This window comes from Poecilia reticulata, chromosome 2 (assembly GCF_904066995.2).
Source record: "Poecilia reticulata chromosome 2, P_reticulata-male-v2, whole genome shotgun sequence".
Taxonomy (NCBI): domain Eukaryota; kingdom Metazoa; phylum Chordata; class Actinopteri; order Cyprinodontiformes; family Poeciliidae; genus Poecilia; species Poecilia reticulata.
In genome coordinates this window covers 22,877,889-23,000,846 of record NC_088831.1, presented here as the reverse complement: position 1 = coordinate 23,000,846, position 122,958 = coordinate 22,877,889, and the positions used below count along the sequence as shown (strand labels likewise).

Below are 122,958 nucleotides of genomic sequence, written 5' to 3'. Positions count from 1 at the left end.
ACACAAAGAACTCAAGCACAAAATGAGACAGAAAACACATTTGCATATAAACCACGTGGAAATGAAAGACAGTCCACTAGTAATGTTCTTACTAAACTGGAAAAACAGTTACAATTTGTTGTTACATTTAATATTTCTTTCAAAATATCTCTAGAGATGTTAGGCCATTCCTGTTGTCATAAAAAATATATTGAAATGAAAGTCCAGATGAAAAGCCGAGAAAATGAATGTTTAACAGTTTCCCGAAGCAACTCAGCATTTTATTTTTATCCAGGTCACTCCCTCCAGTAAGTGACAGCTGTGGGGTGAGGAGTGCCACACAGGACTTCATTTTAATATGTTAACATGAAAACTGCATCAGAGAAAGGAAGTGAGACTTGTTTGACTCTCCCATTGTTTCTCTCTGTCGATTTACAGTGTTTGCCTGTCAGCTGTACTACAACTGTTTGACCAACATGTGCTGCAGCTTGTTGGGATGGTTTGAAAGGAAACCATTGTGAGGGTGGAGGGAGGAGTTTGCACTGGCTCCAGCCTGCTGAGAAAGTTCATCATCTGCAGAGCTTTGTTGAATTAGCACTCCATAAACTGTTCTTACTTATCAAATCCACAAAGTGTGTTGACAATAAGTAGCATATTGTTTACGCCACATCAGCTAAACACATTTTTCCCTGCAAGATGTTTGACTTCTCCTGAGCCTCACTCCTGTTGAATTGTTGATGAAGTTCATGAGTTGTTCATTGCTTAGTTCGGCAATGCATCATGTTGAGTAGATGAAGTAGGTTAAAGAACAAAAGACTGAGCACACGACCCTGAAGAACCCCCAAACTGAAAGTAACTCTTCAATCACACAGCTTCCTTAAAATACATTGTCACATAGATATTTTCAAGCTGAAAACCAGATTGTTGCAGGACTGGCAGAAATAGATACGACTCAGAGAGCTGGAGGACAGACACAACGTTTTAAGCAGCCTGTTGTCAACTTAAGATTGTGTGAGGTGCATTTATAACTCATATTGTAGGCGGATCGCATCATTTCCTTCATCCACCGTCAGAATTTTATTTAAAGAAATTTCAATCTTTTTCTCACTGAAAGCAGAGGTGTGCTGCAGCTTAAAAGCGTAAAAACACAAATGATGTACTGTAATGTCACAGGACGGCGGTGAGAGGAGTTTGTATGCAAAACATTTTCCACCACGAGGTTTGGAGAATCACTCCGCTCAGGAAAATATACCAGACCACCTCAGATTAATCATTAATCATGATATTTTTTCAATGAGTAACACATTAAGAAAGAAACTATAGCTTCATAATTATTTATGTGTTTCATGTGTTTATGATTGTCAGACTTTGACATCCATGTTGTGAGACTCTCAGTTGTGTTTGTGTTCATGTTTTTTATTTTTCTTTAGTGTGATACCCAAAGATCTAAGATCAACTTCTTTAAAAACCTCCTGCTCAGCATCCTTTACGAAACATTTAATATAACAAAATGAATTCAAACTCAAATATTTTGAATAGGTTGCATTAAATTAAAACTCAACGGTTGAACACAGTGGGTCTGAAGTAGTGATTGGTGAATATCAGCAGTTACAGGATTGATGGCGCCCTCTAGTGGTGAATCTGCAGCTCCACAAACAGCAGCACATCCACAACACTCCTCATTCGCAGCAAAAGTACATGTACAGTTTGAACAGTTCACCAAGACTTGCTAAATAAATAAAAGCCCTACTTGACGGGTCGTCATTGTAGTTCTTGCTTACACACACATCAGATTATTGAGATTATTTTTAAAAATGTTACACTACACAGTAGAGACACAGACAGCTCTTTTAATGGTCAGGTCTAAGTTAGAAATTACACACAAAAAAATGCTGAAAAAATAGAGACAGCCAAAATATACCAAGTTGGAGTAAAATGCCACATATTAGCAAATATTCCAACACATTTTCTCCAATTTTCACCCAAACTACCATCTCCTGGGTGACGATGTGAAACAAGCACATGGCCAGTTAGTTCATGTGTTTCTTCAAATGTTTTACATTTTAAAATGAAGGGTCCTTAAATTATTTGCCATGTTTTTTTCTGATGTCTGGCCTTATAATCCAGTGATGTGAGTTTGAGTGGAGTGGAGATCCTGCATACTTAAGAAGTTGCCTGTATGTAAGACAAGGGTTGCAGTACAGTCAATCCTGATCTGCAAATGGAGAATAACAAGTGAAAAGACTGTGTGAAAGACGTTGACGTTTGAGTCGATCTCGGCATCAGGTGACAAACTGGGACTCTGAGAGCAGCACGTTCTCCTCTGACTCCTTATCAAAACGTTCATAACTTTATTAAAGAACAACAAAAAAAAAATCAACATAACGTGCTCAAATTAATGACACAACAACAATAATAATCTCAGTGATTATTGTGTCAACGAGGTGTTGCGCAATTCTGTGCGTTTCGGTTCCATTATCAAAATAACGAGCAGAGCAGGAGTTTAAAATGAACTAATCAACCACTGCTGTGTTCGGGGGAGCGCTTATTAATAATAAATATCAAGCCTGCAAACCTAATATTGTAACGGACTGAATGTTATATCTTTAACATAATCTCGGGTTGGCTTGTGGAGCGCAGGAGATTGCCATAGCAACGGCTGTGCTTAAATGACAGAGATGGAGAGTAAGAAGGTGCGAGTGGTTTAGAGTTGATCACCTGTTCGGGTTGTTTGACCTTTTTTTACTTTTGCATTGGCTCATCACAGCCGCTGTAGTTTTTGAACGTTCAATAAACTACAAACTTGGACTAATTACCTCGTTCTTTGTGAATATACGTTATTTATAACAAACATCAAACACGGTAAATGTGTTTCATTAAGTATTTAACAAACAAATGGCTTCTACCGCGATAATTATGTGATATTAAATTAATTGTCTGATATAAAAAATAGTTTGGTGTTTTGAGCTCTGTTCTGCCCCAGGCTGGAAGTTGGAAATGTCTTAATTAGTTTTAGAAAGTTCTGTAGCATTAATTTATCTGTATTTCATTTTGAAAGAGAATTTTGAGATATTAGTGCATTGCGGGTAGCAGAGGCAGTTGCAGTTTGGAATACCTGTTCACAGAGAGAAAGCCTGATAATGTATGAACTTCACCTCCTGTGTTGTTAATCTTTTCTTACACCTCTGAAAACAATGGCTGTTCAATCTATGTTTTGTTTAGCGTTAGATGTTTTTTTAGTTTATTTTGAGATTGTTTTCCAAATGTGTTTATTCTAGAAAAACCATATCCTGATAGTTTTTGTTTACATAGCAACGTTTGCTACGTGACTGTTTCTTAACTGCAGCTAAGGTTATTCTATTCAGACACTAGAAGTTTATTCTGTGTATTTAGAGCTTATGCATAGTTTATTTTTTCTGTTTCTTATAGTTTTACTCAACCTTTCATTGAGCTTTTCTACACCACTGCTCAAAGTTGTCAAGAAAACGTAATAAAGGAGCAAGACGCTCAGCTTCCTGGCTCATAAAATTGAGTTTGGCTTGCTGTTTGACTAACATTAGACTGAATATGAACTAAAGTAACAACAAAATGATAATACCAAAAAATCTCTATCACTGTTGATCTACGTTAACATACACAGAGTATTTAACACGTAGTGATAACAGTATAAGCTCAGAGCCTGAGAGGCTTTTCCTTTATCAAACTTTTTTTTGCTTCTTATTTAGTGGAAACATTGATGTTGATGAGATTTTCTCCAAAACAATAACCTTTTTCAACATTTATAGCTCCACTGTTGAAAATGAGAAACATTCACAAATGACATTGAAATAAAATCCAGTCCAACATCTGGTTTGAGGTGATTCCTCTGGAACCTGTTGGAGGAAAAATATCCCAACTTCAGAAGATGAGCTTTAACGTAACAGAGCTCTGTGGTTCATCCTGTCAGTATGAGATTCAGGGTGAGGAGGCGCCATGTTAGGCAGATGTGGTGGAAGCTGCAGGATCTTCAGAACAAACAGGTCATGATGCTGGGCTATTATCCATCTGTCTGGACACAGGATCAATAGAACCAGTTTAAAAGCTAAAATGAATGGTTATATGCCAGACATGGAAAACTGGGATGCACTCCATGCCATGATGTTCAGAGTTTAGGTCTCATGGCATCTCAAGGTGTCAACATTGCAGCTGGTGGGCTGAGGGAGGAAATACAGCTTTATTTTGTAGCAATTCAAGAGCTACTAGCTTTTATCGCTTCAAAAAAAGTTCATCAGCACTGAAACTCCAAAGCACACAAAGCTTTAGTTTGGGGACCACCTAACCCAGGGGTCCCCAAACTACGGCCCGCAGGCCGGATCCGGCCCGCCTCCACATTTGGTCCGACTCCTTGAACACATATATATATTTTTTGTCATAGTACCCCCAAGAATTTAAAACTACTTTCATCCCTGGGTAAAACACAATGGGCATCGAGGTAAGGTCAGTGTCTGGCATAAAACAAGTTCCTGCAAGGAGGAGCCATAATGTTAAATTCCCACCACACTTTCTCACAAACTAAAACATGACAAAAACAATATAATAGCAGAACTAGCATGACCTAGATTAAACATATTTCAATAATATGCAAAAGAAAACCATATCAACATATTTTATAAAATGCATAAATATATGCAAATCCAAATGTATGTCAGTTATGACATCACTCTCTCTGTGATGTAACAATATCATTCTCTTTTGTTATGACATCATAAAACTGTCTCTAAGTACTTGAACGTTCCCAAGATCTTTCATTCGAGCACTGGAGAAAGACTGGAGGAGACTTAAAACTTTTAACATGGATAATAACGTCAGAGATGAAATTGAGGAATTCTACATAAGGGTTCAAAGGAGGAGGGTAAGAGATTTGACCACAGAGGAGTTGCTAGGAGAAATAGCGGAACTGATGAAGACTATTAAAAGGTCTTACAATTTAAATGAGTCGGATGAAGAGGAAATTGTGGAAGCGATTCTTCAAAATTTGAATCGAGAAGTGCCGCAGCAGCAGCGTGCAAGCTGGAGTATGTGGAGCTTTTTGACAGATTGTGGAGAGTCCTTTATGAACGGGTTGGGTTTTGGGGCAGCTGCAGGCATTGTTTTCATTGTATGTTCAAAACTTCTGTCCTAAACTGTTCTGTCCTCTTCTGAATCTGGATGGTGCTTGAGGGAGGGTTCCCCGTCGACCTGATCTTCAGTTGCAGAACCTGGCTCTTGGGACGTGGAATGTCTCCTCTCTGGGAGAGATTGGGAGAAGGGTTCCTGCCTCAAGTGGAGGAGTTTATGTATCTGGAGATCTTGTTCACAAATGAGGGAAAAAGGGAGCAGAAGATCGACAGGTGGATTAGGGCCGAGTCTGATGTGAAGCAGGCGCTGTACTGGTCTGTAGTGGTGCAGAGAGAGCAGAGTGAAAGAGAGACAGCTGTCGATTTACCAGTCGATCTACTTTCCCACCTCATCTTTGATCATGAGCTTTGGGTCATGACCAAACGAACGAGATCACGGATACAAGCGACCGAAATGGGTTTCCTCTGCAGGGTGTCTGGACTCTCCCTTAGAAATAGGGTGAGAATCTACAACATCCGGGAGCAACTCAGAGTAGAGCCGCTGCTTCTCCAAGTTGAGAGGACCCAGTTGAGGTGGCTCGGGCGACTGGTAAGGATGCCTCCTGGGCGCCTCCCTGATGAGGTGTTGCAGGCACGTCTCACCGGGAGGAGGCCCCAAGGAAGACCCAGGACACGCTGGAGGATCGATGTCTCTCGGCTGGCCTGGGAACGCCTTGGGATTCCTCCCGAGGAGCTGGAAGAAGTGGCTGGGGAGAGGGAAGTCTGGGCCTCCTTTCTGAAGCTGTTACCCCATGACCCAGAAACAGCAGAGGAAAATGGACGGATGGACAGAGGTTTTTGTTATCATGCAGTTTCTAAGGGTTCGGCATGTAAGAGGATGAGGAGGTTCTAAATACAATTTTACGGATGGTTTGTCACTTTCACTTCTTTTGGACCTTCTTTCCTGCCATGAAGAGAAAACGACATTACTCACCTGGAATGTATTGCTTCTTTTTGTAATGGACAACCAGGTTGTTTACCTGTAATTTTGGGGTTTCTTTGGTTACCTGCAGCATCCCCTGAATTGGGTGGTTCATTTGGAGGTACTGGTTCTAAAAAGTCTAGATACTTTGATTGTAATGTGGGCTGCACAGTGGCACAGTTGGTAGAGCTGTTGCCTTGTAGCAGGAAGGTCCTGGGTTCAATTCCCGGCCCCGGTCTTTCTGCATGGAGTTTGCATGTTCTCCCTGTGCATGCGTGGGTTTTCTCCGGGTACTCCGGCTTCCTCCCATAGTCCAAAAACATGACTGACAGGTTAATTGGTCTCTCTAAATTGTCCCTAGGTGTAAGTGTGTGTGTGTGCATGGTTGTTTGTCCTGTCTGTCTCTGTGTTGCCCTGTGACAGACTGGCGACCTGTCCAGGGTGACCCCACCTCTTGCCCGGAACGTTAGCTGGAGATGGGCACCAGCAAGGACATGGGTGTACCAAAAATTGATGGATAATTAATTATTAAGTTGACATGTTCTCCCTGTGTATGATGGGTTCTCTCCGGGTACTCCGGCTTCATCCCATAGTCCAAAAGCATGACTGTCAAGTTAATTGGCTTCTCCAAATTCTCCCTAGGTGTGTGTGTGTGCATGGTTGTTTGTCCTGTGACTTTCAGCTGCCCCTATCCTGGCCTCTCTTCAATCCTCCATCCCTTTCTTCCCACCACTGACTCTCGTCAGCCCTGCTGATCTCCTCGTGGACTCCTCTGACCGGATCATCTTTTCTAGCTCACCTCCAGGAGAACGCCGTCACCAGTCCGCTAGGGTTGCTCACTTCTGTATGTCTCAGCTCACAGCTGGCTCTCCAGCCTCATCATCCGGCAACCTCGCTGTGCCCATTGGAGCGTTGTCTAGCTTCATGGATTCTTCACGAGCCCCATTTGCCCCCCCCCACGCTCATATCTATCTATCTATCTATCTATCTATCTATCTATCTATCTATCTATCTATCTATCTATCTATCTATCTATCTATCTATCTATCTATCTATCTATCTATCTATCTATCTATCTATCTATCTATCTATCTATCTATCTATCTATCTATCTATCTATCTATCTATCTATCTATCTATCTATCTATCTATCTATCATAAATAAATGAAACAGAATATATATATATATCCTGTTTTATTTAGGATATATATATATTTTTTTTATTTATCCCTATATTCTGCGAAAGCGATGTGAAACTCCATATTCTTAAGATTAAGTTTCACATAAACCGTGTTATAGTCGGAGACGACAAATATGGAACTTTTAGTTGTTCTATCAGTGTCTGTCCAGCAGAGGGCAGTTAACCTTTTTTGTTTTCTGGGCTTCACACTTTCAAATCCTTCTCCGGCTGTATCTAGATTCCCCACTGCTTAAATATTTCTATATTAGAATTTAAAAATACACATTCTGTCTCTATACTACACTAAACCAAAGTCATTTGACCACAGAATTTATTTAATTCATCATAAAAGCCTTAAACGTGAATTCATTGAATCATACCAAGGCAAATCAGTTTAAACATTCTTATTAAAAGTTTGAAAATGGTATCCAACAGACTCAAACTCCCCAAGAATCACACGCACGTGTAGCCGAGTTAAATTTATAGTTTTTTATTTTTTATGGTGAACCTTCTCAAACGCATGATTGCTGTCTCCTTTGTACTGCTGTGGGTTATTTCTGTTTTATACTGTTTTTATTTTTGGACTCTAGTGTGGTTCCAAATCCATCCCCATTATATATGTATATTTGTTTTTCTTTGGGTTTTGAATTGTATTTTATTTTGATGGAGAAGCTTTTATTTTCTTGTTTCCTGTTTCTGTGTCACATCCTGTGAGTTCGCGCCGTCTCCTCAGTTCGCGCCGAGCTGCGCTGGGGAGGTAAGCGCACACAGTTGTCTTGCAATTGTGGATTAAAACATTCAAAACGTTGTATAAAGAAAGGGTATGCTGCTCGATTCATAAGTTGTAAATAGTTGTTTGTCCTATTGATGTTTAGCACAGCGCCGTTCTGGGTATTTAATTCCCACGGTTTCTTACATTTATTCGGTTTATCCAGTAACATGGTTATTTTATATATCTTTTCTGTTCTGCTGGATGGTAAAGGTGTGCGTGGGAAAGCCAGAGCCGGGAGCTGTTGCTGAACATGGTTTTGTTTTAAACAGGTATGTGAGTTATTTTAAAATGTTACCCGGTTGTTGTATATTTTATATTGTGATGGAAATTTGTAACTTTTGGGCAGATTTCGATTTTATTTTAATTGTTTTTATGAATGTAGATTTCATTTTATTATTATTTGTGAACTTTAATTGGCTTTATCCAATTCCTCTGAGTTCGCGCCGAGCTGCGCTGGGGAGGTGTGCGTGGGAAAGCCAGAGCCGGGAGCTGTCGCTGAACATGGTTTTGTTTTAAACAGGAATAAAGCATCGTAAATCCTGGTTCCTGCTGTGGTCATTTTACATCTGTTACATCTGGTGCCGTGACCCGGATTCACTGGTTAGCCACTGCCGACCGCCGAGGGTTCAGCTGTGCGCAAGTGACGCTGACGTCATCAAGCTGGTCGACCTGTGGATCCTGTTCATTACTGTTAAGGTTACGATCACTTTTCTGAACGCAGAGACTTTAATCAATCACTCAAATCACTATATCAGTTTGATAAAAGTTTTTTTGTGGATTGTGGAACCCTTTTTGGTTTATATATTTTTTTTTACATCACTGGTTTGTACTGTGTGAAGCATGGCAGGCAGAGGCCATAACACTTTTAATGTTTTCACACCAGTAGCTGGGCGTGGCAGAGGATCTTTAGCCCAGAGTGATACTCAAATGATTTATGAGGGGTCATCAGAGACAGAGGAAATTATTGAAATACCTCCATTGGAGCCCCAGTTTTCTACTCCTATAAATAATAATGAAAGTACCATGCAGCAGTTACGCGATCTCATTGGTGAAATAGGGAGCCAAATAGGTGAAGCCATTACCAGCCGTTTGTTACACAGTGGATCTCACTTCACTCCGGAGAAGCTTTCACAAACACAGTGTAAGCAGGATGAGGCACCCAGCACAGTGGTTGATCTCACAAAAATGAGTTTGGTGATGAAATCAGACATTAAAGAGCCCCCTATTTATCGTGGTGACGGTGATGATAGGATTTCTGTTCATGAGTGGATAGAGTTGATGGAAGTCTACTTACGCAAGAAAGGATTCTCAGCTGGAGAAAAGACTGATGAAATCCTGAACCACCTGCTTGGTAAGGCGAAGAGTCTTGTAAAGATTGGACTTAAGAGTAGCCCTACCACACCTGTAAGCCCTGACGCAGTCTATAACATTCGAGGCGCTATTTAGCGACATTCCAGGGTCTTGCTTGCCACTGGCTGATTTCTATGCTACTCAACCAATAGCTAATGAGACGCCAGTGGATTATTGGGTCAGACTTAACACAGCTGCTGAAAATGTTGACAGGCATTTGAAAGATCAAGAAGCAGCTTGAATAACTTGGATGCAGAGATAGCAATGATGTTATCAGGAATTGCCCTGATCCTAGTCTCGCCTGTGTTTTCAAGTGTAAGCCCTCCAACAAGTGGACACTCACTGAGGTGCAGGAGGCCATTGATGAGCATCAAAGGGAGCATCAAGTGAAAAGACCACATGTACTGCGGCTAAAGCAAAAGCTTTCCAGATTGCTACTGCAACAGCAGCACTTGACCATTCAGAGCCTGAAGTAGAATGTAGGCAAGTGAACACTGTCAAAATTACTCCTGTCAGTTCTGCCAACTCAAATGATCGTACTGCAGAGTCAGGTGCGTTGGAACGGGTGCTGACTATGCTCGAAAGAGTATTAGAACGCACTGCTCAGCCTGCAGGTGATACTCAACCCCAGTTTTTCCGTCCAGTCAGTCTTCTCCATGTCAAGTATGCGGCCACAGTAACCACTCTACACGAGCACACTGCATGAGAGAGAGAAGATGCCTGCTGTCTTGGATTGGACATCAACGAAGAAGTTGTCCAAAAGTCACGAACACTCAGCGAGTTGGAGACTCTTGCTGACCAGGGAAACTAGGCCACTCACACCCGAGAGGGCACTGTGTGAGTGAGCATGAGACCCTCACCTCAAAAGGAGATATTAAATCTGTGTATACAGAAAGTTTGAAATCTGCTCCATCTAATACTTTTGTGTTGTTTCAAAACATATCCAGACTAGAAAGGGCTGACAGCCTCTTTTACACTGATGCACAGGTTGGGGATAAAGTATCATTACAAGCCTTTTGGACACTGGCTCCATGGCCTGCACTATCAGTGTAGAGCTGAACAACTCCTTAAGAGTGCAGGGCTTGCAATCCCAACCTGACTGTAACCATGATGATATCATCCTCGTGGGTTGTGGAGGAGTTCAGGTAAAACCAAAATGCATCTATGAATTGAAAATGAAAGTGTATGATTGTGTATTTAGTGTTCCAGCTTTGGTGGTTCCCGGGCAGAAAGATCAGTTAATTCTGGGCACAAATGTCATCAAACCATTTTAAATCAGTTCAAACAGTCTCCTCACTTTTGGCAAGTTGTAAGTAAACCCGAGTGTGCCCAAACACCAGAAGTAATACAGTTCGTAGTATGCTATCTGGCATTGAGAGGTGGAGAGGTGATGTAATCCCAGATTTATTATTGGAACAGCTGAACTGATGCAGGCCGTCACCCTTCTCCCAAAGCAGGAACATTTGATTTGGGGCAGACTTCCAAAAAACTCACCTCTGTCTGAGGGCAGTGCCATTTTAATTGAGCATCAGCCAAAACACAGATCCACAAAAAAGACATTATTGTCTGTAGATCAGTGTCTCCATGAATGGTGACAGGTGGGTCCAGTGCGCATTCTAAACACTTCTGATAAAGCTATCACATTAAGGTGTCACACCAAAGTAGCAGAGGTGTCCACTGTATTTGCTCTTGAAGATATGGATGTGACTCTGAGCCAGTGCTAGACGCAAAGTCAGACCAACAGTCAGACAGTGACAAATGACAAAACAATCAGCTCTGATTCTCCCTGTACCAGTTTCCACATACCCTGAGCGACTTGGGGTTGGAAGATCTGGACATTGACTCTTGTGAGGTGTCTGATCATTGGAAGTCGAGGCTGTTGCAGCTGGTCCAGAAATATGAAGGCATTTTTTCAAGAAGCAAACTGACTGTGGGCTGGCCAAAGATTTTGTCCACCGAATCGCCTTTCAGATGATCGACCGTCAGGCTTCCATATCGACGTGTTCCACCAGGGCAGTATCACAAGCTGCGGCAAGTTCTCACAGAAATGGAAGAGCGAGAGATCATTCGCAAATCTAAACAGTGAGTGGGCTTCCCCTGTAGTGCTGGTGTGGAAGAAATGGAGATCTAAGGGTCTGTGTGGACTATCGCTGGCTAAACACTCGTACGATTAAGGATGCTCACCCCTTGCCACATCAATCGGACTGTTTGACGGCTTTGGGTGGCAGTGCCATATTTTGTGCCATGGACCTCACCTCTGGTTTTTATAACATTGCCATGGCTGAGGATGATAAAAACTGACAGCGTTCACCACACCCATGGGGTTGTATGAGTTTAACAGGCTGCCTCAAGGACTCTGTAACAGTCCTGCCAACTTCATGCGCCTCATGATGAACATCTTCGGTGATCAGAACTTTTGACGCTGCTTTGTTATCTGGACGATTTGCTTGTATATGCTCCTGATGAGGCAGAAGCTTTGAGGAGGCTCGAGATTGTCTTCAGCAGGCTGCATGTCCATGGTTTGAAATTGGCCCCAAGAAATGCCAGCTATTCAGGCGGAGTGTGAAGTTTCTTGGGGCATGTTGTGAGTGAAATGGTGTGTCAACTGATGCCGATAAAGTTCAAGCCGTTGTTGCTATGACAGAGTTGATTTGATGATGGAAGACGGTGTCACACCTTCACAAAAAAGATCAAGTCATTTCTGGGATGGTAATGTACTACCAGCAGTTATATTACCAGATTGTTCCCGCATTGCCAAACTTTGTTCACTTTGACTGCCGGCACCCAAAGGAAAAAAAGGGAATGGACGAGGCGCAGCAGCATTCAAGAAGTTACATCCAAATGATTGGAAAGAGGAACATCGGCGTGCATTGAAGAACTAAAAATGCGCTACTGGAGACTGTAGTGCTTGCACATCCTGATTTCAGTCGCCCTTTCTTCTGTCTACAGATGCTTCGCAAGATGGGTTGGGGGCTGTTTTGTCTCAAGTTCAGGAGGGTGAAAGTAGAGCACGACCCATTGCTTTCGCAGTAAGGCTTTAACGCGTGCTCAAGTCACTACCCTGCTCATCGCCTTGAGTTTCTGGCGTTGAAGTGGGCTGTTTGCGATAAATTCAGCCACTGGCTTAAAGGGCACACTTTCACTGTCTGGACTGACAATAATCCCCTGACATACATCCTCACGAAACCCAAACTTGATGCATGTGAGCAACGATGGGTTGCCAAGTTGGCACCTTACAACTTCAGCATCAAGTATATACCTGGCAGTAAGAACATCGTTGCTGATGCTCTCAGCAGGAAGCCTTTTGCTCTGGATCGTGTCTGTCAGCGGATTTTGAATGAGTCTTATAATGACCTTGTGGGGGAATCGCAACAAGTACAAGAAGCTTCAATTCAGGACACATTCAGGATTGGTGTCAACTACCAAGACATTCAGCATGCAGCCCCATTGGATGAGCTGAAAAATCAATCCTTATCTGACTGTGAAGTATCTGCAGTGTTGACTGGTCATATGGAGTGGGATGGAGGTTCCAAGCAGAGAGTGGTTTCATGGCTGGCCCAGGATCTGGAGAAGTTGGCCCAGCCGGGTGAAGACCTTCTGCCCGTTTTCTCGCTTCAAGAGCTGCAGGATAGTCAGAGGAGTGATCCTGTCCTGTCCCAGGTCATCCCGTTTGTCATCCGAGGGAGACGTCCATCAAGACGAGAGAGAGTCGGGTTGCTTCTGAAAGTGCTCAAAATCTTAAAACAGTGGGAGAAACTGAAGATGCTCGATAACATCCTGTACAGGGTTTGCAAAGACCCATTAACAGGAAAAAAGCGACATCAGTACATGACACCTTCCTCTTTGGTCGGCCAAGTTCTCAGTGGTGTGCATGATAATGCTGGCCACCAGGGTCAGAGTAGAACTCTATACCTTTCAAGACAAAGATTCTTTTGGATCGAAATGGAGCAAGACGTCAGAGACTATGTGAAATGTTGTAAGCGTTGTGTTGTTAGCAAGACATTGGAGCCAGAGGGACGAGCACAACTCGAAAGCATCAAAACCACAGGCCCCTTAGAGCTAGTTTGTCTAGACTTCTGGTCTGCAGAAGACTTGAACGGGAAGAGTGTGGACGTGTTGGTGGTGACAGATCACTTCACTAAGATGGCTCATGCCTTCAAGTGTTCAGGCCAGTCTGCAAAACAGGTCGCACGTCAGCTGTGGGATAAGTACTTTTGTGTATATGGCTTCCCGCAGAGAATACATTCAGACCAGGGTGCGAATTTTGAGAGCCAGCTTATCCAGGAGCTACTTCAGATAGCAGGTGTGAAGAAGTCCAGAACAACGCCCTACCATCCTATGGGGAATGGCCACACTGAGAGGTTTAACCGGACTCTAGGGAACATGATTAGAGCATTGCCTCCCAGAGAAAAGCAGAGGTGGCCTCAGATGCTGCAAACGCTAACCTTCGCTTACAACTGTACTGCTCATGAGTCGACTGGTTATGCCCCATTCTTCCTGATGTACGGTCGGGTCCCTAGATTGCCGGTGGATGTTATGTTCCACAGTGTGATAAAAGACAATGACATCACAGACTACAACAGTTATGTTAAAAGGATGAGAGATGATCTCAAGGAGGCTCTTCATGTTGCTCAGATTCATGCTAGTGCAAAACAACAGCGGCAGGCTGATGTATATAATAAGGGTGTGAAAGGTGCTAACATTGAAGAGGGCGATCAAGTCCTTTTGGCAAACAGAGGTGAACGTGGGCGTAGAAAACTTGCTGATAGGTGGGAGTCGACCATGTACACAGTGATTTCGAAGGATTCAAGATGTCATACCTACCGCATTAGAAACCCTGACAACGGACATGAGAAAGTGGTTCACAGGAATTTGCTTTTGCAAGCTAGTTTCCTGCCAGTGCATGTGGATCATGAGACAGAGTCTTCCTTCTCCAGTGTTGGTCAGGAGTCCCAAGAGAAAGAGGAGGACGATGGGAACCTGTCTTTGGAGGGACTCGAAATTCGCAAGTCCGAGCGTACCGCCAGCTGGGTCGCAGAGGTCACCCCATCGGAAAATTCTTCAGTCCCTTTTGCTGACCCTGAGCCTTCTGATGTTGAGCTGCAGACTAGTGACTGCAATGGGGAAATTGCAGAAGTTATAAGTGGATCAGATGGTCGTTTTGGAGGGGCAGCGGAGGGTCCATTCAATGTTGCTCTGTCAGACAAGGATGAAGGGCTGAATGATGCTTCTGAAGGACAACTGGAGACGAGCAGCATTCAATCTCAGGATCAAGCCTCTGCCAGGAAGCCTGTTGCAGACACTGGTAAACTGACAGTGACCACACCCATGGACCAAATCAAGACCAGGTTGGGCAGGGTAGTGAAACCAGTGAATAGGTTGATTCAGAATATGACACAGAAAACCAAACAAGGTGGTTTTGTGGTTGGTGGGTTAGCTAAGACTCTATTCATGTGAATAAATTCTTTGCTCATTTGGGATATTTTTGTTCATTACGAACTTGAAAGTTTATGTGTTACTGTCATTCTGTGTGTCAAGATAACACTTATTTGGTAATCAAATCGAGAATATGTAAACGGCACATTCTTATGCAAAGTGGACATTATGAGTCTGGCCAACTCTTTATTGTCACTTTCTATTGAAATATAGAAACCCTTGGTTGCATAGTGATTATCATCGAGATGTAGCTACGATTAGCTGATGTTATCTTGTATGCAGTTTCTGATCTGATCTGTAACTGTTTTGAGAAGTTCAGGGGGAGTATGTAGCCGAGTTAAATTTATAGTTTTTTATTTTTTATGGTGAACCTTCTCAAAACGCATGATTGCTGTCGCCTTTGTACTGCAGTGGGTTATTTCTGTTTTATACTGTTTTTATTTTTGGACTCTAGTGTGGTTCCAAATCCATCCCCATTATATATGTATATTTGTTTTTCTTTGGGTTTTGAATTGTATTTTATTTTGATGGAGAAGCTTTTATTTTTTGTTTCCTGTTTCTGTGTCACATCCTGTGAGTTCGCGCCGTCTCCTCAGTTCGCGCCGAGCTGCGCTGGGGAGGTAAGCGCACACAGTTGTCTTGCAATTGTGGATTAAAACATTCAAAACGTTGTATAAAGAAAGGGTATGCTGCTCGATTCATAAGTTGTAAATAGTTGTTTGTCCTATTGATGTTTAGCACAGCGCCGTTCTGGGTATTTAATTCCCACGGTTTCTTACATTTATTCGGTTTATCCAGTAACATGGTTATTTTATATATCTTTTCTGTTCTGCTGGATGGTAAAGGTGTGCGTGGGAAAGCCAGAGCCGGGAGCTGTCGCTGAACATGGTTTTGTTTTAAACAGGTATGTGAGTTATTTTAAAATGTTACCCGGTTGTTGTATATTTTTATATTGTGATGGAAATTTGTAACTTTTGGGCAGATTTCGATTTTATTTTAATTGTTTTTATGAATGTAGATTTCATTTTATTATTATTTGTGAACTTTAATTGGCTTTATCCAATTCCTCTGAGTTCGCGCCGAGCTGCGCTGGGGAGGTGTGCGTGGGAAAGCCAGAGCCGGAGCTGTCGCTGAACATGGTTTTGTTTTAAACAGGAATAAAGCATCGTAAATCCTGGTTCCTGCTGTGGTCATTTTACATCTGTTACACACACACACACACACACACACACACACACACACACACACACACACACACACATATATATATATATATATATACATAATTGTCATGGTACCCCCAAGAATTTAAAACTACTTTCACCCCTGGTTATCAGGCTGTCCGGACCACCAGAATTTGGTAAGTCTGAAAACAAAAGAGAATAATTTTATTTTTTCAACAGCATAATGAAATAATGCAAAGTTTTAATCTTTAACTTCTGATGTCCCATAGTAGAAATGGATGCATTTGGTTTTGGACCCCAGAAGACAAAGAAATGTTTTTTGACATTTACCATTAACACAATGACTTCCTATATTTTAAATACAGTTTCTCTACTTTTGAGAGTGGCGTTCAAAGTAACTGCAGCGTGTTATTAAAAGAAAAAGTGAGTAAAGGTCAATATGTCAACAATGCCTACATTTTCATACATACAAATTCACTGGTAACACTTCAGTCTATAGCAAAATGTATCAAATTTGTTATTGACTATCTGAAAATAAGGAAAAACATTAGGCTGGGTCTACAATTTTCTGCACACACTTTAAATCCTGAAGCTGGTGAAGATTGTTAACCACTGAAATAGTTTTGTTGAGTAACCAATATTTTTTAGAACTGCTTCACGTCTGTATTTTTGTTTTCTCACTCCTCTGACTGGTTGTGGTCCAGCTGTTTATGTTTGTGTGTCTATGCTGTGTGCTGCAGTCAGGTCGGCTAGCCTGGTCAGACAAACAGTGGATGCAGCGGATGAGGAGGATTTAAAAAATCACTAGCGATGCTCTGACGGAGAATCATCAACCTCGCCGGTTATCACACTCGTGTTTAAACTGCCACACTTTTCCCAGTGACATGCCGCAGTTTCTGCTGATAATTATGGCATTATTTTTGAGCCACCAATCTGAATGTGCAGTGAGATTGATGTTAGCACATATATCTATGTAAACAAATAACAGTTTGTGATGCATGAGTTTAAATCTCACACATTCGCTCAAAGTAGTCGGTTTCTCCTTCTCCACTTCTTTCTGCATTTATCCCTCTACAATCAAATTTTAAAGTCCTCTGTTCTTCGGTTAAATACATAAAATGAGACATTTTACTCAGATTTTCAGAAAGAATGCAAATAAGGACAACTGGCTACTTTACTGTCTTTCCAATGGATGAATCATTTCCAACTACAGCTGCGTGCAAACAACTGACAAGGTGCTGTTTACAGAGACCAGTCATCTCAATGTTGTTGACGTGGTATGGACTAAAGGACAAAAACCCCTTTATAGGTCGCCCCATAAAGGGTAAGAGTTGAACTCAGAGTTAACTCAGAGTGTAACTCAGAGTTAAAAAAAAAAAAAAAGGAAACACTGGTGAGATTTGGGGAAGTTTTGTCAACCTGCCATCAGGAACCTTTTGTTTTTTGCATTCAACCAAATTCAAGTTGATTCCTTAATGACTGGAAACAGAAATGTCTTCAAATGTCAACCACAAACAAATATTGTTTTGTGTTTTGAACAACATCACAGGATGTTTTTAATGTTGTTAGGATTTAAATCTAAATATTTTTATTCCTTTAGTAGTTATGGTTATGTTCACAAAAAACACAGAAGACTGGGAAAACATTTTCAGATAACCAATTAATACAGTTTATGTAGTTTCAATTTTATTTTATTTTTTGCTTGAAGCATTGGAGTCTTAATGCTTAAGTTGCATTAAGACTTTCTAGAAGTGCGTTTTATTTATGGGTCTAAATGTGAAAAAGTGAAGCACATTGTGAAAAACATCAACACCTGCTGTCATGTACAGTGTCATGGATATTATTCAAAACAAAAGAATATATAAACTGGATCAATGCAACAAAAAAAAAATCACTTCCTTTGTTATGGGGATTAAAAAAGATGAGAGTTGAGCATGCCTGGATGTGTCTCTAATTCTAAAAATGTGGAGGTTGTGAGGTTTTCCTTTTCAATATTTGGCCATGAATCAATTTCCATGTTTCAAGTTTACTGTGTTTTAAAAAAAAGAAATAATATTAACAATAAACATGCAATGTTAACGTAGCAGCTGAAAACATACAGAAAAGAGCATGAAAAACATTGTAACACTGGCAGATAAATGTTAAGCAGATGATTTTATAAAATTCACCCATTTGACGTAACGGCTCAGTTGAGAACTCGGTTTATAAAATGATCTCTCCTCTTTACGACACATCGATTATTGATAAATATTTTTTTAAAGCTGTTTTAGTTTCTAAATAAATATGAAGATATTTAAAATGGGATGAGATTAGATTTTCAGAAGAACTAAAGTTTTACTCGCATTCCCAATGTGAGAAACCCGAACTCGATGCATATTTTCAGTTTTATGTCTCAAAGAGAGTTAAAACAAATGAATTGAAAATGTCCAACTTTTTCAAACGTTTTGGAGGCCTGTAAGCTAAACATGTTTTTAAAGTCATTGAAGTTAAAGGTACAGATTTTTTTTAAAGCAGTGTGAATGGGTAACATGCAAAACACTGATTTTGTTTTGAAATACATATTTTTATTGACATTTCTGAAAAAACATTATATAAATGCAAGAGTTGTATTCAAAATTCAAAAATAACACCAGCAGATTTAATCTTCTGCCTTAAAGTAGTAACTTCCTGTAAAAGACTCGTATTGCTACAACATGCATCCGTTTAATGCCACTAAACAGACGAATCAGAGCAGAGGAGACATTATGACTGTATGCATAGTGAATGTTAGATTGTTGGAAATGATTTTTAAAAAACTAATCATATTAATAGATTAATAGTTCAAATATTTTTACTTAAACGTTTCCACCAATTGCTGATTTTTCTACCAGTGATGTTTAGTTTTTTTTAATGAATTTCTTAAGGAATGTTTCTGATTATTAACAACATATACATGTACATACAAAATTAAACAATATGCTTGAAAAAGTCACTTCAAGCTGCATCTATTTAATAACACACCATAATGGCATAGTGACCTGTATTATAAAGCAGTTAGAAATGCTTATTTAGACTGTCTACGTAATTTCTTTTTCACAGATCCAGTGCAGAGATTGAGAACATTGAAGGTCGTTCCAGACGTCATCAGTTCTGGTGTGTGTACAGTCTTCATCTGCAGCTCCAGCGTCTTTACCGCCATTATCAGGCTGATTCTCCGCCCAGAACCTGAACATTAAAGAAAAGAGAATAACCGTAATCACCTTATGTTATGACGGAATAAAAACAAAGGAATTACTTTAGGGAGACACAGCATAAATAACAAAATACCTCTGTGTCTCCACCTAAAATCGTCTCAGTGTGGACAGAGTCTAAGTCTTGGATGCGGTTGCTCGGCCAGAAACCCATTTCATGGAGTTACATGTTTCTGAGCTAGTCTGAAGCTAATCAACATTGTATTATTGCATAGATGTTTGTCCCCACACATCTAAAGTATACTACTTTAGCTCATTTGTGTTGATTGTTGAACTAACTATTGGGGTTAATTCTTGGCTTTGCTAAAACTTTGCTCAAGAGTAAGATTTAAAGCTCTCAGTCTTAAACAGCCTGATTGATTTGAAGCATATTTCTACCTTGGTCCAGTCTATTCTTATGGACTAAGAAAAATAAAGAGGGTAGTAATCCAAGAATAAATATTAATAAAAATGTACACAATTTTTTTATTGTCTTCATGCATCAAATATTCCTCAAAACAGAAGCCAAAGTGTAAGCTAAGAAAAATTCATATTTTTAATGGTCAAGACTGAACGACAAAAGAAATAAAGGAATAAAACGTCAGAGCTGGAGAAGATCCATCAACCCACTGCCAGGTACCCTCAGTTTGTTTGTCATTCAAACCAATCCAAACTGAATCCTCAGTGTACGAAGCCACAAAGTTCTGCCAAATGTACAAAAAACACATTTATTTTTAACTACATTACATTACATGCAGTTTAGTGGTGAGTGTTTGATGCATAAATGGTACCTTTTCCCATCCCTTCGTTTATAAATATAACGAACTATACTACTTATGCAAATATTTAGTAGGTATTTGTATTTTTTTTTTTACCTCACTCAATCTTATCTGCACCTAAAACTAAAAAAAGATATTGAAAATGTTTTTTCGGTTTTTTTGGGCGGGGGGTGGTTTACATATAATATGTAGGTTTTATTCATCTCTAAATGTGTTTCAACAAATCTTAGATCAGGATGGATTAATCATGTCCACCTTATATTAGGCTACATATTTTAGATTTTTAGCTGCAGTTGATCAACATTCCTTAAAAACTGAATCACAGGAAGAGACAATTCCTCAACAACTAAAATAGGAAGCATTTTTCTGAGCTAGAGCCAAAATTCCTTCAACTGGCCAAACACATTACGGGCATGCAAAGTTTGAATGCATAGCACTTGAAATATGAAGTACTTGCAAAAATTGCTTCCAAGCATCCATTAAAATATTGCAAACACTAATATTGCTATTTCTCTGTAGCTCTTCACAACATCAAAACGTGGAAGACCACGGATCAACAAAACGTGTCATAAGAAGAAAAATGTTTCCCAGTAACAGAACCCAGTACCTGTTCTTCTGCGCTGTTTATCACCACCAGATGGGCGTTTTTCTTCACGCAGTATTCTCTGGCTGCATCCCAGGAACCGCATCAATACACAAGATAACAAGAACCATAGAACCTCGTCCATCCTGTAGGACATCCCTCCTCTAAAAGGAACATCCAATATTACACATTTCCCTCCATTTCTGACCGATATCAAATGCTGAAGATAAACCTTCCTAAAGTACAAATGGGATTCAGTTTGTTTTCTATTTTTAGTAAATCTGTAAAACCCTCTAAAATGTTTTCCCACATTTTTATATTGGGGTATTTGTGCGTGAGTAATTAGCAATGAGGCTGTAACAAAACAAAATGTCAAAAAGGTGAAGCTCTGGCAATATTTTTTAGATGCAGCCTTACATCAATAAAGACATTTTCTCAAACGTTTATTACATCGTTTTAGTGGCAAATTTCACATGAAGTAAAAAAAATTAGATAAATTGCTGGGTTTCAGACACGTGACCTGGATGAAGTGCAAAATTGAGATGGAGGGCCGGAAGTGGATTTCTCTGGTTCAAAACAAAGCAAAACTGATCACAACAAGTAGCTAATGCCCTAAATAGGCTGAAACAAACAAGGCATCTCGAAAAAATACGTGTATATTTAGGATATAATCTGTATTATCTTGGTAAAAAAGACTTTTCTTTTAATCCTGAGGATTTACCAGTTGTTGAGGCGATTCACATAACTAACTACCTGGAGCTGCAGACCTCATATTATACGATGAGCCAGAAGAAAGTTTTCAAAAGCCTGGAGAATACAATCATTTAGATTGAAGTTGGGTCAAGCATTTAGTACCAAAAGCAGCATTAAGTGTCTGTCGACTTCTTTCTGCCAGGTGAGTAGTGAATTGTGCTATTTTAAGTAATTAGCCTATGATAAAGATGCTATCGCTAACAACGAACTAACCCATGTTATTTCTATAAGCTTGGATCTCCTGGTAAATAATTTATTTAGCTTCTGTAAACTCAAATTCATGCTGGAGCTGTTCATTAATGTTGAGTCGTTGTAGGACGCTGGATTCAGGTCCAATGTAGGTCAACCATTCGCAGCGACCTACAGTGACCCCATGTTTCTGTCTGGCCACGAATATAGCTCGTGTCCAGACATGAACCATGTGGGGGAATAGTCACAGCTCACTGTGACTGTATGGCTGGGTAGGTTATATTTAATTTATTTAGCTTTTTTATTTTTTTAGCATGAAAGTCCCACTGAATAAACATACTTTCTGTCCATGACTCGACACTGAGCTAGCTGCTAACAACATTAGCACTGTGGGGACAACCACGCTAGGGCATGAAAATAATATATCTTACTTTACATATGAATGCTTGGCTTTCTAAGTAACTGTCCAATAAGACATCTGAAAGTACAATTTAAACTTTGCGAACCTGTTAGAAAGTGGGCGCTGCAAACTCTGGCAAACCTCCTGTTTATAGCTGCAGATTGTTGATCCACTTTTCTCCTCTTTTTCAGTAAGTTTTTTAAAATTAACTCCCTTTTGACCAATTACCTTCAAAACACGAAAATAACATTTATCTTTCTCTCTGTTAGAACTCATGCTTCGGAAGCAAAAAGCCCGAACTGTAATTCCCCCGTTACTTGCTCTCTGTTTGACACTAGAAAATAAATACAAAATAAGGTAAAAACATTGTCCGTTAGAATGGATTTAAATTATTACACTTAAATAGCACATTTTAACAAAAATATGTTTGAGAATATTGCCTACTAGCATAAGCTAAAGTTAATGTTAGCCATAAAGTTTAAAGAAAGTAAATCTCACCTTCGTATCTGTGAAAGTACATATTAAAACCTTTCTCTAGCTTACTTGTTGGGGCTTTGGGTCGAGGAACGTCATTAATTGTTACCTAGGGTAAGTTTTGCAAGCACCTAGTGTAAAATGCCATTTTCTATACACCGGAAACGACCGAGCCGCTTTTCCTCGAACGTGGAAACTGACGTGCAAAGAGCCCTAAACAGGCATTCTCACAAGCAGCAGAGGACTTACTTTGTCTAAGCCTGCTCAGCTCTTTATTCATGTCAGTGAGGTTGGCATTCAGTCGGTCTTTCTCTTGAGTCACCGAAGAAAGCTTGATGGAGAAATCCGCTACCAAATTGCCAGTTTGATGACCTAAAATGAACAAACATTCATAATGAACTCGAAGATTCAACACACGTAAGTGACATGGTGCTGTGTTTTCTTGTTCAGTTCTCATGTTCACAATAAAACACACTTCTTTACGTCGAATAGCTGTTTTCACTTTATTGCTAATTTACAGGTGCAGCTTCTTCTTCAGCACAGTGCTGCCTACACAAAAGAACTCGCTCTCAGTGTCCCCAGTGGATAACTGGAGTACAACATGCACATACGTAATAGTAAACAGAGCAAGGATACAGAAATTGCAGCTGTGCCTTTCAAAACAAATCAGAAAACATGAACACATTGCACCAAACAACTCAAAGACAAGCTAAGATGAGAACACATGTGGTTCTGCATAATGGTGCCAAAATGGAAATATGTTTGTGTGACAATGACTGTACTTTTTGGGGGGAAACTTTTCTATTGGCTTTGATTGCCTGGGATCATCTAAGTCTGTGTCTTCACTTCTTCACTTAGCTGGAGGCAAATTATAAAACTTTCAATACACCTCAGCATCATTATGGGAATCTCATACTGGTCTATGCTTACTGTAGGCTATCCCTGTTGGTGGGGTCTGCAGCCTGCAATCAGCACAACACTTTATTCTGTTTGTATGAAGACAGTTAAGAATGAAGGCATTGATTTCGGAGAACCAGACTCACAGCGGATAAGAACGTAGATCAGTCCAGCCAGCAGGAAAGTAGTCAGGAGCCCCAGTATGATGATAACACCGACATAAACTCTCTTTTTAGAGTTTTCTAAACCTTAACAAAAAAGAAATGGGAATCAAACACAATTTGACATTTAACAAAGGCTGAAAAAACCAAAAACATATATCCACCTTGCTCTTTTCTCCAATCATTCTTTCCTCCTAGAGTTATTGGTGTACCTTTAGAGAACACTTGAACGGGTTCATTGGCGTAGATGTTCTCCATTGTCTGGATGGATGTTGCTCTTGTGCCTGATTGTCAGATCTGCAGAAGTAGCATTCAGGAAAAAGGCATCCAGTTCAACCTCATATCATTTGAGGAAGTCAGACGTCAGAGGTGACCATATCTTTTCTAAAGTTTCACATTGCGTAAACAGCAATTATGTTTCCTTAAAGGAAATGTATCACTTAAAAATGCATATTGTTTTTACCGTACAGGACAGTTGAAATGGTGACATAAAATTATAAACAGGAATATCTACACATCTATAATATTTAAATTCATTGTTTTAATCTAGTTGAGTCTAATTAAATACTTTTATAAATGCCTTCCATCAATCCTGAAAAAATGCAGCGAACATGTGAACAAAAAATCTAACCTAAACACTTTGCTTAGAAATTTATTTTTGCATCTTCAGTACATTTATAGTACAAATCTGCAGCTGTTGAGCACATTGACAAAAATGTCCTGCCTAAAAAACTCACACATGCCAGTTTGACAGTTAAAGATTTACGCAAACCCCAACTTCATAACTTTTGCACAAAGATTTACTGCTTCTGTGTGTGTGCTTATTTCTGGCCCTCTCACTGCGGTTGATGACAGAGGAAGTGCATCACCGCCACTAATTAATTTGCTAACAATGTGGATTAACTCTCAATTCCTGCACTCTCATTTCCCCTTTTTTCAAGAAAATGAACGCATGCTTCTTCTTCTTCTGCTTTATTTTGAGCCCCACAGATGCAGATCGTGGGAAAGTCGTACGCACATTTTCAAATGTTATAACTACTTTTGGCATTCATGCTTTGCTTCTTTTTCAACCACTTTCTTACACATTGTATAGTCTTCCATTGAATTTAATTTAATGCATAATTTGTGTCAGCTTCATTATTTAGCTGGATTATTTTCTATTCCAATGTGACACTCTGGTTGCCTTTACCAGACTCTTTTTGTTGCAGGTACATTTGGTCATTCCTGCTTCTTTTCTTGTGGTAAAGAAGCACAAGAAAAGTGCTTCTTTACCACTTTTCTTGTGTTTCCTCCTCATAACAGGAGGTAAACATCCTCCAGTTATGAGGATGTTTTCTTGTGGTATTCCTAGAATACCACAAGAAAACATCCTCATAACAGTCCGCATTCATATTACGCTCAAAAGTTTTCTCAGTCATTGTCACTATAACTTTTAAAATATTAACATGTTGAAATATGTGTTATCTAAGTGAGTAGTTTCAATACAAATTGTCAAAATAGAAACTTTACAGACAAACAATTGTTTTTATTAGTTGTTGCTTCACAAATAATAATATGACCTTTCCCAAAATCAACTGAAAAGTTTTTTCTTTTGGTAGTAAAGCATTCAAACACTTTATATAATAGCTCACTTATCAATTGATGAGAGTCCACTTATCAATAATTGCAAAAAAGCTAAACAAAAAAAAGAAACATCAAGCCAGAAAACACAACACTGTATCGTACTGAATGCTCTGCTTGGGGTTTTTATGTTTGCATGTTTTTAGGTACATGGTCCTGATACTCTTGAACGTTTAACCTCTGACCTGCAAGCTTGTGGAGCTGCTGTTCCACAATTGCCATGACAACGGATGTGTGTATGTTGATGCTGAGATTACTTATGAACGCTGTGTGATAAAAGGGTGATGACAGTAAAATGCATCACAGACTTATGTTTGTGGGGTTTTTTAAAAAAATAAAAAAAAAGAGAGAGAAACACGTCTTGGGTTTCAGCGTATTTTGAAAAAATAATCAGATAATTCTTACAAAGTTTCAAAAGTAGTCGAATATGAATTTAAAGGAGCCTGGATCTTCTGGATCAGAAGTGATCTGATTTTCTCCACTGTTGAGTGAGTTGGATCAGGGAGAGCGATGGAGGTTGATTTGAAACAACCTGTCATGATTTCAGCCCTTCAGCTCCACCTTCAGTGGGCTGATTACTCATTACCCTCACCTGCTCTGTGCTGCTCCCTATTTAAACAGCTGCTCGTCACCAGCTCAGTGCGAGATCGTCTGTTGCCACTGTCACAGCTTTCAAGCCTTGTCCATGTTCCAAGTAGTCTACTGGTTTTCTGATCCTGCCTGTTTTTGACCACTGATTTTGCCTTTTCCCTCTGCTCTGAAGATTGTGCCCTCCTGTTGCTGAACCCTGCCTGGTCCTGACCCTGCCTCCTGGTTGCCGTCTATTGGATTACCTTGCCTGAGAAACCCCCGTGCATGACCCTGGACTGTGTTAACGACTAGCCTCTGGTTTGTGGATTTTGTCCCTGTCATCTAGTTCATCCCTGAGTCCCTGCGGCCCCCTCTGCCCTTTCACCCTACCCCCTCCAAGCTGGCTCCCCGACCCCGCTGGTCCCCCACTTCCTCACTCACCAGTGTGACCACTCCCTGTGGAACCCACCCCCTCCCTTTATTTAGTAATAAACTTTTTGATCTGATCTCTGGTCTTGGCTGCGTTTTGGGTTCTGGCTGATTTTGCATACTCGTTACAGTACGATCTCGCCAGTATGAACCCACAGCCTAATCCGGTTTGGTGTTCTAGTGTGGAGAATGCCATTACTGGCCTAGAAAGAAATGTCCAGGAGCTTTTACAGGGACTTTCATCTCTAAAAGATTCCCAAACTCAAGCTAGGCCCTCCATTACACCGCCACGTCCTCTAGCTGTCACTCCCTCAGCTAACGCTAACAATGAACCTAAGATCCCCCCCCAGAGCGTTTTGATGGGGATCCCGAACAGTGCCGACCTTTTTTAACTCAGTGTTCTCTGCTTTTTGAACTCCAGCCCTCTGCCTTCCCTTCTGAGCGGGCCAAGGTGGCCTACACCATCTCTCTACTATCTGGTAAGGCAAAACAGTGGGGAACTTCTGAATGGGAGAATGATGCCGACAGCTGTGACTCATTTTTTGATTTTTCTGAAGAAATGAAGAGGGTTTTTGATCCAGTCCGTCCTGAGAGGGAGGCTGCCAGGAGACTGTTTTCTCTCAAACAGGGCTCTCGACCTGTTACTGACTACATAATCAATTTCCATGCCTTGAAGTCCAGTTGCCTTTGGAATAATGAAGCCCTGTTTGACGTTTTTTACCAGGGCCTGTCAGATGAGATTAAGGATGAGATTGCTGCCCGTGACCCTCCGAGGACCCTTGAGGCCTTAGAAAGGCTTGCCACACGGATTGATCAACATCTTCGTGAGCGTAAGAGGGAGAGGTCTTCAGCTAATTATCAAAGAAGGGTTTCAACTGTCCAGGTCAGTCCCTGCAGCATGCCACAGGTCTCCACAACTCCCCCTGCTGGCACTGAGGAGCCCATGCAGTTGGGTAGGACCAGGCTCTCTGCTGAAGAGAGGGAGAGGAGGTTCAGAAATCACCTGTGTTTCTACTGTGGAGAGAGAAACCATCGCGCTCTTTGCTGTCCGTCAAAAGGACAGGCTCAGTAAAGCTTGGGGTGTCTTGGCTGAGACCTATCCTCAGATCTCAGAACCCTCCACACAACCAGTGCACCAACAGATTTTCTGACTCTCCTGAAGGCAGGGAGGTTCCTGTTTTCATTGATTCTGGGGCTGATGCTGACTGTATTGATGTTAGCCTAGCACATGCGCTCGCCTTGGAGTTGGAACTTCTAGATAAACCACGTGAGCTCTTTGTTATTGATGGGTATTTGATCAAATAACCCACTGCACTAAGCCTGTGTCTGTACTGATTTCAGGAAATCACCACGACAGGATCACGTTTCTGCTGACCAGGTCTCCTGAGATCCCCGTGATTCTGGGACGCCCATGGCTAATCAAGCACAGTCCAGTCATCAATTGGCTCACGGGTGAGGTTCAGTCTTGGGGTTCATCTTGCTCCACTTCTTGTTTAAAGGAAGCCCCCATCATGGCTTCCCCCCGTGAGGTCAACCATGACTATCCAGATTTGTCTAAAGTCCCTAAGGTTTACCATGATCTGTGTGAGGTGTTTAACAAATCAAAGGCCACTTCTCTGCCTCCCCATAGAGAGTACGACTGTGCCATTGACCTCCGCCCTGGAACCACCCCACCCAGGGGCAGATTGTATTCCATTTCTGGTCCTGAAAGAGAGGCTATGGAGAAATACCTTTCCGATGCCCTCAAAGCAGGTCTTATAAGAAAGTCTTCCTCTCCAGCAGGTGCAGGATTCTTTTTTGTGGGCAAGAAGGATGGATCTCTTAGGCCCTGCATCGATTATCGAGGTCTTAACGAAATTACTGTCAAGAACAGGTACCCTCTACCTCTCATGACTTCTGCCTTTGAGCTCCTTCAAGGAAGTACAGTGTTTACTAAGCTGGATCTGCGCAATGCCTACCATCTGGTCCGTATAAGGGAGGGAGATGAGTGGAAGACGGCTTTTAACACCCCTTCAGGGCACTATGAATATCTGGTCATGCCCTTTGGGCTCACCAATGCCCCAGCCGTTTTCCAGGCATTGGTTAACGATGTCTTAAGGGATATGTTAAACAGATTTGTTTTTGTATACCTCGATGACATTTTGATTTTTTCCAAGGATCTCCCCACCCACATCAAGCATGTTCGTGAGGTTCTTCTTAGGCTCCTCCAGAATAATCTATTTGTGAAGGCGGAGAAATGTGCTTTTCATCAGCCATCTGTATCCTTCTTGGGTTTTATCATTGCTCCTGGCAGGATTACCATGGATCCATCAAAGGTGGCAGCCGTCTTGGAGTGGCCCAAACCATCCAGTCGGAAGGAACTTCAACGGTTTCTTGGATTTGCCAATTTTTATCGCCGTTTTATCAAGGGTTATAGTTCAGTGGCTGCCCCTCTTCATCAACTCACTTCCACCAAGACTCAGTTCCAGTGGTCTTCAGAGGCAGAACATGTTTTTGGTAAGCTGAAAAGTCTTTTCACTTCAGCTCCCATTCTGCGTTTTCCTGATCCGTCTAACCCTTTTGTTGTGGAGGTTGATGCTTCAGATACTGGGGTTGGAGCCGTCCTGTCGCAACGGTTTGCAGATGATGCCAGGCTACATCCTTGTGCCTTTTTTCTCGCCGGCTCTCTGCCTCCGAGAGAAACTACGACGTAGGAGACAGAGAGTTGTTAGCTATTAAACTAGCATTGGAAGAATGGAGGCACTGGCTGGAGGGGTCGGCACTTCCTTTTACTGTGTGGACAGACCATAAGAACTTGGAATACCTCAAGTCAGCCAGGAGACTGAACCCACGACAGGCTAGATGGGCACTGTTTTTTAGCAGATTTGACTTCACTCTGGCCTACCGACCTGGCAGCAAGAATGTCAAACCAGATGCCCTTTCAAGACTTCATCTGTCCTCTGTCTGCTCTTCTGATTCTGTTGACCATGACTACATCCTTCCCTCCAAGACCAGGTTAGCTCTAACCAGAATAGAGACCTTGCTCAGGAGGAGTCATCGAAAACAACCACCTCCAGCTCAATGTCCTGAGGGTCTTCTGTTTGTTCCTGAAGAGATGGTACCTAAAGTCCTTCAATTCTGTCATGGCTCTAAACTTTTCTGTCATCCAGGTATTGCAAAGACTCTGGCTGTGGTCCAGTCAGGATTCTGGTGGCCCACTCTGAGAAAGGACACACGAGAGTTTGTTTTAGCATGTGTCACCTGTTCCAGAGTTAAGCCCTCCAGACGCCCCCCAGCTGGTCTTCTGAGGCCTCTGCCGATTCCTCATCGACCATGGTCCCACATCTCTATGGATTTTGTCACCGGCCTGCCTCCCTCTCAAGGTAACACGGTACTCCTCACTGTGGTTGACAGGTTCTCCAAGATGACCCACCTCATTCCTTTACACAAGTTACCTTCAGCACCTGATCTCGCTAGTGTGATGGCTCGAGAGGTGTTCAGACTTCATGGCATTCCCCGCAACATTGTATCTGATAGAGGACCACAATTCATTTCCCGTTTTTGGAGTGAGTTTTGCACCCTTCTCGGCATTGAGGTCAGTCTTTCTTCAGGTTTTCACCCTCAGACGGATGGCCAGACAGAGAGGATAAATCAGGAAGTAGAGTCCAAGTTGCGCATCCTTTGCATGGACGCTCCTAGTCGCTGGTCCCAGAACTTACCTTGGGTTGAATATGCCATTAATGGATTACCATCGAGCTCCACAGGTCTGTCACCATTTCATGTCGTTTATGGCTATCAGCCGCCCATTCTCTCTGTTCAGGAGGGAGCCACCCAGGTCCCTGCTGCCCATTTATCAGCACGTCGCTGTCTCAGAGTTTGGAGAAGGGCCAGAGCTACTCTCTGCAAGACTTCTGCGGTTTATGCCAGGAATGCCAATCGCCACAGATCCCAAGCCCCGAGATACCTGGTCGGTCAGAGGGTGTGGTTATCTACAAAGGATCTGCCCATCAAGGTAGAGAACCGCAAGTTGGCACCCCGTTTTGTGGGCCCATTTCCTGTTACTAAGATTGTTAACCCAGTAGCGGTACGTCTCAAACTACCGCCTTCATTACGGGTACACCCCACCTTCCATGTCTCCAAGATCAAACCACTGATGTCATCCAGGTTGTGCCCTCCAGCCAGACCCCCTCCACCCCCCCGACTCATTGATGGGGCCCCTGCCTTTACTGTGAGGCGGTTACTGCGTTCCCGACGTTGGGGCCGTGGCATCCAATATCTTGTGGACTGGAAAGGTTATGGTCCTGAGGAGAGGTCCTGGGTTCCTTCTCGCCTGGTCCTGGACAAGGACCTTGTCCGCAAGTTCCACCGCCAGCATCCGGACCAGCCCAGAGGGGCGTCAAGAGCCGCCCCTTGAGGGGGAGGTGATGTCATGATTTCAGCCCTTCAGCTCCACCTTCAGTGGGCTGATTACTCATTACCCTCACCTGCTCTGTGCTGCTCCCTATTTAAACAGCTGCTCGTCACCAGCTCAGTGCGAGATCGTCTGTTGCCACTGTCACAGCTTTCAAGCCTTGTCCATGTTCCAAGTAGTCTACTGGTTTTCTGATCCTGCCTGTTTTTGACCACTGATTTTGCCTTTTCCCTCTGCTCTGAAGATTGTGCCCTCCTGTTGCTGAACCCTGCCTGGTCCTGACCCTGCCTCCTGGTTGCCGTCTATTGGATTACCTTGCCTGAGAAACCCCCGTGCATGACCCTGGACTGTGTTAACGACTAGCCTCTGGTTTGTGGATTTTGTCCCTGTCATCTAGTTCATCCCTGAGTCCCTGCGGCCCCCTCTGCCCTTTCACCCTACCCCCTCCAAGCTGGCTCCCCGACCCCGCTGGTCCCCCACTTCCTCACTCACCAGTGTGACCACTCCCTGTGGAACCCACCCCCTTCCCTTTATTTAGTAATAAACTTTTTGATCTGATCTCTGGTCTTGGCTGCGTTTTGGGTTCTGGCTGATTTTGCATACTCGTTACACAACCATCTTTTATAAAATTAAAGTGCTTGAAGGAATCGGACTAATTTCCTTCAAGCACCGACTGACCCACTAGTAGGATATGATCATTAAAACATTTGTCTCAAAAAGTGCTGTATTTTTTTAATTGCATATCTATGTTCTAAATGATGTTTATGTGGTGATAAGTTATGCTTATAAACCAATAACCATGCTAAAAGGACGTTCTCGTGGAAGGTTTTAAAAGAATTTTATTGACATCATAATTACATTTTTTTTAAGTCAGCTACAAAAAGAACAAATACATAAATTAAAAGAAAGTTCCAGATAGATTTAGGGTTTTTGAGAAAACCCTAAACCCTAAATTAGTCTAGTTAACTTCAGGAATCATTTAAAGTGGTGAAATGCAGAAAGCTTTGGCTACTTGATTCATAACAATAGTAGAAAGTGCAATAGTTATAGTCATATAGTTACAGAAATCAGCAATGTTCCCTGTTAGAAAATTGCAGTAAAATGACTAGTTATAGCTGAAAATGATTCTTTATAATTTCGCCCTCTCTTTACAGTGTTATGTATTATTGTTATGTTAAAAGCTAACCACCCGCCACCCTCATATACAGAGTTCTTATGAAAGAAAGCAAATGCTTTTGCATTTTTAAAAAAGTGAAAAAAAATTTTTTTTTACTAATTTCATTTCCCTCTGCTATTGAAGTGAATGCCTCTCTAAAATTTTGCCTTTTCTTTACCATTTTCCTCTTTCTAATTTTGCTTTGTAAAAACTATTTAAATGAAGTGCTTCCTTTATATTTTGTTACTTTATGACCTGTTTGTGTCTGAGGTGCAACTTTAATAATTAATTTCTGAGCTGAAGAGTCAGAAGCTCATTACTCTTCCCGCAAAGAAAGACTCGTTAACTTAGTGTTTGTTTTGCATTGTACCTTTGATATTTCAGCATACGCAGTCATATTGAGGTTGCATTTTTATTGCGTGTCTTTTCAATGAGCTACATGAATTATGTACTGTATTCTGTGTGCTGTGTATACTGTATAGTAATGGAGCAAGCAGTTGAGCAGAAATAAAACTTTTAGTGACCAAACATCCTTACAAGCAAAAGTGTTAATTGAGCAATCAGATACATTTAAGCTTACAAACATGTGACTAAAATAACAAAGGGAAATAGTAATATTCATGTATAAAAAATTTACTTTGAACAGAGCGATCTCTTAGGTCTGTCGGCCAGCAGGGGGCGCTCATGAGTGAAGAATGAATTCTCACAAGGCAGAAGATGGTATACAAAAGGGCATTTTCAATTGAATATCTAAATGTGACCTTTCAGACAATTTATTAATAGAACGTATTACAAATAAAAATAATGTCATTTTAAAATGGGATTACATTTCAAAGTCTCTGTAACTGCAAAATAAAAGTAAAAAGAAAAATATCCTAAATAACAATTTTCTGAGGTTGCTGGTAAACCTTTTAGTTAGCAAAATGTGTGTGTGTCTCTCTCTCTCTCTCTTATCTACTTTTCAATCTTTACTGTATCTGCAGGAGGAAAGACAAACTAAAGTAATGAGACAGCAAAGAGAAGTTCAGGAAAGCACTACAAGAGGACGACAAAAACAAAAAAAAATCCATGTTTTATCCACAGGAGTATTTTTATTTTTATTTTTATTTTTGGTAACAATGTAAAGTGACTGACTAACTAATATATATTTAGAATATGTTCATAGGTTTGGCCAGAAGGGGTCAGTGTTTATGTGGCTCACCAAGCTGGTCCTCCGTTTTGGTTACTCGGTAGAAGTCAGCCTGTGGCTGTACATTGCTTTTTAAAATTCATTACTTATGTATTTATTTATTGGGTTTTATATTTACGTTTTAACTGAAGAAGGTGTTTAATGTTTTGTTTGAACTGAAGTGATTTAAAAGGAGTGGCCAACAATTTTCCAGTGGTATCGCCATGTTTTTCAGTTTATCTTCTGATCGAAAAACTCGAAGCAAGTTTTCTGAATAAAGCTGATCTTGCCAGAACTCCTCCATAACCTTTTCCCTGTGCTGTCTGCTGTGCTTGACCTTCATGATGTTGATTTTTTCTCTAATGTTCTTTAATAAACATCCTAGGCCTTCTCAGAACAGCTGTATTTATGTTGAGGTTAAAATACAAACAGTGGTCTTTATTTAGCAATAAGAAGACTTCTGGGGTGGATTGTTCACACAGAATCTTATCTACGGGTACGAAAGTAAAGGCTGATGAACGCAATGTCACATTTCAGACTTTTTTCAAAACAATGAAAACAATAAGTGACTCTTCTTTCACTTCACGATTACACCCTGCTTTGATAATGTAGCTGCAGACTGGTTGCATCACAGGTAAGCAGATCATTTACATGTAAAGCATCAGTCTATGTGTCTCACGTAGACTTGTTCTGTTTTGTGTCAGCAAAGGGGAAACATTCACTAAACACACACACACACACACATATACACGTTTCCATGGGGACCAAGCGGCCACTCTGCTGTTCAATTGCCTGTGAGTGAGTTGATGTAGACATCTATTGTGCTGTGTGTGTTTGGGGGGTCAGGGAGCTGGCTTGAGGAGGGTTAGAGGGGAGCAGCATTGAACAACACAGTAGACAGATGAAAGCACTGCATATCCTTAAATCTAATCATAATTTAGTCCTCAGCAGCAGAAGATGGTCTGATCAAAATAAAGAGGGAAAGAGGCAAGACTGAGGACAGAGAGGGACCCGAGTGCACTAGTCAAGGGACGGGGGGCTGGTGGGGAAGGGGGAGGATGTGAGACCGCTCTGAAATGGGAAATGATAGATCAGAGACAGCCTGATTCCTAAAGCTGATGCTTATTTCTTGCATCAGTCTTGATTTCCAGGCGCGGGCACTTACCCTAAAAGGATTTCTAAAGCGTAGACGGAGCAATGTTTCGCGGATGTCTAGACCTTCATTCAGATGATGTCAAATTATGACAGATGACATGACAAAAGCCGGAGAGAAACCGCAAACTGAGAAGGATGGAACGGTGATAAAGTTTCCAGCAATTTATAAAGCCGGTTCTCTGAAGGCAGATAATGATGAGGCTGTCAAAGACATGTTACAAACAAGGTTTTAATATGGTTTTACATCAAATCAGATGCTTTACACAGACTAATGGGGGAATTTACGATCTGTAAAGGAACCCCAAAAATAAAACCATTGCCTGGATGGACGGATGGATGGATGGATGGACGGACGTGTCTCTTGCTGTTGAAGCACGAACACTGATCTTAAAGGGGCGGTATTATGTGTTTTACAATCACCTAGAATCATTTTGTAGAACAAGTTATCTGCAGTTGTTATAAAAATGCTGCATACATCAAATATGGCTTCAAAGGAATTTGACTTCATAAATTAATGCCTTGAAATTGGACCTCTGTCTTTTTAAGAAAGTCCTGTTCTTTCCAACTCTCCACCTTCAGGAAGACATCACAACAGCGCTCATCCACCAGCGTTGCAGTGTGAAGTCACTCGCATCTAATGAGCTCAGAAGATGCTCAGATCCACCAGGTGTTTGCTAATTGTTGCTGGCTAGTCTGAAGGAGCATCCTCAAAGGCGGAACTAGGCCCACCCAGGTGTTTTGGACAACTGAATGGTTGCCATAGGAGATTCCAGGATTTCTCCAACATGCTTTAAAGAATCAAAGCAACACTCCAGGTATGTTTTTGATGAGGGAATACTATTATAATATGATATGAAGCTCAAAAAAGTCGATAAACATGCCGCTTTAACTGAGGCAAGTGAGATCTTTAGGTATTCCAGGTTCCTTTCTTCCTCCTAGATGAATTGTTAATTTGATCCTGGATCATGTTGATCGGCTTCCCACTCCTGGAAAAACTTACCCAGGAGTCAACTGGGTACTCCTGTACTGGATACACTGGTTCATGTCTGCTCCATTTGTGGTTCACTGGAGTCCCAAAGGATTAGAAGTAACTGATAGCAACCACTTTCTTTGTTTTTCATTTGCTCTTAACTTGTTTTGAGATTGGAAAACGATGCAGAGATTATTCAGATCTTTTACCTCAAAACAAATTTCAAATAAAAATGTTAAACCAGAGAATTTATTCCCAGAAAATGAGAAAAGGCCAAAATAACCAGTATTACATGCAGGGCTTTCTGATCTCAGGTAACGCAAAGAAATCAGGTTTTAAATTACACGATATTTATTCTTTACCTTACTTATACTAAACGTTAACTTCTATTATCCTAACATAAATCTATGTTGGAATAATACTGATTTATATTTTTTTAATCACAGCTTTCATATGTTTTGCTGCCGGGATCAGGCGATCACCTAATCTGTTCCTCATGAAATGAAAAGATGTGCGCTAGTATGCAATTCAATAGAAGCCGGAAGCAAATGACTATAGTGCATCTAGATATTGTTTTTCTTTTTTTAAGTTACACATAAGTCTGTGAATATTTTCTGTGCACTTATATTGTTGTATAAGATATGGCTATTTGCATTCATCTTTCCACGTCAGTAAAACATAAGAATGGGTGCAAAATGCACTAAAATAATGACAATAACCATCACAAAGGAAAACAGAGCAGTGCTTGTTGGGATAAAGGAAACTGGTTCTCCAAATAGTTTTAACAATGAGAAGTACTCCATGGCCGCCTCACATCGTTTCAGCCCTCGTGAGAACTCTGTTTGGAGGAGAATTATGTGTTTTACCACGTTAGACGGATACTTTGGGTGGCAGGTCAGCTTCAAGGAGCCCATTAGCAGAAGCCCATTCTCCACCTCGGCTGTGTCCTCCTTTCTTCTGGCCCTTTTTCATTTTGGTCTGAATTTGTCAGTGCAGACGTATTTCATGACCTTCCTTTGTGAGACTAAGTAAATGTACTACATCCTGCCTGCCACCCTAGGTATTGATCATGCTTTTTAGAGATTTTCATCCCATTTCATGGTAATGATAATAATGGAAATGCACTATGTGTTTCAGAATTGGTTTGATGCAAAACACATCAGAGTACGGTTCTTGAAAAATCTGAAAGGTTTTATAAGATTTTGGAAAATAACTTTGATCCTCGTTTCTAAAATGAAGAATGGAAACAGGAGAAAAAAAAGTGTGATGTTTTTCCAACGTGTCTTGAAAAATGCCAGCAAAGAGTTACAGCAAAATCAATTACAATCAATATAGGTGTAAAACAATACTGTGAACAATTTAGCAAAATAACAGCAATGATGATGATGATGATGATGATGATGATGATATTTGCTTTATTTATTAAATTGTAAGAAGTGTTTTGGAGGGGGGGGGCTGGGAGGGATTTTCTGTTCCTCAGTCTGACAGATAGTATTTTTGTGTATTCTGATATAATTAGTTGATTTTCATAGCTTACTTGATGAGCTTATGGAGATGTATTAAGTTGTGTGGATAATAAATAAATTCATAAAATGTTTATGTTTTTCACAAAAATGTTTAACCTTTGTTAATAAAATGACTAATTGGGAAACTGTTGAACATGTCTACCTGAATAAAACAAGACTGAAAAATTCAGCTATGCAAATTGTGTCTTACTAACTTCTCATTTCTTGATAAAGAAAAACTGACTATATTTACTTTGGATGCATACAGATTGTCTTCCAAAACTATTTACATTAGAAGAACATTTTTACATTTTGTCACATCACAACCAAAGTGTTCAGAGCATTTATTATGATTTTAACTGACAGATGAACCCATGGAACAGCTAATTTTGAAGAGGACGGAAAAGTATACATTTCAAAACATTGTCACATATTTATTCTGATACCCCTAAATACAATACACTGCAAATAATTGTCCTCATAGGTCACATAATTAGAAAATAGAGCTAATCTGTCTGTAATTTAATAAATCCCAGTTAATCTGTGAAAGGTTTGTTAGAGGACATAATCATGAAATTTAAAGTAGAATCAGGTTATAAAACAAGCTTTCCTTTTTCCCATGATTTAAACATCTTACTGGGCATTTTTCATCCCAATGGTGTACCATGTTTATTTAATAAAATATTTGACCACTTTTTAAATAACAGACATATTAACAAACTAAATAGATATGCTATTTTTAACATATTGGATTGAGATGTTTCCCCCTAATCTATCAATAGTGTAATAGGAATTAATTTACTGTGACATTATTTCCTTGGACCCCTCCTGACCCCACTGGGGGACAAGAGTGTAAGAAAATGAATGAATGAATGGATGGATGGATGGATGGATGGATGGATGGATGGATGGATGGATGGATGGATGGATGGATGGATGGATGGATGGATGATTTTCTTGGGTAAAGACAGAGCTGTAAACTAGTCACTTGCTAATTTTTTATTTTATTTTAAATAAATACAACACGTCTGTTTATTTTGTTATTTTTATACAATGCCTCGGATTTTGGTCAATGTTTTTCTGGGCATCTGCTTTTTTTAAATTTCCATGAGAACGTTTTGTGGAACCTTATTCTCCAGTCGGAGTTTCACGCCGAGGACTTCCGCACTGACGGACTGGAATGACATAATGGTAAACAGAATAAGGTGAGTCTTATTTACCTTTACCGGTTGGAGCGTGACGGCAGTTTTACCGCCAGACAATACAGCATCGGTCCAGTAAAACATGGTGGATGTATTCAGAGTCAGTGAGACATTATCGGTGATGTTAAAGTCACATTCATCCATGATGGAGAGAGGCTACCGTTAGCTGTTAGCTCACATTAGCAAAGGATAAATAGGCCTAACTCAAGCAGATTTGCCGGTCAAATATGAGATTAATGAACTTAGTTATGTCGTTTGCAAGTGGTAGTCATAAAGAGAAGAGTGTGCGGTGCATTGTCAATTACTAAAACTACACAGAAAGCTGACTGGCTTTAATTCTGTTTCTACAAAGATGATGAGTCTTAATGGACTCGGAGGCAAACACTTGAGTAGGACTGGATGGTGAAAGCTGCTGATTATCAATTTCTGACAGCGACTAGCATCTTTACTCTGATGTGAAATCTTCCTGTAGAGATTTTTTTTTCAACGAAACTCGTTAATTAGCGGAGAATGTGTTGAATGACAATTTGATGTCCCTCTCAGATGATTTTAATCTCATTAGGTTCAGGTTTAACACAAATTTATTGAGTTAAATATGAACAAAGACGATTTTTTTTTTACTGGAGAAAAAAGTAATAATTAAGAGAAGAAAACACAATTTGCTTTGCTTTTCTCAAGAGTCCATGAAGTACGCGTCACCCCTGTTACTTCCAGCCTGAGAGAAAATTTTTCTGTTAAAATGTAGTATTAAAACGCAGCATCCACCTGATCAGACATTTTAAAGAAACCACTCCTCATATGTATTTTATTTTGCTTAAAATAAGTAAACAATTTGTCAAGAGTTTGATAAGCAACATCATTATGGAGTGTATATTTGCCTTTTTGTTTTATACATGAACATTTCTGAGATTTTACAGAAATATAAAAACTGGTAAACTCAAGTGTAATGTATTGAAGACATGTAATAGTCTTCAAATTAATATTACAAGAATGCGATATTTGCTGTGTCATGAATTTAAGCTCTTCATATCAATAATGTATTTGGCCTGTTGGATGGAGTCTGGCTGCAGTAGATGATTAGAGACCATTCTAGAAGCATCTTGATTCATCAGATATCTGGTTTTGGTGCACTGTATGGACCTGATATAAAAGACGTCACATTACATTTTAGTGTAATGTGAAAGAATTATAGAACCTTTCACAGATTATGTTGTTTAACATTTTGGGACAATACGGAGAGACCAGATAATTTAACCAAGAACATACTTTTCAAGTTTATATAATTCAAATATTAAAAATGCCATCTTTTTTTATTTAAAATGGCTAAAATTGTACACAGGTGTATCGAATCGGGCCTTCTGGGACTTCAAGAAAGTGGACTGGAATAGCGTGAAAGTGTTGGGTGATTTAAAGAGGTGCTTCTTTCCACTGAGAAGGACATTCAAAACAAAACATGCCAACATGGTTGTAGAAGATGGTCCACCCTGAAAGCAGACCGCATGATGACCAAAAAAAGCTGTCTCTATAGCAGGTTCTAGCAGCAGATGATATGAAAGTATATACCGTTACAATCAGAAGTTGATGGAAGATATTTAACTTTCATGGGAGTTGAGCAGGGAGAAAACATTTGATCTCTTAAAGAAAAGAAAAAAAGATGGATTCCACACAGTTTGTCAGAGAGAACATAAGCAAATATCTGAACTTATGGAATAAAGTCATTTGGACAGACAAGCCAAAGCTTTGACACAAGAACAGAGGACAAATCCAGTATTTCAGGTGAATAACCTATTGTAACATTTCCTCATATTACTCAAACCATTGGTGACAAATGTTATCCCACTTGTGGGCATCTGTTAATCATATCTGGTCAGTTGAAGATGGTGATTACGCGGCCAGCGCTGTGTTTGTCATCAAAAAGTACTCCTTCAGAAATATAGCATGGAAAAACGCAAAAAGTTACCAGAGTGGTAAAAACAGCAGAGCAGTACCTGGAAACAACTGGTGCATTTAGATTGTGATTCACGCGTAATATTTATAGAAGTAATATTTTCCAGCATCCCTGTTAGTTGGTTGGTAGGAGATGGATTTGGCAGCTGGTCTGGTTTTTCGTGATTCATGTGGGGATCAGGAGGAAGTTTGATGAGTAACTGATGATGATGAACTCAAAGCTGAGTCTGCAGGCACATGATGTCATTCTAAATATGGCGGGTGTGCGTGGTAAAATGTTAATACAAACTGGACAATGCTAAGAATTTGCTCCAAAGTGATGAAGCTACAAATCTTTTTAATTTTGACAATGGAAAAATAAAATGGATCTATGACATTTGTGACATGCCATCTTATGCTCGTAGGTCTCAAGTCTTTTCCTGTCTTTTTTGGGGAAATATCTTAAAGAAAAAAAAAAACAGATCTAAATCAAAGATTTTTAATTTCTAAAAAAGAAAATCAATAATATTTCTGCTGCCACCAAACCCTCCTAGAAAGTTCCCTTTTGTAGTCTTGAATGATTTGTACATATTTGAACCCAGCAGACATTGCATTCTAGTGATGTAATGTCCATTAAATAATTAATATATGAACGGGGGAGGAAGAAAAATCAATAGGAGCACAAATGACCCAGCCTATACAAACGGTATATAGAGGGAGGAGGATGAGAACGGATGGGCATGTCAGGCAGATGGATGGTAACCCCACCCTGGCCTGATTTCTCTGCTGCTCAGTCTGCCGATAAGCAGCAGAGGAGGAAGTCCATCATTATTTCACTGGAACATAAATGGCGGGATGACCAACTCTATTCAGCTAATCGAGATACCGTTGGTATGTTTGAAGTCAAATCTTTATTACTTATCTGCTTGCTTCAACAAACGCTTGTTTTAAATTAACAACATCAACTGTGACATGAAGTGGTTTTGTTGTTTCTTTGAAAAAAAAAACCGAGACACAGCTTTCTTCCTGTCAGCTGCGCATCTGTTCTTGGTATTGGTTTTGCACATCTTGTCTTCACTTCCTCTTTCTCTCTTCTCTTTCGTCACAGAGAACGACCCAGACGCTTTCTGCCAGCTGACCTCATAACCACCTGACAACCGAAAGCAGAGCATTGATTTCAGTGTCAGCATAGCGAATTTCTAATCAGGCATCTTTGTGTGTTCACGGAAGAAAGACGCAAACTTTCAGAACTGGAAAAGGAAAAGCGGAAGACATCTTCAGTCGGACTTCTAGCAACTATTTGAGAAAATCTCAGACATCCTGAAGACGGTTCTTCTATTCATACCTGACTCTCATGTCCAGAAGACTCCGTTATGTCCTTGTAAATGCTAGTTTTGCTTAGTGGTCATGATTGCAGGGCTTTTGTTCCTGTTCTGGAAAACTCTCTTGCTACAAGATTAGTTACTCAGGGGAAGTGCCATCCTTTCACAGCCATGGAGGGCCTTGAGCAGCTTGATGTGGTGGGTGACATCAGCCCAGCTCTGGAAGCAACCGAGGACTTCATCCACTCCATGGCTGGGATCCAGGGTCAAGGCCCGAGCCTCGCTCAATCGAGCAACCGCCAGCCTGCGAGGACGCCCAAGCAGCTGCAGGACATGTCCAGCGCCGCTCTGGGCAAACTGAGCTCCAGCGGCGTTTGGAACCTGCTGGCCGGAGAGCAGCCGGAGGTGGGGCCCCTCGGCCTGGCCTGGGCCGACAACTTCAGCGTTCTGGGCCTGGGGATGGGCTTGAGGCATGGGAAGAGGAGCCGGGCACGCTCCACCAACGACCTGGTGGCCCACATGCAAGAGTGCGCCAACAACGCCGGAAACGCCTCGTCGAAGTCGGTGTTTAAGAAAGGACACAATCGGTCCAGGTCGGACGTCAACTACCGTCCGTCCACGTACACGGACAACGGGCTGCCCGCGGTGGACTGCGACACGCTGAAGAACATGATCCTCAACCAGCAGCAGGACGGTGAGTGCACGGACAAGATCGTCCTTCATTTGATGATAAAGCTTAAAAACAAATGACGACAAAACGGGTTGAAGGTGATTCCTATTTTAGATGTTATGCAGTTTGTAGCATAAAAATTCATGTTCAGTTACAGTATACTAAGATTTTAGTTTTCAGTTTGTAGTTTTTTACCCACTTTTGTCTCTGACCCCTGGTCTGTGGCACCATTCTGCTTGTTGATATTTTGACTGCATTTGAACCAGGCTTCTTGGAACCAACCAGAATTGTAACACACACTTTCACCGCTCATGTACACTTAGCAGCAGTTCTTAAACCAGAGTAGTTGTTAAAAAATGTATTATCAAAGGAACAGCGTCCTTTATTTTCATGTTGAAGCGCTTGGGTCCGATATTATTGTTTTCTGTTTAAATCATCATTCATAGATCTGCGGGTTTAAATGTTTTAGAGAGATGTCTCCTAAAAGCTGAATGTGTGTCAGGTGGTGATGAGAGCCATGTTCTGAACACTTTCAGCCTGTGGTGAGCATATTGTGGTTCCTTTATTGCATAATTGGAAATTCTGTTGTTTCCTACTCTTGGTTTCACAACACCTTCAAGAAAAATCTTCAATAGCAACATACTGTTATTGTTGATGAATATTGGTGTTTGAGAAGTGACCCCGCAAAAGCCTTTATTTTTGTCTCTGTCTGTTATTGCTCCCTTGCTTTCCCATGTAAGCTGCAGTAAGCTCTTGCAACTAACATATTCTTCACCCAGCACATGCACTAATAACCTGGCAACGTTTATGAGGTGGCCATTGTTACTTCATCCGTGTGCGTGTGCTTTTACAGTTTTGCCCCCCCCCCCTGGTGTAATTTCTCTTATTTAGGTGAACTGACCCTTTAATGACATAGCATTTGCCTAATTGAACATTGATGCTGCAAATTGTTCCTTTCTCTCTTTGAAGATGATGTCACGCCCTCTGTTGACCAAAATTGTTCAACCTGAAGCATTCTTGATTCTCACCAGGCTGGCCCTTACCTGAGCTAGCCTCCCCTCCACTTCCCCGTTCTGATCGGCAGTCCGTTCAATGAAAAGCTTTCTCAGCTTTTGAGAGGCTTATGGAGGACAGAAGTCCCCGACTATTTGTACTGCAGATCGGGGCGTGTGCTGTACTTAGGTTGAAGCATCCCCAGAGAAAGCAATAATGATAGAAGATGATGATAACTTAAAATGACACAGCTGTGGCTTGACCGTCCATATTCAGACTGAGAGCGCTACACACACACACACACACACACACTCGCAGAGAGCTCATTTGTTTGTGTGTTTTGGCTATCCGAAGACCTGAGGAGATCCGACGGGATCCTGAGGGATAATAGCCCGTAATCCTGTCAGCAAATGGACTCAAATGAGGCGAGAGAAGAGGCAACCCAATTACCCAGCCGCTGATACTGGCAGGATTATTTAGTATTAGCATATGTGTGAAAAGGTATCAGGCTGTTTAGACTGGCGAGATGTGCATTGAAAGACGAGAAGTAGGAAAAAGACGGTAATAAGCAGAAGCCAAAGTGATTTACTGGGCCTCGCCGTGCCTCTTTATTCACATAAATAACAAAAAGGGGGCCTGTTTGCCTTTCCATTAGTGACAGCTGGGGATGTTTAGATGGTAAAAAGAAACAAGTAGCACAGATTTATGTAAACAATGTGCATACTGTATGCATTTAGACCATGTGAGATTTCTTTAGGATTCATTTTGGTCTTGATTAGAGAAGATATTTCTTGCTTCTCAGAATTGTGGCATTTTTTTCCTGAATATATTTTAAAAACTAAACTGTTGATACTGAGTTTGTGAAGTAAGGTAATTTGTGGCACGTTACGTCACTGAGACAGATCATACACAGAAGCCTTACTCGTCTTAGAAAAACTGAGTTCATTTAGCCTTTCAAGAAAATCAATATTCATCATCATGTTGCTTTTTATTTCAGAAATATGTCAAAATAAGACCTGTTATTGAAATATTACTGCTGAGAATTTCGGTGACATTTTCAATAGCAACAAAATACTATTTTTTAAAACTCTTTTCCTCCTTTACCCATAAAAGTCTCCCAACTGCACTTGGTGAGCTTTGACCACCAAAAATACAGCTTAGGTCTTAGTCTTTTTTTCTTACCATTGCACACAGGCGTTGTGCACCAAAAATGTGCCATGACTTGAGTGACAAGAAAGGACTTTGATTTAGAGAATAGTTGTATTAATTTATAACAGCAGGTAAAACCGTCAAACTGGAAATTAGTCTGTTTTATATATCAGAGGTCTGCAGCATGATTGAGTGAAACACTGGAGAGTTATTTAGCGCTGTTGAGTGTGAAGTATTAGCTATGACTGAAAGCCTGTGCGTATGGATGTTGGACTATTATTAGAGTTCGGTGTAAAAACCCAGCAGGTAGCCATGAAGGCTAATTAAATAAAGCAGTTTTCCTCTCCGCTATTCCTAATTCTCATCTCGACTCTCCCAAGCGTAAAGTCTGCCAATCAGTTAGACCCGATTCCGGTTAATCCTATTTGCATATTTATTTTGTCCCTTTAGCAAAATCTTTGTTAACATGCAAGGTCCGTGATCCTGAGTGACTCCATGTCTGCTGCCGGTTTGATAAGATTGATGACAGCCTGCACTCGCCACCCCGAGGCTAACCAGAGCCGTGAATTATTTCCCCCTTACGGCTTTCTAGATGAGTGATCCGGTGCATTAAAGAAGCAAAATGCATTTTTTCCCCGTTTAGTCTGTGTATTGTGCTTTACAACTAAATGAGATTGTGAAGCTGCTCTCTTAATTAAATCTCTTAACCCAGTAAGAATACTTTTCAGGTTAAATCAGTTTTAAAGCGTAAACAATCATGTTTTAAAGCTGAAAATGCTTTTCCTTTATTTTGATAAAAGGTAAAGGATTAGGGCTACACAATACAAAGAAACCTTGCAGCAGTGATAAAGGTGATATACATTGTGATGACAATATCACTTGCCATATATGTCCATTCTTTCCTCTTCTTGTCATTTGTTGCAGTTATAAACCAGGGTTTCATTTTAATTACATAAATTTTGAGAGATCTGCGATCGATACTTACATGAGAAATCAATCTTATCTATCTTAAAGTCTGAAAATCAGCCACTGTCCCATTTTTGTCTGCTGTGAGAGAGCACTGATTGACGGACCCACTCAAAATGCCACGTCTTCACATCTGTGGGTAACAGTAGTCACCCCACTAGGAGGGAAAAAACTAAATCGTCAGGACAGATTTTTTTAAAGATCAGATCAGCCAGAAAATTGCAAATTGGTGCACCCCTAACTTTGTCATTAGTGTCAGGTGGGAGCATCAGTTCATTGACCCAATATTACATTTGCATAAAAAATGCAAGTTCATAACACTTGGAACTTATTATTAAGAATAAGAAAGTAACTACAGTTCTCTGACAGCACATCACCTCAAACCTGCGTTGCTTATTCATTTGTTTTTGTCTGTGCAGTCTGTACAGTCTTCAGTGAGCTCGTGTCTTTCTCTGCTCACTGTGTTTTCCTAGAAACAGGGATCCAGACTTTAGTGATCAGGATGCATCATGTTTCTATTTTAGACATTATGAAGCCTGCTTTGCTTTCTTCCCTATTTTAAGTGCTGGTGTTTGTTGCTCCATTTTTCTTTAGTTCTGTTTCATACTTTTGCTATTTGTGTGAAAGCTGAAACACATTTCTGAGTTTGTTCTGCAGGTTACTAATTTGTTCCTCTTTTTATTGGTTTCAGTATTTTCATTGCATTAAAAACGTTATTCAGGATTTCACAGGGCATTTGACAGCATTATATTGATTGTTTAATTAGATTGACTGTCATTGCACAGAACGCAGATTAATAGTCAAACAGACAAGGCACATAAGACTAAACACAAGTATGATCTTGTTGTCTTTACCTTTATACTCTCTTACCTTTTCTCCAACAGCAGTAGTGTGAACAGATGGTGACTGACAGATCTCAGTCTTTTGACTGTGAAAACGATTCCAAGTCAAATTTAAGGAAAACCTGGTGGATAGTCCTGTAGGCAGACAAAGTGCCTGTAGGACTGATGATGAGAAACATTATCATTATCAGAACAAAACAAAGAAAAACCTTTTTTTGATCACTTTTGGAAATTCTGAAGACCAGCTCCTGTAACTCCTTGTTTGGGTGCGGAGAAGCACCAGCTGGATGATCATTGGGTTGTTTTTCTATACGTTGAATGAACTGATTCCAAACATACAAATATGAGTCATTTATCTCATTTCTCCTTTTCTGTTTCCAGTTGACAAGAGCAGCAGCAGCAGCAGCGTGGTGAAGCAGGGCGAGATGGAGCAGCGCGAAGGCCCACGGGGCCGTTGGACATCCTGCTACGTTGAGCTGACTCCCTGTGAGCTGCGGCTCTATACTCTGGACAGCAGTGCCAATCGCCAACTGGGCACTGCCTACTCTCTGTCGCACTGCCAGAGCGTCATCGCCCCGGCACCCTGCAGCCAGTCCAGTCAGATGAGCCAGCCTGGCGACAAGCGCACACTCCAGGCCTTGTTCTTCAACAGCACACGTCTCCAGCTGAGGGCGGCCAACCAGTGGGAGGCGATGGAGTGGCGGCGGCTGATGTGGGAGAAGGTTCAGGCAGCGAGGCCCGCGCGGCAGGACAACCGCAAGCATAAGAACAGCGTGGAGATTCAGCAGAAGTTTCCCGTACCAATGTCTCCGTCCTCGTCGCCCTCTCCCTCTGGGCTCGACACCCGACCCGACGGGGATAGCGACACCCCAACTTCATCCGAGTCGTCGCTTTCTGTGAACTCTGGAGTGTTGAGTCGGCCAACCACCCTCCCTCTGTTTAACCAGCGCTTCCAGGATGTGCTGAAAGCTGGACTTCTCCACCTGCTGATGGATCAGAACAACTGGAGGGCCTTCACCTTCGTCTTGACGAGATCTGCTCTCCAAGCTTTTCCGACTGAAGGCAGGGGGTCCGTGTCCCAACCGGTCCTCCAGTTCTCCCTAGCTTCCTGCTCGTCAGTACAACAGGATCTCATACCAGAGGCCGGAGAGTCGTGGGCGGATAAATGGCAGTGTTTCCAGGCCGCTTTCCCCAAACAGATCCTCAAGCTCAAGGCGGATGATCACCTGAAAGCCCAGGAATGGGTGGAGGCGCTGCGGCAGGCGGTGGCCACGCAGAAGCCCATGCAAGAGGACAAGAGAGAATCAGACGGACCTCCTGGTCTCCAAGGAGTGTTGTTGAGGTCCAAACCATCAAGGGACAGGAGGCAGAGGGAGGCCCAGAGAGCCAAGCGGCAGTCCGTCACCACCAGTTTCCTCAGTATCCTCACCTGCCTGGCTGTGGAGAAGGGGCTCACCGCTCAGAGCTTTAGGTGTGCAGGTAAGTGACGTTTACAGACACAACTAGATACCTACTGAGATCATTTCACAGCAGAAAGTATAACAACATACTTTCTGCTTCTTAAAACAACAGACGAGCATCATATGTATTACCAATACTTCAGTGCTGCATCATGTCAAGCACAATCATGACTACAGCATTGCCTCGGCTGCAACAAACTGTGGCCCAAAAGTGTGAAGCTGTCCTCGTAAAGATGTTTACTGACATTGAAATGGGCTAACCAAGTCTGGCTTTAAATGTCTTTGGTTAGTTTAAATGTCCACAGGACCCACGGGCTAAAAGAGTCACGTTTACAGCCCTAAAAACGAGGACTGGTCGACCTGAACTAGCAGTTAAAAACGGCTTCATTGGACGTGCGATATTTTGAGCCTCCTAACGTGAAACATTTTTAGCATTCCCCTGGCTTATCTTCTGCTTGTGTAGCCTCTTACCGTCAACATGAGACTTCCTCATCCAGTTCTACGAAAAGCTACTCTAGACCCAAATTAAATATCATATTTATAAGGCCTAACGAGGAGGTGTGTAGCCTTTTATCTCTACTTAGCAGTTAGATCAAAACTGGTAGGAGATTCCTTCATGATGTTCCCTCAGTCTAAAAGCCCTTTTAACGAGATGAGCTGTGGGGAGCGGTGCTCTCTCTAACCCACCTGTTGCTGTGCTCTGCTGATCACCTAGTTGGAAAATAATGTCCCCAATGCTCTTTCTTTGAAAATAGCTCATCTTGAAAAAGACTGTTGCTGTGTGAAAACTAAAACAGCTCCATCCGTCGCTGCTGTTCATGTTAACACTGTTTTGAAGCTGCTGTTGGAATGAAAAAAGCAGCAAGTTTGTTAAAGAGTCTTTTGGCTACCTGAGCAGATAGCTCGTCTAATTACCCACAAACTTGTACAGTGATATTGTGTGGAGTAAGACATGTAGCTTAAGAACTACTATTAAATGTAGCAAATGATTAGTTCATAATAAATTCATCTTGAACAGAAGGTATGCTTCACATTTTTTTTACAGTAATTCAGAGCTGCAACTAATAATTACTTTATTTATCGATTAATCTGTCAATTATTCAAATGATTAATCAGTTAATCGGGTAAAAAAAAAAAAAGCCATATTCTAGATTTTTAATTTAAGTTTTTCTTGCACAGTCTTAGAAATGCATTAAAAGATGCCAATAAACAAACAATTCAGTTCCTTTTGTAAGCAGGAAAATAAGCAATTTATTGCTTAAAATGCAGTAATGCAGCCTGTCTTCACTTGATCATTTGTAACAAAGGATGTAACTAAAAGAATAACATTGACTTAACATCAATACAGTGTGGGATGATTATATACCAACCGTATTTACAGACAAAGTTTTTTTTTTTTTTATCTTAAATGTAAATGTTTGTTTATTTTACAGTTTTACTGCTCTGAGGTTGTCGTTCCTTCAGCAAATGGCCTTTCTGTTTACGATTAGTCGATTACCAAATTATTTGCGATTCATCACTATTAATCCCATTAATTGTTTTAACCCCACAGTGATTATCAGCATGTCACGTTCCAGTAATGGCGGGAATTAAAGCAATTGGATTACGTCATGCCTTGCTGCTTTAACTTTTTTCTTTAAACGTCTTTACTCAACATCATATTATCTTTTTATAACATTATTATTACATATTTACTTTTAACTTGTGCATTAATAATGTGGACTTGGAGTAAAACATGGAGGTCTTTCATCACGACTCCTAAACCACTCCATGACCTTGGTTAACTTCACTTTTGTTAGATTTTCTTTTCTTCTTCTTAATGTACTCTTAAATCCCTTCTTCAGATTAGGACTGTTAAATCCCTGCCTTCTCCATTAATATTCCAGTTAGTCCTCATACCAGACCCTTGGACAACCCCGCGAATGGCAGGCGGTGCTTTTACTCCCCCTGGGTGTGAAACGTGGGCTTCCTCTCCCTCTCTCTTTTGGAGGGCTTTGAATAATCGCCGCTCACCTCCCTTTTTATTTGTAACCACTGGCTTTATTAATGCGGGTTCTGTCTGAAAGGACAGCTGAAACGGGAACAAGGATGGGGGGCCGTCCGGGGCCAACTGATGATAATTGGCGGGCTTAAAGCGTTGGTGGAGAGGAAAAATGGATGAATGAATGAACCTGTGGGTGAATGAGAGCAAATGAAAGCTGCCCGGGGGACGCTACAGTGGACAGCTGTGAGCGGAGGGGTTTGTTGGAGGGGTTTCAGGTCAGAGCTGGATGGACGGGACAGCTGGATACGTCTGTTTTCTATAGAGCGCGCACCTCGGCTCCTTCAGCCCGTTTATTGCTCTCCTCTTCTACCTTTTCATTCTGTTTGCTTTCACCAGTTCATTCATGCTCATAGCCATGTCCTGTTTTTGTCTCCGTTTCTCCCGCTGTCCACCCGTTCAAAAGGGACAGTATCCCTTCTTGCTCTCCTGCTGTGTTAATTAGCAGAAACCTGCAACTCTGTTTAAAAATTTAGATTAAACAAATTTTATTTTAGATTTTTACAGGCAGTTTTTTTTTTCTTTTACTGCTTTTCCTCCTTTTTCACTCATCCAGCATGAGCTACTTTAGTACTAGAGCTTAAGGTGACATGAAGTTTCTTGACCCCGGGGTCTTAAACCTGCGGCTCTGGGGTCCCATTTGGCTCTTTGAGTCCGCCACTGTGGCTCTTAAAAAAAGAAGAAAAATGGTTTTGCTGTTGAACAAAATAGTTTTCCTGTAAGTTCCTATGCATGCAACATCTACAACAAGCTTTTAAAAGTAACCAACTTCAAACTGTGCTACCTATCTTTATTCATTTTCCATTTTATAGAAAACAAATAAATTCTAGTTTCATTTCCTTTGCTTTCATAGTGAAACATTTTATTTCGGATGTATTTATAAAATCACTTTTTGTGGCTCAATATACGAGTTTTATTTTGTGGTACTGATTGCAAACGTGGCTCCTTGAATGAAAAAGTGTATCCTAGATGTAGGTTCACCTACTTTAAAGGCTGCATACTGTAAAGCACTTACAGAAATATTCCAGTAGAAAAGAGGGATGGATAATTAGTTTTCCTTTTTTAAAACCTGGGTGTTCTGCTATTTTTCATTTTGTTAAGATGACATATTTCAATGAGAATCAGATTGGAGACAATCTGATATTTGTTTTAGGTTAGCTGAGACAGCGGAGGTACAGATCTTAAATATGTAATCTCATATGAATCTGACGTTTTCTTCTCTCAGGTCTTTTCTGTCAGGCAAAAGTTTGTGTTGTGTGCAGACATCTTCACTGACTTGACGGTGGTTAAGGCTACAAGCAACAAGCTGCTAAAACAAACAGCTGCTACACCCATCTCCAGTTTCCACTCTTATTTTCTTAATCTCTCTTAATCTGATTTTCCAGCATTTGCTGCTTCCATCCACATACGTAACAAACGACTAGTCGCTTAGCATCAAAATGTATTCAGCTAGCTGCTGTACATAAAGCTAGCTACTTTTTACATTCCTTTTATAGGAAATGCTTTACGTTTGAAGACTGACTCCCCGTTGCTGCCTTAACCTCTCCACACATGTGCGATTTACACACACACACATCGCCTCCTGATTTGGTGGCCCCTGTTGTTGCACTGGAGCCCGTTCTCAGGCCCCTGATTTACCATGTCAGTCCATTAGATTCGAAAGGCGGGTGTGGCGGGTGTTTCGAGTGAAGTGGGAATCGGTAAATTCAAGGGAACTGCGGAAGTTGGAGGTTCACTTCAAAAGATTGACAGTCTCAGACGCACACACACACACACACACACACACACGCAATCTTAGACTCTCCATTTGTTCACATTTTCATTTGAGTGTTTGGTCGCTATGAATGAGGAACATCAAAGCTCACGCTTCTCGTCTTTTCAGTTTTAATTCACACATGTACAGACCAAACACACACACACAGCAGCGTCCTGTCAGAGGTGTGGTGGTTTGAACCAGCGGCGGGCAGATGAAAGCAGGAGTCCTCTTCTTGCCCTGATGTCATCTCCCTCTCTCTCCCTCTCTCCGTATACCTCTCTCTCAGTCTCTCTCCCGGTGTGAACAGGTCAAAGTGACCCTCTCTCACTACAGAGAGCCGCAGTACAATCGGTGGACCTTTGAGCCACGTTTGAATTCCCATTCATCTTTCCCTCTGTCCCTCTTCCTCTTCATCCCAGAAAGACGCATAAAAGATCAGAGACCAGCAGAAAATTCACTTGTTGCTCTGCTGGTTGAACTGTTATTTGTTACTCGAACATTCAAGAAGAAGAAAAAATTAAATTAAATAACTGCGTCAGGTTTAAGGTAAAAAATTGGGCTTTGTACGATCTTTAAAAAATCAGAACTGAAGTTGAAGTTTTTGTGTTTTGAAAACTTGAAGGCCATGATGGCTCCTCTTGATGGTTCCTCTTGTAATGCCATTGACAATAATGTATACTTCTTTGTCAATTAAATACCCCAAAATCAGAAGAGACCCTTCAGAACACCCAGAAATCATGGCGTTCTTAAATCCCCAGTACTGAGTAATTCTTTTCTAAGGTGTTCAAGCTATTTTAAGGGAACATTTCATGCAGATAAATTGATAGAGTTGATTTATCTGCGTTAGTTTAGCAGTTTGAATACAATCTGTCCTGGGACACACTGATGGATCACCAGTACATAGAAGGAAGGTCGTCAAGGTGAATTATGAGACTGCATTGGACAACATCTGTTGTTAAGTTTTGAGTGTTAAAATCACACATCTTTCAAATCAAGAGCATTTTTGGCTTTTTCTTTTTTAAATCGCTTTCTGTTAGACTCATCTAGAGCTTATAAACTCCTCTGGTTTTTATGGAGTTATTAGGCTGCAAAACTCTTAAAGGAACTGAAGCAAATGTGAGCAAAGTATTTTATTTGTGTTTATATGTGGCAGGATGCCAAGATCGAGATCGGTCAGGGAGGATTTTCAGGCCAGCCTGGAAAAGTTGTGCTTGAATCTCTTCTGAATTAAGCAGGAGTGGACAGATGAAAACTCGTTAAATCAGGGACTGTGCTGTGTTTTATTTTGGTAAACGCAAGTATGTCATCTTTGTTAGCTCATCAAGCCGTTGTTTACAGTACTGAGGCAAATTTAAATGGGCAAATTATAGCTGTGTGATCAATTTAATTGAATTAGGTTTTTTTTTAAAGGCAAAAAGAGGCTGCGTCAGTCCAAAAAAATAAAATAAAACATGTTTAGTTTAAATTGTCCCTTAATTTTCTTTGGTTAATTCACTGTTAGTAAGCAGAGACCAAACTATATCAGTCTGACTCACAAAGTCCTCAAGTTAGATTTTATATGCATATAATATAAACACTCCTTATTTCATAATAACAGCTCAGTGATCCAAGATTTTACAGCTATTTGCTTCTTGTCCGTCTTCCACCGTGCAGCTGATGTTTTCTGTCAAACTCGTCCTCCTCTGCAGAGACGCTATAGCGCGCAGTTGGACAAACTCTTGGCTCCGTGCGTTTGTTTGTGTGGGTGTGTTCGACCTCTTGTGCTCATGATATAGAATTTGAGGTAAAGGCTTTCTGGTTTCGCGAACGTCTCTGGGCTTTTTTACGTGTGCCTCTTTGTTCCCGCGGTCCCGGCCGAGGCAGATTAAATCCGAGGCCACATATGGCCGGCGAACTGCTCTGGTGGTTTGCTGCTTCCTCGAAGTGACACAGTGTTTCCCTGACTGCTAACCATGGCCCCGGCGTGCTGGCTCGCCACCGGTGGACTGCGGCTTACTGCTAGAGCATCCACCCCAAACACCAGCATGAGCTCACCTCTATAATTAGCCCAACTTTATCGAAGCTATAAATATGCACTATGGATGTTGTTTTTTTTTTTTTTGTTTTTTTTTTAAATGGTATCTGCAAGAAATCGTATGTAGGTGAGTCTCGGTACATTACAACGTCATTGAAGTGTTTTTTTTTTTTTTTTCTCGCTAATTCAAGTCAAAAAGTGAAGCTCATGAATTCATTTCTCACTGGTTGGTGGTTTTTCAACTTTCATTTCTGTCCATTTTGATTTACAAATTACAGTTCCTCGGTTAATTTCAATGCTACATCAGACAAACAAGAAAAACCAGGTTTAGTACTTACTGGTTCTCATGTTAGCAGGTTTCTTTCTTTATTAAACCAGTGCAGGTTTCGTGGAGACTGAAAGGATCAATGGCAAACCAGCCAACACAGTGTCGCTGATGTGTTGCCGAGTTACACTTACAGTCACGGACGTGAATCATCCGTACCAAAGCGTTACGAGACCAAACGGCCGGGGCTCTGTGTCGGGATCGTAGCTGGAAGTGCACAGGCCTTTGCTCTCGTGTCAACGCGAAATGGATTTTACAGCTGCAGAATATGTTTCTCTTATGGCGAATAAACTTTGTAGTGAGCCTTTGAGACAGGCAGCTATTGTATAAGAAATAAATTTTTTACAAATTTGAATTTATTACGTAGCTGCCGTAAAACTTGCCGTAAAACTTGACCGTTTTCTTCTTGTACTTTTATCAAAGTACAAGAAAATCACAGTACAAAGGTGTGTCCTTGCACCCAGTTTCTTTTACCAGATTATCGATGTGTTTTAAAAATTCATCCAAGCTCTATCTTTTTAACGCTAGCAAACTTTCTGAAAGATTCAATTTTATACACATGTGCTTGATTTCCCTTCTATTTCTTACTTGTATTGTAAGAAATTAACCATTTATGAGGAAACATGTCAAAGTAATTTTTGTTACACATTTTTGCTTTGCTCACTTAAAACACCACTTTGTAAAAATACAACGAAAAAGCCAACAGTGCTTCACCGTTTCTACAGACTATAAATCATGAATGTCAGTATATGGTTGGTTAATCTTTAATTTTATTAGGCTTGTGTCCGTTTTTAGATGTAGTTTTAAGTCAAAACTGTTAATTTTTGTGGTTTCCATTACCACAGAATAAATATATATATATATATTTATTTTAATTTTGATTTGAAATCTCTAAGAAATACATAGAATTAAAGATTTGATATTTTAATTCTTGTTTAAATTGAGTGAATTTCATTACATATTAGCTAGAAAACATGAAATGCCAGTAGAAGAAGTTTTAAACTTTTTATCTTCAAAGCACAGTAAACACAACCCCTAATTATCCCTAATTATCACATAATTATTGCGATTCCTATGGTTTAGTGGTGGAAGGTTAGTGAGATGATCTTCCATTTTAGCAATTTAAAAGAACCAGCGCTTAAAAAAATAGTATTTCCTTAAAATACAGAGCCGTATGTGTGATGTTTGTCACTGTTTTCTTGGCCAAATAAATTCCGGGTGCAGTTTTTGAAAACACAACTTACGTGTTGTAACATAGAAGTTTGGGTGGGATAATGATGATACTGTCAACAACTACAGTATCTTCACTCAGAGGCGTCTTTAGGTTTGTTGCAAGACTGACTGCTACAGGAGATCCTCTCTGGCCGCAGCATCACCATGTGACACAGTGTTTTCCCTTTGGGAGAAATGAAGTATTTATGAACAGAATTGTTGTTGGAAACTCTGACAAACTTAATGAAGCTCCTTTGGTGAAGTTTAGATGTTTAACATTAACGTAGCATTGTACCCCTCGATATAAACAGCTTGAATTTGAGTTGTTTTAAACGGCTAAAATCAGCTAAAACAAGTGACTGCCTGTTAGCCTTTAACGTCTCTAACGATTTACAACTTCTCTCTAAACTCACAGCAATATGACAGTCTCTTATTAAACGTAAGGAACTAAAACTGATAATGACTCTATAGGATCTCTCTCAAAAATAGGAACAGTTTGGCTGGATACACGGGAGCGATCTGCTCTGTTTTAGGCTACAGCATTAAACATGAACCAACAGCTGACATGCTGGTTATCAAACACCCAGAAGACACCCAGAAGTCTAATATTTGCTCTGACTTTGGCATGCACATTACGTTATGCTATAATTTTAACGGTTTGGCTTATTTGTGTTTTTATATGGGATCCAGTGACGCAACTGATTTAGAAACAAAACTGGAAAGAAAATAACTTCTCCAATAAAGAACTGTGAGGATAACATTTTACAGCTTCAGTGCGTCTCTTGAGTTCCAGCATGGGTATCTTTTTTTTTTTCTTTTATCAGATAAAGGATGAATATAGCTTTAAATGTTGATTACAGCATTGTTTGTGCTGATCAGATGACACAGAGATAACAGGAAGCTAGCCGAGCCACCTGAGCCGCGTTGGCTCCCTGCATCTGTCTTAATCTGTCCGTGTTGTTGTCTCTCCTTCGTTCTTTCCTCTCATCTCTCAGTAGTCTGTTCCTTCTTTTATTCCACCTCGTGTTGGAGCACCGTGGACATGCCGACACATGTTCAGCTACTTCCGTCTTTCTTTTTTTTTCTGTTGTTTTTTCTAGCTAAGGTTCTGCTTTTGTTTAGAAATAAACGATAACCATCTCCCATTTCTTTTCTTCCGGATCTTTCTATTTCCCTCCAGGCTTTATATCCTCTAAGATGGTGTGGATAAGGGACACCTGTTGTAGCCCTTCAGCTCTCCGATGTTTGGGTGTTCCTGATCACAGAGCGGACCCGGGTGTTTGGGTGAAGCACAAACTTTAAAGGGTTGAGAAGACAAAGCAGGCCAGGGAAGCTATCAGGCTGAATAGTAAAAAAAAAAAAAAGGTCTGTAGGAGTTGCTGGTGTTCAGAGATCTTGCTTAGTTAGGGTTCTTGTGATGGAGCTACAAAAAAAGGATTCCTTCTGATGAAATGGACAGGAAGATTGTTTTTGAAGCTCTAAACATTAACTTTTAAATAATCTTTCTTTAGTTTGGGTATGTTTTTTTTCGTTGAAGGGTGCATGAATGCGTGAATACCTTGGTATTGGCATCTATTCCTAATATTTAATAAAAAATGTTTTAAGTTGTTACATAAAAAGATCTGCAGAATGGGCCATTTTTTTCAATCTGATTAATCAATTACTAAAATAATCATTAGTTGCATCCCTCCTTCTTTCTTTTTAAGCTTCATAACGTTCTCCCTTAGCATCATGGTCTTGCCCCTCGTTCTTTGCAGTTTTTAGTTTTTACACTTTCCATAAATAAAGTCTGACTACCCAAAGATTTACTGAAAGGTTTTGTATTTTGGCTTCAAGAAATGGCTACAATGACGTCTGAAAGGTCTGAAATTGTAAATCTGGAAAATCCAAACGTCTTTATTTAACAATATAAGAAAACCATATTCATAAGCAGCGACTGCCCCCCATTCTTACTGACTCTCTCTTTCTCTCTCTGCCTCTCTCTCTCTCTCTCTCTCTGTGTCCTCAGGCTGTCAGCGTCCGGTCGGCCTGTCCAAAGGAAAGGCCAAAGTTTGCTACTACAGCGGCTGGTACTACTGCCAGAGCTGCCATCAGGACAACTCCTTCCTCATCCCCGCGCGGCTGCTGCACAACTGGGACACCAGTAAACACAAGGTGGGAAAGCACACACAGCCAGCCTGGCCTTGTCTCACCATGTAAAGAAAATCACCAGGCATGTCTAAATCTCATAAACGAGCGTGTCACATCCCGCCTTTTTAATCTGCGCAAACCGCAGCCTTTATGTCGGGCTTTTCTTTAAGCCTGCTTCATCCAAAACACGCATGGAAAGTACAGCTTGCTTGGGATTATGTGTAATGTGTTGGCGGTGCTCGGTGCACACAGCCCAAGAATAAACTCTTAACGTGCTCCTGCAGGTGTCCAAACAGGCCAAGGAGTTCCTGGAGTTTGTGTACGAGGAGCCGCTGCTGGACATCCAGCAGCTCAACCCCTGCCTGTACGAACACTGTGAAGCGTTGAGCTCGGTGCTGCGCCTCCGTCAGCAGCTCCAGTCGCTCAGGGCCTACCTGTTCAGCTGCAGGGCGACGGTCGCCGAAGACCTGAGGCGACGGTAGGTCGCCTGAAACCTCACTTCTGCTTTTTGAGCCCTCGGCGATCACGCCGCTCTTTCATTTCAAAAGAAAATTGAGAGTGAAAACGAACTCTTCTGTGCCCTAAAACGCAGAGTCGGCACCTGAATTTTAAGTAAGCAACCAGGTGAGAGGCTCCGGGTGGAAAAGTATTGCGCTGATGAATATGTGTCAGCCGGTAAAAGGTTAGTTAATCCTGAATGATGCAGTGAGCAGCTGCTCTTTCCTTAAACAACCTGAAGTAAACATCCTGAGGCTCTGGAAACGATACAACTCAGAACCATCAAAGCAACACAAATTAGATCCTACATGAAGGGGGAAAAAAATAAAGAGAAGATGGTTGAGTTTACTTAATCTAGTTCTCATCTCATATGAAGTTCGGTCCCAATTTGTTGAGCATTTTCATGTGAGCACTGCAAGTTGCTCACATGAGCAACATGAGCACCTAAAAGATGAAAACTTTCTGTAGTGAGGCTTCGACTGCAGCACATGAGCTTCAGTTTATGCATTTTAAACGTTAAAAAGAATCTTTTCTGAAAGGAACAAGCTTGGCAATAATGTGTAATTACGAGTGGTGTGTACTTACTGAGCTCATGTAAAAAGTCGTTTACAGAAATGAGTTTACTGGCTTGTTTTCTCACACCTGTGCTTTCTGAGTTTACTCTTCATAAGCCTTTAAATATGAACAGTTAAAATACACTGACAAAACAAAATCGGTTCTGATGGCATCTGAACAAATATAACTTGAGTTGTGTCACATGGCAGCTGTCTAGTTCGGTGTGTTTGAACTAGACAGCTGCCTGATGAAAACCCCTTAAAAAAACTTGTTTTAAGGTGAAAGGTCGGACTGTAAACCTGGTGGAGCCAATCAAGGACAGCAAATTGGGTTTGTTACCCCTAGGAACAATTTCATGTTACGGCAGGTTGGAAACTAAAATAAAACTATAATTTTAATGAAAAGAAACCCTGCAGATGAAATTCCACCAAATACTGCAGCTCTTGTACAGCTTTTGACAACAAGACACCATGCACGGTACGACTGCAGCTTTTAGGTCTAACTTTGCTTTTTAACAAAATACAAAGTCGATGTTTGTGTGATTTGTGTGTGAGGCAGACGTCCTTTTGTTTATTAGACAATTACACAGAAAATATGGTCAAATGTGATTGACAAGCTATTCGGTTTTCTTGATTACACATTCACTGCCTAATTTGAAAAACACAAAAACAACAATAAGAAAAAAAAAAGTTTCGGTCCCTGTACAATAAACTAAAAAAAAAATGTTTAAACAAGAAAAATAAATTACAACACAATGTACTCACAGCAGTTTACATATATTTCTTCCATGATTTAAATTAGCAATAAAAGCTTTAAAAATATATTTTAAATAAAGCATTTAAAACAAAAATAGCAAGTCAGATTACTTTATTTCTTCTTAAGGCCATTTGGAGAAACACTTGAAACTGATGAAGAAGGAAGGAGAACAAATAAATCAATGAAAACATGATGCTTTATAGGTCAGTTGAACTGGCCCCAAGTGTTTTTTTTTAAATTATTATTATTGAAGAAAAGTTAAAATAGCAGGTCCATTGCCTCCACTAATAGTAAGTGGTGAAATTTTCACAAGCTGTTTTATATATTTAAATATTTGTGATGATGCAAACCTCTAACATTTCCTCAGATGATCTGTGTGATTAATATGCTAACATTTTCATAATCAATTGACAGCACTAGTAAATACACAAAAAATATTAATATTTGCAATAATAAGATTGCAAGGGACTGCTTGGAAGCAAACTCTAATAGGCCAGGTTTTCATGACCTCTATGCATGTCATGTATTCGGTTGGAGGGTTGGATTTCCTTTGATGCTTTAATGGCATCTGCAATCCTTGCGCTCACAGGAAGAGGTGGGGGCATTTTGATTATGGAGGAAAAATAGAGGAAAGAGTCAACATGTGGGTTAATCATAACTGTCGCCACAATATTTTCGTGTTACTCCAATGGTGTATTTGCAAAGAATACCAAAAACCTTATTTTTACCATTTGTGATTGGTATATTGAAGGCGTTTCGGCATTAGGCTGAACCTTACATTTTTGCTTTATGTAAAACTTTGACATTAATGATTCGCTGAATGAACCGGACGCATACGTTTATTTATTTATTTACAACTTATCACTAGTTTGGCCATAATTTTAGCATGCAGTAGTGTAAACCTACCCCTCCCTTCTGGTTTGTGACATTTCGTCTCCTTTCGAATGACGGCTGCGGTGAAAATCCTGAAACGTTACTTTTACATTCTCATCAGCAAGTTTCAAGTATTTTCATGTTACTTTGCTCGACCAAGGTCAGCTAAATAAAGCGAGCTGCTGCTCAGAGAAGCGTTGCGGCTTTCTGTGTTTACTTCTGTCCCATTAGCCGATGGCGGCCAGCGGCCCACCACTTCCAAACACTCCAGGATTGATGAGGTCTGTGGCGCTAAAACCTTCCTGATGTCATCCGTCTACATGGGGGACGGGGGTCTGAAAAGAGAAATCTGTGGACACACGCGCACGCACACAGACACAGTTTAACTTTTACACCAAACTGTTGAAGCGGTGCTAGTGCTAACTACGCTCCAGTTCTTTCTGTTTCCACAAAACACACCAGCTACACCGGCACCGGCTTCCTGCTGGACCAGAGGAAAGAACCGCTTTCGTCAGGTGCGGGGGGCGGGCTCCCGGGGAACAGCAGCCAGCCAATCAGAACGTCGTGAGCGAATTGTTATAAAACTGGAGCTTAATAAATCTTCTTCTAAAAGCTGTACACTCCTGTTTTGCTGCCGATGCGGATAAATAAATAAATAAAAAATGAGCGGATTAAAACTGTAAACTGTCACAAGCACAGCTGGTTGTTTAAAGCTGTTAGTAAACTATGGTTGGAATGATAGGGCCTCGGTTTCCAGGGATACTGGGATAAATAATGTTGTGGTCAAGTTGACTCCATGTCCTACAATCAGTTCACAAAAAATGTAGACAAGTAGACGAGCCGATCTGTTTTTGGAGGGATTCTGGTGCAGTTTTTTTTAAAAGTAAATAATGGTGCACAGTAAGTTCTGCTGTTGTCCACTTGATTATGAAGTGATATAGTTTTACAACCTGAATCAAACCAGGATTCCTCCTTGTGTGTAAAATGAATGTACATTCCTGTAGCTGAACTTTGTCACATTTTATCACTTTACAACCTTAGATAACTGTGTTCTAGTGTGATTTTATGGGACAGAATAAGTCACAGTAGTGCATAACCTTGAGGTGGAAGCAGTGTGTAGTGAAATGTGCAAAGTTTGGGTTGATGTTTAGTAACGCAGCTCTGTTTTAAACACTAATTTTCATCCCCTACTTCCTGGTTTGTTTTCTCTGTTTACTAGTAAGGATGATTCCTGAACTCTCCGGGTTACAGAGAATTTTTTTTATAGGTTTATTGGAGTAAAACTTTTCATCAGCAACTTTGCATCCTGACAGCTTTTCTGACACTTCTCAGCAACATGATTGTTGAAAGTTCAACTAGGGTGAGATAACTTGGTGATAGAAAGCCTTGATTTGCCACCTTCGTGCACACACCTTGACACTTACTTCATTCTGCACACACTTAGCGAAGTCAGACCTTCCTTTGGTAAACCATCATAATCCCAGAGTGATAACACTTTTAATAAAAGGCGTGTCCCGTGCAGTGGAAAAATCCTTCAGGATATGCTGCTGTAAAATGTAGACTTGAGGGATATTAGGTCTTGCAAACACAAATATTTAAGTAGTTGCTATTCTGTGTGAGGCCTTTCTAATCTAATCTTCTGATGTGTTAGCTCTCAAGTGTTTCTAATCAAGATCAACACGCGCGGCACAATCTCAGTTTTTGTGTCTGCGCGTGTTTGTTGTCGTGAATGCTGATGTGGTAACCGTTGGTAACCTGCCAAACATCAGATTATCGGTGGCGCCTATCGCCGTGGCGTGTTTGGATCACACACGTCTACGCACCACAGCGACACTCATCACAGCTTCAGACGGGATTTTAACGCGGTGCCGTCTATCTTGGTTGTCTGAGAGGAGGCCTATGTCTTCACACACTGAAGACAATCTTTTATTATTTACTATCTCTACCCTTATTCTGATCTTGAAGTATTACTGCTGCAGGAACATGCAAGATTATTTATATTCCTATAACCTTTTTCCCTTTTTATGTTGCAACAACAAACTTCAGTGGGATTTTGTGTGACAGACCAACACCAAGTGACTTGTGGTAAATTTTAAACAAGACTCCTAATGGATCCTTTCAACAGTGGCTTTTCTTCTTGCCACTCAGCAGATTCTCCCAGCCAAGCTTTCATGGGTCTCCAGGTTGTTTCTCTGGTTGCTGCTCTCTGGCCTTGTCAGTCAGTTTAGGGGACGATCATGACTCTGTGGGTTTGAAGTTATCCCATTCTCTTTCCATTTCCAGATTGAACATTGCTCCATGGGACGTTCAAAGGTTGGGATGATGGTTTAAACCCTGACCCTTAATCCTTGGCTGTGTTTCTTGGTCTTCTTGATGTTCGCTTAAACCTCCCAGGTTTCCACAGGGCCGTCAATTTATACGGATTGACAGCTTTATACACACAAATGGACATTTTACTAATTAGATAGCCTGGTAAAACCAAGCCAATTCTTCTAATCTTTGCTTCGTGCAGATGGTCTGCACCCTCAAAGTTTTAATTTTGATCCAATCGCTAACGTTTGGGCTGTTCGGCCCTATGAAGCTTACTAGATATTGCTTGCACTGTAAATAATCATCCTCTGATTAGAAGATAGCAGTGCTGGCTGTTGATGTTAATTCAGTATTTGGAAGCGTGGCCAACACGGACTGAACGACTTCCTACACTTCCTCTCCTGCCATTGCTAAAACTGCAGGCAGACTGCAAATCTAAAACAATGCAGAAAATTGTTGTCATCATTCACAACTTCTCCTCCTCTTTGCTGATTGGACCGGTTGAAATTCTACTGTTGGAATCCACTTCAATGGGAGAAAGACCAGACGGAGCACTGAAGGGAGATGAGAATTGAGTGTAATGGTGTAGCAAGGCGACGGCCTGGTTACTAACTAGGTTGCATATGAAGGGAATCCTGAGGTTTTATTTAGAGGTAGCAGGGAGTCAGATGTTTGCATGTTAAGATAACAACAATGCTAACAACCGTGTGCCTGTTCGTGGCACATAATAAACTATACTGGGGTCAATCTCCTCTTTATCTGATGGGAAAGGAAAGATTCAGAGATGTTTTCATCAGCGTAAAATTACTTCATGTTAACCAGTTGATCTGCTTTGGGGAAAATGATGTAGTAAATGTTTTTGTGTCTCTAACAGGATTTTTCCCAGGGAATACCTTCTACAGCACATCCACCTGTACTCTCTGGCCGACCTGCAGCAGGTACACATTTACACACACAAACATACATGGGAGTTGTAGTCGTACACAACAGATATGATGTGTTTTAGTCGCCGACTAAAGACATATAAACTGTTTTTCATACTCTGTTTATCAAGGTAAACCTTCCTGCTTAATGTCTACTAACTTTACCAAAGTTATATCTCTTAGCTAGCTTCATAATATTAAAAGATTTTCTGATTTTCTTCAAAATCAGAAATTTACATCGATTGAGATGAACATGCCTTTAAACAGTTTGTAGCCTTCTGATTTCACAACATTTGAGATAATTGGAGACAAATTTAATTCAAATTCTCTGTTTGGTAAGTTCATTGATAACCATCGTTTGGATAATTTCACTATTCTAACCAAATGTTTAAACAATGGATGAGATTCAGTTTTAAGATGGATCTCCATATTTAACAGATGGGTTTCTCTGACACAACAAAAGTAATGCCTTGCAAAATAATGCCTTGGCACAATATTTAATATGACGTTAAGTTTCAATCGGCTCATTTTATTTCGGTAACATATGGCCTGTTGAATGGACTCTAGCTTTTTTATGCCCACACCGGATTTATGTTTCTAATAGCTGAGTATGGCTGAGTATAGCTAAAGTATGTGGAGAGTTTTGGGGACATTGTTTGATGATTAAGAAATTAATCTAAAAAGATATTTATTATATATCGGGGTTCACCGATAAATCGCACTGACAATAAATCTGCCTCAATTTTCTTAATTTTGGGAGATTTGCGATTAGTCGATATCTTAACCACTAGCCACCCCAATGTTGCTAATCTAGCAACTTTGTCACTATATTTAGAAAAAAATGTACATATTTAAAATTGAAATTGGCAGATCAGGCCTTTTAAAGATTGGTGATCAGCCAGAAAGCTGCAATCGGTGCACCCCTGCGTATAACTAACATCATTGCCCCAATTTTCTACAGTAGCAGTGCAATATGTTCTCAATTGATGCAGCTCTGATATTAGAAAAATGGGACATGCAATCTTTTATTAATAATTAATTAACAGCTAATTAATCTTTTGTTGCTATTTTTGATGTGGAAAAGCACGTCAAAAGTAGCAACAAGACAAATAAAATCCTCATTGATAATTAGCTTGTTGAATTAATTCACATCCAAGTTTCTGAAAACTCGTCTTTCAGCTCTGAAACAGTCAAAACACCTCAGAGGATTATTTGCCTAACGATTGTTTTTCCGGCTGACCGTCCTCTGATTTTGTATCTGCTCACCTTTGTCTCCAGTTTGTTTTAAAAGATGTCATTGTTTTCAGCTTCACATGAAAGACTCACATTTTTGTAGCAAAAAAGAAAACGCGGCCCGGCCTCCCCGCAGTTCAGCGCCGAGCCGTCAGACTGAGTTGGGGGTCTGAGGAAAAGCGAGCAGAAATGACTGAAAAGTCCTTTTGTTTGTCATTATGTTCATTATGTAGTAGCTTGCCCCCGTTTTTTCTTTTTTTTCCCCCCCTTCTTCTTCTCTTCCCCTCTGCTTTCATCCCGCTCTGACTCAGAGATCGGCCTCAGACTCTCACGGTGAAAGAGATTGGACCCCCTCCTCCTCCACTCCCACACTCTGTGTCTCTCTCTGCTTCACTAATTGGTCACATTCAGAATCAACAGGCAGAAAAACAAAGCGTGACATCCCTCCATTCTTCCCAACATCCCCTCAGCCTCACGCACACGCTCGCCGCACATGTGCGCTCCCCTGCTAAAGCCCGACGAGTCGCTCAGAAAACCCCCCAAAGCAGACATTTGCTACTAATTCCAACAAGAGTCTTTGATAGAGTCTGCCCTCTCCTCTTTTCCTCCCCCCCACCACTTCTCTCTCTCTCTCTCTCTCTCTCTGTCGGAGATTCTCGAGCACTCTGCCTCTTAATTGGTTTTCCATATTAACAAGCTTGTTTCTTTTGATTCTCCTTCTGAATAAAATGACGCACTTGATCAACGTGGCTTTTTTTGTTCCAGCTCAGAGGTCAGCCAAGGCTGAGCTTCTCTGGCTAAAGCTTGGACCACATTAGTCTTTTCACCTCCTGACAAACAGCCTCCACCCTAAACCCCCCCACCCCCTCAATAAGGAGCCAGTCGGTTTTCTAGAAGCCATATGTGTTTGTCTAGGGACACTCATCGCAGTTCCTCGGCCGGCTTTAGGGGCGGTTTCTGTGGTTTTGTGCGAAGACTAAAGTAGCAGGAAGAAAATGTTTGTGTGTATGCATGCAGCCCGCTTCCCACAGTGACACCCTGGCATACCCTGTATGCCTGGCATGCCTCTCCACTCACACTTGACCAGACACACAGAGGCCTCTTAAGTAAACGCTAGGTGTTCTCAGGAAGATTTCCACCTTCTCCTCATGGGTTCAGCCGCAGGAGGAGCAAACATAGATCGGGGGGAGGAGCATTAGGTGTCCTCAACTTTACGGTCATGTGAGATCTCAAAGTTGTCATTTTATTGTCCAAGTAACAGCATGCAGCAAAACGAAGTCGTTTTCTTTTTATGTTACTGTGAAAAATGATTAAGATAATTAGCTAAAATGTTGCAGTGGTGCAGCGGGGGTCGTTCATAAATCACCAATCAGCTCAGTGGCTCTATCATGTTCCAAGAACCTGAACATTGATGGCATAAAGACAGCTTAGCAGTTTTTCTGTCTTCAAGTCCAATTCGGTCTTGGAAAGAAGCGATGCGTTTCCCACCTTTACTGTGACATATATGATGTGCTTTTCAACTCAAAAACCAACTGAGAGTTGGTGAAAATATGACAAAAAGGCAACAGTAGCTCGATTTCATAGGCTGTACACCTTTAAAGTTAGAAATTCTTAGAGCAAGTCTTGATTCAAAATCAATATTTAGTCTTACTAAGTAATAGTCTGTCAATATTAACTCCACTCTCACTTTGAGACTTCTCCACTTTAAGTGTCACAGCAAGTTTTAGACTTTGACTAGGACATTCCAAAGCTTTAAATTCAGGTGAGCCCTGTGGTGTTGCGTGATGAATGCTTGGACCCATTGTGATGCTGAAAACTTAAATCTCTGGTCATCTTCTGCTTTTTAGCAAACAAATAAAAACTGCAAGGTAAAAAAAACCCTGCTGGCATCTTGAACTGGTGATCATTTAGTTTGACCTTGACAGAAAAAAAAGCAAGCCCAGATCATAATACAACCACCACTGTGGGTCAAGATTATCTTCTGCATGAATTGCTGTAAATGTTGGTACTTTCGCAACACTTTACCTCAGTTTTTCCACTTGGCTAATATCACATTGCTATATTTCAATTACTCCATAAGGAGCAGAATAGAAAATATTCAGCTTAACAAGCGCTTTTAAAAACTGTGGATCTGCTGATTTATTCTATCTTATTGGTTAAGTTCATTTGAATTAGATGTCATGGATGGCTTTATTATATCAGTTTTCTGTTTAAAATAAGAGCAAAAATGTTAATTAAAAAAATGGTGTGATGCTGTGAAGACATTGTAGTTTTACTGAAGACCAATTTTAGCAACTCCTGGAATCCACAGAGGGACAGTTTCCACTTTATGCACAACAGCATCCATCAAGTTTTGTGTATTTTCCCTTTAATGGAGGAGAGCGCGTTATCCAAACAGAGTTCACCCCGTTCTTCCCAGCCTCGTTATCCCAGCTGGCTGTCCAGTTTCTCAATGGAGCTTCAGTGTGTGTGTGTGTGTGCACATGCGTGTGTGAGGGAACGAAGAGGGCACGCTAACGGCTGTTAAACAGCAGTTTTAGGGGATTAGGAGGTTTTGGAGCACAAAGACTCTGCGTGCAGCAGAGAAAGAGTTTGAACTGGAGGAGGAGGGGCGGAGAGAGAAAAGCTGAAAAGTGGGTGTTTGTTATTGGGGGTTTTTTGTGGGAGCTTTTTTTAGAAGGGGAAAAGGTCAAAGATAATCCAGGTGCAGAGATTTTTCCACATAAAATCAATAATTTGGTTGATAGTTTAGGTTTTGTTTTGACTTTTGCTGAACTCTGGCACTTACCAAAAATATGCGCATAGCTTTTCATTGAATTAGTTCAAAGCACATGAATTACGCCTCGTGTTGCCATTTAATCCCGTTTTGTCTCCATTAGCAAAGCATTTTGTACGTAAAGCATTCGTTTATTTTTCTTTGTAATTAAGGATTTTCATAAATATTGCTCATTATCTATATAAAATATTAAAACCACTTAATTATATTTATGTTTTAAGAATCTTTTCCATCTCATATGAGACATATAATTGTTTTTTTTTTTTGTTTTTTTGAAAATCGGCCTCCATGAATAATTTATCTGATTCAACATTATTTTTCTTAGTCAGCAAGTCATTGAATTACATATGTGAAATTACTTTTATATATTATGAAATATGTCTTGGGTGAGCAAAACAAAATTCATACTTCATCTAAAATTGAATGATTTTATTGATTATATGTCAGAGTATTATCATCTGACTTAGGGTCTGACTTCGTCCAACGTATTTCTGAAATATAAAAGCAAATGTTTCCCATAATTTGGATTTCTGTCTTAATGACGACTGAAACTTCAAGTATTAGTGAGCAAAACAATTACGGAGCCAACATCTCTCCTTGGTTCTGTTTCTGTGTCTCTCTCTTAGTCTGTGTAAGCCCATCACTTTCTGGCTCTCTAATTATTTAGCATAACTCGGACAGAAGCAACTAAACAAAGCAGCAGATTTTAGGAAAAAATAGACTCTACTACTTTTTCAAAAACTGTTTTTAAACAAATAAGATTTTCCAGTGACTGAAAGCAAAAGTATAATTCAAGGTTTTGGAGCGAACTCTTTTCAAAAACGTACTTAAATCAGAACTCTTTTGCTAACCTCCTTCACTTCAAACAGCACTAAGTATTATTTACATGCATATAAATAAGTTCAGAGCTAATCGGGATCTTAAACGTTGCATTTAGCTTGTCCTTTCCAGCAGTGTAGGACTCAAAATTTAGAAAAGGAACAAGGAAAAAAAGCAAAAAAAATGAAGAGAGATGGGGCAAAAAGTTAAAATTTAAAGGAAATAAGAATAGAGGAGAGAAAAAATGTAAGAAAGAGAATAAAAGACAACACCTTAGAAGTCTGCTTCTACACCTGCAGAAAGAGAAAACAAACAGAACTGAGAAACCACAACAACAAGCATTTTCACATGGTAATAATTAATACAAGATAAACTTAGTGGCAACTGCAGCCCAACATGGAGTGTATCTGTAAACACTTGAGTCCAAACACCTGTGAGTGGGTGTGTGTGATAAAAATAATCTAAGGTTCATCCTCTTCAGGATTTAACCGCATTACAGTTTAGTCTTATGTCATCAGAAAGGTCTTTGCACAAGTCATTATTCTCTAAAGACTTTAGACTACATGATACTTCCACTTATTCTTTATTCTTTTTGATCAGAAGTCATGGTTGACGCCGATGAATCGTAAATTCTGTGACCTCATACTTTAAAAAAAATCTCTAATGTGGTAACAGCTTTCATTTTTACCTAAAAAAAATGTTAGGAGACGGAACAACCGAAGCTACAAAGGTATTCAAAGGAATACAGAGAGACAAAAATGATCAGCTATTTATCTTTAGCTGCCTGAGGCCATGACATGACCTGTAGGTCTCAGAATCAGCAGTAACTATAGAAACATGCTAGCTACAGAATGTTTAGCTTAGCTCCTAATAGCATGTAATGGACACTCAACATGACTCTGCGTGACTCTGCTCTTCTTCACTCCTGACACTTCATAAGGGCAACGCTTTTTAGCTTTGCATCTCAACTATAAAGAACCCAGTCACATGCAGTGGTTAGACTGGATTTGAGCTTAAAATGGGTTGGATATGTCGAAGACAGTCACTTTCTACCTTGTGTAGTAGAAAGAGGATGCTAATGAGTCAAGCCATGCAGTGCAGATCTCAAGTTGGAAAACTCTAGTTAATATATGTTCCCTAAACTGGAGGCTAATCACAATCAGTGACTTATTGTATTTTTCTGGTTTTATTCCTTAGACAAGGAAAATTGGGTTTTAGGGCGAGCGATTATCTGTCGGCTGAATATTTGGTCTTAATTATGTTTGGTCAGTGAGACGGGTTCATTCAGCTCTTTCAGGATCAAACATCAGGCAGTGTGGCGATTAATCAGATAAAAGAAATGCCACATTTTGCAGATATATCACTTAGCCATTTATGCCTTTTTTATATTAGAAATGCATTAAAAGATCCGAATAAACAGTTCAATTATTTTTTTAAAATTAGAAAATAAACATCTTATCGTCTAAAATGCAACAACAGCAGTAATTTAGTGCATGCTTGATCTTTTGCAGCAAAGATTTGCAGCTAAAAAAAATCCTAACATCAACGTGTGAAGAGCTCAGGCCTTTCTGCTTGACTTGGTGACTATTTTTTGGATTAGCCAACTGATAATTGGATAGGTACTTAATAGGAGATTTGTTTTAATATAAAATTCGAACCAGGTGAAGCTGAAACTGCCTCTTGAGTTCTGGTTAGAACATATTTACAGACAAATGGGTTTTTTGGGGGGGTGGGGAGTTAATCTTAAATGCAAAAAGTATATATGGTATTTTTGTACAGTTTTCACTTGATTTCTGCTCTGAGTGTGTTGCTTCTTTTTGTAATCCAGTTGTCGATGAGTCAATTACTAAATTAGTTGACGATTTTTTTTTTCAATAATGGATTTATCACAATTAAGCCGATTAATCGTTTCATCCCTAAAATGCTCTTCTTTTAGCTTTTTATGTCATTGTTCTTGTAGACAAAGACTCAGCTAGAATTTGCGTGTGCAAATTAAAGCTTTATGAGATTTGGAGACCAGATATTGGTCACTAAATTCAGATCGCAGCATCTCTAAAGGATCTTAAATCATGATGCATGTCCGGTGGTTCTGAAACCTGCAGAGGTCTGAACTCCTCGACTCTGAACTGCAGCTGATTTACTGTCGTCTCTAAGGACAACTGCAACTTTCTTATATATTTATATGTTCATATTAAATTTCACAGTCTGAATTATCGTCCCGGTGTGACACCACCAGCCAGTGGCACTTTGAAGGAGCTTGTAAAACGGTCAGAGGTTATTTACTGCGGCAGTAACAGCTGACTTATGGGCATTTAAGGAAAATTAAAGTCAATTTTGACCTTAGCCAACTAGTTTTGATCAAAACAAGCTGGTACCAGCCTCTGGAATTGGATGTTTTAATGAAAAGCACCCAGGCTTTATCCACACGGAGGATTTGATTTACTTGTTTTCTGTTTGTCAAGCTTTCGCTCTTTCACAGAGTTACTCCCATGCCTCTCCATCAGACCGGCCACCTTCCTGCTCTTTTCCCCACCGTTCCCCTCGGAGAGCCAGTCAGTCACCAGAGCTCTGCTGCCTTTCGCTTGACTCTGCCCAGTCCAATTATAGGGGGCCTTAATTACCGAGCCTGTCAGCCTCCATCAGCAGATCCATTCGTCACTTGGAACTGGGCTGGACCGGGCTGAGCAGGCCTGCTTTACTTTGGGTTTGGTTTGGCTCGGTGCGGGTGGAGGGGGACACGCACGTCTCTCTGCTTCCCTCGGGACCGGTCCGATCCGTCTGGCTGCCGTTAGAACTTGATTATCTGGACTCGACTGAGCACGTTCCTTTATTTTAAGTACGCAACACTTGTGAGAACGTTTCTAAACATTTCTGTTTGGGTGTAAAAGCATTTCCTATCCGTGGAATATATAATCAAATCAGTCCAGTCATACAGAAACATTCAGATACAAGTGCATGCATTTTAATATGGACCTAATATTTAATAGGGGTGTGGAGGTGGGCATTTATCGTATCGTTTATCGTGATAACCGATACAAATTCAGATTTATTGTTGTCACAATGAATTCCAATTAATTATGTTTTAAAAAGAAAACTAAAGGTATTGTCGGGATTGTTAGTTTTACTATTTCCTCCATAATTTGTTCAATGAGAAAATCAATAAATGTCAATCTGTTTGAAAATATGATTAATTGCAGTTACTGTGTGCAGTTTAGTGATACAAATCACACTTGTTTATGTGACCAGTGTCCTAACGAAGCATGTTGCTAATGGAAATGTCTATCAAGAGCGGTATTTAAAGCTACATGTGGGGCTGACTGCTGTGTCATGTAGTCACAGCCACATTTACCTAAAAAAAAAAAAAAAGGAATAAGTACAATTTATTGTCTTGTCGTTATCACAATTGTACTGAATCACACAGGTCCAGTTAAAGTCCCATTAGACTCCACAAGTTTATTGTTGTAATGCTAGACCAGAAAATACGTTTTTCTTCGGGCATCAATGAGAAAACAAACTGTCGTCGAGTACATGGCATCTAATGGTCATCATGGAGATTTGGGGACCCCAAGATGAGCAGTGAACTTAAGCAAGTTTTTGGTTTATTTCTCTCTTGTCAGTTTTGGTCCATTTGAGTTTTTTACACGTTGCTTGAACTATAGATCATGTAGACACCTTTAGCTATTTCCTGAGTACGCAGAAGTCTGACTCTTTTTTTAGACCATTAAAGAAAAACACTACCTTTGTGTCGCATCCTAATTATACCTCAGGCATTTTATTTACTCATTTAAAGTCCCTATACACTTTACAACTTGAAAATCAAAAGCGTAAATACTGAAAAAGCGCTTTATTTACATTTATTTTACTGAAATTATTGGGTAGGACCAATCAAAACAATACATTTTATTTGGTCCTACGTCGTCTTTCTACCTGTTATTTAGGCCATATTTGTCAGTGTCCTGCTATGAGCTGCTTGCGCTGCGTTTGTGCTGCTGCCTGCCGAAGACCATTTCATTTCAGTTTGAAGTGTCGCAGCTCTTTACTCGCCTCTATCTGATTCGGGGCAAACAGGATGAGTACATCTTAGTGTTTTATGTTTCATCTGTGTGCGTGTGTGGTTTCTTCCTCCACTCGCTACCTCAAGTCCTCCTCTTGTCCTCTCGTCGTCTGAAAAACAGCGTGAAGGAGGTTATAATTGGGAGGTCCAGAGCTCTGCCAGGTGGAACCACTCGTATCTGAATGCAGGCTCTCGCTTCTCTCTCAAGATCTCATGTTTTTATTATACCTCTGCCACTCTCTCCTACTTCCTCCTCTGTTTTTTTTCTGCTACTTTCCCCCCTGTCTCTGTCAGACGTGCGCGGGTCTTGATACGCTCATGAACCGGTTCATGCTTCGCTACCGGCAGCTTTGGAAACATGTCGAGTTTTTATGTTCTCTGCTCACTCGTACACAGAAGAAACGCAACAATACAGCTCCTCCTTCCCCCCCTCAGTCCTCCACCATCCGACCCCACCGCGGCTCCTTTTAGAAACTCGCCAAGCGATAAAAGACGATCTCAAAAAACAAGATGGCCGTTCTGTTACCTGTCGTCTTCTCTTCCTTCTGCTTCCTCTCCTCTTCTTTTTTGTTCTCCATAAACCAACAACAATCTGTTTTTGTGTCATACGCCTCTTTAGCATTATTCTTATGTCACCTTTTTTTTAATTTAATTTAAACAGTCCCACCAGAATATTGTTTTTTGTGACTGTTGCAACGTAAAATTACAGAATTTTTTTTCCTTTAAAGTTGGAGTCAAAATTTGCCATATTTGCTATAACATCATCATGGCAAAAAAAAAAAAAAAAAAAACGACAGGACTTTAGTATAGTTAATATTTAAAGTGTTCAAGTATCCTCTTGAAATAGCATCCTTTATACAAATGAAACTAGAAAATTTGCATTTCCACGAACAAATGAAGTGTGAACGCTGTAAGCTAAAGGTTATTGCTGAAAACCACAGAACTATTTGTAGTTAACAGAACAATTGCTGAAATGTAACAAGCAGAAGCCAGAGAGTGAAGTAAAAAGCAGTCGTCTTCAACAGCAAAACATTTATGCTTTAAAGCTAAAACTCGAGTTTAGCGGTTTAAAAATCACGCTTGATCACGTTATTAATCTGTTGAATAATTTGAACAGTGAAAAGAGTAATGAGCCTCTAGTACAGTAAAAGCGCTGTGTAGCTAATTTTTTGATCATTTTTTGCTGTTTATCTGGCATTAGTTGTTTAGCTGGTATTGGTTGTAAAAACCTAATGTAATCTTGAAAGTTGTAAGACGTCATAAAGCAGGAAGTTAAATTAGAAGGTAGCTAACGGGATTGATCAAACTTCAGCTGCTTTTCTGAATGTCAGAGAAGAAGGAAACCCAGAAAACGTTCAGGTGATTGGTGAGATTTGCAGAAAAGCTGCGATGACCACCCAAAAATGTGCAAATTGTGAATGACTTAGCATTAACATGTGTGATTACAATTCCCTGCAGAGACTGTTTAAGGTATTTTCCCTGATTAGTTTGTGAGTTGTGGTAGAGACATCCCACTAGTTGGTGACTGTTGATGACATGTAGGTCATCAAGTCAGGGTTTCAGCAGAAAACTGATGCAGAATCCAACTTTGCTCTCTGGCTGGGCATACAAAGGATGATTTATGGACGCCACAGATCTTTTTTGGGCTGATGAGTGATACGGTTTGCTTCTTATCTCAGTGTTTAGACTGCCTCATTGCACAACAGCAATCAGAGATTTTTTTTCTAAAGAAAGCAGAAGATCACGCCATTGTTCTCCCTGCTGTTGTTCTTCAAAGCATATTCCCCAACCGAGCTTGTTGACTTCAAGCCCAGAGCTGTTGTCATGATGATATAGTGAGCCGATGGACGATTAGGAGGCTTTTAACATTTATCGGCTTTACATATCACTCACCCCTCTCCTCCATTTCCCCTCCTCCTCCAGGTGATCGACGGGAAACTGGCCCCCTTCCTGTCCAAGGTGATCAAATTCGCCAGCTCCCACGTGTTCGGCTGCAGCCTGTGTCGAGAGAAGGGCTTCATCTGCGAGCTGTGCCAGAACGGACAGGTCATCTATCCCTTTCAGGAGAACGTCACGCGAAGGTACGCATCCATCCAGAGCCCTCAGCTAACCCGGAGAGGTCGTGTTCAATCAAGGTTTAGACTCGATTTAAGAGGTGTTGATAGATCCCACATAAACTGTTTCATCATTCCTGTGAACTAACATAAGAACTGACTGATTATTTATCATCATAAACCTCCTGTTTCACTGTTTTGTATTGGAAAACAAACAAACAGGACTTTTTCCTCTGGCCAGTAAAGTGTGATAATCTGCGTGGACGTGTCGCTCTAAGCTTTCGTTCTGCGTTTTGTTCATAACACCGGCTGAGTCAGAGGGAGAGGGGATTTTCCTTGACACAGTCCAGAGCCTCGTCTTCATCACCAAGAGTCGGAGAGACAGACAGCAGAGAGATAAGAGCTGAACAGGAGCGATTCCTGAAAGACGCTGAGCCGTGGCGTGGCACACACACACACACACACACATTCACACCCAGCTGTTGAGCTGAGTGTTAAAGTGTGAACTGATAACAGCTGGATCTGCTTGCCAGTAAGACTCTGACAGCGGAGAACGGAGCAACAACTAGGCCCAGGTGGTCCAACTTATTCTATTGACTTTGGTTGTGTTTAAATAGGAAGCCATATTTGTAGTTTTGACCGTGCCGTGAGATCACGTCCAAAAGAGACTGCAACGAAACCTAAATAGAAACCTTGGAGTCATTCATACTGATTTTAATTTTGTTAAAAGAAATTGCAGAAATGGCGTAAAAGTTTTTAACTTAAATTGCTTTGATTAGGACAGTGGAAATTGTCAACATTAATACAATACATAGCAGTGCAAATATGCAGGAATTAGCACAATATTTAAATTTCAGTCTTTGTCCTAAGACTAGGAAGCACAAAATGGATGTATATATTCAGACATATGTAAATAGAAAATTAATTAAGCTATGTTTGTTTATTTATTTTTAATTTAATAATGAGGGTCCAACTGAAAATATGGTTTGAATTTATAGGAGTTTATAAGTTCCTTATAAACTCCTACTTCTTCCTACTCCTTTTTGAACGTTAAGATTATTGTACAAAAATATGTGTATTTTGCATTCATTGTAAATGGTACATAACTGGTTTACTTTCAACCAATGCTTGAGTTTCTTTTTAAAGAATTTAAAATCTGATTAATCGTGATGAATCAGTTGTTTAATTCATCATGATTAATTGCTGTTAATTTGATTATTCTGAGTAATCATTATAAATTGTGATTAATCGGATCAATTGTGATAATTGGATCAGTCGTGATGATTCCATTGTTGAAATAATCGATTTCTAATTATGGTGATTGTTCGATTACTAACTTAGTAATCGAATAATCATTAAGTAGCGCATCCTGACTAAGACATGCAATTTGCTACAACAGCAAAATCAGAGCAGTAATTAGCCTGAAACTACACAAAAAATATATACAAATATAATCATGATTAATCGAATTGGTCAAGTTGCTAAGAAACGGATTGATCGTGATTAATCGGATTATTCGTTTCAGCCCTGATTGACCTCAGTGTTTCCCAGCAGGTGTGACGGGTGCGGCGCCGTTTTCCACGCAGAGTGTCGACAGAAAGCCCAGCCGTGTCCCCGCTGCGTCCGCAGAGAGCTCCACCACAAGCGGCCGTCGTCCTTCTGGTCGCCCGACGACGACAGCCCCGGCTGCTTTCACCTGCCGTACCAAGACACCTGAGGTCCGCCGCCGCGAGCACAGAGGCCAGGAGCAAACGGGCCGGCATGCAGCCACCACACGGGACAAAGGGCCTGAGTTTTGTTTAGTTTAGTTTTTTTTTTTATTCCTGCATCTGCAGGTTGGAGCTCGCTGCAGCTTTTTGACCACAGGACAGATGCAGCTGCGGAGCTTACTGCGTCGTTCTGTACGGAAGGAGAAAAGAACCAAATGCTGCGTAAGGCTCTGCAGGCCTGAGTTCTCGTTGCTCTCTAGTCACATTCTCTGCTCCGCGTCTTCACTTACCTCCCGCTCCAGGTTAAACACAACAAATCGATGAAACCTGGCCGCTTGTCGTAACCTCTTAGAGACGAAACCGTTAGTCAGCACACAGGACGACGAAGCAAAACCCTCTGCTTGTCTTTTCCCGACATGAGGAGCCTGCTGATGCTTTTTGATTATTATTTTTTTTCATCCTAGATTAAAAAATAACAGAGAAAAATGGATTAATCTATCATGGATTAAAAAGAGAAACAAAATATATCTGCTCTTAAGTGCTATAAGACTTCAGAGAATATTGTTGCACTCTGTAGCCTCTAAATTACGCAGAGAATTAGCCATTAGAAATCGTAGTGGGGGAGTTGTGTCTGTCTTGAAGCAATACTCCGGTGCTTTTAGGTACCATGAAGGTTGACTGGCAGTAATCTTCTTCCTCCTCGTTCCCACTGTTAAACGGGTCATAAGCTGTCCTGAAAAAGTATGAAGTATGGTGTGGAAAAAGTCTTTTTTTGTTTTTTGTTTTTTTTTTACATTGAGTTCTACTTAAAATAGAGTTTATCTTTTGATAAACTTGTGTTTTTGTCAATTTTTGAATTTATTCTATTTTAAATATCCCATTTTCCTTTGTGAATTACCAACAGGATCCCATAGATGAAAGTAAACTCATTCAGAAATGCAGAATTTATTCTTACGGCCACCAGACAAGGCTCACACATGGTCCTGTGGACCTTTAACAATCACTAAAACCTATTTGTTTTTTAATTTCTACAAACAAAGAATAGACATTCAACTTTTAACAAGACTAAGTTGGTCAAGTTGCTAAGAAACGGAGCGACGTTACCTTTAGCACACTGTGTTTTGTGCACAAATGTCCAGAATGTCATAGAAGCTGCAGGAAAAATAAGGAGATGTTTGGCCAAGAACAGAATTTCTCTAGAAATCTTGTTTTCACAAAAAAAAAAAAGCATTTTACACTTATGGCAGAAAAAAAGCACAGTCTATGTTTCATCTTAGACGGTTTGTTTCCAATATTACATTTCAACTTAGACATTCATTGACTAGAATGTTGTGGCTGATTCCTTAACTTTAGTTTTCATTCTAAATGTTTCTTCCAGCCCTTGATTAGCCTGGTTAGCTGAGCTAGCTTCACCATAAAACACGAGTTTCTCTATGTAGATGGTAGTAAATGCTGATCTCTTCCTTCGCTCTGAGCCAAAATGCCGTCAACATTTCTTACTCCACGACAAGTAGAGGAATTTTGCCGTAACATATTCATCCTTCCTGTTATCTGCTGAAAGTATCGCTCTCTCTCGCAGCCTGAATTGAAAGCAGATGTGTGTCGACTTGTTTTTGAAAAGTGCAGTTTGCTTTTCAACAGCTTAAGTTAGCAACCTGGACTCACTGATTTTGGGAAAAAAAATAAATACATTTTTGATATTTTTGAGTCGTCGTTGAAGGCTCATTGATCTGAAAATTGTTTGAGTCCGATCTCCGGCTGATTTGTCGACCCACGTCTACACTTAATTTTTTAATAAGTCAAAGTTTAAAAACAAAACACTGTGTTCATAAAACAATGTTCAGAAAATGTCCCGATGATTTCTGGCTGAACTGAAACTTCGTTAAAAATGACCGGAGAACAGAATTTAATTATTTTCTAATTCAAAAAATGTACATCAGACTTCTAAAAATGTGTCCTTTAGGTGTCTTAAACCTGCAAAGCAACTTAAATGAATTTCTGAAATGTCTTTGTTAAAGACCTTTATTTATGGACTTAAATCGTTTCGACTTAATCTCATTTGAAAATCTTATTTTTTTCTTTTTGACAACAAAATTTGATGAATCTGCAACCTTAAATCATTAAAACGGAAACTGATCGATTCTTTAGTCAGTAAGAGGTGTACGTATTTAAAAACAAATTAAGGAACTTTTTTTTTTCTCAAGGAGAAGCTGGGAGAAATCAACCATAATGTTTATATAAATTAACTAAATGATTAATAATTGTCACACATGCAGGTGACAGTAACCAGATTTGGACCTTTATTGAATCTTCCTGATTTATTGCTTAGATTTTTAACCAAATATGCAAAAGCACGACGACTTGTTTATAAAATCCACTGCCGTTGCTTTTCGTCTTGACTGGAAGATAAAAATGTCAAAAATTTACTAGCCCTCCTCTCACAGCTGCCTCCGCCTTCCCTCTTCCTCTTCTGTGATTCTACTTCCTGTTGTGCTTTGCTCATGCGTAGCCTCTCAGACCTGACAGCAGCTTTAGCTTTTAGCATCTCTATGCAACCTGGACGGCCTTTTATTCCCCACCTTCTCCTTTTTCCACATAACCCAGGAGCTGTGACTCATCCGGTTTGTGACCCAGATTTTGGTGAAAACTTGAGTAATTCACGGTCAGATTTCTTTTTAACACCGCATTTCTTTTGGTCGATTAATTCCCTGACGATGGAAAAACATTATTTTAACGACCCAGCTCCGGTCAGAAAGGCAGGAAACGACGTCGGATAAAAATCCACAACTTGTAGGAAGAGATGGCTGGACTTCTGCTGCTCTCAGACTGAAACAAATAAAAACTTAGCTGCTGCTACGACTGCTCTACTGAGACGTTAGTGCTGTTCTCTCTGCCGTTGTTTCGTCTTGTTTCATTTGAGCCATAGAAACTTGTCAGCTCGAAGCTCGCTAATGTGAAAATCCTTTTTTTTTTTTTTTTTTTTTTGAGGGGACGCTGCGCGTTTCGCCATTTCGTATCTTTGAAGTTTTTTTGTCACTTCCAACCCGACTTGCTTTGTTCCAACTCCGGCAACCGATATTAGGATCTTTTTCATGATTCCAGTGAAAAATAATTACCTGAAAGAAGTCGCTTTATTAGTTTAGTTTGATCATGAATTCATTATCGGCCGTATTTTATTAGTCATTTGGCCCAAATGAGGGAAACTGATGGAATAGTGGGGAGTACAAGATTTTATAAAAGCTAGAAATAGTTGAGTTATACCTCAGATTTATGGATTTATTGATAGATGATCACTGTAGTCCATGACAGGAAATCCCTGCAATGATTAATAAACTGCTGTCCTGAAGGTTTGGGACGTAGACTTGAAATTGTGGGTTGCCAGGTGCAAAATGACAAAGAATAACTACAAGATGGCCGACATGCTTATTTTTCCTTAAGTTTGATGCATTTAATTTTTTATTCTTTGGTTTATTTGTTGTTTTGATTTTGAAAATAAAGTGTTTCATTGTTCCTCGCTGAATGTTCATGCTGCAAAAGTAAAAATCTCATTTAGTTTTGTTTGTTTTGACTGCATTGTTCCTTTAAGTTGTGTTAATTATTAGTGCTTGGCTGCCTGACGGGTTTCAGGGAAGCTGATTGTGTGTGCGTGTGCGTGCGTGCGTGCGTGTGTGTGCGTGTGCGTGTGTGTGTGTGTATTTACACCAGTTGAACGCAGCATTAACACGAAGCCATCTGCACCAAACTCCAGTCTTACTTCTGCTCATTATTCACAACATCATGGACATCATCGTCAGTATTCCAGTGAAATGCGTCCAGAGGACGTTCATGTTGCATTTAAATCGTTTCAGTTTTATCCAGAACAAACGGGCTTTCTTTAAATGACCAGGGTGTGTTTTTTTTGTTTTTTTTCTGGGTTTTTTTGGTCTCAGTGGAACCTCAGATGGACGGAGTTCATTTGTTGCAAACTAATCCTGTGTCTTTCGCAGGACGGTGCAGGTTTGCCTCCACGCTTTGCCTCTGTGCAGCTAAAGTTGTGCATCAGATCACTTTATAAGTTATTTCATTTGTATTTGTTGGCACATTTTTTGTGTTTTTCTTAAACTTGCGTTTGCTCGATAGCCTGTTTAACGGGAAATTGCATTTGATTTCAGTTGTTATGGCTAAAAACTAGATTTTCAGTTTGCAGCTGAAGATGCTCTTCATGTTTCATTGTTACAAAATATATGACAGTATTTAAGAACAGTAGATGGACTGGACCTCTGAAGCTTTTTTTTAGGTGATTATTGTTTTTGTTTTGTTTTGTTTCTGCAGCCAAACTCTTATGCAAGCACAAGGAGTTGTTTTTCGATCAGAGCAGCTCGTCCTCATGTCTGGTTCTGTATGAATTGATCCACTGATGCCAATAAAAACAAACTTATTAATAGCAGCCAATTTTTCTGTGTTTTAATCCTGATTTGTCGCTTTGGCTTCTGGGATTTCAGTACATTGTTGGTTTCATTTTAATAATAATAATAAGTGAGCTAACAGTATTGCTATTTAGATAATCTGACTGTACTTGAGCAAGTTGCCTCAAAGATTTTAGATTTGCAAATAAAACGGTCACATTTTCAGAGGTGCAGCTGAATGCAAGTAAAATGACTTATTTTAGAGTAAAAATGTCTGTTTCTGATTGTAACAACTGAGAAAGGTAAGTTTTATTTTCTTTATTTGCTTATTTGTGTCAAACGTGGGCAATCTTTCTATGATGATGCAGCTAAAATCCCTCCGATGTTAACAATTTTCAGGCCAAGATTTACCTTAAAATAATTTATGCATACATAACACAACAAACAAATGTGTAATGGATATTGATTTAGTGGTTTCTCTGTGTTTTACGGGCAGTCTGGTCGAATCACACAGCTGTAGTCAGAAAACACGTAATGGTAATACCACTTACCATTACGCGTGCGTAATGGTAAGCCCCACTAGGGGCTGGCGTTCAGAGGTCAATTCAAACACCGTCAGTGACACTAAACAGTCTGTTCTACCAATCATTACGATGAAATTAGGACAGCGAGTTAATACAGCAACAACTAAGCACCAAGTTTCAATGAGCTAGTTAAAATTCATATATTGCAGCTGTTGATTAAACTCACAATGAAAAATATCAACATTAAGAAATAATAGTAAAAAACTAGAAAATTCCTGCAGAAATTTTACGGGACCTGCCAAAGTGTGCCCGTCGGATTTTTAATAAAGCGTTCTGATGCTAAAAATTTGCAATAATGCTAAGGAAAGCTGCAATGTAGTCAATAACCTGTGGTGAGTCAGAAACATGTTCACTAAGCAGAAGTTGTACCATTTAGTATGTTGCATAAGCTAAAATTAGCCAAACTGCTAATAATAGCATGAATACTATCAGTACCTTGTGGAGCATCACTAGCATGTTGTCTGTCATTACTTACTCCATTCAGTATATGAAACATTGCTAATAAGTAAGAAAATCGTTCTGATGCTCAACATTAAAATCAATGCTAAGCTGAGCTAAATTGTAGTCAAAAACCTGTGGAGAGTCAGAAACATGTTGATGAAGCTGTACTTGCACCATTAATTTTGCTAAAATTAATGCATAAGGTGAAATTATCCAAAATGCTAATCTTAGCATGATTGCTATCATTAGCATGTTTGGCATCACTAGCATGTTGTCTGTCATTATTTACTCCATTCACTATAAAAACATTGCCAATAAGTAAGAAAAGCGTTCGGATGTTTAATATTAGCATCAATGCTAAGCTGAGCTAAATTGTAGTCAAAAACTTGTGGAGAGTCCCTTCTCTGGTGGGGGGCCGGAGTCAGTTTGTAACAGAAAAAGTGTTACATCACCTGCGCTGCCAGAAATTGTTGAGGGGGGGTTTCTCGATCGATTTTTACCCAGAAAGCACATGGGCATAAACCGTTAGTGAAACGGTCACTGGGACTGACTAGTATATATTTCATTGAGGGGAAACCTGAAATGCAGTATTCATAACAAACACATGTGTTCATCTGCTCTACCGCTAGCAAACAACCGTACTGACTAAATAACATAAAAGTCAAGTTCCCTAAAAGTCCAACAGATGCGCCATGCAAAACAAAACACCCACAGTTGACAGGACACACCTCCTGCCAAAGAGCCCCCTGGTGGTTGATAAAAAAAATCCACACATAAACCGGAAAATACAACATATGAAAAAAAAATCTGAATGCTCTCTGGTATTGTTCAGGGGGCCGGACCAAATGTGGCGCGTGGGCCGCAGCTTGGGGACCACTGCGATAGAACGATACCCGTAGGCGTGGCAACGATTTAAAAATTATTTTGCAGTCAGAAACCCACTCTGTTTCTCACTCTAGCGGAGCGGCAGTTGGTTTCAGTTACACTCTAATTTTATGAAAAATCGAAAACTTTGGCTCGCTTGGAGACAAGTTGTGAATAAACTGTAAATGGCATTTCTACGTCAATTTATGACGACACAGAAATTCCTCAAAAATAGGGTATTTAAAGTTTTTTATTTTTCCTCGCTCCATTGACTTTAATGGGATTTTTGGGTGTCATTATATGGGAGGCAGTGACTGCCTTGCTCTTCTCTATGTAACGCTATGGGCTCAAAAAAAACTCAGCTATGCCTCAGGAAAAACGCAACTCAGCCTTGAAACTTTCTTTGTTTTGTTTATTTTTTTTAATAATCAAATGTGCTGAAACTATTAATTGTTAACCCAGAATGTGTTTTTTCTACTGGAGTAAATATGATAGACACGTGTCCATTTACTCCAGCAGCTGTTCAAAGCGACATGTATGGACGGAGTCGCCTTAGATTAACAGTAAATGGATCACCGATCGACATATTTGGTGCGTATTGATTATTTTTGATTATGGCACTTCTTGACAAAATGTAATGCTTACCACTTGTTCATTTGTCCAAACACTTTGCTATTGGGCACATTTGGAGCTGAGAAACATTAAGGACGTCCATGGTGAGTCTGTCCACTGCCAAAAACACCAAAAAACGATTATGGTTGGTTGTGTTTGTGTGTCATTTCCCTCAGGAACACGAGATACCGCTGTGGGGAGAAGGCAAATCAGGTGGAAACAGTGTGGCTGTTTGTGCGACTGAAGCGTTTTGTCAGATTACAGATACGCTGTCACGGGAAAAAAAAGCCTTCCCTGATGACAGTGGCTCATTACAGCAGAATAAGACGCCCTGCCACCAGAGCAACAATGATATGGAGCAACAGTTTAAGTTGGTGACTTTCCCTCCAAATGTCCCTGATCTTAATCCAATCAACGCTCTGTGGAATGTGTTGGACAAACATGTTCAACCATTGAGACCTTGCATTGGTACTTCCAGGTCTTTAAGGACCTGCGGCTGGCGTGTTGGCGCTGGTCACTACATCCCGACTGACGGACCCTGAAGGAGTCCATGCCTTGATGGGTCAAGACTGTTTTGGCAGCAAAAGAGGCACCAGCACACTATTAGACATGTGAGCATGATGGTACGCACTTTTGTAGATGTAGAAAAGTAAGCATCATTAGTTCTTTACATGGAAAACGTCCAACATGTGTATATTAAAAGACAGGCTGCGATTTAAATCTGTGAAGCCCCAGAGTCCGAGGTCATGCAAAGTTAGGACGCGGCCTCACTGTTTGCTCACATTGGCGCGCGTTCGCCTGCCGTCTTATGAGCTCATCTGGCTCAGCTGAGAGGGGGAAACGTACATCTATATATATATATATGTGTGTGTGTGTGTGTTCCCAAGGGAGTCTGGACATTTTCTGAGAGAGTGGCGGGCTCGGGAGGCCGAACCGTTCGCCTTTTATGTACGTCGAGCAGCAGCCGCAAATTGAAGCTGAGTGTCGACCGCGCTTAATTGTCATCGCCAATTAGTGCATTGTGGGACGGCCACAATGGATCAACTGTAGCGAGCAGAGCGAAGTCCTTTGTGCTTCTCCAGTGGCCTGCGAGCCAGTCAAGACTCATTTGAGGGGCCCGGTGGACGGCGGAGCAGAAATGCCACCCTAAATGAAAACAAAAGACAGTTTAAGGAGGAAAAAAGGGGATGAAGGGAGGAAAACGAAGGCTTTGGGGAGCTGGGGGTTGGATGTGGACAGCGGTTACACAGGAGGGAAGAACGGGGCCAACACACACACACACACACACAATTTACCCCCTCACGACATTTTAGTGAGCTTCTGCACAAAAGCTGGCAGGGCCCCAGTGGTCCCAGTGACCTGGTTATTCAGGAGCTTCATCAGCCACATTGAAGCTTTCAGCAGGTTGCGGCAGAGCGGACTGGTTTCAACCTTTGCTACAATTTTTTTTAAAAAGAAGAAAAAAAACAGTACAAATCCACTATTTCGACTGCTTTTACTTTGAAAAACCCAATCTTTGCTATGAAGGGCCGTCACCAAAGACTCGACGTTTGTTTTGTTTGCTTCACTCAAACAAGTTCCAGGTCTCTGCATGTCGCCAACGTGAGTGAGGGAGGGAGAGACGAAACCCACTCGGCACGTCGGAGCTCAGCTCTGATGTTCAGACTGATGGTAGAGAAACAGCCTGAAGGTGTGTTCAGGTCACACACGGTGTGAACCGAAATCCACAACGTGGGGCTTATGTCTGTATTCAGCTGAGACTTTGAGGCTTTGTCTGAAATAAAGTCCGTGACTTTGTTGACTACAGCTGCCACAAGCTTTGGGGTTCGCCGCTACCAGGCTAACCATACAGATCTGACTCATTGTTCACTGCAAAAACACAACATCTTATCAAGTATTTGTATTTTTGGTCTAGTATCTAGTACAAATACCTTAGTATACTTCAAATAAGACAAATGTAACTTAAAAGTAACTTTTTAGCAAGATATAGAGGTTTGTTTTAAGTAAACAATTCCTTAATATTGATGGAAAAAAATTTTTGTTCCATTGGCAGATTATTTCTCTTGTACCAAGACATATTTCCATGTTATAAGTTAACATGGGGAAGTCCCTTTTCATCAATATTAAGCAATTATTTATTTAAAACAAACACCTGTTTCTTGCTGAAAAGCTACTTTTACGTTAGTTTATCTTATGTCAAGACTGCACTAAAAAATTGACCAAATTTACTTGGTAAGATTTTGTGTTTTTGCAGTGTTCTTTGATAAAACGGTGGGATCAGTGGGATTTAGAACTGATTCTAACACATAGGTTTTCATGGAACTCTGGCTGCATGTTTAGGGTTGTCATCCTCTCCTCTGCAGACTCTCTTCCACGTTTTCTGTAACTTTTCCTGCCTCCGTTGAAGAAAAGCGTCCACAAGCCTGTGAAGTGTTGGCCTCGTCGCCTTGAATGTGACTTTTCATGGGTTTATTTTTCAGCAAATGTTTAATTCTTGACTCTCTTTCCATTAGGACCAGATTTGTAAAGTGACTGTTGTCATGCATGACTGTGGCTTTACTATATCTTTTCCATTTCCAGATGACGAATCAAAGAGTTTGAGTCATTCAAAGTTTAGGATATTGTTTTAAATGTTTTGCCTTGAAACTGACCTGTCTGGTGTTTTCTCATTGGTCTTCATGATGTTGTTTATTCTCTAATAATCCTCGAAGGGATTCACAGAAAAAAATAAATAAAATTTGACTCATCCTGGGATAAAATTGCACACAGATGGAATCTACTTTTCATATTTTTATTTCTTCAACATTTTAAAGCCTTCTAAGTGACTATTATTAGCACCTAATGTATGGATATGTTAAAAATTTTCATGACTGAAAAAAGCAAGATGATCGATTCTCTTGGCGTAAATGTTTAAAATTAAACGTGAAGGATTTAAATAGGGTTCATCACAGATATAGCAAGTGGAAACGTGCGTGTACGACAGGGCTGAAGCCTTATCGCGATGAAATGATTGTTAGCTAATTTGATCGATTAATCGTTAACTATGGTATGCAGACTCTAAAAAAAGAAATCCTGAAAGAACAACACAGTCAGAGCAGTAATTCAGCCACAACTGTACAAAAAAATAAATACACTTTGCACTTAAGATTAAAAAAAGGAACATTGTCTGTAAATCTGTTCTACTCAGAACTCAAGTGGCATACGCGGTAGTTTTATCTCCATCTTGTTAAATTTTGTAAGAAAATCTCGCATTAAGCACATTTTGCTATCAAATCACAAATCACTTAATCCTAAAAAGGTACCATCAGATCAGTCGTATGATGTACTGATGCTACGTCAAGCAGAAATGTCTGAGCTTTTCACATGTTGATGTTCGAAGTGTCGTTTTAGCTGCAGGTGCTGCAGATGATCGGCTGTTCGCTGCAGGAATGCTATGCTGTTGCGTTTTAGGCAATAAAATGTTTGGATCTAATGAGATCTTAAATGAAAAATCTGAAGAACATGCCCATTTTTTTTAAATCCGATTAATCAATTAACCGTCTGAATAATAGATAGGTTAATCGATAACTGCGGTTCCCTCTCCCGTTTTAGTCAAACAAACCTGGCACTTGAGAGAATCCCTACATTATCATCACACGTGTTCACACACATCCTCGTCTGTACTTGTGTGTGTGTGTGTGTTTGTTTGCATTCCTTTAAGGGTTTAAACTCAAAACTCTTCACTGTTTACGATCATCTGTCAGACGGACCTGAGCGAAGGTACATCAGGTCTGATCTCTTCCTAGCTGATACGCTGAGCACACACACCGTCACTGCTCAAACACTCGCGTACACACACACACACACACACACACACACACACACACACACACACACACACACACACACACACACACACACACACACACACACACACACACACACACACACACACCTTTGGAGACCTTTGTCCCCAAGAGAGCGTTGTGACCTTTGTCTCATGGGACGGTGAGACGCAGAGAGAGGTTGGGTTACTGAGCGCCACAGATTTAGTTTTCTTTCGGTTTGAATCACAGATAAATCCTCTGTAATCTGTGTTAGATTACAGAGGATTGTTTGTTTGATAACAGACACATTTGTTTTTTAGACCAAATGGAGACAAAATAGGACAATATTTCAAACGTGTTTCTTTAAAAAAGTGGAAGATTGTTTTGTCTTTTCCCGGATTTTTGTACATTTTTCTGTGATTGTACATTATCTCTATAATGAGGCTGGATCCCTGATGGCAAATGCTTCATTTATTTTTCTTTTCTTTTCATATAGAACATGATTGACTGGGAAACAATCAGGGTTTCATGTCTTATCTTTAATCAATGCAACTTTGTAACTTCTAATAAAAATACCAAAATATTCTTCAAGGACCAGTAAAGTCACAAACAGCTGCTTCATCTATTTAAAAAAAAAACTGGTTTAACCTGAGTGAAGAATTGTAGATATTAGTTATGTTTTGTAGAGTTTCAAAAGTATTTTTTGCTCTTTTAAAAGGTGAAAAATGACACTGAGTTTACGGTACTCTAATGGTACTCTAATATATTAAATACGATTGATACACAAAGTTTGTCTGTTGCAGTTGGTTTTGCTTTTCTGACGGGAAAATACAAAGAAAAAAAAACATTAAAAGATCTTTGAGTAGCTTAAATAAGAATGTTGTGATTATAAGACTGTGTATTAAACATATATAACAACATTGTCCCGTGTTTTCATCTATGAGTAACTTTGGGGCCTAATTGTATATTAGGCAGCAGGAGTTTCTCAAATATAACATGTTGCATCTATTTACTGACTTCAAAGCACCATGCTAACGCAGCTAGCAAAGCAATGATTGACAGGGGTGAACTGGCTAGTAACATATTTCTTCAAAGTGTGACGACCTAAGACTATTTTCCTGGTTCAGGAAACTCATGTTTCAGAACAAATACTTTGGCAAAGTCTGCATTAGAATAAAAAAATAATAATAATAATGGCACTTTCTTCTGTCAGGAAAAAAATATGCAGGACTAAACTAGAAATAATAGCCTCCTTTCCCGTCTATATTTGTGAAGGTGTCAGACACTCTCGTCAGGTACCTTCAGGCTCCTCTGGGAAATCCCACCTCCTCAAGCAGGAAGTCCTATAATATAAAAGTGCTCTCTGATGTGTTCACGGACCGCTAGGTATTTGAAATTTGATTTAAGCCTCAGAGCAAGTGGTTGCGGACATCATCCGTTTCTTACAATACAAAAAGAGGAACATTCAGGATTTTTGTGGAAGGAAAAGCTGAAAGCACAACATATAAACTCCGCTAAAAATATTAGCACAGATGTTTTTGTTGAACTGCTGATTCTGTCATTAACAAGGCAAATAATTTTTACTGTCTGAAAAATCAAAACTTACTTGATTTTTTGCAAATAAATTAGACCTGCCGCCTCTTATTCTTACAGAACTGATCAATATAACTACACATAAAAAATTAAATATATCTGCTCTGTTTCGAATATTATGCAAAAAATTTGTGATTAATTTCAGTTTGAAGCAATTAGGTCGACTGAATAGATTTTTTTTACTTATCTGACATGTCAATAAGTTATTTTATGTCAATCAGTCAGATTTACAGAACGTCGTTCACACATTTGAAAGTAACACAGAGTGCAGTGCAATTTGTAAAAAGGGACCAGGCATGCAGACAGCCATCGATACTGACGCCACATAAACCCTAATCTAACTCCAAACGTCAAGTGACACTCAGAAGCGGGAGCGCGCTCCCAGCTGAGTTTTGACATTTCCGACAGCCGTGAACGCAGCAGAGCCTGTGTTTGATGAGAAGGTGCCGCAGCTTCAGACGGACTTCACTTCGTCCTCGGGCGCAGGGAGCGCAGCAATCCGCGCGTGGCCGCAAAACCCAACGGCACGAGACAAGTTTTTGCCCGGAGGGACTTTTCTTCTTCTGCTGCTGCTCGTTTCTGCTCTGGCTGTTTTCACTCAGAAGAATCAGAAAGTTCACTTTTCGGAAGTTGTTCAAGTCGCGGGCGGATTAAATCCATCCAGGGAAACGCATCAAGTGGATTTTACTCACCTGGTTCCTCGTGGCACAGAAAGAGGAGGCTTCTGGATATTTATATTGCTCACATTTACCACCTGTTCTGTCTGACCATCCTTTTCTTTATTTCTTTTTCTTTATTTTTTCTTTTTTTGAAAACTCTACAGCACTGATGATGCGACTCTTTCCGGCATACAGGACATGTTTGGAGGACGTGCAGAGGGGCTGAAATGTTACAGGGTCGTTAAATTTATTGGAACGTGACTGCCGGATATGAACTTTCTCCGTAATGATTGCAGGAGCGCTGGTGAATGATTGACAGCGTGCTGGCACCACTGGTTACCCCGTCAGATATCCATTTTACCCTTCAACAGGCTGATTTGTGTCTTTTCTCTCAGAACAGAACTTTCTTCTGTTGGCTCTTCTAAAACATAAAGTTTGAGCCATGAACTTGGGTAAAATGAGCCCTTCTTTATTTCAGTTGGCGTAAAGACTCTGCCGTACCCGGATAACAGACTTACTTCATCCATGGCCTCAGCAGTGAGACTCAAGCCGTACAGCCTGACGCTGTACCTGCTTTTCGTCTTCTGGTCTCTCGGCTTCACATCGGGAGCCTCCAAGGACTTGGTTTGTGAGCCCATTACGGTGCCCATGTGTAAGGGCATTGGTTACAACTTGACATACATGCCCAATCAATTCAATCACGACACCCAGGAGGAAGTGGGGCTAGAGGTGCACCAGTTCTGGCCCCTGGTCCGCATCCGCTGCTCCCCGGACCTGCTGTTCTTCCTCTGCAGCATGTACACTCCGATCTGCCTGCCGGACTACAGGAAGCCGCTGCCCCCCTGCCGCTCCGTGTGCGAGCGGGCCAAGCGAGGCTGCTCCCCCCTCATGAGCCAATATGGCTTTGAGTGGCCTGAGAGGATGAGCTGCGAGCAGCTGCCCCAACTCGGCGACGAGACCCTTTGCATGGACCAGAACAGCAGTGAGACCACCACTCTGGCCCCCTCGTTCCCGAAGTCCACCCCCAAAGTCAGAACCAGACCTTCCAGCCCATCGCAGTGTGACAGGGAGTGCCGCTGCAGAGACCCCTTGGTCCCCATCAAGCGGGAGTCCCACGCTCTCTACGGCAGAGTCCAGACCGGCCCTTTGCCCAACTGCGCCCAGCCCTGCCACCTGTCCTACTTCTCGGCGGACGAACGCGCCTTCACCAGCTTCTGGGTGGGACTCTGGTCCGTGCTGTGCTTCATCTCCACGTTGACCACCGTGGCCACTTTCCTCATTGACATGGAGCGGTTCAAGTACCCAGAGAGGCCCATCATCTTCCTGGCTGCCTGCTACCTCTTCGTCTCCTTGGGCTACATCATCCGTCTGGTTGCGGGTCACGAGCGAGTGGCTTGTGGCTACAGCGGCCTCGGCGGAAGCCAGCTGCACGTCCTGTATGACGCTTCCGGCCCCGCACTCTGCACCCTCGTCTTCCTGCTGGTGTACTTCTTCGGGATGGCCAGCTCCATCTGGTGGGTGGTGTTGTCCTTCACGTGGTTTCTCGCGGCGGGAATGAAGTGGGGCAGCGAGGCCATTGCTGGATACTCGCAGTACTTCCACCTGGCTGCGTGGCTCATCCCGAGTGTCAAGTCCATCGTGGTCCTCGCTCTCAGTTCCGTGGACGGGGATCCCGTGGCCGGAATCTGCTACGTCGGGAACCAGAGCCTGGAGAATCTGAGGGGGTTTGTGCTGGCCCCTCTCGTGGTCTACCTCTTCACAGGCTCGCTGTTCTTACTGGCTGGGTTTGTCTCTTTGTTCCGCATCAGGAGCATCATCAAACAAGGTGGCACCAAGACGGACAAACTGGAGCGGCTGATGATCCGAATTGGGCTCTTCACAGTGCTGTACACAGTCCCCGCCACCATCGTGGTGGCATGCCTGGTGTACGAGCAGCACTACCGACCCGGCTGGGAGCGAGCCCTGGCCTGCTCCTGCCTGTCGGAGCGCCAGCGCTCGGGCCCGGACTACGCCATCTTCATGCTCAAGTACTTCATGTGCTTGGTGGTGGGCATCACATCCGGAGTTTGGATTTGGTCGGGAAAAACTCTGGAGTCCTGGAGGAGATTCGTGGCCAGATGCTGCCCCTGCTGGCCACAGAAGGTCACTGCACCGCCTTCCATGTACAGCGAAGCGAGCACAGCCTTGACGGGGCACACTCGGACTGGGTTGTCATCGGGGATCTATCAGAAAGCCCCTCCGTCCCATATATGAACTGTGTGGCAACACGAAGCATTTTAGAGAACCTGTGAATGTGGACAAGAAACCAGAACTATAAGTTTGTGTCATTTTACCCTAAATATAAACTATAAACAGTAAATACTGAACGAAAAGATTCAGAGTGTAAAAGAAAAAAAGGGTAAAAAGTATATATCTATAGAAGCGTACAGTATGGGAAATAATAGTTAAAACAAAAGCAAAACATACGTTTGAGACTCTCGACAGAAATCTCTATAAGTGATTTTATTTTATTTTTGCACTGCAGCTGAGACACTTGACCAAATCGGACTCTCACTTAAAACAAGCAATCCTCCCCTGAGGTAATCGGATATTCCTGAGCACTGGAAAAAAAAAAAAAAATATATATTTATTGTTGTACATACTGCAAATATTTGTTGTAAAGACAAGAAAAAAAACCAACGTAATGTTTCTGTTAAAAAAAAACAAAAAAACAACATACTGCCAAGCTACGTATAAGAGCACAGAAACAGTAATTGTCCATAAATGTGATGTTTGAGTGGTGTTGCTCTGTGTGAATCCAAACTGAATGTGCTCTTGGAAATTCATTACTGTGACTAGGAACTTCCTTTGTTTCGTCTGTATAGTGCGCTCTAACACGACCTCTTTAGTTCTGTGAACTCATTAAAGTGTCTTTGTGAAAGGAGAGCCAGTTCTGTCTGTGTTGTGTGAAGAAACGCACAATAACGATCAAAGGCAACGAGATAAAAAAAAAAAAAGAAAAAAGAAAGGAACTCGGTCTTTAGCCCCCCCTACTGGTTCACAATGGAGCTGCTCGCTTCGTGTTTTCTCTAGAGGAGGAACACTCGACAGATAAACCTCAAACCTCTGCAACCTGCCGCTTTCACCGTCACTGCACACGCTTGCAGTGATTAAACAAGACGTGTTTAAATTTTAGACACAAGTCTGCAATTTGCAATAAAGCTCGAAAGTATTCATACGCGTGGGAGATGTGGGTTTTACATCGTACTTTTAATTCAACCGAGTATTTTGTTTCTGATAATGAAACAAATCAGTTTTGAAAAAACTAACAAACCCTGGTTTATTTAATTTAAAAATATATATTTTCACACTTTAAAATGCATTAAAAATGTTCCCACAATTGTTCAAGTTGGTCAAATCCATCAGGGGTGTGAATAATTTTGGGCTGGAGCTGAATATTTACATTTTTTGGACTTTTTTTCCCTGCCAAATCAACAACCTCTTTCACACGGATTTATTTTTAATATGACAGCAAGCATAGAAAAACGACAACTGCACTCCCCTAACAAATGGCAAATTCTTTGATAGTTAACATTTAAATGTTACTTTGTTCTGGATTTGCTCAAATTCAAGCACTGTAAGCCAGAAATCTCATCGATTTAAGAAGCCAGTTTAAAAATGTATGAAATACTTGGACACCATTAACGGAGCTGATGCTGTAATGTTACTCAGCTGATCAATTTCTGAGTTTGTGAATGTTCCTCACATCAATCACATGTTTTATAGCAGTTAAACTCACACAGATAGAGAACCACAAAATCTTTTTCGAGTGCTCCAAGTCTATGAAGTGAAGAAAAAAAAAACATTTAGTGTGGATAAAAATTGCTCAACGTCTTTTTGTTGGCTGTTTTGAAGTCTTTATGACCTGTTGTGTTTCACAGCCTGCTGTGCGACGCCGCTGCTGTGTCTGCTGTCTGCACGGACGCGATGCGAATGGAGGGCAGCAGGTGTTTGGGTTCAGTCAGCTCACCGTGCCTCCGCTTTAAATATCAGATATTTTCAAAGGAAATGATCAACTTAACTGTAGATCTGTGGATTTAAAAACGGTTGGCTTTGAGTTTTGCCACATTGTGTGATTTTTTTTCCGCTGAGATTATTACATTTACAAGAGCAAAGAACATAGCAGCTCTGCTGCTGTTGTGACTGGGACCAGAGGTTTTATACCAGTTCAACTTTACATTTCTTTCTTTTTTTTTGACATCTTAGAGTAAAAATAACCAACACAGTATGTATTTGTCACATGATTAGTGTTTATTTAAAATACTCCATTTGCAAATTCTTCTTTCCATTAAAAAGAATAATTTCACAGCTAGTAGCCTACATAGTAAGCAAAAAGGAGAGGGTTGTCCATCAGTCTTTTGTTCCCTCTGTATCCATGTCGTGTTTTTGAACAAAGGGTTGGGAGGTTTCTGTCGATGGCGAGATCTGAGGGGCTTTAAAACAAAAGCTGGATTGGGGGTGAGGAGATCCCCCCCCTCCAGTCTGTAGTAGTACTGATCTATAATCTGTAGCATTTGATCATCCAAAAACCAAAAAGGTACACATGTATAGATGGCATTACAACAAATCCCACAATTGGCACTCCTGATTTCTGACGCACAGCAGCTGACTGGAGCTTTGGTCACTCCGACCATCTGGAGTGGAGTGTTACCAGTAAGGTCCCGTCATAAGACATGCTCACTTCAGATTACCTAAAACATTTACAATTTCAGCTCAAATATACTGCACTGCACAATAGTCTTGAGTTATCCCTAATAGCTCTGTGTTTTATATGATTTTAAAGTGACCTTGATCACAGTTCATTGGTCTTTCTGAAAGCCTTACAGTATTTTGGACGTCTTGCTTTGGTCCAGACTATTTTCCCAGCGATGTCAATTATGTTTTAAGCCACATAACACTGAACAGGGCACAGGCTGGAATCAGACTCTCCTGCCCTAACATGATCAACTTTCAAAGTATTACAGTATAAGATGGCTTTAACAGTAGTCTTTTACAACATGATGTAATTATTCTAAATAGAAACGCAACAGTTAATTCCATACTGATAAAATAATCAAGCTGCGTTATATCTGGAGAAAATTAAAATGCTACACAGCATCTGAATATTGTGACAGCAATTTCCAATAATGATTAACTCACATTTCCCCAGACTCTTCCTTTATCCCCCATCCAGCCTCCACTAGTCTCTGGGAGCTTTAGTAGCGCAGCTGCTGAAGAGCTACATCGTATGTATTATGTGTAATCGATAATCAGAGGATGAATGTCTGACACTTGGAATATAAAAGCCTATCAAATATGCATCCAACCAGCTGTTTGTGATTTTACAAACACTGATACTGTGATGTCAATGCTGCTATAATTTATGTTATAGCCTGTATTATTTTGATACATAGACAAGAAATACATAACTAGCTAACTAGCCACCTAGCTAGTAAGCTAGGTAACATGACAGCTACCTTTCTAGCTAGTTGGCTAGAAAGACGCCAAGAAATTGGCATCTTTCTAATTAGAAATTAGCTAGAATTTCTAGCTAATTCGCTAGAAAGATAACTAGTAGGCCAGCTATCATGCTATCTTTCCGGCTGGGTGGCTAGTTTATCTTGAGTTAGCTATTTAGCTAGCTATTTAGTATTTTAAGTTGACTAGTTAAGGCCTTCAGCTATCTAGCTAACATTCTAGCTAGCTGGATGGATTTCTAACCTCTACAGTTCCCTGAAAGTGGTCAAATAAATTTAAAGAAGGATGTTTTGAAAGGTTTATGATTTCACTTCTAAACAGATGTGCTCAGAAGTGAAAAACTGAAAAAAAAAAAAAAAACACCTTGTGAACAAGAGATATATCTAGGAATGACCAGACTATTTCAGTAGTTTGGAAGTCGTTACCTTTTGAAAGCCTAGACACACCTTGATACCAGTAACTCATCCAGCTGACCAGTAAACTATTCGGAGAACTTATCAAGTTCCCTTAAGCTCTTTCTGCTTTAAGGTTATCAGTGTTAAGTGGCTTAAGAAATGAAATCCTGCTCCTCTTCTAACAGAGGACTGAAAATGTCAAGGCCTTTAGAAAGCCAGAACTTTTGATCACGACCACCAGAAGATACAAATACATAAAATATTAATTATGGATAATTCAACACTTTTTTACAAGTACTGTATAATACAAAATACATCTTTAGCTATCCCAATTAAAATGATAAAATGAGCATTGTCTGAAAAAGTTTAAACTAACATCAAATTGTTCCAAACAACATTCACATCTGATATTTCTCAGTGCTGTGCAGCTATTCTCAATACCCATACCTGAGGATCAACGATACAATAAATAGTCTGTGAATATATTTGGATACAAGATATGAATTTTACCTTCAAAGTGGTGCCAAACAGAGATAATCTGTTTGTAAAAACGGAATAACAAACCAAAAAGAAAACATTTCCAACACTAATTTGATGCGATTCTGCAAAAAGTAGGCTGTAAAATAAAATAAAAGATAAAGAGATGGGGTTTTGTTATTCACCTGGTCTCTTGTTGAGATATTACAGGGTTTGTTGTACAGACTTTGCTGTTGTGGATACAAGTTTTCTGAAGGCTGAATGACCTCACCAGTTGACCTAAGCAAGTACAAATACCTTCTAGACGTTTGTTCACAGAAACCAAAATATTAGAAATCAACCAAAAACCTCGTCTGTCGAGACAGAACAGACTGAACTTTTTTGTTTTCTACCGATGCCGTTTTTGTGACAAATTAAAAATCTAGCGCTCCTTCCGTTTTTTAAAATTTTTTTATAAACACCGTTTCTGGGGAAAAGAGTTTTGTTGAGAAATAAATAATAGATCTATGAAAAGGACGGCTCATGGTTTACTCTGGAGCCATAATTTCAGCTTCATCGGAGACGCAGCTGTGAACCACCACCATGCTGAGGCGTTTGCGGGCAGAACCCCGTCTGATGCGGCTGCGGAGACTCTGTGGGTTTGTCCGGCGTCGGCTGTGCTGCGGCTGGAGGGGCTGGAGGGGGCAGGCCTACGAGAGTACGGCGTTCGAGTGCCGCACGCCTATCAGGTTGTCTACGCTGATGGAGCGTCTCATCGCTGCTTTACTCAGATCCTTGTACTTGTCTTCACACAGTCTTGAGATGGCCTGAGCAAACAACAGCACAAAAAGGAGTTGCAGACGGTCAACTGTAGGTTCCTCTTACAGATGTGCATGAGGGGCTGTGGAGTCGACATGCTTGAATAACCTTTTATGAATTGTGTGATGCTGCAAGAGCTCTGGTGGAGCCAGCTGTACCTTTTAAAAAAAAACCCCAAAATAAACTACAAACCACAGAGAAGACCACTTCCTGTCGTCTTTCTTTGTGGTTTTTGCCAGTAGTAACATCCGGATCATGTGACCCGTGTGATACGAAAAAAGTGTTTGTAGTTCACGTAGTTCTGCGAAATACATCTGTTATGACACGGCTGAGAAGCCACCTCAGACCTTTTACTCAAAAACATTAGGTTTTTTTTTTAATTGGCTAAATTTATTTACGTAATTTCAATTTGTGAAATTCTACGGTTAATAGAAATGCAGCTACTGTCACAAATCTCAAGCAGAAAAATCCCCTTTAGAAAATCAGCAACTATATATATATATATATATATATATATATATATATATATATATATATATATATATATATATATATATAAGTAATTTGACACATTTTTAATGTTAAAAATATATATAAATCTTCAAATCGTTAAAAATTGTTGCAGATGTGAATGTTTTCTCCACAGATGTTTCAACAGGAAGCGTGACAGCCTTGGAGAAGAGCAAGATTCTCTTTTACATTAAAGCATCTCATCTCTCGTTTTTTGTTCTTTTTACACTCTCTACAGATGCAGCTCAACTACATCATTCATGAGACATTAACAAACACCACAAATGCGCTTTTTTAAAACGGAGTTCAGAGGTCGACCCACCTCTAGTTTCTGAGCGCGCTGGTTGTCGAGGGGCTCCAGCGGGAAGTTGAGGTTGTTGTCGTCGGCCAGCTGCCGCAGGTCAAAGTAATACTTGGCGTAAACACTGGCTGGCACGTTGATGTTAAACTGGAGAAGCTCCAGGAACTGGCGCTCCATTTCGTTCCTGGAGGGGAAGGAGATGCCCGAGGGTCAACCAGAGGGGTTAATGATTTGCAGAAAAACACAAGAACTACTTTGGTGGAGTGAGTTCAGTTATAGATTTGATATTTGTTTTCATCCAGACAGACATGGCTCCTCATCATCACAGTCAGGGAGGTGGTCTCCAAGGAGACAACATCCAGGAGGCTTTGTTGGTCAGCAAAAGGTGGCAAGAGTACATACGTACAAGTGTGTGTATGTGTGTGTGTGTGTGTGTGATGTCTGGTTTCCCGGGGCAACTAATGGAGCGGACGAGAGCCGGGGCCATTATGTAGAAGCAGTGAGAGCACTTGAGACCCTCCCTTCCATTTTTCTCTGTTTCCCTCTCTCCTATTCTTCCCATCCCTCGGCCCAGACTCCGACCAGCTCACAAAGACACTTCAGTGGCAGCAATGAAAACAGAGCAGAGAGCGTGTGGGTCAGACGGACGCGAGGGGGAACGGAGAGAGGAGAGGACGCGGGCAGCAAACACACACATGTGGGCAGAGAGAGAGAGAGAGAGCGCTTCTGACCAAATCATAAAAAACAAGCCAGCACTCTCAACCTCTTTTACACACAGAGACGGGGAAAAGCAATTGCAGGAAATAAAGCCGTGGCGCTCCGAGTGCAGCCCCCCTGGCCTCTTCAGCGGCTCGCAGCCAGACGGCAGAGATGCTGCAGCTTCCATTTATTCCAGCACTTTTTTTTTTCCTGCCAGCTTTAAGTGCATCTTATTAGATTGCTTTTATTAGAGGGGCAAGCATGTTTGTGGCTTTCTGTGAAAGCAAAAAAAACAAAACAAAACAAAAACAAGAGGAACTGCGGCGTTGAGGAACAAACTGAACGGAAACCCGACGCCGATTTAACTGAATGTTTTGGGTCAAAAACTGAATCGGTTTGTGTTTTTTGTCAGAAGGTTGTTCTATTTTCAGCTGCTGGAGGTTTTTTTTTTAAAGCACGATTATGAGGATGACTCATTTCTTCTACCTTTTCCTTCAACAAAAGACTCGTTTTGTCTACGTGTCTCACAAAAAAGTTCACTGCGATATGAGCTTTCAATGTAAGATACTAATGTTTGCTATGGATCTGTGGCCGAAATGTTTGCAAAGTGAAGGCAGAGAGGAAACTGAAAAAAAAAGAACAAAACAAAGGAAGAAGGAAAGAGTGAGATCTATGATAGTTCCAGTTTTATATGGAGAAACAGAAAAACAAAACCAAAGAAAAAATTTCCAGAGAAACATTTTGATAAGAATCATTTATCCACATTTTAGTCATTAACTCCGTATGTTTGTCATGACATGGCTGTTTAAAATAAATTAATAAATCACAAATTGGTAAGAAACTGCAGTAAAGGTCCTGGTGTTGGGAGTCGAGTCCTGGACGGCCGCAATGGGAACTAAAAGCCTCCTGACATGAAACTGATCCAACACTCTTTAGTGGAGCTCAGAGTTACAAAGACAATTAAAGACGTTGTATGAAAACTTTATATAATTTATCAATAAAAAAACCAAAAAACGATCTCGTCTCAGTTTGCTCTTCCACCTCAACAGACTTAAACAACTCTAGCATGTTTCATTTTGCAGTAGCCCAACATCCCCTAATACTCTAGAAACAAGAACACACTTTAGATTCAGATCGATTTTGGGTTATTCAGGAACTCCTCTTCCAACAGGAAGAGTTGCTTCCTTTCCTTAAATTCCCCTTCCGTTCAGGCTGAATGTGGGATAAAATTGCATCCATTGCAGCAGGCCACTTACATGTCCTCCACGGTGATGTCTTTGAGGATCTGGCAGTAGTCGACGTTCCACACCGCCTGGTCGTCCCAGACTTTGGAGGCCAGCAGGATGGCTCCCAGGACAATCCGCTTCCAGTTGGCCGGACAAATGTCCAGCTCCGCGTACGTCAGCAAACGTTCCAAGTAGACCTGCACGAAAAAAACAACATCAAGAAGTATTATTTGGAAAAACTGACAAAAGTTTAGTATCCCCTTCTGTCTTTTATTATTCACTGAACACAAGCAACACTTTATTTAGCAAAAATCATTACTTAAAATAACCAAAAAATATTTTGTCCTGCCATTAATTTTTTTTTTTACAGGTCCATCCAGCACTTTTCTATGTGAAGAGCTGGACGTCTTGTTGCTGGACTTTACTGCCCTCTGGTGGCTAAATAAGGAGCTGCAGCTGAAAACTAATGTGCCCAAAAAACGATAAAGCAGCACAAATTTGCCACTGTGCACGCTAGCGACTTACGAGTGTGACGATGGCACATTCAGCGGTGAGCTGTGCGGCGCTGAAGAGCGTCCTGACGAAGCGATAGATGAGTTTGTGTTCTGGGTCGACGTACGCGTAGTCGTCTGGGACCGGCTCTTTCTGTGTGAGGCGGAAAGGTTCGCACATGACTGAAGGGAGGAAGCAGGATGTGATCGTGGTTCTGGTCCGGAGAGAGGTTGGTAGTGAAAACAGCTGGAGGGCGGCAGTGTACGCATTTCTGTTTGAAGCTTGAAGCACCGTTTAAAACCACAAATACGCCGCCGGTCAGAAATAAAGGAAAAACCAAGAAACACCCAGTTCCTTCATCAGCGAGGTACATGACACGACTTAAATGGCAAGTACCACTTAAATGATGCACATTTAAGGTAATGCTTTGCTATTTGCCATTATATTAACTTTAATCAAAACCTTCAAAATACTCAATACTGCCCAACTCAACCAGACAGAAAAAAAAGAGGTCAACTTTCAGTACGTCTAGGATGTTTTATGAGGTCGATTGTGTTTTTTTTCCCCTCAAGCAAATCAAGTAAAAACGACACTTTCCCAAAACAATGAAGTCCCTTTTCTTAAAAACAGTAAAACAAAATGTAAGACTGTCTTCTTACAAATTACAAAGTTAATTTGTGTAAAGATTTCTCCTCTTTTTTTGCCAACCAGCAGGACAGAGTGGAGCAGGTTCCTGTGATATTAAGTTGCAGTGAGTCTATTATACTGAAACTCTGACCGGCCCGTCTTGATTTAAGGCGACGCCTCTCTCACGTCAGGAAGCACTGAGGAAATACACGTCTTCCTCCATGCTGTTGGTCAATGAAACTCTCTGTGCTTTCAACCTGGAAACGCTGATCTGTTTGCTGTTGGATTTGCAACATGGAAACAAAGTCAGATTTTCAACTTTTTTTTAAAAAAAAGACCAGAGTTAGTTAGTTCCACCACCGAAAGAAAGAAAAAAAATATTTTTGTCTAATCAGGGCTTCCTGCAAGTTTCAATGAAAACCAGTTTCAAACTGTCAGCAATCCAGATGCATCCATCATTTAGTTAAGAAGCAATACTATGCAGAATTGCTTCACGGTGTTTAAGTAATATGGTATTTGCATAACAGAAGGACTTTCCTCTCACTGCGTTTCACATCCATTTGAACTAAAAAGGCCAGGCGACTGGGTGGGTGGGACCCGCTGCAACACAAAGCTGAGTTTCGGATTGCAAAACCAAAGCATTTCGTCGGGCGTTTCTAATCCCTAAAAGTTTAAAGGTGACAAAAGCAAAACAAATGAGAGAACTGGCATTCGGATCCCGTCTGCAGGCCACAAGCGAAGAGTCAAAGGACTGAAAGTTAACGGGTTGCTTAGGAATATCCAGACACTTACTGATAAAGGGTGCAACTTCTCATCAAAGATGTCCAGTGACCTGTCAGAGTCCCTGAAAAATCAAGCAGAACATCCGTCACCATGACAACCGACTCACCTGTAAATTAAAGACACAAGTCGAGCTTCAAACTGACCTGTTTTTGATGTGGTAGTATATTGCTAAAGTGACACTGTGGACAAGACAACAAAGGCACATTTGTTTTGTTAATTGCACTATTTACTGTACTTAGACTGACAAAATGTTTTAAGTCAACAGGATTAAACTTTGTTATCACGGAAACAATGTCACAACATCGACATGAGGTGAAATGAGGTAAGATGACATCTGTTTGAGTCAAACATCTGTCAGGATTACAGCAGCGTGATGTAACACGATGTTCTCATGAGAAATAAGGGTTTTCCCAGCAGCGCGTCAATGAGTGTGTGTGTGTGTGTGTGTGTGTGTGTGTGTGTGTGTGTGTGTGTGTGTGTGTGAGAAGTCTCACCATTTAATTGTGCTTTTGAGGTTTGGCTGGCTCACGGTGCTGTCGTCTATGAAGATGGTGGAACAGGAGCTGTACTTCTTCAACGGCGGACCGGGAGAAACCTGGAGACAGGAGTCCAAGTTCACGCAAACACAAAATAAAACAACATTCATTTATTCATTAAAGCTTAAAATTATGTCGTCCGGCTTACGGTCAATCTTATTTGGCATCCAGACCCGTTTCTCTTTACAAAACAAGTAGATGGCGTACAGTGCAGACTGAACAGACCTTGTGGGTTTCATCTTTTAAATGTATTTTTAATCCCACCACAGTCTGCAGCGTCATTCGTGAGGCTCATTATAAATTATGAAAAAAAAATTGTCTGATCAAAATGATTACTCAGTTATAAACCGAAACTTAAGAGAGTCAGAATCATACTCGATCCAAACTACATGTAGCTGAGGCCGACTCGGAAACTTCAGCACCTCTTCTAAGAACCGGAGCAGAAAATAAAACACTTACACGATTGATATGGTTTATGTGGTTGCTTTTTCTCTTGTCGCGCACTGCGAAGATAAAAAATAAAAAGAAGCGTTTAAAACAGGAAACAGAACCAAACAGTTAAACTCACACCGTTTACTTGAAAAAAAAAAAAAAAAGCTACATTACTAATCCATGAACATATATGCATTCTTCATTTCAAAGAACTTAAATTTGATGCAGAAGAGCGGGGCGACTTCAAAGTACACATTTTTTAAAAAAAGGATCAGAAATAAGATCCCAGTGAAGACTGTTTCAGACATATTTGCTGACTGCTCACATAAAATGAGATTTAATGCAGCTTTTCTGTGTGTGTGTGTATAAATATGCATCGGTGTGATATGCCAGGACCACTGACCGTCTGTCTGGGACTTGCTGAGGAAGATGGTGCTCGCTCGGGCGTGGTCCGATGGATTAGATTCCAAGGCCAGCTCTGTGAAAACATTAAGCGTGTCACTGGGAGTGTCTGTTTGCTTCTCGTTTGTGGGCAGAGATGAGCCCGGCGCAACGCGCACAGCTAGGGCCATGAATAAACAGACACTCTGCAAAACAATATCCTCTTGACTCAGCTATCTGCTTCTATGAATCCTGGCTAAATCCCAAAATAACAACATAAAAAATAAATAAATACACTAAAAAAAAAAATCCCTCTATGAGCATGACAGGACGGTCTTCTTTCTCCAAATCCCTGCAGAAGGCACGTTACATAAAAGAGAGGGGATTAGGATATGGGAGGGGGGGGGTGTTTGTGAAGCGAGGACTGGGAGGAATGCATGAAGGACCGCTGGACGGATTTTGACCCTCGTCTGACCGACAGCTGGTGTCTCCGGACCGTCCACACGGTTAACACGAATGCCACGGATACTTTGCGTGTCTGGAAATCAGGGCAAAGAGGGGAGACAAGTGCTGATGCCGCGAAAGTGAGCTCGGACGGCAACTACAGACAAATATTTGAGATGCCTTAACTGATCGGGGGTCTGCAGGACAATGGGGGGGAAAAACAAAAAACCTTGGCTGGAACTTTTCAACATCGATTTTTGCATTTTCGACACTAACAGCAGATATAGAGCAACAAACATACAAGATTTAAGATGTTTTCTTTTATGTAGATACTGAAAGACTTATTTGCAATAGTTTACAAAAATAGTAGTATAAAATGTTAATGTGTTGAAGCTGGAGGTTACATATTGATGCATGTCACAAGTTATACGGCGCCTTACAAGACCTTAAACTTCCTATTTTGTCACGTTAAACTGCAAACATCGATGTATTTTATTGTGTTTTCTACACGTTGGACCAGTAAAGTAGTGCAACACCGTAGAGACAAAAAAATAAAAAAGTGTGAGTTAGTACAGTGAGTCAGAGAATACATTGCAGAATCACCTTGTGACGATTTTAGTTTTATTTATCTACTAGTTTTTGCCAGATCCTTGCAAAATTAGCTAAAGCTCAGCCTGATTGGACAGAGAGACTCTGCTGAGATAAACTTTCAAGTTCTGTCATGGATTCTCAGTGGAATTTAGGTTTGAACTTTGGCTAGGCCGTCCTAAAAACACAAATCAGCTTTGATCCAAACTATTCCACTACAGCTCTGCTTGTATACTTAGCACAGCTGTCCTGCTGGACGGTGGACATCTGCCCCAGTCTCAAGTCTTCTGTTTTCTTCTAGGATTCTCCTGTATGCAGGTCCATCCGTTCATCCTCCTATCAACTCTCACAAACTTTCCATTCACTGCAGAAAATGGTTATACCACCAAAAGCTTGATGCCGACACAACCGTCTTTCAGTGATGGGCAAATGTGGGAATTTGAATCTCCTTGGACCAGAGCACATTTTTCCACATGGCCTGTAGCAAACAGGATTTCTCATGGCTCCCTGTCCCAGACTTGTTTCATTCTTTCATTCGGGCCAGATCGATGAAGTCCAGAGCCATTGCTCCAACCTAAGCTTCAGATCTCTGCAGCTCCTCCGAAGCTACCACAGGAAGTTCGACCGCTTCTCTGATTAACGTCCTCCTCGCCACGCCTCTTGGTTTGTGTCAAACTGTCCTGGAAGTTTTGTAATTGTGCCACACTTTTTTCCATTTTTTAAGTGTGTGATGTTCAAAGCTTGGGATATTATTTTATAACTTCTCCACAACCATATTGCTGACCTGTCCAATTTGTTCCTTGGTTGTTGGGTTTTTTCTTTATGATGCTATATCAAATTTCTTTCAATTTACATTTACAATTTACATCATGCACTACTTTCTGTTGGTGTATCATATAAAAGTACTTCATATAAAAGATGATAGTTGTAGTTGTAATGTGACAAAATGTGGAAAACTGTAAGGAATATAAATACTTTTTCTTTTTTTCTTACAAAGCACTGCATTTTCTTTAATAAAATCTAAGAATTAGTTTTTAATGTGCAACTATAATTTGACGCCAGTGGGATCAATATGATGCAGTGGGTATCTAAACGCTGCCAAAAATGCTTTAATCTTGCTAGTGGGTTGGCAAAAAAAAAAAAAAAACACTTAGAGCAACTTGGCCAGTAATCTCTATCTGAATGCTCTCACTGTTATGGTGGAACATCTTGGTGTTCGTATGAATATTTTTCTTCCATTTAAGTCACTTCTTAGTTGGGTAAGAAAAGAAAAAAAAAAAAACGCTGGGAATTACAAATTATCACAAGATGTCACAAGTTTGTGAGTAATAATCGGGGTAAGCACCTACCATCAGGGACCTCCCTGTCGCTTATGTGCTGCAGATAGGGCCCGGTGTTGTCGTCGCTCACTTCGGTGCTGGTGAACTCCTCCAGCCGCTCCGCGGGTTGTCTCGAAGGGAGTTTGGGACTCGACTCCGGAGAGACGCAGCATGACACCGTGTTCCCCATTCCAAACTCTGGGCGTAAGCTTCACACTTATCGCTGACAAGTCCGAGAAGTGCATATATATCTGTAGCTAGCTAAAGCTGACCTCGCCCTTCCTAATAAACATTAGGAGATGTAGCACCGACACAGCGCTATCTTCGCGTGCTAAACTGCCGCTGCCCATCCACTCCCAAGCAAAGCATTCCTGTTCATTGGTGGGAAAACCGGTGAAACAGTCGAGGAACACTTGCCCATAAATGTTCTCCTGAGTAGAGAAAATCAGTGCCGTCTTGTAGGAATACGTGACATAAACTTGTAGTGATAATGAACTCAGTTTCTCCTTTTAAATCCAGGTAGTTGCGAGCTGCTTCATTCATTCATCCAGTTCGTTATGTAGCTAAACAGTTAGCTTGTCTCCTTAACTTTAATTTATTCCGCATTAATTCCACCTTTTGCTGTGACGCGAACACAACCAACTTTATAAAGCGAAACCGTAACACCTAAAAAACCCACAAATGGTCAAACACATTTTAGGAAACTTTGCGAGCAATACTGCAGACGTCTCCTTACGCCGGGCTCCTTGGATCGCCAAATCTAGCCCGAGGCTTTTGAGGCCTCCAGCAAAAATCTGAACTCAAACTAAATTTTAAAAACAACTATAAAGAGAAAATACTATGTAAAAATCGGATGTCTTGGTTATTTTCCAAATCCAACATTAGAAACCAAAAGTCAGGAAGTAGGTCGGGACTCTGCCATCAGAACCTCCACCCTGACAGATTTGAACCGCGGCTAAACGCTCCTGCGGTCGCCATCTGTTGCTGAAGCTCACAATGATACTACTTGGCACCGGGATGTAATAGTCCCACCTACCTTGGAATTCTCTTCACTCCTATTGGCTGTGATGAATCAAAACAATGGCTTTTGGGAACTACCCATTGGTCAAACCAGCTGTCACTGAAAGGTGGTTTAAATCACCGAACTGCATTTACGATGCTACTATTTTTGTAGCGTCACTGATCCGCACCCTTTATCGACAGTGAAACCGGAATCGCCTCTGTAATTTAAATCAATCGAAGTCTTCACATAGATACATTTCTTGTAATTGATGCATTTTATATTTTTAACTCACGTCTTTCTGTATGGAGAGCCGACAAAATAATAATAATAAAAACAATTATCAACACTTTTGAAAAGTAAATTCCTCTTACTAGTGCTGCTTATGTGAAAGTATTGAAAACCACGGGAGCTCCGGCGACGCCGCCCGCCGCTCTCGCGCAGTTCCCGCACCCGTCCACCAGGCGATATGTACCGATGCGTTCGACGCACCAAAAATCTGGTGGAGATCGACTGATGCAGTGAGGAGATATAGCTAATGGAATAACCTAGGGGGCGCAGTGGAGTCAAATTACTTAATTTCTGTTAGACAAAATGAAATATTTGGGTTTATCAGAACCAGAACGTCAAGGTTCTCATTGTTGAGTGTGCCTTGCAGCTGTGGTCGAATATTCGCCATAGCTGCTGCTGCTCACGTCCCGCCCAGTGAGGAACAGAGCAGATAATGGAAAAGCTCACTATATATCTTGGCTCTGAAGAGGACGCTCTGTTGTTGACAGTCTTATGAAGAGGATTCTCGAGTTGTGAATGATTTAATTGATTTCATGATGAATCTTTCTACACACCACAATCTCCAGATTCCCCAGTCGTACCCAGAACATAACCAGCCTTCTTTACCAGGTTTGCAAAGTCATTTTAACAGTGAGTGTTGGAGATGTTTTTTTCTTTCAGTGTAGACTAATATTGCAAGTTAATCAAAAATAATTATATCTGTGGTAATCTGTGGTAATGCCATGGAATGAATACATAAATATAAATAAAAAAAAATACAATGGACTATTTTTGAGCAGTTTATTAAGACGTAGTTGTTTACAAAAGAGTGATGTATATCAGAGTAACAGCACTTTGAAATTTTGGGCAGGTACAATGTTATAACGTGTCTGTGTTAAAACAAACTACATGAAAAGTGACATTTTGTAACCTTGTCTTTAGCGGACACTGCACAACAAATGAGATTTATGTTCAGATCATTACATTGATCACAATAAAAATGATGCATTTCATATTTATATGGCAAATAGGTATAAACAAGTCTGGCACCGAGTTTCACACAATGTAAGTCTGTAAGTAAAAATAACACATGATCATGCCACAAGGTCTTATTTAGCACCAGCACTGGATGTGTGAATCACAAAGGGAGGTGGCAATTATTTTTATTTTTCCTTCAAGAGTACACTTTTTAGAGTAACTCAAATATCGTTCAGTAAAAATAAGCCCTGAACACAAAGTACATATCATGATACTGATTTTGACACTCTGTGTGAATTATCAAACCTCGTATATATAAAGTTCACCTCATTCCCATAGATCCAAAAAGAACAGTAAACTTAATGAATATGTCTCGTCTTTACATTGATCCATTACGCCACACTGTAAAGCAAAACAGGATGTAAAAGCTATATCACATGCTAATCTGATGATTAAAGTTACTACTAGTGCTTTCACATGTCCAAAACCTTTTTCTAATGCCTTGAAACTAATTTGAGAAAAATTTACAGTAAACAGAGATGATTTAACGTTGAAAAGTTCTAGGTAAAAAAAAGAAAAAAGTCACTTGGCTGAATTATTATTTTATTTCTACGTTGTCACAGGACTTAGGTGCCATTGTTGGGTATTTCAAATCAAACCACAATGTCTGTTTGTCAAAACTGAGGTTATTTTTTTTAATAAACAAATAATTTTAAATGGTCAAACTTTTTTTTTTTTTTTTTAGGTCAACACAGAAGGTTGAGACTTAACATTATAATGTTGTGATGTTTTTAGACCAAACTAAAAATCTAAATGTTTTTTTGTTATTTTCACCTAGTTCAGAGTTGGCTTCTGGATGGAGTAATATTCCAGTCATTTTCCATTCAAAGTGCAAACAAAACTAATGACAAAATTAACCGAAATAAACGCAGATAAAATCGAAATAAGAAAAAATAAAGACTTAAGGGGCTGACGTTTGGGGCGGAGCGTTGTGCTTTCATTTGATAAATTTGTAATCTATATATAAAAAGATTTGGCGTTGGAGCAGTTTACACGTAAAAGATAGTATATTTTTGTATAAAGCTCGAAACAGAAACATTCACAGATTGACAAGAGAAGATCCGATTGACTTCTGTGTTGTGGCCAGACGTCTTTCAAACACATTTACTCTTTTTCTACAAACACCGCTGATCCGAAACAGATTAAAACACTCCAAAAAAATCAAACACCTCCAACACAGGCCATTCCTCATTCACTAGCTGCCATAACGCTGGTTGGCCAGGAGGGACACGTCAATGCACACATACAATAATACATTGCTTTGAATTATATACTAATGTATATTACAAATATGCAAAGTTTTCTCTTTTTTTTTATCTCTTTGTACGAGTCATAAAAACATTTGTCAAATAAACTGAAATATATGAGGTCTACACATGCTGTAGAGTTTATGTACAGTAATATAAAATATAGACAATCACATACGAGTTTCTTCTCAACGCGCGCACACACACACACACACACACACACACACACACACACACACACACACACACACACACACACACACACACACATAAGGGTTCTCATTCCAACAGGATGTGATATACAACTTGTGTTATTTTCAAGAAATTGTAACAAATTGCATTTCTAGATTCAATTAGCTACAAAATAAAATAACACAGCAATTTACTACATTTACATGACTGAAATAAAAAAAAGTCAAAATAATACAAAAGTGAAAAAAACAAAGAGGAATTTATAAAATAATGTTGTACAGTTATCTGAGATAACAACAGGTTATAGATTTCAAATTTACAACTTTAAACCTATTTTTTTGAAACCGTTCTAGGTTGTGCTGTTCTGCATTAAAAGGCATCGTTTCACACACGCTTTTTTTTTTATACACCTGGAGATGTAACAAGTAACATAAGAGGTTAACATGAAGAAACAGCCACTTCAACCATAAGATCACCAAAATATCCCCAGAAAATTTGTTTGGGTGCCAATTACCAGCTAGCAGTCTAAATGGACTATTGTTCAGTTTTCTATTTTTCATGCGAAAAAGAGGCAAAAATTGAACAAAAATGTTATTTTCATATTATTTCCCAAATGATTGTTAATCTAACACCTTCTATCTCACAACTGAACTCAGGATACTTGTGTTTTCTGTACCTTTTTTTAATCTTCTAACCAGCACTCCCACCACGACGTAGGACATCGACGCCGAAAGCTAAAAAAGGGAGTAAAGCCGTCCTGGGAGAGGCGCACAGAGAGCAGCTGAAACACTACTCATTAAATGTTATGATGCACAACATTTTGTCCGCACCTGATTATTTGGAACCACGCTGATATCTTTCACCACCAGATTCAACAAGTCACATAGAAAATGCTAGCAATTGCAAACTGCACCGCACGAAAACACTGTCAGCAGAAGAAATGAGTGGACTTATGAGGCTGTTTATGAAGACATATGTTTAGAAACAAATGATAAAGTTATGCATGTTTCAGTGGTGCAGTTTTAGAACATTATATTAGCTTTACAAACCTAGCTCACTGGTTGCAGGAGCATATTGAGGCTGGCTAGTTTCTCCAGTTGGCAAAAAAAAAGAAAGAAAATCTGTCAAAATGATCATCGTTTGTGAGTTGAATGCTGCTCGATCAATGATGTGGACGATGTAATTCTTATGAAATGTAGTGCTTTATTTTACCGCACATGGCGTTGATTAATGTTAAGTTTCCAACGGTGTGTAAATATTGCCAAATGCCTGTATTTAAATGACTCAGATCAGTTTTGGAGCCAAAAAAAAAAAACCCTTCACTAGCATATTCCTAGTACTTACAGGTAGAGAAGGTTAATAAATATATACAATCCACAACAGAGCAGACACTTGTTTTGTTACACCACAACTGTCCTACAGTATTGGGTGTTGGTAGCAAACCTCAATTAGTTTTTCCCAGTTAGTTGGAGACTGATCTGTAAGGCATAATTCTCATCAAGGTTAGAGTCCTAGCTTAGATACACCCCGGACTAGTAAAACATTTTACATTGGAACCATTTCATACATCATAAAATGTTGATAAACAAAGAAAAAAAAAAAATCATAAATATATTTTCCAGCTGAATAAAAAGGCGGCGTCTTGGAGGCGTTTCTAACTATGTTGGGCTAAACAGCGATAAACTTCAAAAGACATTATTGCTTGCACAGTAAACACAGTAAACTTTCCTCAAGTCCGGTGAAGCCAAGTGATGATGAACAGCTCAGAAACGTTTAGAAGACATGATCTGAAATGTGCGGTCCGTCCCAGGATCTAACCCCCCCCCCCCCCGAGTTACGGCAAAGAGTAGAAATCAAGAGCCGGCGTCGAAAACAAATCTACAGCTTGTATTTCCATGGCATCGTTTGACTCAGGCACCTTTTTTCAACACGACAGAAAAAGAATCACAATGAAGAGCACAAACGCAACGACGCACAAATGAATGCGGGCGGTGGCTTGAAACCACGACGGCATGCTGATCTCAGCAGCATCCAGCACCAAATTAAATAATGTTCAACAGGATTCTGGCTATCAGTTTAGAGTGCCACGTCTTAGATGGCACTTTTCTCATGCTTTTCCTAGTGATCCCAATGACAGCACACTGCTTTATGTTGTCAAAATGTATTGTACTATTGAAGAAAAGGTCATAAGGGTGGACCTTATTGGGTAAAAAAACCCAAAAACAAACACAAAAACAAAACAGGCCAGTCATGAGCAGATTGGAAGGCCAGAATTAAACAGTCAAAGCATTTGAAGGAAACCAGCAAACTACTTGGCCCGGCTCTGTGCTCAGGATACGAGCTACTCGGATTTATGACAGTAAAGATCCTTAAGTGCTTTCAGTTCTTCGATTAGCGTCTTGTTTTGGTTCTCCAAGACGGCGACTCTGTTCTCCAGACATTTAACATACTCCTTCTTCTTCCTGCGACATTCCCGGGCTGCCTCTCTGTAGGAAGGACGAGACACAGTTTCGTTTTTTTCGTATTGGCTAGTCTGTACGAAAAGGGCTTGACGGGATGACAGCAACAATAAAGACGGGACCTATTTTTAAATCCGCAGTGAATCTTAATACAGAGCCTGTTGTAAATCTAGCACACGGGTCTTCCAGTTTACCATTGTGGCCCATTTTCCCGTTAAAACAACTCTGGGTTTTTTCTTAAAGGGGCAGTATTATGTGTTATCCAGGCACATAGTGCTATAACATGGCACTATCAAGTAACTATGTTAACTTTAGTTGTTTTAAAAAAATGCTGTACATATCAAATATGACTTGGTAGAAATTTGACTTTGTAATTTAACGTCTTGAAATTGGGCCTCTGTCGCTTTAAGAATTTTGGGTCTTTCTAAAACTTCGTCCTCTATTAACCCTTTAGCAACGTTTTTACCAGCGTTGCACTGAGACGTGGCTCATATACTGAGCTCAGCAGATGCGCAGTTCCACCAGGTGTTTGCTAATTGCTGCTGGCTAGTCTGAAGGAGCTGAGTGGAGGGGAGGAATGCTCTGTGAGGTGGAAGCTTGGAGCTGGGTCTCAAATACGGCGCTACGTCCAACCATGCGTTTTGTACAGCTGAACGATTGACACGGGAGATTAAAGGATTTCTCAAATACGCATGAAAGAATCAAGGACACCCTCCAGGTATGAATGTGATGAGCGAATGACATCATAACATGATGTAAAGCTCAAAAAAGTCGATTTTACATAATACTGCCACTTTAACGCATTACCCCAACGCAAAGATGGCCGTCCGTCCCCTGCTCATACCTGTTCTTCATGAGTCGGACTTCCCGTTTTCTGGTGACTTCTTCTGTGGCTCCTTGTGTCGGGAGGGCGGGAGAGGACGCCATGACAACGCCAGAGGTGATGGTGTTGGCTGGAGCTGCTCGGATTTGATAAGCCTGAACATCGCCTGAGGTGGCTGAATGTGTTGAGTTAAAAAGAAAAAAGCGTTTTACACCTTATTTAATAATAAATCCGCTTAAGGGTAACTGGAATCTAACAACAGAAAATATCAAAGGTTCCTCAGCAATTAAAAAAATAAAAATAATAATAAGACAAAGGATCCAGCACTCACCTTGGACCACCACCTGGTTACTGGGAACCAGTATCTGCTGGCCGTCGCTGGTCTGTGCGTACTGTAGGATGGTGGTTCCCGGCTGGGCGGCCGCTGCAGCAGCGCTGGTCATGGTCAGAGTCTGAAGGCCCTGAACTCCATCTGTGCCGTTATTGGCCAGCTGAATGGCTCCGCCCTGCGTGATCGCAACTGTACGGTTGGAGGGACAGATGACAGAAGAAAACAAAGAGCAAGTGAGAAATAAGAACAGGTATTTCTATCTCAGTACAAGTCTGGACATTCTACTGAGATAAGTGGTCTGGTAATTCTGATTCTCGTTTTATTTTTATTATTATTTCTGTTTTATCTCAAGTTTTACTGTATTTTTTATTTCTACTTTTATTTTTTGCAAATAATATTGGCAAGTAAAAGAGGATGTCAGTCTTTAATTTCATTCACAACTTTTTTATTTTTTTACCTCAGTCACCTTCTGAAAGCAGTTTTGTTTTTCCACTTAATTCACTTGTGTGTGCTTAATGGTGTATTCTTTATCCAGGCCAGTGGTTCTTAACCTGGGTTCGATCGAACCCCAGGGGTTCGATGAGTCGGTCTCAGGGGTTCGGCGGAGCCTCTGCCGCGGAGGTAAAGACACACTTGTGTAAAGTCGTGATGACGCCTCGCTTTGCCATCACTTGCTGCAGAGGATCACGTTACATTGCTTAGCCAATCAGAGCTGCGGAGGAGCCCTGATTGAAGGAGCTCCACTCTCAGCATGGATTTGAACTTGTGTCTTTAATTACTTCAGCAAAGCTCACAGTTTTTACCAAATTCTGCAGCTTTCGGTGTTCTTCTAAATCTGCTCCTTAGTCACATCTTTTCGGGGTTGCAACTGCCTCTAGTGGCGTGGGGGTGGTAACACAATTAATATAATTACATTACTAAATCAGAATACTGCAAAGTCTTTGTTATTTATGATAAATTTTCCATTCTCTTAAGAATGTAGAGCTAATTAAATGACCTAAACAAGACCTTAAAGTGGTTCCAGTTTCTCTCGATGGCCAACTTATTGAAACTGTGGCAAATCTTAAATACCTTGGGTCGTTCCTGGACAGTCAGCTCAATTTTGTTGAAAACACTGACTATATTTTGAGGAGCTGTTCTCAGAGACTCTACCTTTTAAGAAGACTTAGTGATCTTGGGGTGACCCAACTAGACTCTAGTCTAGTCTTGAATTTGGGGGGAAAAAAATCATATTTTATTTATTACTACAGAAGGGTTCAGTGAATGCGCATTTGAAACTGGTGGGTTCGGTACCTCAAAAAAGGTTAAGAACCACTGATCCAGGCAGATGATAATTTTTGTTCTAACAGAAATGAAGCCTAAAGTACATGAGGTAATGGAAATTGTACCAAATCACAAGTTGACGGCTTTAAAAGGCAAAGAAAGGATGCGGCAGTAACATTTGATATGTGATTCGGGATGCAGCGATATAAAAAATGTGGACTGATTTTGATATCTGATAATATCGCTGTTATGGCCAATAACTGATATTTGCAGACATTGTGTACATTTCAGAACCTTTCTGGCTCCCCCTACAGAAAAGAATGGAAACAAGATAAACAATTAATATTGGCTGCCAATATCAGGTCAAAACCAATCATTTAAAAGAATTACTAATATTGGCCGATACCGATATTAGTGCCAATATACGTGCGACAGTCTATTTTGGCAAAAAAGACAATTTGCTTTCCCATTTCATGTTTAGAGACAAACTGTACACGCACGAAACCAGCTGACACTTACTGTACTGTCCGCTGCTGGTCTGGTAGATGGGTGTCGGCACGGTAACGGTGGTGATGGCGGGCGTGGCTGCGGCCGCAGACGAGTCCTCCTCGGCCTTTTCCTCCTCGATTCGAGGGACCGCTGGTGCGTCGGACGAAAGGTCGTTCAGGATTTTCCTTTTGAGACAGAAAACAGTCGTGAGAATTCACAACTGCAGGTTTATTGGCACAGATTAAACACAATAAGAGGTAAGCTAGAGTTATTGCAGCAAGTTCATTGACCACTAAATAGTAAAGCTAAATAGTAAAAGGAGTAAAAAGCTAAACCTGAGCCGGTCCTGGAAAACATGAATTTATGCAAAATATTAGCATCATCTGGCATTATTCGGAGTCCTCCTGGCCAGTCTGGGCTACCTGTATGATGGACGCCGCGACAGAATCTCTCGCCGCTTCTGGGAGTCCGTCACGCTGTCGACTGACTCCTGAGAGTCCTCACTTTCAGCTATGGTGGAGATCTAAATCAAACAAATAAACAAACAAACAAAACGTGGTGCATGAATTAAACTCAACGTCCTGGACATTATTATCCCATTTCAACTCAAAGCTTGTTTTACCTGCACAGCCTGGACATGCGGGGACTGGATGACGGACGGCTGTGCGGCCTGAATTACTCCGTGGACCTGAACCGTCTGTCCGTTGGGAAGCTGCACCAGCGTTACGGTGGGACCCGTTGCCGAGGCGTGTCCTGCTGTCATGGATACCTTAAACGCAGAGGTGTGACAACATTCTGTTCGATGGGAGCCGGCGTGAAATTTGCAAAAGTCCAAATTAGTGTCAGTCAACACCTCTCGTAGTGACGGTACATAATCCAGCCTTAAGGAATACAGACTCTGCGCTCCAAACAGCAGAAAGAGTCCAACTGTCTCGTGTTACCTGTGCTAAAGTGGCTATCTGTGCCGGGGTGATCTGCTGGCTCTCCGTCTCAATCACAGCAGTGTCCGCCGCCTGCTGAGCCTCGGCTGCTGGCTCCATCTTCATTGGCGAAGCTGAGGACGGGAAATCAGAGCCAAAATGGGTGAAAACTGAGCTTTTGAGAAGAATCTTTTGGGCCATCTACATTTATTGGCATCCTTGGGAGAAAAATGTTCAAGTTAAGAAATAATACTTCGTTTTTTTTTTCCTTCCCTAAAATTTCACTATTCTTACAAATAAGGTTTTATGAGGCAAATCCACTTTAATATTATCAAAGTGTCAAGAGACCTTTAAATACTACACCAGTTTGTGTAGTACGGTGTAGGACCTGTGATGCAACCTTGTTACCTACATGGATAATTCATAGATTGGCCCATCGTTGGGTTTTTCAGACACATAATGAGCCAAAAGACTAATTTATTTTAAGGTGTTTTTACATTTCTTCACCCTTTAGGGATGGTTTTAATCGAAAAAAAAAAAAATTAAGCGCATTCATCAGGGGCATCACTAGGCTTTAAAGAGGCAATATCAAGTGAAATTGACTTTGTTATATATATATATATACATATATACATATATATATATATGTAACAATTTTATAACAACTGAAGGTAACATAGTTACTTGATTGTGCTAATGAAAATAATGAAATGGCACTATGTGCCTGGCTGTTTCTGACTGAGCGGAGTAATTATGCAGAGCAGAGAGGAGAACGATTATTTTTTCAGAGATTATCTGTCTCATGTTAGGACAGCGAAAGTTTTAATACGTATGTAAAATTTATTTTTTTTAAGTTAGATGCTGCAGCTTTAAGAAGAAGTTCGGTGTTGAGAGTCACTACCAGGTGGGCTTCAGCCCCCCTAAAAAAGGCTTAGTGACACCCCTGTCATCCAGGATTATGGTTAAAAAAAAACAAACAAAAAAACAGGCAATTCAGATTTTTGGAATTGATTATGACTGCCTAGTAGGTCTTTTTATTAGTAATAGTAGCAAAGAAGGACATGCAAAGTCAAACATTTACACATCAGAAATTAAATTATCCACATATGGACTCTATTTTTTTTTTTTTAATTAGGAACTGAAATGTAAAATATAAGAACGTTCTGACAAGCTGAGTCAGATCCGAGGGCTGCGTTTTGAAATAATACCAATGAGAAGCAGCCTGTCGATGTAAATCTGACTCCGGTGATCAGTAGGTGTGCTGAGGCCGCTGCTGATCTGGAACGTGTTGTTCCCTGTTCTCGGTGATCTCACACTGTGCGTAGCGTCTCTCCGCCGCATGATTGGCTTTACACATTTCTCCCTCTGCTTTTCAAAAATCACTTGGACGCTCTGCGAGTGACAACCCAGCCACATGGCCGGGCAACGCCCCCCACCCAAGGCGAAAGGTTTACGTCCCAGGAGATGTTTTTTTTTTTTATTCCCCCGAAACATACAATGAAAGCGCTGTGCGACAGAGAAAATGATTAAGCGCTAAAAAGAAAAAAAATATATATCTTCATGTTTTCAGAGTCAGCCAAACAGGAGGGCTCTAACGGAGAAAACTTCACGGATGGAAAGAGAATAATAATAACAGAGCTGTTTGAAGACGGGGCGTGGTGAAAACGTTTTAGAGGGCAATAAAATAAACGGTTAAAAGTTGGAGGGAACAAACTGAGTATATCGAGTGAATTTCATTGCACCTTTTTAGAAAACGGCGCAAAAATTTGCGCATGTAGCAGCGTTTACACTGTAGCAGCCTTTGGCAGTTGAGCGCGATAATAACGCATTAACAGTTTATAATGTGTTAACAAACAAAGTGGCCGCCTTGCTTCACTGTCAAAGCGGCTCGGGTCCTCAGATTCTCCCAAACAGCCGCAGCCTCCCCTCCCTCCATCCTGCTACAAACACACCGCGGCGCCATGATCTCTTTGTTTCCTTCGGACCGAACCCGACCAAACCGACACTTTCAGCGGCCACCTCCCGTCCCTCTGAACCCCGGACGTCCCTTCCTCCTTACCGATACAGACACCCTTTCGTCACTCCCGGGTCTCCGGAGCTCCACTTTTATTCTGGCCGACACGTAAGAGCCCGCGTCAGGCTACACCTCCGCCGCGTCACCGGGAACAACAACACGGAGATTGGAGAAGGACGAGAAAGCAGATGGCGACGCTGACCGGAAACCAACGAAGCATCGACGAAGAAGCCCGGGAAATCCCGAGGACATCCGGATCATGACGACACTCGCCGCCCGGATGGCGCTTCAGGAATATTTTTGATTTTAGTTTAACATTGAGTAAACACACACACACACACACACACACACACACACACACACACACACACACACACACACACACACACACACACACACACACACACACACACACACACACACACGTGTATAAAAAAAACACAACATCACGGTGAAGTTAAATTAATAATAATAATAATCATTATTATTAATTATTAATTATAACAACGTAATATTATAATAATAACAATCATAATATTAGTTCAAATTTTTATAATTATTATTATTTTAGAGTTCAAAGAAGACTACTGCTGTCATTGTCATTTTTAGGCATGCTGGCAACATTTCAAGAGTTGTGTCATCAAAAAAAGTCATAAAGTAAAATTTTGATAATACCAAGATCATGGATACTACATTCAAAATAATCATGATTACAACCAGTCAAAAGTTGTGAAATTATGGGTTTATTTGTGTTCCTTAAACACACATACTGATGGTTGTGATCCTAAGCAATCCATTTTTTGAAGCTATTCACCTAAAATGTTCAAAGATCTTTTACGTTCTCCCTGATTAGTAGAAAAATGTGGTAGACATTTTTATTCACACAAGAGATCACATTTATAACAGCAGAACAGGATAAAAACACTATAAATTCTGCTTTGAGACAAAACAACATTCTGCTCATGTTTTTTTTTTTTTATTATTTGCCTGAGTTGCCTCTTGGCACAAAATGACAGGCTTTTAATTTAGATAGGTGACGATATCAACCTCATTTTTGTGAAATGGAACACTTTGTGCAACCATAACTGTTTCCACTAGATGGCAGCACAAGACCATCATACTTCAACAAGCTGCAGGTTTTTATGTAAAATAGAAAACCAAAATTTTCTTAATATAGAAGCTTCATTTGTGGATCAGTTTTGAAAATTTCAGCCAGAATTCATTCAATTACTTGCAAACATATATATATGAATAGATTTCCTGCTTCACTTTTTTTTTAAGTTAGAATGTCAACAAAAAGTGAATATGTCTCAGTAGATGAATTCAAAAACCGAGCCATCCTTTATATAGACTAAATACACACATTGCAATGTCTTTTAATTGTTTATTTCTCTTTATTTTGACACATATAGATTACATTGAAATCTATTTGGGTAATGAAATTCCAAAATTCAGTTTTTTCAGAAACTGAAGAACAACAAAAAAAAATGCATTAATGCTATGCTACACCATGAAAGGAGAAAGCTCTCTAATGAGTGCTGTAGTAAAGTTTATTCTGGGAAAGTTAATTGGCTTCCCCTTTTTTTTGCTTCACCCTCTGCTTTGCTTCACCTTTCAGAATTGAAAGGTGAAGCAAAGCAGTTTGGTTGGGAGAGAAGAGTGAAGACACACAGAAGCTAAGCAGGCTGATGTAGCACATTTTATAGAGCACTCCCCTCAGCTCACAAGGTTTCTGGAGTTGATTTCATTTTCAAGGATATCTTAGCACCCCTGATTCAGTGACTATCGCATCAACGTATTTGATTGGTCCGCAATCTCACATGATGTAATCCCTATAGAGACACCAATGCCTCCGATGCAGACCAGCTGAGGGCTCCCTTAAAGGCAGGTGAAGCTTCCTTAACGACTCAGCAGGGCCGCAGGCCTCCGTGCAGCTCTCCAACGATGCAGTAATTCATGCAAAATGAGCGCCTACCGAGAAATGAATGAATGTGCTGCAGAGGATATGGAGATACTTTTCAGCGAGCCGATACTTCTGTGAAATACTGAGCGAGTTAGCCTGAAGCTATGGTTATAGTTCGTTTTATTTTGCCTTTAGTGGACACCAGGGAATCAGCCATTATTAAAGCTACACGCCAACCTTTTCGGGAAATCAATAGAACTCATCTTATATAATTTTGACTGCATGCCAGGTTCAGTTTTGTTTCAAGTTGCTATTTAAGCAAGATCAAAACTCCCCGAAAGCTTCCTGTCACACATGGTGACATCATAAAAGGCATTTGGCAACGGATCAGTACTCAAGTTTGTATATATCTTACATATATTTCCCTCTTTATTTAAAAGGTTTGAATCCAGGCCCTTCCTCGAAGGTGTTCAGTTGTACGGCTGCCTAAATTTGAGCAGAATATTAGAATTATCCGTGGAATTTTTTGTAAACATGACGACACACGAAAGTGGGACGGGAAGGTTCTGAGTTTGGACGTTGTTAGGTTATTCTGTGACAAATTAAAAAAAAAAAAAGAAAAGATCTCAGCTTTGAGTCAGATGGCATCCAGCGTTTGGACACTTTAGATAAAAATGCGAGTTGCTTCCACCGGAACGAATATGTTCTGTGTTCATGTTTACCATGCTTTTTTTTTTTAATCCACAGCTCAAGCAGAAGTGACAACAGATTGATTCAGGCAGTATTACAAAATCAAATTTGTTTCGTTTCATTGTGTTTTCCTGCATCATTGAATGATTTATAGATTTCATATAACTTACAGTATGCGGTATATATGTCTAAAACATATTAGGTCCATCCTTTCCTGTGTTCACACGTGACATGTATGTAACATCTAACATAGTTATGTCTATATAGTGATTTCTATGTGGGTGTTTAGCTCTTGTGATGTCATTAACCTTAGCCAATATTTTTTTTATTCTGCACTTTTGATACTCCACTATATTTTCTCTGTCAGTGTACATTTAGTGTTAAAGAACACACCTCGGGATTTATATTTAACAATGCCCACTTTTTGACACGTCTGGCCTCCCGTTTCGATATACACCCTCTCAGCCTGGTCCTCCACGTCTGCTCACATGGTGGCGCTGCAGAGTCATGCACGCCCATCTTCTTCCATGTGCTCAGCAGCACATGCAATCCCCTCCCCACCCCCCATCCTCCTCCATCCCCCGGCCAGAACTGCTGGTGTGCCATCTCGCAGATACGTGGAGTTTATCAAGGCAATTCTTTTTATAATCCTCCTGATGCTCGTTGCAGGTGTTTTATCTGTTTAATAGCATTTTACTGCTACATGCCGTAAAAAACACCCTTTTTATGGTGGCACCAAACACATTGTTTGGGGAATTGACCCTGCCTCTGTAATGACCAGCAGTAAATTTGTAGTCAGTTATAAAAGAAGGAGGAGGAGGAGGTGGGGGGGGGGGGGGACACGGAGTAAAAGGAGGGTGGAGGGGGTGCAGGAGACAATTTTAGTCTGAGGAGGAGAGGCTGGATGTGTTAGAGGAAGCTCTTGGATTAAAGCTTTTTAACACTTTGGGTTTTTTCCTCCTGCTCGACAATATCTTAATATAACAGCTGTATTTGTAAAAGCTATGTTCTAATGCTAAAGCATAACATCTCATGCCTTGAAATAAGATGAAATCAGATATTAAGGCATGCAAAAAATAAAAAAATAAAAAATTCTCACCGTCTCACATTATCAGATTAAATTTCTCCTGTTTTAGGACTGTAAAAGATAACAAGAGGTATTTCTAGTTGCTAAATGCCAGATTTCATAAGAAAGGATTTTCAAAGATAAATTGAGTAATGTCCCTGCAAAGTCAGATTTCTGTAATATTTAGCAGGATTGCCTTTTAAGCTGTATACCTTGAATAATTTCCACACAGTTTGCTGGAATTTTGGCCTATTCCTCCTACAGAACTGGTGTATTTTAGAGTCTGAACAGATGAATGCGGCACCTGCAGGTAGGTGGAAATTGCTCCCAGGGATCAACCAAACATGTGAAGGTCCATCCATCTCCTCCTGATATCTAGGCTGATTTCTCCATGACGTAATTCAGAGTAGCAGCATGCCTGAAGTGTTGACTTACAAAATGCATCCACAGGCCTGCCTCCACTTAACTCAAATGTTGTGAACTAAACTTTCAGACACGTAAAGCCATAAAGCCAATCTGATTGTCATATTTGAAGTATACAACTATTTTGATTATATGTTAGAAAGTTAAACCTTTGGTCACGTTTAAGTCCGCTGCGTCTCGTTGTCAACTTTAACACAAGATGGTCGTTGGCAACACTACCACTGTCAGCGTGTCCTGATCCATGTTGCCATGTCTGTGGACTTCCAAAGGTGAACATGGCTGCGCATGGCTTGCTGTTGCATCCTGTAGCTCTGGGGCCTTCGTCTGCCGTCTGCGCTGCTCGCCCTGCAGTTAGTGATTAATGAAGCCAAATGAGCTGGAGTCCAAGCTTCCACTTCCCCTCTTTTAGCCTCCAGAGGAACTACGACCCGGGAGGCCTCTCAGGTAGAACCGCGTCTTTCTGCAGCACATGCGAGACGAAACTGGACGCATTTTATGTTACGTTTTTTTCATGTTTTGTCAAAACATACAAACCTCACTGAAGGAAGTGGAAGGAAAGTTAGCCACAGTTTTTACATTTAGGAGAGCCTTACTCTGAAAAAACAGCTGAGAGGCCCATGGCAACTTTGGAGGAGCTGCAGAGAGCCACAGCTCTCATGTGGGAAAATATTTTAACAGGATAACCGTTAGCCCCCACCCCCATCCTTACAGAAACCCCAACTCACTCTGAGTGGTTACCACGAATGGATGCACAACTGTTGCAGTGTAAAGTGCTTTGGAGTCCTCTGGATTAGATAAAGTGCTGCATAAGTACACAGCAAAAACATTTAGCCATTTCTGCCCCGTATCAACATGGAGGCGCCGTTTCAGGGGAGCCAAAACATTGCAGAGTGAATGTATTCACGTGGACAGTGAAGAACGTCTCTTTTGTGAAAGCGCCAACATATTTTCCCAACCCCTAACCTGACCTGTAACCCCAAATGGGTCATATGCGTCATATATAACAACAATAATAGTAGATTACATTTTCTTAGTGGTGCTGCAGCTGTTGGAGAATCTCATTAATAGTTCTGCAGCAGCTGCAAAAAAAGTTCTATAAAAGACTTTTCTTGTTTTCTTGGGTTGTGTTTGCAGCTAAACTCACGTGGAGGCTTTACGCACACGCCGCCGTGTTTAGCGCCACCGACAGGTCTGGAGGTGTAAAAAATATCATTTTGGGGCCTCGTTTCTCAGTGTTTCCACGTGGATGGAAACGCTCCGGAAAACAGTCAAGTGTGGAGGTGTTTTTAAAAACGACAAGATTTTCCAGAAAAAATAAAAAATAAACATTCCGGTGTTGAAGGGGTCTTCATCTTGATGTCCAAAAAATACAAAACAGATCTTTCTGGAAAATAGGGATGGGGAGGTCACGTAAAGAAAGAAAGCCACACACACACACACACACACACACACACACACACACACACACACACACACACACACACACACACACACACAAAAATCTTCCATTAGAGGTTTGGCACAAACCTTGTAGGGAACATGTGCAAGAAGGCATTCAGGTCAGATTGAGATAAAAATTGAAGTGAGTGAGAAATGAGTGAGTGATTTTTTTGGGTTGAAGAGGATAAAACGTCCAGCCTGATACTTACATCATGTCTGCGTTTGGCATTTTCTGGGAGCAGTCTCTGTTTTTGTTTGTTTTGTGCCATGTTTCAATTTTCGCTCCTTTTTAAAGCCCCAGCTGCTCGGTTTCAGCAACACATGAGGTGTGGTGACACGTTCACAGGAAAACAAGGACAAGCAACGACTTTACCTGTCTGGCCAGGTTTTCTATGTGTTTGAATCATTTTCTGTTCAGAATAAAAGTGTTTCACCAGTCAGTAACCAATTTGGAAAAAAAAATAGATAAAATAAAAAAAGCAAAAGGAAAAAAAGATGGAGGAATACTTATGTGACATTGCCGTTTTAAAGTGACATTTTATTAGCATAGCTGTATAATAACATCACTACTACTCTTGCAATTACTACCCCTTAGACTAGTCACAACCACAGTGAAGATATGGATAACATTTGGCATATTTTCAATTAATATAATTAAGATCGTCATAATATTGATAACCGCGATAAATTTGCGCAGCATATTTGGGATGCCAAATTGTTCATAGCCCCAACTGGGAGCTTAGTGGCAAATATATACTTTAAGGTAAGCAAGGAAAAGTGTTCTTCATGTAGAAGTGATAAGAACTGATTTCACATGCACACACACACACACACACACACACACACACACACACACACACACACACACTCAGATGCACAGAGACGCAGGAAGAGAAAGAATCAATAGAGGCATTTGGGCTATTATCATAAACACACACTTCATATGTGTGCGTGCGTGTGTGTGTGTGTGTGTGTGCGCGCGCGTGCGTGTGTGTGTGTATGGGAGGAATGTTTTTTATCTCCAGATGGTTGACTGAGACTTGGCTGCTTGGTACACAGAGTCAGAGAGAAAAAGGCAGGCAGAAGGCGTCTTTTCTACTTGAGCTCCACTATGTGTGTGTGTACTGGTGTGTACCATGTCTGCCAGAACTGCTTGCCTCTGTGAGTGTGTGTGTCTGACCTTGAAGAAGGAGGCTCAGTTGGGGGAGAGAGGGATGAGGAGCCCATCTCCCCCCCGTACGCCCCCTCCATCCCCCGCTGTGCCTCCCCCTGGGTAAAGAACGACTGGTTTCTCATCCTCCTCCTGTCCTCTCTCTTTTCTTCTCCTTCTCCTCTCCCCCACCCCATCCATTGCTTCCTCCCCCCCTCCACCCGCCACCCCATTCTGGTCTGGTATACACTCTTCTCACTTTTCACAGGCATGTTTCTGGGGTTTTTTTTTTTCCTCCTCCTCTTTTATGTTCTCCTCCCTGAACTCATCTTCTTCGTCTCCCTGTTATCCCATCACCTTGTTTCCTCGGATCTCTCAGTTCGTTTTTCCACGCCGCACGTTCTCCTACTTCCTGTCTATTTAATGTCCTTTTGTCCTCTGGTCTTGTTTTTTTTTTTTTTGTCTGAGTGTTTTTATTTCATCATGTCTCTTCTTTTTTTCCTCTCTGTTGTCTCTTTTCTTTTTCTCTCACCTCCTTCTTCCTCCTCTCATCTCCACTGTTTTCCTCTCTCCCCTGCGTCTTTCATCTTCTCTTTTTGTCCCTTTCCATCTTCTGCCTCTTACCTTTGCTTTCCCTGTCTCCTCATGTCTGCTTGTTTCATTTTCATTGCATGTCCTCTCTTCTCCATGTCATCCGCCTTCACATTCAATAAGCGTGGACCCCTCCAACACTCCCTTTCAGTGGCCAAGGTGCTCTGCATGAAAGAGAAGAAAAGAAGGGAAAAAAAATAAAATAAAAAAAAAACAGCCCGACACATTCGGGGGGGGGGGAAGAAAAAAGGAGAGCAGAGAATCAA

At 40.7% G+C, this 122,958-nt stretch overlaps 4 protein-coding genes and 2 long non-coding RNA genes across 7 annotated transcripts; 3 read left to right on the top strand and 3 right to left on the bottom strand.

Annotated features, from left to right (window-relative positions):
* The first annotated feature begins 7,968 nt into the window (after positions 1–7,968).
* LOC145549149 (uncharacterized) lies at positions 7,969–8,771 on the top strand. The gene is made up of 2 exons (XR_014085121.1): positions 7,969–8,038; positions 8,200–8,771. It is a non-coding gene; the product is annotated as an uncharacterized LOC145549149 (long non-coding RNA).
* An 8,911-nt stretch (positions 8,772–17,682) lies between these two features.
* On the bottom strand, positions 17,683–23,811 carry LOC145549147 (uncharacterized). 2 transcript variants are annotated; one of them, XR_014085118.1, is made up of 6 exons: positions 23,569–23,811; positions 23,390–23,491; positions 22,596–22,718; positions 20,555–20,694; positions 19,769–19,872; positions 17,683–19,163 (listed from the first exon to the last, which is right to left on the bottom strand). It is a non-coding gene; the product is annotated as an uncharacterized LOC145549147 (long non-coding RNA). The 2 variants fall into 2 exon arrangements; XR_014085117.1 differs by lacking the exons at positions 23,390–23,491; positions 23,569–23,811 and having other exon boundaries at positions 22,596–22,880.
* Positions 23,812–37,494: 13,683 nt separating this feature from the next.
* On the top strand, positions 37,495–79,361 carry plekhm3 (pleckstrin homology domain containing, family M, member 3). Its single transcript, XM_008432787.2, has 8 exons — positions 37,495–37,572; positions 40,604–41,511; positions 45,819–46,916; positions 56,254–56,399; positions 56,660–56,853; positions 62,242–62,305; positions 73,096–73,253; positions 74,781–79,361. The coding sequence occupies exons 2-8, from the start codon at positions 40,881–40,883 to the stop codon at positions 74,941–74,943; spliced, it is 2,454 nt and encodes an 817-aa protein (XP_008431009.2). The 5' UTR covers positions 37,495–37,572; positions 40,604–40,880; the 3' UTR covers positions 74,944–79,361.
* A 7,495-nt stretch (positions 79,362–86,856) lies between these two features.
* Positions 86,857–90,804, top strand: fzd5 (frizzled class receptor 5). Its single transcript, XM_008432769.3, has one exon. It carries the CDS (start codon positions 88,405–88,407, stop codon positions 90,130–90,132), a length of 1,728 nt encoding a protein of 575 aa, XP_008430991.1. The 5' UTR covers positions 86,857–88,404; the 3' UTR covers positions 90,133–90,804.
* Positions 90,805–92,148: 1,344 nt separating this feature from the next.
* Positions 92,149–104,813, bottom strand: ccnyl1 (cyclin Y-like 1). The gene is made up of 10 exons (XM_008432756.3): positions 103,414–104,813; positions 101,055–101,129; positions 100,679–100,722; positions 100,178–100,278; positions 99,827–99,862; positions 99,693–99,744; positions 98,307–98,426; positions 97,812–97,978; positions 95,878–96,040; positions 92,149–95,053 (listed from the first exon to the last, which is right to left on the bottom strand). The coding sequence occupies exons 1-10, from the start codon at positions 103,571–103,573 to the stop codon at positions 94,937–94,939; spliced, it is 1,035 nt and encodes a 344-aa protein (XP_008430978.2). The 5' UTR covers positions 103,574–104,813; the 3' UTR covers positions 92,149–94,936.
* A 627-nt stretch (positions 104,814–105,440) lies between these two features.
* On the bottom strand, positions 105,441–115,650 carry creb1b (cAMP responsive element binding protein 1b). Its single transcript, XM_008432744.3, has 8 exons — positions 115,475–115,650; positions 113,437–113,549; positions 113,118–113,264; positions 112,918–113,018; positions 112,526–112,680; positions 110,744–110,932; positions 110,434–110,587; positions 105,441–109,616 (listed from the first exon to the last, which is right to left on the bottom strand). Exons 2-8 carry the CDS (start codon positions 113,539–113,541, stop codon positions 109,472–109,474), a joined length of 996 nt encoding a protein of 331 aa, XP_008430966.1. The 5' UTR covers positions 113,542–113,549; positions 115,475–115,650; the 3' UTR covers positions 105,441–109,471.
* Between the last annotated feature and the right edge of the window lie 7,308 nt (positions 115,651–122,958).

Bases quoted from the DNA above. Each gene is read 5' to 3' on its own strand.
- plekhm3 (XM_008432787.2), top strand. From the start codon at position 40,881: ATGCTAGTTTTGCTTAGTGGTCATGATTGCAGGGCTTTTGTTCCTGTT. The intron at 56,400-56,659 runs GTGGGAAAGCAC...GTGCTCCTGCAG, and splicing joins GGGACACCAGTAAACACAAG to GTGTCCAAACAGGCCAAGGA. The intron at 73,254-74,780 runs GTACGCATCCAT...GTTTCCCAGCAG, and splicing joins CAGGAGAACGTCACGCGAAG to GTGTGACGGGTGCGGCGCCG.
- fzd5 (XM_008432769.3), top strand. From the start codon at position 88,405: ATGGCCTCAGCAGTGAGACTCAAGCCGTACAGCCTGACGCTGTACCTG.
- ccnyl1 (XM_008432756.3), bottom strand. From the start codon at position 103,573: ATGGGGAACACGGTGTCATGCTGCGTCTCTCCGGAGTCGAGTCCCAAA. The intron at 101,130-103,413 runs GTAGGTGCTTAC...ATGTTTTCACAG, and splicing joins CGACAGGGAGGTCCCTGATG to AGCTGGCCTTGGAATCTAAT. The intron at 99,863-100,177 runs GTGAGACTTCTC...TCTTGTCCACAG, and splicing joins CTCAAAAGCACAATTAAATG to TGTCACTTTAGCAATATACT.
- creb1b (XM_008432744.3), bottom strand. From the start codon at position 113,541: ATGAAGATGGAGCCAGCAGCCGAGGCTCAGCAGGCGGCGGACACTGCT. The intron at 113,265-113,436 runs GTAACACGAGAC...TCTGCGTTTAAG, and splicing joins AGATAGCCACTTTAGCACAG to GTATCCATGACAGCAGGACA. The intron at 113,019-113,117 runs GTAAAACAAGCT...TGTTTGATTTAG, and splicing joins CGCATGTCCAGGCTGTGCAG to ATCTCCACCATAGCTGAAAG.